Genomic DNA, 144,179 nt, shown 5'->3' with positions numbered 1-144,179 from the left:
TATCTGTCTCATATTTCTACCGGTGCACACGCGGTCCTGATGCAACCCATCAGGTGGCATGTTCTACTATCGTTCCATCCCGAGTCAACACGCAATCAATAAAATCATAATGCAGAAAATGAAACATATATAAATAGGAAATAAATAAATAATTAAAATATTCAATCATGTAATCAGAACTATTTCGTAAAATCTTGGCATGACACAGTAAACAGACATATGACTTTAACTCACAGTTTTGAAGATCTCCTAGCTCTGCTCCGATGCCTTGGGTGGAGCGAGCCAAACTGACGAATTATCTAATCTGGAAAATAATTCAATCAATAACATTAAAACATCTGACAATTAACCCTAGGCCTAGACTCCTAGGATTGATTGTCTAAAAAATTTCGACTCGGGTAAATTCTACCAAAAAACCAGCAGAACCTCCCGTAAACACGGACGTCTACCCCCCGTATTACGGGTCTAGGACCTGCCAAAAAACACTTCAAATATTCCAACAATTTATTTAATGGGAGTTGGGCCACCACACTATATTATTTTTTCTGACTCCGCCACACAACACAAATCACGATAACTGGCAGACGGTTCGACCATTATTTTAACTAATAACCCTCACATAATTTTTTTCTAATATTCAACACAACAATTAAACACATAATTTTCATTAATGAACTCTAAAATCTACGGGCCAGAGAATTATTGAGACGCTTGATCACTCGGTCGACTCGCCTCCAGCCGTCGGAGTCTGATCGATGATCCAAACGCGCCTATGGACTCGAGGCAACGCACTGATGACGATCCCAGCTTCCGATCTTTCAATCCGACCCTCGATCATCTAGAGAGATTTACAAACGATCTTGGCCTTCGATTTTCAAATGGAGTCCGATCGCCGCGAAATCAATGCTATTGGAAAGCTTGAGCTGATGAAAGTCTGGATATGCCCTCTGTAACACCCAGAATTTTTATATATTTAATAATGAGTTTTTATTTAAGTTAATTTTAGCTTCATTATTATTGGGTTTAATTTGAAATGATTTAATAAAAAATTTAATATTAATCAAATAAATGAGTTATTTTCTATACCCAATTAGTTTGAAATTTTAAGAAATTATTCAAGTAAATTATTTGAGAAATGATTATATTTTGGTTATTCAAAATTTTCCCAAATGCATATTTATATAAGTAAAATTATATATTGAAAAATTTTGGAAGAAATTATAAAGGATGTTTTTATAAAAGAATTTTGAGAAAATTGGTATTATAATTGATTAGTAGTATTAAATTTTGAGTTGGAAATTGATTATTTAATTTAATTGTGTATTTTCAATAATTTGGTTTTGGCCCAAATTAAATAGTTAGGGGCTTAATTGAAAGGATAAAGGAATATTTAGGGGTTAAATTGGAATTCTGCAGGATGAGATTGTAAGTAATTAAGGAAGTTGAGGGACTAAATTGTAATAAGGAAAAGTTCGGGGGCCTAATGTCGATATTGAAAGGAAAGAAAATCGGGGAGAGAGAAAAGAAAGAAGGAAGAAGAAGGAAGGGAAGAAAGGGAGGAAAGAGAGGGGCGTCGGCGTCCATAGTGGACGGACGCTGGAGGCCAGGCCGAGGGCGGCGTTGACGTCGGAAGGAGCGCACATCAACGGCGAGCACGATGGTGGCGGTGGAGGCAGCTGGCAACGTCGGCGAAGAAGGCGGCCGGCCGATCTTGGTGGCGATCGGCTCCTCTCGGCGAGAGCTTTCTTTTGGCACCAGCGGCGACGCCTGTGGTGGCCGGAGACGGAAGATTCGGTGGAGAGAGAAAATGGTGGCAGCCGGCGTTTTTGGGTTTTTCCGGCGAGATCCGACGGAGGATGGACGATCGGAGGACGTATCCCGACTCTCCTCAGCTCAAGCTTCGCATTGGCACCGGTTTGGTGGCGATCGGGTTCCGTTTGCAAATCGACGGCCGTGATCGTCCACAAATTTTTCCGGATGATCGGGTGTCAGATTGAAAAATCGGAAGCGGGGATTGTCATCAGCGCGTCGTTGTGAGTCTGATGGTGTGTCCAGATCGTCGATCGGACTCCGACGGCCGGAGGCGAGTCGACCGAGCGATCGAGCGTCTCGGTAATTATCTTTGGCTCGTTAATTTTTGGAATCCTTTGATTTTAAATTTGTGTCTATTGGGTTATATTGAGTATTTGATGATATTTGTGAGTCAAAAATAATTGTCTGTCAGTTTGCCTGCCTTGTGTTTTGTCTTTGTGTGGCGAGTCGGAAATAGTGAAGTTTGGGGACCCGACTCCCGTTGTTTAAATTGTTGGATATTTGGAGTGTTTTTCGGCAGTCTGGACCCGTTTTACTGGGGTAATGTTTGTGTTGTAGGGAGGTTCACGGGATTTTCGGTAGAATTTTCCCGAGTCGAGATTCTTAGACAGTCAGTCCTAGGAGTCTAGACCTAGGATTAATGATCAATTGTTTCAGCGTTTTGATAAATTATTTTCCGTGATTAGATGATCTGTCTGTTCAGCTCGCTCTAACTGAGGCATCGGAGCAGAGCTAGGAGGTCGCCCAATCCGGAGCAGAGCTATTGCTAAGTTTGATTTTAATATGCTATTTTGAAAGTTCATGCTTAATATGGTTATTAGTATCGCAACGTAAATAATTTCACTAAATTATTAATTATTAAAGGTAATATAAGTGTTATTATAGTAATGTTATGATAATACCAAATTTAATCAGTTTTCCTTATGAGTTGCTTGATGTCTTACTCTTAATTGTTAATTGTTATTTTGATATGGTTGAATGATTTCATTATACAATGATATTTATTATATGTGATGATTGCGAATTGGGAAATGTGGCTTGTAGAACATGCCGCCTGATGGGTTACATCAGGACCACGTGCGCACCGGTAATGATCATGGACATGTAATAAGATATTTATGGGTTTGCCACGGTCGAGCATGGCTCTCTGGGCTGATTTGTGTAAATTAGGAGGTAAGGTCCCTGGTCGAGCATTGCTCTCGGGGCGGCTTATTTGGATACTTAAGTGACCGGTGGAGGTAAGGTCCCCGGTCGAGCATTGCTCTCGGCCAGTCTTATTGGATTAAGAGAGCCGAATGGCTATTAGATTTCTTATTTGAATACTTAAGTGACCCGGTGGAGGTAAGGTCCCCGGTCGAGCATTGCTCTCGGGGCTTGATCTTATTGGATTAAGAGAGCCAAAATGGCTGTTAGAATTTGGGGTTAGGGTTCTACTGAGCCACTCGTCCCGTAAAAGTAAAAATATATTTTTATTTATTCATTTATTTATTTATTATGGTATGATTATAATATGGATTGTATTTACGTGCATGGTTGATATATTGATTCGAATGATTAATATTTTCTGTGAAGAAAGTAATAGGGTATGATTATAGTATGATTGGTATTTATGTGCATGGTTTGATATACTGATTTGAATAATCTATGTTTTCTGAGAAGAATGCAATAGTCCCCAGATTATTTGATTTTAACTCACTCTCGAAATTGTGATCTCATTTCTTATTTTTGATTCGTATTTAGTCCTCTCGCGACTCTTATTCAGTAACCCGACTCCTTCATCATCGGGTGATGTATTTGATTTGGTATGTAAATTGGTAAATCTTAGATTCTCCGCAGTAGTAATAGTAGATGTATCAGTTGTAAATTTTCTGAGTTTCAGGTCTCGCCTAGTTTTTCTGGCAGACCGAAGTATTTATGTAGAATGTAGCTGTTAAGATAAATTGTGGCTTTAATAATATTAATTTGAGATGAGATTTGTTTAAATCAGTGAGTGTCAGGCTTACTACGGGTTTCGGTGGCCTTAAGCCTACCCATTCCCTAGTGCCGGTCACGGGCCCACGGGTGGGGTCGTTACACCCTCCGATCGACCATAGCTCACCGGAACTCGCCATAAAAGCTCGAGAACTTCGGTTGCCCCCAATTTCTCTCTCTATCACAAACTTCCAACTCCGGCCCCCAAAAGCGTCACCAACACCGTGGAAATGAATCTCAGGCCAAGGTGAGTTGATCGCCACTGAAATCTCCTGCCGCCGTCACCGGAAACGCCTTGAATGGCGTCGACAGCCGCTACAACTATTCTTCTCGCTCACTGCCGCCGCCGCCGCCGTTCGTTCCCGTCGTTGCTTCTAGTGTGCTCTGCCTTCGGTCGAGCCTCGGCCTCCACCATTGAAGCCGACGTCTTCCTCTTCTTCTTCTTTTTCTTCTCTTTATCGGCATTTAGTCCTTGAACTTTTCTTCTTTACCATTTAGTTCCTCAACTTGTTAATTACTAACAGTTTTGCCCTGCAAAAATTTATGATTAACCCTTAAACTTTTTTTTAGCTTTTCAATTAAGCCCCTAACTATTTAATTTGGGCCTAATTAGAATTATTGAAAATAGAGAATTACTTATTTACCCTTACCGACACACTTAATTACAAAATACCAACCATACAAATTTTTATTAAAATTCCATATTAAAAAAATTATATTTTTAGTCCTTATTTCAAAATTAATTATCAATTTAATCATAACCCTTAATTAACTTAATTAATAAATTTTACTAACTATTTTTCAATTAAAATTAGCATCATTTGCTAATTAAAATTCTCCATTTTCCAAATAATTATTTTATAAAAATATTGTTTACTTATTCTTCCATAATTTTTAATTATAATATTTAATTCATATTTTCATATTGAGAAAAAATTAAGTAACCAAAAATAATTTATTTTTTAAAGAGTTTACTTAATTAATTTCTTTAAAAAAAATTAACTAATTAGATATAGAAAATAACTCCCTTATTTTTATCTAGCTTTGAAATTCTATTTTAAATCATTCCAATTAAATCAAATAAAAATAAAATAAAATTAATCTAAATAAAAACTCGTTTATTAATTATTACTAATATTATTATTACTAAAAGAAAAATTCCGAGTATGTATAGTCCATAACCCAAATACTTAAGTTCTATATTGCTAGAAAATAATTTAGAGAGAATTTGTTTTCTCCTCAATTGATGTATATGGAAGTTATTCACATTAAGTTATATGGAAGTTATTCACATTAAGTTAACTTCCTATTATTTATTTTTATATTGGTAACTTCCCTAGCAGTTACTAACACAAAACAATTATCCAAAAATCAAATATAATTAATAATATTAAGTATTATTAATTATGGGCAAGTTAAATGAGTTGGATCAACCCGTCATGGACTACTCGACCCAAATTCCAACATCTGCTACTCATATATGACACGTAGACCTCCATTACGAGACTCTCTGAATTTTAAACAATATATAAACTTTAATACTAGTACAAACTAGCGAGCAGACGTGCAGTTGGGAGCTTATCACTATGCATCTATTAGGAATAACATAGTAGCTTCAATCCTATATAAAAATAATTAAACAATTAATTAGTTATTCTCATGATGCCATAGACTTTGTCCTGTTTAGATATTATATATATCATCTCTTAATTTCATAAAGAGCATATTCAATATATACCGATTTCGGATATTCATAAATGAGTCATTCTTTTATTAAGTAATAAGATTGGCTAGTCAATAAATATACTCGACAAATTTCTTTTTCACTCAAGATTTGCAATTCATACTGAACTGCTATTTTAAACACGATCTATAGGCTGAATCATCCATAACCATAGGTAACATACTAAGACAATAAAATACTAAGTATAAAATACAAATACCAGTAAAAAGTATAAGGGTACGCATGTGAGGATATTTGTTATCCTCAAGGTCTCACACAATGGAGATACAGGGAATTATTCTCCCACTACCTTCTTGGTCGAATAAGCACACATGATATGAATCAAGTGCACTGTATTTTTTTTTTCATGATGTTTAATAAAATATTTTACAAATCTAATTTCAGTCACTACTTAGCGTCTAGCTTGAATTCTCTAAGTTTTCACTTTCAGCAGGTTAAAACTGAGAATTCAAATCTAGCTTTCATAGGTTATATGGATGTGGGCAATCCAAATTGACTGTATTCATAGATACTATCACATCTCATTACCTTTTAAGGCAATAATCCTAACACAATGTCTCATCTCTTCTCGCAATTTAGTGCTAGAGGTGATTACTAGTGTGAGCAAGTCAATCTAAAACATGTGTTACATTCTTTTGTTGAGCTTTTCAGTAAAGCAATATGTGATGTGTATATGCTATTAAAATAATTATAAAATATTCATGAACATAATAATAATTTTTATTTAATTAGAATAGTACAATATAAGCTCAATAATTTTTGACAATCAATTATCTAAATTCTATACAATCCAAGAGAATTCACATGTGCAAGAAAACATCTCTTGGTATTAGTTTAGTAAAGAGATCAACCACCATTTGGTGTATAGAAATATATTGTACTGCTAATTCTTGTTTAGCACCAATGTCTCTAAAGTAGTTGTACTTGGCATCAATATGTTTGGTTCTACTATGGTATTTGGGATCTTTTGTGAAAGCAATTGCCGCTTGATTGTCACAAATCTGTCATAGAGTTATATTGGAAATACCATGTAAAGAAACTCATTTTGATATAAAAATAAAAAGAAATTCATTTATTTCAATTTTCTTATTGTTCATTCTTAAGTGTGTGTGAGTTTAGTGAGTGTCTACTTGCTTCCTAACAGATAGTTCTATTAGAGTGGATGAATACATCATGCTCGGATATCATGGGTAGTCTGTTAAACTCGTATGCTAGCTTACCAATATTAACATAAGGTTCTTTTATTTATATTCACTGGTTATTTGACAATAGACCTTCAACTATTATTTCTATGAGGATAATTTATGGTTGCCTTGGTCTTTCTTCATTTTGATCCTGAATATTTCCTTATGTAGTAACCAACAACAACACGAAACTGCCCTTAGTCTTATTATTACACCAATATGAGCTTTTGGTCATGCTGTATATCAGCTGCTAACAGATTCAACAGTCATTCCATGTTTTCTTTATATTTGATGTCTCAAAAATGCAGTGCCCATGAAAATGAGGAGGAATCTTAGAGCATGTTTTATGCATTTTAAATAGGCCACACCATCTTATTGATAATATAATGTGAATAAAGGCATCTGAATTTTGGTTAGTGGTCACTTTTTCCCAAGTTAAGAAATATCTAGTAGCAAAAAGCAGATTCAAAATTGATGGTGTAGTAAGCTCTTGAAATAATGTTTTCAGCATTAGGTTCTCCTACACTTTTTATCACTGCTTGAATAACTCCAACTATTCTTATGCATATTGATCCATATTGGGCTAAGGCATATATTTGAAGTAGACTTTGGTTAATAATTTCATTGCACTTTTAATCAGATTATGGCCCTTATTGCGGAGGATGATCTGAGACAACATAACCTAAAATCCAAAAAGTGAGCAGTGCTACCACACTATTTGTAAATGTGGATGCTTCTCAGTAACCTTGATAAGTATGTAGTTCAATGTTCAACTAAGATCTACGAGTTGGCACATATTAGGTTAAAGTGGAAATGGTAGAAAAAGTGATATAGAGAAAGAAAATCAAAACTGCAATTGCAAGTTTAGATTTGTAAAAATGGAGTCTCCAAGATTAGCATTGTTGTGATAAACATTTAGGGATGCGATTAGTAGAGAGATGTCTTGCACTTTGAGGATGCTGATAAGCTATTGCCACCACTTATAGAGAATATGTTAAAACATGTTTTACATCTTTATCTATTAGTATAAGTTAGATTTTACACAAATCTTTATTTCAACTTCTTGAGACATGCATAATGCTAAGAGATATGAGGCAAATTATGCCTTGCACCTCGGTCCACCTTGCAGTGTGGGCCGGAGGCAGGATACATACGGGACTGTTGTTCTGCTTTTTCAGTTTTTTTTTTTTTTTTTATAATAAAATAGATTATAAAAAATTAATATTATATACTTTAGAAATATATATTACATAAATATTTTTATATTTATAAGAATTAATTTTTATTTATATATTGTATGATTGTCATAATTATTTTGATTTTAAATAATTACATAAATTGAAATTTTATGTATTAAAAATAAGTATTTTATACATTTATATAAATTTAAATTTCATGTATTAAAAATAAGTACACATGTCAAAATATATCAAAATATAATAACACATGTTAAAAAATTTTAAATCTCAAACTTTTATATATATATATATATATATTATAAGTAAATAAAATTTAAAAATTTAATATAATTAGTACACAATTAGTTTTTATTTTTTCATGTAGTCCTACCCCGGAGAATTAAAAATAGATAAATTTTTAGTAAATAGTAAAATAAATCATCCATTAAAACTAATATAATATAATTTTTAGAAAATCTTCATATACAAAAATTTTATATTATTAGTGAATAAAACTAATTTTTTTGTATATTTAAGAATTTCAAAAATTTTATCCATATTTTAATTTATAATTCTATAACCAAAAGTGTTACATTTTTATAATGGGTATCAATATTCATCATTTATAAAATAATATTCATTGTTTACTATAAAGATGTCCATTTTATATTCCGTCAATTTTCAAATACTCATTATTTTAATAAAAAATGTTCATCATTAATTTGTTATTGTCAATTCAGCAGTTATAACTTAATATATATTTTTCAAATAAAATATTTATTTTCAGATGAAAATTATATTGATTGTATGCGAAAGTCAGATTTATTATTTTTGTGATGCATATTAAAATATTCATATAATTGATATAAGTTTTCATCATCTATATGCATAATATTTATTAGTTTGTTAATAAATATTCATTTTTAATGAATACCATATTCATTAATTTATTGAAACAAACATATATAACATAGATATAATATAAATTGTCTTTATAGTTAGTAAATAAAAAAAAACGTCAAGCTAAAGTTATCTTACAAATATTTATATTGTGTATAAATATCTTCTTAATAAAAGAAAGTTAATAAACAATCAATATTCAATATTTAAATAATGATCATTCAGTATATATTTAATGAACATAAATTAATAAATATTCAATACTAAATTAATGAACATAAATTATAAAAAAACATGCATCAGAACTCTGACGGGCGTGTCATATTTAACCAAACCACATTATAATGTGGTGCAGGATGCATGATATAAGGCCCCAAGAGATGATACTCTTTCATAGTATTGTAAGAAAACTATCTAGTTTTGACTTCTTATAGAACCTGTAGAAAATCCTTCAAGCCTTCGTTATGCCTTAGGAAGGCAGCCTACCATTTGATGCTAACTTGATGTCCATGGCTAAAGTGTATTATATGCTTTGCAATTTGTAATTTATTTATTATGAGATTATTTTGCAACTAAAGTATATAAAATGAGTAGAAAGGAAAATAAGGGGAAAATATTACTATTTACTCAATATTTTTTTGCTTTTTTTACACAAGTATGTAGACCAAAATATTAAAAAAAGTATTAATTTGTTGAATAATTAAATAAAATTATGACTTGGTATGATTAGACCTATTCAAATCACGAATAAGATTGGTATTGAATTTAATTGGGCTTGAGTTTTTAAGAATTTGAATTTAAGATTTTGATAAAGAAAAATTCCTAATAAAAAAATATAAGTTTTTATGCATGATTTTTAGGTGAACTAAATTTAGACAAATATTTAATGAAACTAGTATAATACATGTACTTTGCATGGAATTTAATTAAATATTTTATTTATGAATTAGTTTTATATTCATATTTTATAGCTAAATTTATTATATTTTATATAATAATTATATTAATCAATTTCAATTAAATTATTATAATTTCTAATATAAACTATATAATTAATAGAGTGTTAAATATTTAATATTGATATAAGTTTGTATGTCTAATATGTCTAAGTTAGTACTCGCAAGTGTACAAACCGTTCTTATAGTAAAAATGATAAAACATTCTGAGATCGATCTCTCAAGAAATTATAAGGCAACTTATTATAAAGACTAATTATCAACACAAAACAATAAAAGTAAATCTAAACACTCTAAATAAATATCTTAGAAGAATAATACTTATAAAGTAAATTAACCAATTAAACAATAGATAAATATGCAATGCAAATGCTTATGATTTAAAACTATAGTATGTAGCCTAGCCATTTACTCAAAAATCCATTTGTTATGTTTTAAGCCTAGATCTAATGAATGAGATGGTGATGTGCCTTTTGCTTTAGCCACTCAAACTAAAGTTTTTTCTACCAACATAGATTGAAGCAAAAAAAGGTGTCTGTAATACATTCAACCTTAATATTTTCATAACAATTACTATTATTAAATTAATATGATGGGTTAACTAATAATAATAACTGAAACTAATAAAGACATGAAGGTAAAGAAATCACTCATTAAATAAATAAATAACAAAGTTCATATATAAGTAAAAAAGCTAAACTAAACATTTATGAAACTAGCTTAACAAATTTAACCCAATAATTATAGTATTGAATAAAAAGATATAAAAACAATAAAATAAAAACTTCCTATTCAGAATCCTTCTAGTAGGAAAATGATTGGTCTTCATTATCCATTTCTTGAAAAGCTCCTTAGATCTTAAAATAATAATGAAAACTAAAACTAAAGTGTGTATAGAGAAAATTCCAGTGACAAGAATGCTAGACTGATGCAGATGAGAGATTTAGCAGGGAACAGATATGAGAAACCTCTAATCTTCCTTTTAGAACTAGGTTTGCAGAAATATATATATAGAGAGAAGAATCCTCCACCAAAATAAGTCTCCCTAGAAATAAGCATATCAATATAAGTCTATCTAATATATAAGATTATATGTATCCTTATCTCCTCTAAATATTATCTCATAAATAACTCTTAATATAAATCCTAATAATAATATAAAATGATTAAAATGTCTATTAGGTAAATAATAATTTTTAGCTAGCCCAGCAAATAGCAGTTCACACGACTTGATATTGGGTCTTGATACGAACATGTCCAATTAAGCTTCTTTTTTAGTATTTTTTTCCATATTTTCCTCTCTTTGCTAATATTACCTGAAATTAGACAATAAAGCTTAAGTGAGGTAAAATTATATATTTTCACCATATTGTATATAAAAATATATCATTAAACTCTAAAATACCCTATATAACTATATATATTATCAATGTCAAATACAATATAATAACTATCCTAACATATATAAAAATAAATATTGTGGCAGTGAGCTAGTCAGTTTTGGTTCTAGCTCGTTCCAATTAATTTTTTAAAAATAAAAAATTAATGGAAATAAATTATTTCATTTTACAATTTGGAATTAGAACCGATAATTTCGATCCAGCTGAGAGAAAACCGTTCTTGAACCAGTCTCATCGTTTTGAATGGATTCTAATATGTTTTAATCAATCTGGTTCTATTTACTCAATTTATAAATTATTGACTTGAATATTGAAAACTAAAATAAATCATGTGAGAATCTATCAAATATAAAAAAATAAAAAATATATCATACTTAAGCTCTAATTTTGTTGACAATATAAAATATGCATATACAAATACAATTAATTATTCGTTACTAATTAAATTTTTATATTTTAAAATAAAATAAAAATAAAAAATGAAATTGAAGTATAGAAGTATAGAGAGAAAAAGAAAGAGTTGATGTGAGTTAAGAAAAAACTTAAATGACTTCAATATCTTTTTATTAAAATAAAATTTTTATTTTTTCTTTAAGATATTTGTAGGTAGAAATTATAAAATATTATAAAATTCTATAATATTTAGAATTTTTTATAATTAATAATAATAAAATAATAAAAAATAAAAAATAAAAGCTATAGATGAATGTAAATTTTAAATTTAAATGAATAACTTATAACTAAATTTATTATACTTATATAATAATTAATAATTATATTACTCAATTCTCATTTAAATTATTATGATTTCTAACATAAACTAAGTAATTAATAAAGTATATATGTTATATATTCCCAATTGATATTAACTTGTGTTTCTAAATATAATAACTATCATAGCATATATATATATATATATATATATATATATATATAAGAAGACGTCGTAACAATAGAGTTGGCCGGACTCCAGTCTAGTTTGATCCACCAATTTTTAAAAATTAAAAATTAATTAAAATAATTTTTTTATGAATTAGAATTGAAATTAATAGTTTTGATTTTAGCCGAGAGGAAACCGATCTTAACTAGCTTCTAATTTTGAGTCGGTTCCAGTATATTTTAACTACCTTGGATCCCAATTTATAAATATTTGATATGAATACTAAAAATTGATATAGATAATATGAGAATCTGTAAAATATAATGAAAATTAAAATTTATACTTAAACTCTAATTTTATGACAATAAAAAATATGTAGAACAAATATAATTTATTATTTATTATTATTTTAATAATATAAAATAAAATAAAAATAGAAAATAAAACTGAAGTATTGAAACATAGAGAAAAAGAAAAATTTCATTTCATTTAAAAAATTTAAATGATTTTAATACCACTTTATTAAAATAAATTTTTTAAGGCCATTTCTAAACAGAAATAGTAAAATATTATAAAATTATATAATATTTAAACTTTATAATAATAATTAATAAAAATAAAAGATATTAATAAATGTAAATCTTAAACTAATATAAGTAAGGGTAATAAAAAATAATTAAATTATAAAAATGTAAAACTTATTAATGAGATTAAAAAAGTAAATAAAGAGAAATAAAAATAAAAATATATTAAATAGATAATTAAGTTTAAATTAAAATTTTATAATATAATAAAAATTATCATATAAAAATAAAATAAATTAATAAATGAATTAAAATAATAATAAAAATATATTCAAAAATTAAAATTTTAAAAATTATTACTATTATAATTATATGTTATTTTTTTATTAATTAATATTTATAAAAAAGTAATAGATATTATCTTTTAATAGTCTTATGTAGCAAATTCAGGTAAAACTATTTTGTTTGTTTAAAAGAAACTTCAAAAGTTAAGGGCTAAAGATTTTTTTTTTATATAAATCAAATTTAAATAACTTAATAATAATAATTACTATTACTACTATTATTATTTTTATGATTATGCTAATTTATTAGTTTCACAGACTCGTAAAATTTATGTTCTGAGTTTTTCGGAAGAAAAAGGAAAGCAGCAAGCGAAAGCAAAGGAGCCATGGATTTCACTCCTCTAACTGATGCATTGGCCTCCAAATCCTACGATACAATTTCTGATATCTGCGACCAACTCATGCTCAAGGCAATCCTAATTCTCTTGTAAGTTACAAAATACCTTTGAATTATTAATAAAAGTTCTTTTCTTTTTCTTATTTCAGTTCGCAGCAGAGGGACTTCCGTTTCAGGACGAGTGGCCTTATTCCATTCATCTTCTAGGCCACATTTATGTTAATGATATGTAAGTTCTTTTTTTAATTTATGTTTATTTATTTGTTTTTGCTTGCTTATTTATTTATTTTTACTTTGTTTATAATCGAAAGTTAGGTTTTCGAAATTTGGGGATGATTTTCGCTTCTTGGTTCTATTAGGGTCTTGTGAAGATTTAGGGTTTTGGGCACTATCTTTTTGGAATTTATATTGAACACCAAACCAGATTGGTTGCTGCAATTTTGGGTTTTTTAATAATTTTGGGTGATTGGTCATATGATGCAGTAACAGTGCTCGGTTCCTGTGGAAATCAATTCCTTCAGCTGTTAAAGAAAATCAACCTGAAGTGGTTGCAACCTGGAGAATTGGTCAGAGATTATGGACACGTGATTATGCTGGTGTCCATGAGGCTCTTCGTGGTTTTGATTGGAGTCAAGAAACTCGGGTTCTTGTTGCTGCATTCTCAGGTAATTTTCAGTATTTCTTGTTGTAACCTTCTATCTTCATTTATTTATAGGTACTCGGGTAATTAGTCAATGTTGCTTACTTTTGAATACATGTCAATAAACAAATTGATTTTCACAGACACAAATTTGTTCAAATTTTAGTGTTCAGCCTTTCTATTATTCTTCTCGTTCTCCTTGGTTCTCTGCCTTTTTTGTTTTGGTAGAGTGTAACCCTTTTGGGGTAAGGTTGATGTCCCAATGCTAATAATGTGCTACCTATTATGCTGTCTAAATTGAAAATCAACTGATCCATATCCTATTTTCAAACAATAAGCGTTGGCAACTTGCAATCATGATTTTAGAGGGTGAACCTTAATGCAATGGTAAGATGCTCTACTAGCTTAGTGGTTCACAAGCCAAACCACAAAAATAACCTTTTGCAATTTCATGCATTAGGATGCCCTTTTTTTAGATAACATTGTTTTCACTCTCTAGCAATTTTCTTGGATCGCCAAGAGAAAATAAAAACTTCTAGCTTGAATTCACCAACCACTGCTTGCTCCTTTTCATTGCAAATATCTCTTATTCCTTCACCTAAAATGTAATTAAACCTAAACAAGTTTGTTTGCATCCTTCACATGGAGATTCTTTTGGTATCAATCAGACAACTGAAAAGTTTATGGATCTTCAATTCTCACCAATGCAAATCTTTGAGAGAGAGTTTTATGTACCTATACAGTATGATAATGCTGAATTGCTAATCAGATACAACACAATAACAAGACCTGCCTCCCTGAAAGTATTTTAATTAAGAAGAAATTGTGGAACTGCAAGAATAGAAATTGTTTAAAATTTTTCTTAATATCAATAAGCTCTTGTATTTCTTTCTAATATCAATTTTGACTGCAATCAACTTAAGTTTTCCTCTTCTTTTCCAAATTGTTGAATATGAATTCACAAATGTTTTGCTTGTACATGCAAAACACTTCTGATCATATTTTTTTGTGCAGAACTCTACACCAAGAGGATGTTCCAGTTATTGTTATCAGCTTATTCAACGATAAGCATCCAAGATGCTGCTCTTTATTTGGGAATGACTGAGGATGATGCTGCAAACTGTAAGATTGTGTTACTCCTTTGGGCTATATTTGTTTCAATAACCATCCAAGAAAGCACTTTCAGAAATTTAGAGATGTCTCTCTTTCCTCTAATATGTTTTCAGTTGAACATGTCATGTTGACAGCTCTCTGCTTTAGTTTAGATGGTTGTTAGGTTCAAATCTCAGCGGAGACATGTTAATATGTGTGCATGATGCATACTCCAAAGGCTGAGAGAGGGAGAGATTTGTGCTGGACTAGACATTAGGAATAAGAGAAGTAGCAAGACAGCATTGGTTGAAGAACAAGCTATCTAAATTTTAGCATTGACATATCTGCCAATGGGAGTCTTATAGAATTCTGTCCATGTAAGGGGACTAATAAAGATGCTCAAGCTGATTTTGAAGGCTGTAACCACTTAGGAATCTCCAGCTTCACCTGGACATGAACTGCTGGAGGCTGAAAGAATGTTTGGAAAGAGGCCTTCCCTGATTTTGGATCCTGGCAGATGTCGTATATGTGATTTTGTTCCTAGCTCTATGAAAGCCAGAGCAATACTTTTTGACAGCAGTTTGGGCCTTCTGTAAGGTACCACATGCTGCAAAAATTCTGTCCCTTTCTTTATGATAGTGTCAAATTATACATGTGGTTCATGATGCATTTTTTCCGGTACCTTAACACTGATGATTGATTCAAGGCTCTTGCTGTCGGCCTAAGAAATTTTAGATATAGAAATCATGATCTTGGCTTATGAATAATGATGGATTATTTAATTAGAGCTTCTGTAGCAAATAATTTAGGATTCAATTAGTTCAATGCGGCTCTATCTGCTGGTAATTGGCATGTTGCACACATCATATGCTTTATTGCTGATAAGCCCCTGGTTATCATATGCAGATGTGCTGCAGCAAGGTTGGATTGTTGATCCTGCTTCTCAAATGATAACTGTGAAGAAGCAGCCGATTGTGACAGAGCAGAAACTGGATTCCAGTAAACTGCAGTGGTTGACAGAATACGTATTCCACCTTGAGCATTAATTATACATTAAAATGGAACATACGGGTGTTAATTTAGGTTGCTAGATAAAATGAGTAATTGCTCGGAAGACGTTCAGAACATGGATGTGCAGCAAGGAATCATAGTTGTTTTGTTTCTTTCTTTTCTTTTTTCCCTTTCTTGGATGCTTGCTGGAGCTGTCTGCCTTGGTAGATGGATTTCACCGGTCTTGAAACAAATATTAATCTTTTTCAGTGGATAATTTGTTTTCTTTTTTTACTTTTCTAAAAAAGAAACTTTCTGATCAATAAAATCATCAAACAAAGGGGTATAAATATAGAGTAACATAAAAGTATAAACCCCTGCTAGGAACCAAAATAAGTTCAAGGCGCCTTAGAAAGAATAAATGCCATGAAATTGGCAATAAATAGGCAATGCGGATTCTAGATTTTCAGCTCTGACTTATCATTAATTGTCCTTTGAATCCGATTGACAGATCAGGACAAAGGCTTTTATATTTTTCAGAACTGGGTGGTTGGTTGTGGTAATATCCACTTGTAAATTGCTCAATTTGAAGCATCAGTTATATCCAATAGAATAATAACTTGGAAGAAGAGTATTTGTAGATTTTTGGACCTCCCAGATGCTAAAACACAGAGACCCATAATTTACAAGTCTATGAAATACTGGTGAAGACCTAACAATAATTGCAAACCAGAAGACTATGACAAGAAATAACAACAGTGGCAAAAAAAAAACTAGAAATCCAAAGCTAACAGAAAATTATAGTCGGCAGCAACCACCAAAACGATAACTAGCTGATAGAGGACCATGCTTGTAGCAGCAATCGGAAAAGCCACCGACGTTGACTGTAGTAGTAGCGGAGCTAACGACAGAGTCCACCTCCAGTGGCTACATTCATATCATAAATATTCACGACATTCAACATCTTATCACTCGCTTTACAGGGCATGAGCGGCTTTTTCTGCGGATATTGGTAATATTTTATGGACTAGTTATTGGCTAAAAATATATTTTAACGTCAAAAATAGTAACTACTTTTGGGATGACCATTGGAATTTGATAAGTTATATCGGTAAAACTAGGAGACGGGCTATTTTATTTCAATTCAATAGACTTTTTATATTTTATTTTATTTTCATAAATATTAATAGTTTTAATTTTTTTTTAATTCTTACCAATAGAAAAATAAGAATTGCAAATATCAATTAAGTCAAATATATAGAAACTTACAGTGAATTTATTAAATATAGAGTAGAGAGTGAATTTTGACTCTCTAATTTATATTTAAGTAATAAATAGTGCATTATAGTGCTATTTTGACGATAAGACTCCTTAAAATAAATTTTTTAATATATATAAAGAATGCACTGGAGATGCTTTTATTAAGTCCATGAACTTTTTTATTTTATTTTATTGACCACTTAAATTTTTTATTTATTTTATTGAGCCCTAATATTCTTATACATTTTTACAAGACTTTTATTTATTATATTGAGCTCCTATATTTTTATTTTTACTTGTTTTAAGAATTTTAATGGTTCTTAATCAAAATAAAAATAAAAATACCAGGATTAATGAAATAAAATAAAATTAAAGAACTCAATAAAATAACACTTAAAAATTTAAAAACTTAAAAAATACATTTTGCCATTGTGCATTTCTTTTTTATCAGGCGACACCCGAATTTAAACTGGAAAAAAAGTCAATGCGATGAGCTTTTAAGAGTAGAATGAGATTTCCATCAAGTTGATCGTTACGAGCGACGAATTTGATTAGAAAGTCCAGTGGCAAAAAGGAAGAGATTCATAAGCTGCTCTCAAAATGAAAGCCACCCAGTCGGAATGGGGGATAAACATATAGCTAAAATCGAAACAACAAACCTGAGGCAAATATGCTAACTTGAGGAATAGGGGACTGCACTGATTTCAACAAATTCATCTTTTTCTTTTCTGCTTGGGTCAAAATTTCCTTATCTCTACTTTAGATTACTAAGATATGCAACAATGGTTATCTTATTATGTGATTAAGAAGAATTTATGGTGCAAAAAACATAAGTGATGATATTCTTCTTCTTTTTCTTAATGAAATAGCCATATCATTGACACAAGATGAATAAAAACATGGGGCAATCTTAAAACCTTATATAAAAGAAAAGATTGTATCCAATTTAAAAAGTGTTCTCTAAAAATTAGGTAATGTAGCTATGAAGGGTCAGCATCTCAAGCCTTTTAAAAACTTGGACACCATAAGCATATAGAGTTGGCAAGTTGATGATAAATTATTTTTATTTATGTACAAAAATTAATTTGGGACTTAAGGGTAGTTTTGCAAAATAAAGTTATAATTAATCATGGACCAAATCATTTTTCCACTACAATTTCATGAAAGGAATGTATTATTGACAGAATTAAATTTTAATAGCTAATATTTGTTTTCAAGTTTTAGTAATTCATATCTAATTTATTGATGGAATATAGTGGCAGACAAGTTTTAATTCATCTCTCAAGAAGGAAAATATATCAGGAGGATTTTTGCTATTTGCTTTTCTTTTTTTAAGATTACCCCATTTCTTATGGATACATATTAGAGGCTACTGTCGTCCTCTGGCCTTTCTTTTTTATTTTTTATTTTTATTTTTGGATGAACCAAGGAAAGACTTTCATTAAGTGGCAACTTGCCCCAGTCTTGGAAGTGAGGCAGATAGGACACTGGTGGCATATTTTCTGTCCGGCCGACTCAGCTACCCAGTCAGCCACCAGGTTAAATTTCTTTATGACAAACCCACGGTGGTTTGTTTGTACAAAATCTCATCCACAATTGCTTGAATCTTTCTGAATATATTAGCTGAACCCATTGGGATATGCAAATGTAATGCAAAAAAGGAACTGAAAAAACAATTCTAAAGTTTCCATTAATTTTAACAATTTTCAATCTCAAGATAACTTCAAGTCTTTCCATGTCAAGTTATGATGATCAATCCTCCTTTCATATCTATATATATAGATATATATCAAAAGCAAGCAGGACGTCCACATTACAAAAACTTGGTACCTAATCACATTAATCAGACACCCATACCACTGACAATCATATATCTACAAACAAAACCAGTCTGATACAAAAATGTTCTGGTCTTTTAAAACTGTATAAATCTATAAGTAAAAAAAGAAAAGATGTAGGCTATCCATCAACACCACATTCTTCATAACATGTAATGGGTTGAGTAGACTTGTAGACGTGATCAATCATTCTAAACCTCTTTATCCTTCTTTTCGGATACCCATCATCATCTTCTTCTTCATCTCCATCTTCTCCATAAATCTCATCCATGACAGTAGAAGAACATGATGGTGATGTAACATCATTTTGTTTCTCTTCTTCTTCTTTATATTCTTTGCCACCATCATCATATCTGTAGACTTTGCTTAGTTGCAGTAGAAGCTGAGCAACGTCCAATTCCCAATCGGAGAAGGAGATACTATTCTTTTGCTTCTTCTGGGTTGTCCTGTTTTCGGTTGTTAAGGGAATTCTTGCCATTTTTAAGAGTTGACGGAGAGAATTGGATTGCGTTTGGATTTGGATTGAGTTTATTTGGGTTGATATTTATATATGGGAAAGATGATAGCGTGTCCTTGGAGGATTAGGGAATCCAAATCCAGCAAGGTGTTATCAAGTCGGTTAGAAAACGATGTAACCGCATTAAGTTATTTGGGTATTTTTGGTATTTTACTATGTAAGCATTTCTACTATAACGACGCCGTTGTGATTCTTAATTTTAGAGGGTATCATATGAATATTTAAATGTAAAGAATAAAAAATTTATTTAGATTAAACAATTTTTTTTCGTATTTTAATTTATATTTATTTTTTATAGATATTAGTGATTTTATTTTTTTTATAATTCTCATTAATGTAACAATAAATTTAAAACAACTATTTATAGTTAAAAATCTAACACATATAAAAAGCTTTAAAAATACTTTAATTATATATATAGATCTATTTCTTAATTTTTATGAATAACTTTATTATATATATATATATATATATATATATATGTGTGTGTGTGTGTTATAAGAAAAATGTTACATATTTTATCTTAATTTGTCTTATCTGTTATCCACATAACATAATATGGTATGATATTTTTATAAATTTATTTTACTAATGAAAAGAACAATTTTGTGAGATAAGAAATGGAGCAAATTGAGATCATACTCATATTGTAAATTTGTAATGAATGAGGAACGACATGTATATGTTTTATTAATTATTGATAAATACAAGTATGTTGTGCAAGCAACTTGTTTCTAATAATTAATATTTTAAAATAAATCAGTATTAAGAGTTTAATAAATATTTAATATTTTTTGTATATACTAATATATTGGTTTTAATTATAAAATTATGTTTACTTTTAAAACAACATTATTTCATTTCTCATCAATATATTTACTTTTAAACAAATCTATTTCTGTTCTGTACAGTTAATTTCTCTGTTAAACATTACCATAGAAAAATGTTACCTTGCAAGTAAAGTTACATCTGATTGTTTAAAACATTAAGGAAAAAAGAAAATTAAAAAAAGTGGGAGGTTTTTAAATCCTGAAAATTTCAACAATAATATGAAAAAAAAAATAAAAAAAAATAAAATTCTATGTGGTTCAATAATTTGATACTAAGTCTGGCCTTAAAATTACATTTAATGGGCAGAAATCCATTGCTATTCCAGTTTTTGCTGAGCTGGAATTTCTGTTTTCTTTTATAAAATAAAATAGGTTTATGTAGAATTAGAACACACGAATACAAACAAATAAATAACTTTCGTAGGAAACCCACTTATATTAGTCAAGGGTAGAATCATTCAAAATTAGAATTTTTAGTATCAAAGTCTTGCATGAGAATATATTATGGATCGATTAGGGTTAGATAAAAAATCAAATAGGCCATATTAAAACTTTGATACTATAGTAGTCAACTACGGATAATAATTTAAATTAGGAAAATGTATAAAAACATATTTTGTGTTTAATTATTTTTGTATTTAAAGGACTGTGATTCCTTTTCGTAACAAAAAAAAATACTCTGTTCGATAATAAAATTGTATTATAGATGATTTACCATCAAACTGACTATCAAGATATTTCTAGAATATTATAATTTTATTTTAAAATTTATATCATTTTATCCCTAATACAATTATTATTTTTATTTAATATGAATTCAATATAGTTAGCTATATGCTAAATCACATAATATGTGATTTTATTATTGAAAATAAATGTCGTAACAATATTAAATTATAGAAATCTAAATATATTAATTTGTAAGTAGTAAAAATGTAAGAAAATTAAATTATATGATAGTTTTTTGTCACGAAAAAAATCACAGTACTTTAACTGCAAAAGTGTAAAACTACATGGTACTTTTTTGTATTTTTTCTATAAATTATCACTGAATTCTATACTTAGTTTTATTTTGCTCATAAAATTTTAATTCATTCCATTTCAATAATTTAATTTTAGTTTTTGTTACAATTTAGTCACGTATACTATAAATAAATAATTGACATATATATTTTTATTTCTTAATTACTCTTTGTATAGGATATTTTTATATGTTAATTTTTTATTTGCAAAATAACTAAATTGAAATACAAAAAAGTTAAATAATTGAAATGAAACAAATTAAGATTTATCGACTAAAAAGAAATTAAATGTAAAATTCATTAAGCATATGGATCATTATCCCATTGAATTAGCATATCTAAACTTCATAAAAAAATTTCCAATCTATTTAGAAAATTATTTGAATTAATTATATTTTTAATTTAAGTTGATTTTTATTATATGTAGAAAATATTTTTAATTTATCATATACTTAAATAAAAGTGTTTTTCTTAGTTAAAATATGATTGAAAAGGATATTTATTTAAAACATATATCCATTGCACCAGAATTTACCACAATCGCTTTCTTTATATTTATTTATGATTTTTAGTATTTATCTTCCAGATTTTAGACTTATCTCTTTGTTTTTTCTCAATTTTCATTTCTAAGCCTTTTTTTTTCTTTTAATTGATAATCCAATTTGAATTATTTTTTTTCACTTGTATGCTCAATTATAGAAAATCTTCAAATAGTAAAATTAGAAGAAACTTTTCAAGATTTACTCTTCCAAGATAATCTAAGATAATAGACAAGACAATGAATTATAGGTTTTCTTCTAAAGGATTGATAAAAAATCTAAGGTAAAGTTTAAAAAATTATCTTTTGATTTGATAGTTTTACATTTGAGGTACAAATATACTTTTTATATCAAAGGAGTAATATATATTTTATTTTGTTAACAATTTTTTAGATATATTCAATGCTTTTCTCATTTCTTAGATTGTAAATACTAATAAAAATATAAATTTTTTTATAAAATAAGTATTTTAAAGTAATTTAGCATCCGACTAGAAATTCTGTAGTCATAATAAATTGTTAAAATATAATTTTGATCATATTTAAGAAATAATTTTTAAATAAAATTTTAATATATTTAAGAATTCTATGATACATTGTTAGATGTCATATTGTTTATAAAATCATAATTTAGTAACAATTCAAGTTAAGTATATGAAAAACTATGTAAAAAATAATAAAAACATAAATGTGTACCTAAAAGAATGCTAATAAAATAAAACACATGGTACATCTTTGATACAAAAAATATCTTTATCCCTAAAGTGAAAAAGCGCCAAACCACAAGATAGTTTTTTGAACTTTATCCAAAAATTTAATGTTTTTACAAGCTTCAATTGGTCATCATTGAAAATGTTTTGGATGTTAAAATGTAAAAAAAATATTATGTCATTTTCCTCCTCTCTAGATTGCTAAGGCAATTATTTTCTACATTTACTTCAGAGCCTTTATAATTTATTGAAGGATAACTCCATGAGCTTTGTCAAAAGTAATTTAGTTAGTTAGGTTTCATATTATCATTATCACATTTTCACCTATTTTACCTTCTCCCCTCTCTTTACCTTCACCATCTTTTACTATTCACCTTTTTCACCTTTTAGTAATTCTCCTGCACCACCATTTAGTTCTTATTCCCCTTCTAGGAGAAGTAATATATAGTTGCTTGCATAGTTAAAAGTTGTCTTTCAAATTTAATTGCATCAACTTATCTTCCTATTCAAAATCTCTTACCCTATCACAATTTATCTTATTCTTAACAAATCTTTTCACTTTCTATTTTTTCCACACTTGAACCTGAAATCTTTGATCAAGCTGCTAAGTTTGATTATTGGCGAAACGCTATGACTAAAAAGTTTAATGCTTTAGTTGAAAAAAGACATGAAAATTGGTTTTTATACTTGCTAATTAATGTCTTATTTGGTAACAGATTAACAACAACTTAAGTAAATATAGAGATGATAACAACTGTTACCCGGGAAGACCAAGACTGACAACGAGGAAGAGACTAGCGAACACCTAAATTCTAGCACCACCTAACAACAAAATAAAATATTATAATAAGATAAAAGAAAGCTTAAGAAATCAATAAATGAAAATAACTACTACCAACAAAAAAAGAAGAATGGCAATAGAGAAGAGGCAACAGGAAATTGGGAAGGGACGAAGGGCGACAATGAAGGGAGCTATAAAAATAGGAAAAAAAAGGAGGGTATGGTAGGGAAGAGAAGGAGAGAAGGAGAGGAAGTGTATAATGAGAGAGAAAGAGGGACATAAATAATGCTGGTTATAGGCTATAAATTTATGGTGGATAGTGTTGAGGCTAGTGGGGGATTAACATTAGTAAATATTTTTTATTGTATATATTAAAGCATTTTTACTAGCCATATTGACTGTATGGTTATGTCTAGAGATGCTTCTTAGAGATTCACTGATTTTTATGGTAATCCTTCTCTTATTTGGTGACATTATTCTTGGGAGCTCTTAGATCATCTTAGCTATATGTTTGAATATAAGAATATTCCATGGCTTGTTGGTAGGAAATTTTATCAGATTAGGCACTCTAATGAGGAGAGAGGCGGTCAGCTTCGATCTTTGACCCAAATATCCAAATTTGATGAGGCTTTAGGAGTTGGTGGACTGAATGGTATTGATAATATTTGACCTAAATTTACTTAGATCAATGGACATAAGGATGATGATCTCATAGTGTCGCTCGTACAGATTTTGCTCTAATATTGATTAAAGTATATGCTTTCCTTCTATTATTGCCTTTAATCTTGATTATTTCCATTCAAATCACATACCCATAATGATAGTATTACGACTAAATGCATATTTATGCTCCTAAATTTTGGTCATTTAGTCAATTTAACCCGTTAGCTTTCGATTTAACCTAGCAGACACCTGAACTTACTTTTATATAATATTTAACACTTTTTGACACGTGTCTTCATTCAATACATCCAAATGTATTGTACAAAGGTGTTTAATTATTACCAAAAAGAAAGTTTGGGTATATGTTAGGTTAAATTAAAAGTTAGAGATAATTAGATATTGAAAAGGTAAAATTCATATGTTTGTTAGGTTAAATTGAAAATTAAAGTGTTAAACTGACTAATTAATACAAGTTCTGGAGTGTAAATATGTATTTAGCCTAGTATTATCTAGAGAAACTAGAGGCAAGCTCAAGAGAAGCAGGAGACGGTTCCATTTTGAGGAATTCTAGGCCCTTGATAATGAGTCTGGTGAGGTGGTTGATAGAGCTCCGTAGCAGGGTGCCTTTCATACAAATAGGTCTATTTCAAAAATATAATAGTAATTGTGCAACTTCCTTAAAGTCTTAGGGTTTGGAGAAGTAAAAAAGACCCCCTTATGATATAAAAGTTTTAAAAATCCAGATTGAGGAAATTAAGGATAATTGTTATGGAAAGTATTGATGGAGAAGAGAAGGAGATAAAAATACTTTTCTATTTCTTCTTCTTAATTATCAAAAATACAAAACTTCATATTTATACTAACATCAAGACTTAACACATAAGATAAAAACTCTTTATGAACCTAATTCTTGGCTTTCTAAATATATAACTATTAAGTAATTATTTTATAAATCTAGACATAAAACCTTTCATATAACAAATGACTCTTAACATTCTAATAGTAAATACTCCAAGTATTAATTATTTTGAGTTTAATTTCCAACATCAAGACTTAACACATAAGATAAAAACTCTTCATGAACCTAACTCTTGGCTTTCTAAATACATAACTATTAAGTAATTATTTTATAAACCTAGAAATAAAACCTTTCATATAACAAATGATTCTTAACATTCTAATAGTAAATACTCTAAATATTAATTATTTTGAGTTTAATTTCCAACATTCTTCCTTAAACCTTACTTCTGATCTTCCATAATCTTCAAACTTTAAAGTCTTAGTGAATATATCAGCAACTTGATTTTGGGACTTCATACACTTCAGTTCTACTTCTTTCTTGTTAATGCTCTCTCTAATAAAATGGTACCTTGTATCTATATGCTTGCACCTATCATAAAAAACAGGATTCTTCTCCAATGCTATGGTTGACTTATTATTAAAAAGATTTCAGTTGCTTCTTCTTGTGGAATAATCATATCTAACAACTTTCTTAACCATGTAGCATGACAAATATACATAGCATCTGCAACAAACTTTGCTTCACAAGTTGAAAGAGTTACAATAGATTTATTTTTGAATTCCATGTAAATGCAACATCTTAAACATAAGAATATAAAATATGTAGTACTCTTTCGATCATTAACATCTCCTCCCTAATCTCTATAGCGATAGCCAACTAAACTAAAATTTCCAAAAGAAGTGTAAAGCAATCCATAATCTAAAGTTTCTTTAAGATATCTTAAAATTTTTTTGGCAGCCTTCATGTATGAACTAGTCGGTGCCTCCATATAACGACTGATAAGTCTAACTCTATAAAGAATATCATACCTAGAACAAGTTAAGTGCCTTAAATTACCAACAACCTTTCGATACAAAGTAGGACTCACCTTCTCACCATTATCAAATCTTAATAACTTAACTTCACACTTCATAGGTGTAATGATAGGTTGATAGTTCTTCATTTTAAATTCTTTTAAGGCTTTCTTTGCATAGCCTTTTTGAGAAACAAAAATGCCATCATCTGATTGCTTCACTCCAATTCCAAAATAATAGGACATGATATCAATATTTATCATCTCAAACTCTTCAGCCATCTTCTTCTTGAATTCTTCAAACATTGCTGAATTATTTTCCGTAAAGATTAAATCATCGACATACAAGCAAACAACTAGCACATTACCATTCTCTTTGTTCTTGACAAAGAGGCCATATTCATGAGGATATTTTATGAATTCTTTCTTTCTAAAGTAATCATCAATTCGGATGTAACATGCCCTTGGTGCTTGCTTCAAGCCTGTACAAAGCCTTCTTCAACTTCAAGACTTTATTTTCTTGCCCTTTAACAACATAACTCATTAGTTGTTTTACATATACATCCTCTTCCAAATACCATTTAAAAAGGCTGATTTTACATCCATTTGAAATATTCTCTAATTTTTTTAGCAACTAATGAAATGATTAATCGAATTATCTCCAAACGAGCAACTAGTGCAAAAACTTCAACATAGTCAATTCCATATTTGTTGGTTGAATTTTTTGCAATAAGTTGAGCTTTGAATTTCTCTACCTCTTTATCTGCATTTTTTTTAATTTTATAAATCCATTTGACTCCAACAGCTTCCTTTCTTCGTAGAAGATTTGAAAATTTCCGTATATCATTCTTTTGAATTGCTTTTATTTCTTTATTCATAGCAAATCTTCATTTCTCGTCTTGCATTACTTCTTCAAAATCTATAGGCTATGATATTGCTAAAAGACAATAAATAGCAGTATCGTTGATCTTATCAATGTTTGCATAAATTTCATCAAGACTCCTCATCTTAAGAGGTCTCTCAAAAGAACTTGGTATATCATGATCATCACGAACAAATGTTAGATTTCTGGAAGGAAAAGGAGGATGCTTATTAAGTCCTATTTGGCTAGACTCATCATCAAGCAAAGGAAAGAAATTGTAGTCTTCATCTTGATTTTCCCAATTCCAAGAATTATCTTCATCAAACTTGACATCTCGACTAATAACAGTCTTCTTGCTCTTAGGATTATATAGTCTGTATCCTTTGGACTTTATATTATACCTAACAAACACAAGCTTCTCACTTTCATCAACCAATTTAATTCTTATTTCATCTAGAACATGCACATAAACTATACAACTAAAATTCTTAGAATGAGAAAGAGTTGGCTTCTTTTCACTCCATTTTTCCTATGGTGTAGACTTCTGCAAATATCTTGTTGGACACATGTTGGATAGATAAACTGAACAAGCTATAACTTCAACCCAAAATCCTTTAAGCATGTGCTTACTCTTCAACATACTTCTTGTCATGTCAAGAATGGTTATATTATTTTGCTCTACTACACCATTCTGCTGAGGTGATTTTGGAACAATCAAGAATTTTCAAAAACCATGAAACTCATAAAAATCATCAAATTGCTTTAAAGTGAATTCGCTGTGATGATTAGCTCTCAAAGCCTTAATTGAATATCAACTTTCTTTCACTACCATCCTCTTGAATTTCTTGAACATATCAAGAGCTTATGACTTCTGTTTCAGAAAATACACCCAAGTCTTTTAACTATAGTCATTAATGAATAATAAGAAATATTTGTATTTACCAAAAGAAGGTGAATTTGTAGGGCCATAAATATCAGCATATACCAATTCGAGAGTTTTTGAGGCTCTTGAAAATGGCTCCCTTATAAAGCTATTTCTAAATTGTTTGCCATATAGACATCCTTCACATAATTACTGAGGATGATTAATGAAAGGCAGATTGGACACCATTTTGTCTTTCGCTAATAACTTTAAACTATGAAAACTCAAACTATGTAAACATTCTGGACATCTTCACCATACCAATCAGATTACCTTTAGAATTTTTCATCATCAACATCATTCTTGAGTACGATCTCATATCTTTTCCCCAAAAGCTGACCCAAACTCAATATGTTTGATTTGAGTTCAGACATATAATATACTTGAGTAATGAACTAATGTGATCCATCCTTAGCTTGAATGAGAATATCTCATCTCCTTCAATCATAACTTTTCTGCCATTTCCAAACGAAATACTTCCTTTAAAAGATTCATCAAGAGACACAAAGAGGTTCTTCTTACCTGTCATATGATTGCTTGCACCTGTATCTTTATACCATGCCATTTGATCTTTTCCTTCACCTCCATCACATGATATTAACAACAATATCTCTTTCATTTTCTTAACATTTAGCACAATAAGCCTTTCTTTCTTTGACACTTGAATTTCTACATTCAAATGCATAATGACCACATTTTTTATAATTATAACACTGCACATTAGCCTTACATTTTGAGGAGCAATGTCTATATATTTCACAATTGTAACATTACACATCAACTTTTGAATCTCCTTTTTTGACGCTCCTCTTTTGGCACAATGATATCGTTGTTAGAGTTTCTTTTAGGCCTTCATCTTCCTCTTTCTCTATAATTACCATGTCCACAATCGTGGCCCTAACTTCCGCCTCTGCCTCTTCCTCTCCAAAAATCTTCTTTCCCATCATCTTTCTCTTTTAATGACAACTTTGAGAAAAGCACTTGAGCTTGTGGTTGCTTCCAGTCATCCTTCCTTCACGAGCTTGCAATGATCCCATCAACTCATCAATAGTCATGAAGTCTAGGTCTTTTTACTCTTTGATGGGAATAATAATATAATCAAATTTTGAGTCTAAAGACCTTAAGATCTTTCAACTACTCGAACATCATCTAGCTTTTCACCATATCTTCTCATTTGGTTGACAACAACCAATACTTTGGTGAAGTATTTCGAAACAGATTCAGAATTTTTCATCTTGAGAGATTCCAACTCTACTCTTAAGGTTTGAAGGCGAACTTTTACCATCTTATCAACTTCTTTAAAGGAATTCTACAACATCTCCCATGCTTGCTTAGCAGTTGCTACACCCAAATTTTTTTCGAACATGCTTTCATCTAAGCACGAACGAATCAACGTCAATGCCAGCATATCATTCTTTCGAGTTCTATATAAAGCCTCCTTTTAAGCTTGATTCAAGCCTTCATCATTCTCAGGCTGCTCAATTCCTTTTTCAATAATAGCCTATGCATCTTGTGATCCTAGCACAACTTTCATACGAATACACTAGTTATCATAATCTTCTTTAGTGAGTTTTGGACACTAAAAGGAGTCATTCCTCCATCATCATTTTTCTTTTTATCACTCATTTTCTTTACTTTGTTCTTTCTTTTTATCATTCACTCTTTTTTTTGGTGGCTCTGATACCACTTTGTTAGAGAGGAGAAGAAGATGAAAATACTTTCCTATTTCTTCTTCTTGATTATTCAAGAACAAAGCTTATATCATATTTATACTAACATCACGACTTAACACATAAGACAAAGAGTCTTCATGAACCCAACTCTTGGCTTTCTAAATACATTAACCATTAAGTAATTATTTCATGGACCTAGATATAAAATATTTCATATAACAAATGACTCTTAATATTCTAATAGTAAATACTTCAAAGATTAATTAATTTGAGTTTAATTTCCAACAAGGATATGTATAAGCTTGCTTCCCTTAAGTGTTCATTGGAGAGCATGCTTTCACGACTTGAGAATATCAGCATCAATGCTCTAGGGAGGATTAGCTTACTTTTGGTGGTAGGAACTTCATGTCCTTCCACCAGAGGGCTTCCTTCAGGAAAAAGATTAATATTATTATGTGATTATGTGATGAAGAGGTTGTATAGTGTAAGTCTTAGGAAGGTATGACGACTATTGTTCATAATTATTTCTCTAATCTTTTTTAGGGATAAATACAAAAAAAATCTTGTGGTTTCACCAATTGACAACTTGAGTATATTATCTTTTCCAGAAAAATAGAGGCACATGGTTAGAAATTATGATAAAAAGAAGTATTTCATCATTAAAAAGTATTAATTGATAAGGATTTAGCCATCTTCACTCTAATTAGCCATCATTATCATATTTCTCATATTTGATAAAATGTATTTAGAGCTTAATAACTCAAAACATCATTTGATCGTTAAATCAATTTCATCAGATTAATGATTTCTCAAACCATGATTTAACAGTCAAATAATAGAATTAGAATTGGTTAAGCTATAAATTCATGTTATCAATCACGAACAACTTGATAATGATGGGCGATCGAAATGAAGGTGGTTGAATCCTTATAAATCGAGACTGTATAACGGTAAGATACTTTTTTTATCACGATCTATAACCACATATCTCTTTTTATCTGAAAAAAACCACATACTCTAAGTTGTCAAATGGTGAAGCCACAAGGTACTTTTGTGTACTTATACCTCTTTTTTATTCATTCGAATCAAGTAATGCAGATATTTAAGAGGTGCTTAGATGTATCTCGGTTCATGTTTCAAGTGATATGAATCATATGTTGACTGCTCCTTTTGTTAGAAATGATATTATAAAAGCTTTGTTTGATACGCACCCATCTAAAGCCTCTAGGCTTGATAGTATGCCAGCTATGTCTTTTCAAAATCTATGGGATATTTTAGGCATTGATGTTACTCAAGAGTGTTTGAAGGTTCTTAATTAGGGCGAGAATGTGGGTCTTTAGAATTCTAGTCTTGCTACTTTGATTCCTTAGATCTCTAATCCTCAAATGGTTAAGGATTTAGGCCTATCAGTCTGTGCTATATTACCAACAAACTTATTTGCTTGACTATTACGAGTTGTTTTTAGTTAGTCTTCATCAAATGGTCGATGATGTTCACTGTGCTTTTGTTCCTAGGAGACAAATTACTAATAATCTCCTTTTGGGTTTTAAGTGCATTTATTGGTTGAGAAATCACAAGGGTGGTCATAGGGGCTATATTTCTATGAAACTTGACATGAGAAAAGCTTATGACAGAGTACAGTGGATCTTTCTTGAGAGAATTATGTTGGCTATGGGCTTTGATAGAAGCTGGTTATCTTTTATTATGAGACATATTTCTTCTATCTCATACTCTTTTACGGTCAATGTCGCATCTCTTGGTGTGTGAAACCTGCTCGCAACTTAGGAGAAGATGACCCCTTTTCTCAATATCTTTTTTCTTTTATGTGCCCAAGTCTTCTCCTCTATACTCTTAGTTTGGATCATATTCATAGGATTAAAATTGCCAAACAAGTCCTATGGTCTCTTACCCATCTTTTTTATAAATGATAGCCTGATCTTTTACTAGGCTTTTATTCCCGAGTGTAAGTAGCTGAATAGGTATTTAGGATAATATAAGGCAACTTGGGGTAGCTTATCAACTATGATAAATCTATTTTATCACTGAGTCCTAACACTTCTCAAGAATCAATTGAGGCTATCATACATATATTTAGGGTTTATGTAGTTGCTGAATACAATATTTATCTTGGCATGCCCACATCTTCAATAAGGAATAAACATGTTCAATTTGGTTATCTTAGGAATAGAGTAGCGAAAAAGCTTAATGGGTGGAATGACAAGCTGTTCTCATAAGGAGGAAAAGGAACACTCATTAAGCTTGTAATTCAGTCCCTGCGCACCTATGTTATGCGGGTTTTTCATTTTCGTACTTTGATTGTAGAAGACATTAAGCAGATGTGTGCTAGATTTTAGTGGGGAACCAATAAGGGGAGCTCTAGAATGCATTAGAAGTCTTCAAGAGGTGTTGTGCATGCCAAAGTCGATGCATGGTATGGGTCTTAGAGACATGAAGGTCTTTAACCAAGCTTTGATTGATAAGTAGAATTGGAAGATACTTACTAGACCTGCTTGTTTTATGGCTTGGGTTTGAAGGGTAGATACGGTTCTAATGGAAATTTATTGGAGGCTGAGTTGGGGTCTAATCCATCTTTTATGGAGTATTTCATAGGATCGTGCCTTGTTCTCTAAGGAATATTATTGGAGAATAGGGAATGGTATGGATGTTAGTATGTATAAGGATAGATGGATACTTCTTCCCTACAGTTTTCAAGTTTCATCTCTAAAGGCTTTACCTGAAAATGCATTAGTCTCAATTTTCTAATGAAGATGGTTCTTGGAATGTTGCTTTGATTAAAGCAAACTTTCTTCCTTATGAAATTGAGCTTCTACTACATATTCCTAAGCCTAGATTTATGAGAGAAGATGATTTATGTCGATATTATGAGATGAAGAGTTTTAATACCGCAAAAAGTGCTTATCATTTGGGTATTTTTTTAGATTTATCTTTTCTGAGTCCCATTCTAAGACTATTGAGAAATGATGAAAATTTAGCTGGAGTTTATTTATGCCTCCAAGGTGAAGATTTTTCTGCGACATATATGTCATGATATTCTTTCCACCTCTTATAATTTAGTAGCTCACCATGTATATGTAAAGGGTTATTGTCTTCAATGTGGCTATTAATTGGAGACAATGCTGCATGCTTTAATTGATTGTCCCTATTGGATGTCGATTTGAGAGGAAAACATGTTTCATTATTTAACTATGTAGTTTCATCATTTACGCATTGTTGATGCTTTTATGGTTATAAATGCAAATTTGAACAAATTCATTTTTAAATTATTTTTACTTTATATGTTGGTCTTTATGGTATCAACAATAATAATATAATGCATGGTAGGGAGGTGATATTTATTTTTTATTTAGTTGAACGGGCAAAAACTTTCCTGGTTGAATATAATAATGCCCAAGGTATGTGCATGACAAAGAATATGGCCATTTCTTGTCCATTAGATGCTTATGGACATAGCCAAATTTGGGCCAAAGAAAATTAAATGTGGATGCAAACTTTCACATAGAATTGGGTAGGTGTGCTACAAGTGCAATAATTTAGAAATTTTTTGGCTTAAATCTTGTATTTTCGGCTAGTTCTTTAGACATAGTACTTTTATCATTTTGAATGAGTTGTATGCAAAGTGACAGCGCTCAAGTGTTCCTCGGATTCAGTAGCGTTTGATGGAGTTTCCAATTGCTCTTCAGCTAGTAACTTGAAGATTAAGCCTACTTGATGCTCTATGTTCTTAATCGAGGCTTGTTGATCTTCAAGTATCCTCTCTGGTTGTTGGAATCTATCCTCAAGGCTTGTAAAGAACCTCATCATCAGCTCCATCCAAAGAGTGAATGAGTGCTCCATTCTTGGTCAACACTAAGAGCATCGAAACAAAGTGAAAAGTTTCAAAATTTTACAAAAACTTGCACAAAGAATAAACAAATTACTGAGATGGGATAAATATCACCCACCCCACACTTGAAGGACACACTGTCCCCAGTGTACAAAAATAAGAAATCAAAAAGGAAAAAGAGCTAATACTGCCCTGACTATGGCTCCAGAGTGAAAAAAGGTGCATCATCAGGGATATCAGGGCGTTGGCTAGTATGTGGTAGAGGAGTGGCTGCAAATAATAAAATAAAGAATTAAAACTGAAACTGAAACAAGAATTAAATATAATATGAAAACTAAAACTAATACAATGTTTCAAAACAAAAAGGTTAAAATATTAGAGATTAAAGATAAAAATTGGGGTGCCTCCTAAAAGCGCTTCTTTTTTATGTGATGAGTCTTCTTAGCTGGACTCATGGTGAAAAGTAAACGGGTGTGATCGATGACCATCCATCCTTCTTCCAAGCAAATGTCTTCAAGTATCCGCTTAGAGGGATAATTGTCAATTTCCTCTTCCCGACTATCAAGCAAGCTGCCAGTATGATGGGCAAAACTCGCTCCTCGTATAATTGCACGTAGTCATGATGCTGTAGGGGCTCTTCCAATTTGAAAGCTGAAGTTTCACCAATTGGAAGGATCGACAGTTGGGCAATTTCTTCAGGAACGTCGATGGTTTTCTCTAGTCCTTGGCTTGGTTCACTTGCTAGAAGAAACTCGAGCTCCTCCAAGACTTCTTCATTGGATAACTCGTGCTCATCTTTCATCATCGAAGGGTCTTATGGAAAATCCACCAAAAATTCCTCTAACTGCAACTCAGCATCATTAACTGTACGTTCCTATTGGTAGTCTTTCAGAGGGATCATGTTTGCCTCTTCCTTTTCTGGTTCTATCTCCATGTTCAAAGAGTCGTCCTACACAAAAGCATCATCGTCGAACATAATAGATAACCCATAAATATTCTCACCTGAACACAAAGCGACGGCACTTAAGTGTTTGATGGAGTTCCCAATTCTCTTCAACTAGTAACTTGAAGATTAAGCCTATTTGATGCTCTATGTTCTTAATCGAAGCTTGTTGATCTTCAAGTATCCTCTCTGTTTGTTGGAATCTATCCTCAAGACTTATAAAGAACCTCATCATCAGCTCCTCTGACACTAACTCTTCATCTTGAGTTGAAGGTGCAAGATTAGGCTACTGATGTGGTTGCTGAGATCTTGGTGGTTCTTGGCCATCTAAGCTCCATCCAAAGGGTGAATGAGTGCTCCATTCTTGATTGTGATGCTTCCATACGAGTCATTTGGCCAATTTCCTGTATAATTCACATGTTCATAGTTATAAGAACAATGAGCAACATCACTATATAACGGACAATCATTACTCAAATGTAAACCATAACAAAATTCACAAAAAAAACTTGAGATGAAAGGATAGGAGTGGAGAGTTGATTGGTAACCCTGCAAAACGATTCCACTCGAGCTTCTAAAGGTGCACGGGTATCCCAATTTTTAGCACTCTCTTGGTTCCTAATCCCATTTTTCAACGTGTCATACAAAGAGTTTAGCAATGAACCTCCTTATCATCCACTATTTGAATCATAAACTTAACTAAATAAATATGTACAAACAAAATAGAAAAATATAAATAAAAAATGGCTAAATTAACAAATAGCAAATTTCACTCTAGTTTTCAAACATTCCCCGGCAATGGTGCCAAAAACTTAATGGTTGCTACTTGTGCTAGCTACAATCTAAGGCAGTGTACCTATAGATGCAGTCTAGCACTAATGGCGAGTATCAAGGTCGTATTCCTTGAGAAAGTGAAAGCCCAGATTTACTTCTTTGTTCTTTGTTATATTAACCTAAAATGAGTGATGAATAATTTCTAAACTAACTAATAGCTACAAGCTAAGTTCTAAGGGAGATGCAGGAGTAATTGATAAATAAAATAACCAAGACAAGAAAGCAAACCCAAAGGGAACATAAACTAGTTGGCAATCAAACAAATGATAAAGGATTGGTGAGTCTAATTATGCTACCCGTGGATGAATTCTTAACCGAATTTGGTTTCTCTCTCGAGATAACCAAATTCCTAAATCTAATAACCTAAAGTTGGAATCTCTTCCTAACGATTGATTCTTAAATTAGTATTAAGCTTTAATCCGCCTCTATTAAGCTTTGTTAATTCTTAATCCGGCTAGTTAATTATCCTTATCTCTAAGGGATTATTAACCAGTTCTTGCTATTCAAAATTTCAATTGCCAAATGGACTTCTCAATCACACAAAGCAATCTAAACACATAATTCACAACATCTCATGAATAATGCAGTATCTTATTAATACTAAAAGCAATAAGAATACAAAACTAACCCAAACAATCCAACAATATAATATCAAGCCAACAAAGTAAAGAAATCCCAATGGATTTAATCAATCTAGCTAATCATGTTCATTATCAAAATCCACAAGAATTCAATTACAACAATGAGTAAAGCTAGAGAAACCCGATTACACCCTTGGATGAGAGTAAACAACCCCAATTCCTCTTGCTCGAATTGAATTGATTCTTGTTCCACTTGCTGGATTTGAAAACCAATCAACGAAACTCGCCCAATCTTCAATCTTTGAAGGGAATCCGATTGAAACCTTGATCCAAGTCTCCTTTTCTCTTGGTTCCATCTCAGAAAACCCTTAGAGAGAGAAATATTAGGGTTTGGGACGTTCTCCCCCACTCCGTTTTCTTCTTTTCTCTCTTCTTTCTTTTAATTAATTCCCCCCTTTCGCCACCAACACTGCCGTGTTGATGCCCATGTTCCCAACACGGCTGGTGTTTATGCCTGTGTTACTCTCTGTGGTCGTGCTCTCTAAAAACTTCTTTTTTCTTTGATGTTTGATGCACACAATACGGCCGTGTTGGTGCTGGTGTTGGGAACACGACCATGTTCAACTTCCTCGTGCGCATACTTAGCTTGTTTCGGCAGCTTCGACATCCAATTATGCTCCAATTCTTTCCTTTATTATTCTTTGACTTCTTTTGGACCTAATGCACACAAATAAACGCATAGGGTGAGTGTTGGGACCAATTCATATCCAAATGTCCATAAAATCAATCTTAAAAACCTCATTTAGATGTGTGTATTTTACGCACATCAGTGTGCTACAAGTGCAATAAATTAGAAGATTTTGGCTTAAATCTTGTATTTTCGGCTATTTCTTTGGCACACAGTACTTTTATCATTTTGAATGAGTTGTATGCTATATAAGATGGATTTATTTTAGCTAGAGATTGTGGAATTTTCAGAATTTGGTTATGGAAAATGACAGCATCGAGGCTATTAATTTGGTTCAGAGTCAAAATTCAATCTATGAAGCTGGTTTGATTACTAATGATTTTTTTTTGTCTTGATAGGAAGATTGGTGCGATTGATTTTTAGATAGTCAAGAAGACGATTAATGTATGGCTCATGAGTTATGGAATTATTAAGGATGATTATTTGGTGTCGCTTCATGACCTAACTTTACACTAAGTTTCATTTTGGTCATATATCATTTTTTTTTTTTGTGTTTCATTACAGTTATTTAACTTAAGGTTGGATAGCAAATTAGTGATTTATCTAAAATCTATTGGTTTAATTCACCGGAATAATGATATTATTCAAAGCATCCAATGTTAGATTAATATGTGTTTTAAAAAAATTTTAAGTCACTATTCTAGTCATCAAATCATTTAACCAAACTATTAATTTAATTCAAAACCCAACTCAACTTTAAGCTTCATAAATCCACAAGGCTTTGATATTAAATCTTGATTGTTATTTATTTTCCTTTTATTCTCATCTTCTATTTTTTTTAATTATTATTGTAACAATTTTTTCATTTTTCAGCTTAATAAATCCATATTAATTACCTTTTTGTATTTAATTTTATGAAGAAATTTTCAAAATAAAAAATATAATAATAATAATAATAAACAAAAAAGAAAATAACATACAAAAAAGAGAAGAATGTCAAACCACCAAATTAGTAATATATTTTCACTTGTTTGTACTTAAGCTATTATTTTCTTTTAGTTTCTTACATGTCGACATGTCTATTTTAAAGATGTGTCATCAGTTCCTATTTGGTGTAAGAACTTTAATATTAAACGAGTGCCTAATCACTAAATTAATTAAATCTGAATGCTAATTATAAAATAACGAGTATACAGAACTTACAGTATATGAATTCATTTTCTTCTAGTTGTCTACGACTCTAGTTCATTAAAATCAAGCTTCAAGATTAGGAATTTGATTTTATACAATTAGAAATTTTATGTTGTAGATTTAGAAAATTTAAAAATTTCTTCTTTTTCTTTTCTAATGAATAAACTACTAGATTTTAGACAAGTGATAAATCTGTTATCCAATTTAAAGTTAAATAACTATAATGAAATTAAAAAAAATTACATGACAAAATAAAATTTAATGTAAATTAAATGATCATTAGTATAATTATCCCGAATTTATATTTATTGAAATTTATTGCACTTTTATTGGACTCTTTTTTCTTTTTAGAGATTTTATTCCATTAAATTTTCTTTCCAAATTTTTTTTAACGAAGTAATATGATGAAATTAGTAATGTTTTTTTTTTAATTATATAACTTATTTTTCTTATCTGATTTACATTTTGTAGTTTAATTTATAGAGAAGACAAGAACTTAAATTTTGAAAGAGTATAATATAATATTATCGAAATTATTTATATGCTAAAAAGAACAACAAATCAGTAAAATTTTGTAAACCAAAATGAAAACAGAATCAGTAAGGAACAAAATGCAAGTATAAATTTACAAATTGCATAAAGATCGTATCACTCCGAAACAAAAAGTAACTCGTCTCATGAGTAAACAGAGAAGGAAAGTACCAAGTTGTGATGCTGATTGGCATGACGACTAAATGCTTTAAAATATGGTAATGAAGGTGAAAGAGAGTCATGAAACTTTGAAAATTCATGGCATTTTCTTTGTTATTTACACTTGATACCACCTTTTGCTTCCTGTCTCTATCTCTTGCTGGAAGTTGAAAACCTGTTTTTAATCTTTATGATTCCATATCGCCAAAAAGAAATATTGTATTATCACTCATTATCACTTCAGATAATATTCTGTTAATATGATTTTGATAGTCCATTCATTGTTTAGGGTTCTAAAAATAATTGTTGAAATAAAATACCCAATACATCAAAAATTGTTAGTCGAATAAATATTTCTTTCTCGTAAAAAAATAAAGTTATAAATTCAAATCTTTACTTCTTTCTTCTATATATATATATATATATATATATATATATATATATATATGATTTAAGAGTGCATTTCAGCAATGAAAATCTCAACTTTAATTTTGTTCTGAAAAAACGTAATTTGTAAATTCAGGAAAGAAGTAGACCGTTGTGTATAAAAGAAAAAGAATAAAAGGGGAATGGCATGGAAAATGGGCAGGCAACGAAGGCACATGATACAGATTATGTAAGTAAACACATAGTGAAAGTGTTATGCGAAAGGAAATATTGTGAGAAGTATAAGAAGGCACGTAAGTAATTTGCTGGAAAGTGGGAAGTGCTGTCGAGGAACTCTAAAATCCATGCATGAAAGCCACATGTGCATGCATGCATGACGAGTGTAAAAAACTTACGAAAAAGCAATGCCCCATTTTCAATTGCTAGCTTTCAAAATAAATAAAGCACTTGCAAAGGAGAATTGGGGTCTGTCAAAGTTTTCTGAAGAAGTATTTATTTTACTTCAGTTATTTATATATGGTGAAGAGTTTTTAAGAGATGCTGAAATTAATGGAAGTTGTTCCGTAATTTTTTCTCAGCAAGAACAACTTGGTCTTGCTTTTGAGGACTTTCAGAGCCAATTTTTTCTTCAAACCTTTCAGGCCTAGAAACAAACTGCCAAACATTAACTGAACCTGTCTTTTGTAACGAGAGTTTCAATGAGCCCTGAATTATACATTATAATAGCATTTTTAATAGCGTGTTTTATTTTAAGGAGTATAATTTTTATGATAAATAGTATTTAAAAAAATATTTACATATATATTAAAAGTAATATATTTTATTTAAATTTAATAGATTCTTTGTATTTTACTATATATCTTGCTTTAATTTTTATTAATATTAATAGTTTTGATTTTTTTAATTTTTACTAATAAAAAAAATAAGAATTACAAATATCAATTAAGTCAAATGCATAGAAACTTGTAATGCATGTCAAATTTTTTATTTTAAAAAGTCATTGTAAAATGACACTCTAATGCACTTTCTATTCTTTAAAATATAAAGTAGATAGTCAATTTGACCCTCTACATTTGGAGAGCCAAACTACACTTTCTACTATATATTTAATAAATGCACCGCAGTTTCTATATATTTTACTTAATTGATATTTGTAATCCTTATTTTTCTACTATCAATAAAAATTAAAAAAAGAAAAGAAAAATTAAAACTATTAATATTTATAAAAATAAAGTAAAATATAAAATACAATATAAAGAATTTATTAAATTTAAATAAAATATTTTACTCTTTATATATAAATATTCTTTAAAATACTTTTTATTACAAAAATTATATTCTTTGAAATAAAGAATACTATTAGAAATTATAAATGCCAAAATTCACAAAGCGTTTGATAAGAAAATTGGGATCTAAAATCTTTTACTTCCGATCATAAATGCTTTTATTGATTGAGCTAGACCTAAAATATACTGATCCGGTCTTTTAGAAGGCATAAATGAGTTGAAAACTTATGTCATTGTGATGAAGCCAAAGGGAAAAAGTATCTGCATATTGAGAACCTGAGTGTGAGGAAATTCTCTCTTGAGTGGTCGCACATAAAAGGTCTACGATGTAATTAAAATATATTAATGTCTGTATGTTTCAATTATTCAAACTTTTTGAAATTTTCAAAAAAATATTTCATTAATTTTTTATTTTTTATATATTAAAAAATATTTATATTTCATTATTTGTTAAGCAATCTTAATTCCGCCTTCTTTTCATTCAGCAGAAAGAATATATATATACAAAAGGAAAAGCCATAAAGCAAGTCCAACTCAAATTCCTAAAATATTAAACTTCCTAAAAATAAGATATTTTTCTAAATATTAAACAACAATAATATTAATATCCCAATACCCCCTCTCGAGTTGGAGCATGAAGATCTCGAATGCCCAACTTGTGAAGAAGAAAATCAAACTAAGCATTTCCTAAGACTCTCGTAAAAATATCAGCTAGTTGAAACTTTGTAGGAACATAAAAAGGGGAAATGATACCATTTGTTATCGCATCATGAACAAAATGACGATCGGCTTCTATATGTTTCGTTCTCTCATGATATACCGGATTTTGTGCAATATGTAATGCAAACTGCCTATCACAAAAAAGTTGCATCCCTTGATCATGATGAGCGCCTAGATCCTCAAGTAATTGTTTCAACCATTTCAACTCACATGTAACATATATTTTGCCTCTGTGGAAGAACGCGATACTGTAGGCTGTTTCTTAGTTTTCCAAGATACAGGAGAAAAGCCAAGTAGGATAAACCAACCTGTTAACGATCGTCTTGACAATGGACAACTGGCCCAATCTGAATCACACCACCCTTCCAACTTGAGCACACTATCAGAATGAAGGAGTATTCCTTGTCCTGGACTTTTCTTCAAATAACGAACCACACGAAGCACTGCCTCCCAATGCTCTTCCCTGGGTTGCTACATAAATTGAGACAATATATACACTGAATGTGCAAGTTCTGGTCTTGTCATAGACAAATATATTAGACGACCGACTAACCGTCTATATTTCTCAACATCTTCAAGCACCTTCCCTTCAGCCAAAGCCAACCGGTGATTCTGCTCCATGGGAAAATCTGCAGGTTTGGCCCCTAATAAACCTGTTTCCATAATAATATCAAGGGCATATTTTCTTTGACACATATAGAACCCATGTTTGCTACGAGCTACCTCAAGACCTAAAAAATATTTCAAATTCCCGAGGTCTTTCATTTTAAAGCATTTACCTAAGTAAGCTTTAAAAGTATAAAGTGCTACCAAATCATTTCCTGCAACAATTAAATCATCTACATATATTAACACATTAAGTTGCATTTTTCCCTTTGTCATGGTAAAAAGGGAATAATCAGAATATGACTGTTTAAAGCCATAATTCTTCAATGCTGTCGATAATTTTGCAAACCAATATCGTGGTGCTTGTTTCAACCCATATAAAGATTTCTTCATCCTGCAGACTTTATCTGAATTGCCTTTAGCAAATCCTGGTGGTATCCTTATATACTCTTCCTCCCTTTAAATCCCCATGAAGAAAAGCATTATGGATATCCATTTGATGCACCACCCAATTCTGGATTGCTGCAACTGCGAGAAAGGTTCGAACTGTTGCCATCTTTGCTACCGGAGCAAATATCTCATTATAGTCCAAACCCTCAACCTGATGATTGCCAAAGATTACCAACCTAGCTTTCAATTGATTCAAATTTCCTTTCTCATCACGCTTCTCTGTATAAATCCACTTGCTTCCTAATGCCTTTTTTCTAGGCGGTAACTTCCCTAATACCCAAGTACCTTGTTCCTTAAGTGCTCGAATCTCTTTGGACATTGCGTTACGCCAACCCTCATGTTTCATTACTTCTTTGAAGCTCTTTGGTTTAGTTCCTGCATTTATTGCTGCAATATATTTTCTATATTGTGCAGTGAAACGTTCACAATCAACAAAATATGTTAAAGGATAGGGAGTTACAAAGTCCTTAAGTCTGGTGGAAGGAATTTTAGGACGTTTGCCTTTGCCCATATCAACCGCATTCTCACATTATAACATATTTCCTCCTGTCTGTACCTCCTCTTGCACATCCAAATCCTTACTATCCTCCTGCACAATTGCCTCACTACCCGCCGTTGGTTGCTGATCAGGCCCACTGCCCAACTGTTGCTATTGTTGCTGATCACCATTATTCACCAGTGGTTGTTGTTGTAAAACCCTACTATTGTTTAACATCTCCAACTCTTCATCATCACTCCAACATTCTAAATTGCTCATAGTCACAACATTAGGAGGCTTATTGATATTTGGATTAATATAAAGAAATTGTTGTTCATGGAAATCCACATCTCTTGACACTAAGAATTGTTTTGCATCTAAATCATAAACTTGTCATGCCTTTTTACCAAATGGATATTCGAGAAAAATACACCTTCTCCCACGACTAGCAAACTTATCCCCTTTACTACTTTGTTCATGAGCAAAACATAAGCAACCAAATACACGAAGCATATCATAAGAAGGAACTTTTCCATTCAACATCTCATATGAAGTTTTATTCCCAAGCAAAGGAGTTGGTGTTCTATTAATCAGATAACAAGCTGTTAAAGCACATTCCCCCTAAAATTTTATTGGTAAATTAGCTTGAAATTTCAGTGCTCTTGCAATATTCAAAAGATGTTGATGTTTTCGTTCAACTCTCCCATTTTGTTGAGGTGTCCCAACACAAGATGTTTCAACGCAACATAAAAAATTCCGTGCCATTATCACTTCTAATAATTTTGATTTCCTTGTTAAATTGACGTTTAATAAAAGCAACAAAGTTAAAAAAATATCAATTCAACTTCCATTTTATTTCTAATTAAATAAAGCCATACACCTCTTGAAAAATCATCAACTATTGTCAAAAAATAATGAACTCCACAAGAAGACGGAGTCTTGTAAGGCCCCCATAAATCCAAGTGAACTAATTCAAACAAAGAACTAGCTTTATTCATACTCGTAGGAAAACCACTTCTATGTTGCTTCGCACGAGGACATATCTCACATGTTTTATTAGTAATTTTCTGACAAGAGTTACTCACATTCGGAATCATCTTAAGCACTTTCTTCGAAGGATGCCCCATTCGTTGATGCCACAACTCATACGAATCCCTACTTACTGCTAACACTTTTACCTGAGGCACACCACGGAAAAAATAAAGTCCATCTTGTCTTTCACCCACTCCAATCACCATCCTCGTCGACTGGTCCTGTATAACACATATTTTGTTAGTGAATTACACAACAGAAAAAGATTTGTCACTCAATTGAGTAATAGAAATTAAATTGCATGATAGATCTGGAACATAAAGGACATTATCAAGTTGTAAACCCCCTGGAAGAACTACAGTTCTAAGTAGATTCACATTTGTGCATTTTCCATCTGGCAATCCCATCGGGCAATTCTGAATTTTCTTCACATTAGTTATAATAGACAAATCACAGGCAACATGATTCGATGCTTCTGTATCAATAATCCAACAATTACTATTATTTTTACCTTGTAATTTTATTTGGCTTTAGAATTTAGGAAGTTCAAGACCTGTTGCAGTTGGGCTGCTGTGACTCCAGCCAGCCCTGCTCCATCAGTCGAGCCCGTTGAGGTACTGACTTTGTTTGCATGCACTGAGTAGTCACTACTGCCACCCCTGCTTCCTCTACCGCCAGTTTGCACACTACGGCCTCCCCCTCGTCCACCTCTACCAAGTCCTCGTCCACCTCTTCCTCAATCTGCCCATCACTCTGGATAACCAATTAATTGGAAGCAACCTGATTTATCATAGCCCTCCTGATTACAATGGTTACAAAAATTTTCTCTATTATCAATGAATCGAGACTTACTTTTTCCATCTGACTTAACCTTAAAAGCCATCACATTATTACGGTCATCTTTGGTTGTGGTGGTTTCTCTAATTCGCAGTCGTTCCATGTTAATAACACATTGATAAGCTTTGTCAATACCAAGCAGCGGGTCTAAAGCTAACAACTGTGCTCGAATTGAAGCATAAGAAGTATTTAGTCCTATCAAAAAATAATGAAGATAATCCTCATCTCGTAAGTTTTCAACTTGCTGTACAATATTGCATGTACAGAGGCCACGCTTGCACTTAGAAACACGTACATACGTGATCAGTTCATCCCATATTTTGGACAATCTCCCAAAATATGCTGCAACAGTTTCAGATATCCCTTGCTTGCATTCCCCTAAGGCCATTTTCAATTGGCAAATTCGGGTACCGCTTACAATACAAAATATGTTTTTCAGATTGGTCCACAAAACACTCGCATCATCATAATCTCCAAGAGTCGAATGCACAGAAGCATCTAGTGTATTGTTTATCCAAGATACCAACATCAAATGCACTGCGATCCAATCCTCAATTTTTTTTGGGTCAGTCGGCTTTGTAATCGATCCATCAACAAAGCCGAATTTTCTTTTCGCCATCAAAGAATGTTTTACTGCTCTTGCCCACTCGTCGTAATTGTCACCCCTCAATTGAATAGCGGTAATCACATTACGAGGACCATCACTTTAACCAAGATAATACACCGGATCAAACTTTGGTGGAGGTGGCTGTTTTGGAGGGTCTTGCTCGCCTGACACTGGGTTTCTCTCTATATTATCTCTCCACCCTAATTTTGAGGCCTATTGTATTCGCTTCACACGTTTTGGCTCTGATACCATGTTAAGCAATCTTAATTCTGCTTCCTTTTCATTCAACAGAAAGAATATATATACAAAAAGAAAAACCCTAAAGTAAGTCCAACTCAAATTCCTAAAATATTAAACTTCCTAAAAATAAGATATTTTCCTAAATATTAAACAACAATAATATTAATATCCCAATACTATTTAAAAGAGATTCTTATATAATTGTATCATATTGATTATAGATTCTTTTATCATATTTATATTCTTATTATATTAGTTTTTACTTGTTTATGTATTCTAGATCTCAGAAATTTGTTTATAGACATCAAAGAATTAAGTATAGCTGGATTTCTTTTTCTACAGTGTGTTTACTTGAATCGCCCTCCATATCTTTTTCCAATGGTACTAATAATACTAATCATACAGTGTACACCCTCATCTATTCATTTTATAAATTTCATATTACTAATAATAATAATAAATAATTTTCTTTAACATTTCGTATCTTATATTTTTAAAAAGATAAATCATATTTTTATTTTTTTCAAGTATTTTTTCATCTGTTTCTATACAGCCCAGTTTAAAATTAAAGTGGTATTGTTCTAAAAATAAATATATTAACTTTTATCTATATAAACACCAATAAATATAAAAATAATATGTCTATATGAATATAAAAATATTTTTAATATTAAATGATTGCTAGATGCTACATTATTTATATATCAGTTGATGTATAAATGGAGGCACCAAAAACAACACTCCCACCCAACCATTTTACAAAATTCCAACATACCGAAAGCGTACCATGAGAACAATTTAAAAAAGAAAAGAGGATTTCTTTGTTGAGATGGTTGTATTAATTTCTCTTTCCCCAGATTTTTTTACTTTCCAAATTAATCTATCCTGCCAGCTTACCAAAGTGAAGACTGTGAACCATCTGCCCATAAGAAAGTTCAAATTCTCCTCTTTAATCTTTGTAATAAGAAGTGTGTTATCTAAACCAAATCATAGATGATTGATATATATTTATTAATTTTAAAGGATGCAGTACATATGTCATTAATTCAATATTAAAACTTAAGATACTTATATATACGTATCAATCTCCTATTAGTTATGATATATACGTCAGATATAGATAAAAGTTTCTAGTATATTATAATGTATAGGGCACCTTGAAGGCTACGCTTGCTCTTGGACCTATTAGTCAATAGATAGGCACCTTCGCCATCTTATTACATGTGTTAAGACTGAAATTTCGAGAGTGAATCAATACTAGAGTGTAGGAATGTAGCTTCATTCAGAACCGATTATGATGGAATGTTTTTTATTTTTTAATTGAAAATTTTAAGAGAAAATTTATTAAAATATAATATTTGAACAATTAGACTCATCTAAGAAAATAAAAAAATGAACGGAGCATAATCGTTTTTCATGCCAATTGCCAAAATCATTATATTTCAATAAGTTTTGTTCAAATTTTTTTTGAACATAATCCTAGTTGTAAGTTTTACATTTTTTTCAAGATCTACAAATAATATTTTCAAAGATTTTTATTAAAAAAAGTAGAAACACAATAAATAGAATATATATATATTAGAGCATCTCCAATATACTCTGATGGTATATAACTCTTGATTTTAGAAAAATCTATAATAAAATAATACTCTAATACATTTTTTTAGAGAGAACGAGAATTTTTGACTAGACAAATGTATATTAGACAATATTTTCTTTTTGGTGTACAAATAGAATTGAAAAAACAAGTAAGCTTGTTCAGTATTTTTTTTTTTTTAATTATTATTATAGCAATACCTGTAATTTCTTGAATTTCTTTCTTAAAATTTGAGTAATTTTAAATGTCCTTGAAAGCATAATTTCTTTCCCAAGAATGTTATAAGAAATTTACAGTTGGTGACAACTACTTCATTCTCGAAAATTACACGGTTTTACTAATACCTCCAAACAGATCCTAATTAATGCACTCACTTCGTATTTATTACATATTTTTGTGGTTTGTGCAAGGCAGTAGTTGTACTTGTATCTCACTTTATTTCCATCCCCATAGAATGAAATTGTACTTCGCCATCTAACAATATACTTATTCACAAAGTCAAATTCATTACGTTTTAGCTTTCATTATATGTGCATATAGATATGGATTGAGATACTATCTTCTTCGCCATTAAATTTCAATTAAGAGGTTGAGATTTTACTAAAAAAATTGAAATTAAAATTTTATATAATAAGTAGTTATTTACTAAATAATAATTTTTTTTAATTATACCAATATGATCTGTCATGTTATATTAAGCATGACAAAAGATCTTTATCCTAAAGATATAGATGATAGAAGTAAGTAAAGTTCTAATTTGCTTGTATTTCCCATAAATGTCATGTTGCTATTTCATGGAATTGTATTTGTTTGCATTCATGTTCAGATCACTATACAAAGGTAAGAAATTAAAGACACAAGTCATCTAATAAAAAGCATTCCTTGTCTAATTAATTGCAATCTCTAACTTCCACACGTTTATATTCTTAAATCATAGAGCTAGACATTACTGTAATACATAATGCCATAATAAGATGGGTTCTGATCACAAAACAAGCATGCGGGAAAAGCAGGGAGATCAAACTTTGAAGATTTTCAGATTATATTCACATGGAGATCATTTAAAACCCTAGAAAATTGACCCATTACTACTATAACTTATATCTTGACAGACAAGTTTTCCCATAAAAGAAATGACATTCAGAACTTGAATTTCTTACCCTTTTTCCTAAAATTTCACATGCACCTGTAGAATTGAATGCTTAAAAGAAAACTAATAAAGGGTACGTTGATGCTGTTCTTCCACTAACAAGCCACGATAGTTACTCTTACCATAACCTATCACCTTACAAGTGTAACAGAAAGCCCTAAGATCCTTTACACGTGCTGTATATAAACATTACCACTAGTACAACCCTTATACAAGGGCCTTTGATGAAGTTCTATACAGCTTTAATGCAATTTCAAAAGCATTGCTTACTTTTCCATTATATTCAACAGGCTATTTATATATATATTTATAGGTGTCTTAGTTATTATATGTACATTAGCACAAGTACCCTTTCTTTCTTTTTCTTTTCCCTCCTGATTCTTGCAAATTCTTCGAAATTTGAGTGTAGAGCTGTTAGAATACTAGAGAACAGGGATATGAGGAATATATGTGAAGTTTTGCATGGGTTGAAACCAGTGATGTTAATGGTTTTGGCTCAGTTTATTTATGCAGGGATGAATATATTTTACAAAGTGGCTGCAAATGATGGGATGAGTATGAGAGTTCTTGTTGCTTATCGCTGGATTTTTTCTACTGCTTTTACTGTTCCTCTTGCTCTCATCATTGAAAGGTTTGGTAACTAGCTGCTTGTTTCATCTCTTTCTTTCATTAATTTTTTAATAGGCAGGTTATAAGTATATATATATATATATATGATTATTTTATACTTTACATCAGATAATTATTTAAAGTTACTAAATATTTATTATTTTATTAATCGATTCGTCATATAAACAGTAATTATATAAGAATTTTAAAAGAAAATATTTATCTCAGAATTAAGAAAGATCTTTATTTCATCAATTGATTATAGGAATTAATTTATTAATGTTTATGCATATATTAGGAAGAAGAGGCCAAAACTTACATGGAAGATACTCGGTCAAGCTTTTCTTAATGGATTATTTGGGTATGATTTGCTTAATTATATGTACTACTTTATGCAGAAATGGAGTTTGATTACTTTATCATGTCACATATGTCTATAATTTTTGCAATTGAAGATCTCTATCTCATAAAAAAGTCTACATTTCTATCTCTCCTTGGTTGGTTATTAATTAGGGCAACTTTGTCCCAAAACTTGTACGTGGAAAGTTTGATCATGACATCTGCAACATTTGCTGCTGCCATATCCAACCTTGGTCCTGCAATAACATTAATCTTGGCAGCCTCTTTTGGGTACATTTGCCTTTTGATGAAGGTTTGGTCTTTCTGTTACACAAGTACTGCTGTAACGGTTTCCAATAACTTTTTTACGTTTGCAGGTTAGAGAAATTGAGATTAAGGACATCAGTAGGAAAGGCAAAACTACTTGGAATATTACTTGGGATAGGTGGGGCTATGGTTTTCACTTTCTACAGAGGTGCAGAGATCAAAATTTGGTCAACAAACTTTCACCTTCTGAATCACACTAGTCATCAGCCTCAGCATAGTCACATTACTAGCGATCGTATTTTGGGTTCTTGCATGGCACTGGGCAGTTGTGTCTCTTTTGCACTGTGGTTGATATTTCAGGTGAGCTCAAAAGATAATTAGGTACTTACAATTAAATTTCTTATTCTGGTAATATGGGAAGTCAGATTGTTGGTTCGAGCCCATGTTGTGTTTAAAATTTTTACTCAATTAAAGTTCATGCATATTCATGTTGTGTTTTGAGGGCAGACCAAGATGAGCAAGATATACCCATGCCATTACTCAAACGCAGCGTTGATGTCCATAATGGGATCAACGCAGTGTGTTATTGTGGCCCTGTGCATGGAGAGAAATTGGACGCAGTGGAAATTGGGATGGAACGTTAGGCTACTTACGGTTTTCTATTCGGTATGAGAAAATGCTATTTGCTTAATTACTTACTTGAGCTATATTGCAAATGTTATATCTTGTCTATATAGACAGTACACTTACCTGCGGAATATATAATTATATTTTTGGTATCAAAAATTGAGAATCCATTTATTAACTATTAAATTTGATATTTAAGTTATTAAATTTTTAAATTTTGCATTTAAGTTATTATAATTTTTAATTGACATTTAAGTATAACAACTTATAACAAAAAATAACAAAATAATATTTTAAGCAAATTATCCATTGTAGTTATTGACGTGATATCTATTATATTAAATAAGATGAAAAATATAAAACACGTGTCAATAATGTATTACAAAAAATAATAAAATAATAAATTTGCCCATTATAATAAATATTTTTTACCAAATTATTAAACTTTTAAACTGAAAAGAAAATCAGGTTCATGAATTGGGATTAGGAATTGGGATTGAGATTATTAAAAAAGCTGACTCATATGATTTTCTCCTTCAACCACCTTCTCCATTTTAATAACACCATATTGCCTCCTCTTCAAATTTTTAGTTTGACCGAGAATCAACTTCAACCTGCTCCCCACAGAAAACCTAATTCTTTTCTTGAATTTGAAGTTGACAAAGAAGACGAAAATATTTCTGATAATGGATTTCTCGATTACTTGTTAAGAAATGGTAAGTTGATTATTGATTCAATTATTGGACAACCTTTGCATTGATTCTTCCAAAAATGAGTTGCTTCAAACTGATTTCATTAGTCACTTGAAAGCATTAGATTATTTTGGCAATTTTGAATTTAGAAAATTGACCAACATGAAAATGGGTGGGTCTTAGGATAAGATTTTAAAGCTATTTAATGAGATGAGAAGTAAAGGACTTGAGTTTGATGAGTTTATATACAGAATTGTTTTAATTGTTTGTGAAAGAGAGCAAGATGAGAAATGAGAGAAATAGAGCTTAAAGAAAGAGAGTTGGGGGTTAGAGAAAGAGTTGAGGGTAAGAGGTAAAAAACAGAGATGAATATGTTTGATAATTCTTATTATTTTATTCACGTCTGCAAATATTTCAAAGAAATCTATGAATGACTTATTTAAAATACTATTTTATTATTTTTTTTATAATATTTAAATGTTAATTTTAAAAATTTAACCACTCGATTACTATTTTTTGACAAATTCAGACACTAAAAATGTAATTTTCCTTTTAGCATTATACTTATATATTTGCATTTTATTAGATCTTCAAACTATTATCTTGTTCGTTAACATCAACGACTGCATTTTGTCTAATTAAAGTATAAAGCACAAAATATAATGCAAAGTGCATTTGTCCATTCTCAACAAGATATTCAAACATATCTTCAACAATCTCATCACCGATTAGACTTTAGCAATTAGATTAATTCAGTATTTTTTTGTATAACTGCAAAGTATATGTATGTGCCTTAGTTATATATCATGTCTTCTTCATTAAACTAAAAAGTTGTTCAAACATTAATGCAAATAATACATTTGAAATTGCAGGGGATTGTGACTTCTGGATTAGTTGTGACCTTGATTGCATGGTGTGTATGCATGAGAGGGCCAGTGTTTGTGGCTAGTTTTAATCCTCTCTCCCTTGTGCTCGTAGCCATTGCAGGGTCTTTGATGCTAGATGAAAAACTTCACCAGGGAAGGTATTATATATCATGCATTTCCTCCCCCTTTTCTTTTTTCTTTTTTCTTTCTTTTTTAAGTTCTTCCAATATGTTCGATGCTTTACCTATTAATTTCTCCCATTTCTGTCGAAAGCTTCGTGAAAGTCTTGCTTATTTATTGGGATTTTTCTATTAATAAGATCACCTATTTCCTTCAGGAAGTGTACTTTATATTTATGAAGAGATTAAGTTAAATTAATTTTAAAGATTAAGATAAATTTAGCTTAGCTATGATAAATTTCATAGAACTAATGAGTTATAATTTTAAATGAAATTATATTTCAAGGAAACATATAAATTTTAAATCTAAGAATATATTTTAAAAAATTATTTATTTAAAAAATATAATATAAGAAAAAATATTATTTAGACAATAGACATTTTTTTCTAAATATTTTTTTAATAATTACTTCGTCTATTCCATACTAACCGATGTTTTTTAGTATTTTATTTAGATTTTAGAAAATAGTTAATAGGTTTAATTATAGAAAAAAATAGTAAAATGAGATTGAATTACCTTTCTATGGATATTTTCAGAATTTATTACATTTCTTTCATAGACTTGTAAAATCTTACAAAATCAATATAAATAAAGTTAAATAAGCATAAAATAGGATAAATTAATGTTGTATTGGATATATGAAAATGAAAAGTAATTAAAATAAATATTTGAAAAAAGATCAATTAGTGTGGAATGGATGAAATAGTAATTATAAAAATTATAAAATTTCTTTTTTTAGTTATTAAATGATAAAATTATTAATTAGCCAATAAAATAAAATTAATTTAATTTGTCAATTAATGAAATTATTAATTTATTAAATATAAAATATAAAATATATTGAATGTACTTACATTTATGTGAGTTCTTAATATGCATTGACTTTTTTATACAAGTTCTTTTTTTGATATTTAAATATATTTAACAATAAAATAAAATAATACTTAAATATGTAATGGCATTATTATAAATTAATAAAAAATAACTAGGTACCTGAGTATTCATAAAAAGAGAATTTTAATTAATAAAATAAATTCTCATCTTTTTTTCTCTAACCATCCACAGTTTTCTTTGTAGTATAATAACTCTTTCCTCGATCCTCTTTAGTCCTCTTAGAACATTCTCAATATTATTTTCTTATTTTAAAAGGTATAATTTCTATTATAAATAGCATTTTAAAGAATATTTAAATATAAAATAATTTTTATTTAAATTTAATGAACTCTTTATATTTTATATTTTATTTTACTTTTATTTTCATAAGTATTAATTATTTTAGTTTTTTACTTTTACTAATAAAAAAAGAATTGTAAATATCAATTAATTAAAATGTATAGAAGTTTATAGTGCATTTATTAAATATAAAGTAGAGAGTCAAATCCACTTTTTAATTTATATTTAAAAAAAAAAAGTGCATTGAAGCTTTATTCTATGAGATGATTCTTTAAAATAAAGAATATATAAAAAAATGCATTAAAAATATTCTTACAATCTTATTCTTAAAAAACAAAGTATAATTTTCTTTCCTTTTTTATTTCTCATTTCTATTAATGAGTTCTTCTTTTCTTATTTTTGCTTTATTCAAATTATTTCACCACTATTCACTTATTAATATCTCTAATAGATAATTTATTACTTTTTATCTGCTAACAATGTAAGTTTCAAAAAAAATAATTAAGAGATTTTTACTTTTATGCTTTTATTCTTTTCATCTAAAATATAAAGTCAGGATAGTTTGGTATCGTTTTCTGTTTTCCTTTTATTTATAAGAAACTAAGAAATTAAATAAGATATGGTGTGAGAAAAGTAGAGAAAAGAATAGGAATAAAAAGAATTCGTAAACATAAAATAATTTGAAGAAAAAAGAAAAGATATAATTTATCTTAAATACTTCTTAAAAATTAGTAAACATATATGCCACTAATTATTTAATATGTTAAATGATATTATGATCATGATGCATTCTATATGTTGAAATTCTTCTTTCAATTTTTGAAATGTATCTCTTGCAACTCGAGTTTTCGGTGCTATAAGAATAATTTTAATATATATAAATCTTGAATAAATATTCCTTTTAATACTTCTATAGATTTTGAACTTTCTAATTTTCTTTAAATGGTACATAATTCCTTAAACATATATATTAAGGAAAATCAATGAGAGGTTGTTAAAAAAAATATCAGTGAACACAAAAATTAGGCATAATCAAAACTCAACTCGCATTTTCAACTAAATAAAAAATTAAAATTTTATCATTATAAGTCTATTTTTTTAAGTTATAGACAATCAATTGGTATAACTTCAAATAATTTATTTGTTGTATATATCTTTCTACTAATATAGATCGTCAATAAATTCATACATAATTTTTGATTATTTATAGAAGTCAAAATTATATAAGTAAAATTTATAATTTTCAAGTATCATTAATCAAATTTTAAAAATAGATATAAGTTCTTAATAAATAAAAATAATGTTTTTGATTGGTTAATAACCAAATACTATATATAATTGACTAATTAGTTTTTAATTAAGTCAATAAATTATTAAAAATTAAAATAATATCAACTTCTATAGATTTATATGGTACCATAAACCCATGATACATTAGAATGACTCAATTAGTTAACATATGATTTAATAAAGTTTGAAAAATTTTAATAAAAAAAATCTTAGTTTTCTAACATTTATGTATAATTTTTAATAAAATTTTCAAGTAAAAAATGACGTTGATCATAACTGCTTTATTAACATAAAAATTATTTTGAGATTAGATTTGTACTTTCTAATTTTAAATTTCCACTTTAAGTTATTTTAGTATTTAATTTATTTTTGAAAGAATTGTACCTGAAATTTCTCATGAATAAATTCAAGAAGAATTCTCACGGTGCATCATTTTTTAGAAATCTTTTTACAGTAAAAAGAAGAATTTTTACAGTTTTTTTTTCCAAACAATTTTGTTTGAACGATTTTTTTTTTTATAGAATGTCGTTCGGGAAAAGATAGCAAAAATATATTTACAAGATATCTAAAGAATATTTAAAAAAAATTGTATTATTATTACTTCAGTTTTTATTTTATATTTTTTATATATTTTTTTAAAAATTTTATAAAAAAATATTTTAAAAGTTACTGAAAGAAAAAGATACTAAGAATATATCTGTAACGTACCCATAAAATATTATTTTTAATTTATATTATTGTAAATTCAGTTTTTATTTTAAATATTTTTATTTTTCATAATCTCGTTAGAATAAATACTAAAACTAAGCCTAAAAGACATTCAAACTTTATTTATATTAACTTGTATTATTATAAATTTACCTTTTAGAATTTCGTCTGAAAAATAATAGTAAAAATATACTTATAAGATACCAATAGGATATGATTTTAACTTATATTACTCAGCTAAATGAGTTATATTTATCGTTTTTATTTATATTTTTATGTTCAGTATTCGTGAATTGAATGGTATTAATTTTTTTTTGTAGCAATTATGTTTTTTTTATAGTAACTAATATGTTTTCATAATATGAAAATATGTATTTCAAATATTATATAATAATAAAAAATACATCAAATACAGCTTAAAATATATGAAGATATAATTAAAATCTATTTAACGGTAATAAAAATAAATTAAAAAGGTACCAATAATTTATTAAAAAAATACTGTAATGCAGTTTTAAAAAAAAAAAATCGTATAAATAATTTTTTTTTAAATCTTAAAAAATAAGACCGTAAAAACAAAAATTTCAGCGTGTTTTTCCGTAATCACGTAAAAGTCCCTAAAGTCGAAACCTAAAACGATCCCCAAGCCCTTCTAATCACGAAGCAACCTTAACTCCTTGGGCCATCAATTGGCCAGAGAAACACAACTTGCAGCTTTGTCAATTAAACATCAATCACAAAGCCTTCACATAATTCATTTCTTATTTTTAATCCATCATGTTTTGCTGTTACAATAATGTGTAAATATTTTTACACGAAATTTATTAATTATACTCCCATCATTTAATGCAATGAGCCAAGGTTTATATATGAATTAAGCATGGTTTCTTTATTGAGAAGGCAAGTTAAAATTATTATTTTTTATTTTTTATCATAAGGACAAATATTTCTCTAAGAACACTTTTATTTAGCTTGTTTATAGATTGAAAACCAAAAAGAATACATTAAGCTTTCGCTTAATTCTCAAGCATGTCGACATGATCGAATTTTAGGTTTAAATTTACCTAATACGCATATAAATATTTATTTTATACAATTTGGGTATTTGTAGAAAATCCCATATCAAATTCGAGCTGTGTAGTGTATATTTGTATAACGAACAGAATTGTATATATTTAAATAGGAGCATGGCTTAAATGTAATGTTTATAAAGTAACATTTATGGCGAAAACTCATAGATTTGAATTTTATGTGTTTGCAAGGGACAGCATAGTAGGGGCAGGATTGATAGTGTGTGGATTATACATGGTACTCTGGGGTCAAAGCAAGGAGATGAAAGAAAAAGCAAAACTAGGGCTAACAGAAAGCTCCCCAGGAATTGGACTGGTAGAGGTCGCTACTGATGGTGATCAAACTTCAAACATTTCTCCTCCAGATGAAGAAGGTTCACTGCCAAAGGAACAGCATCCCCAAAATTATTGAGTTAGAAAAATATTATAAGAGAGTAAAATTCAGGAAAAAGAAAAAGAAAAGAGAAGGCAGATTATTAAGAAAAAACAAAATCTGGAGCAATTACTTGTTCTTTTTTCCTTGAATTTGGGCTCCAATCTCAGCTATGTTCCCCTTACTTGAGAAACGAAGACTTCTCCTTTTTTCTTGTAAAATTATTCATTGAAAAGAAAAGAGATTATTGTGTTGAGAGGAAGATCAAGAGGGATAACTTTTACTATATTTGTTGGATCTTGATGTCTGTAAAATTAAAGACTCAGAAACTTGATTTTTCTTAAAGAAAAAATTGGAATGAGACATCATTTAAGAGGTGTTGGTTTAAGAACTCAATTAGTTTCTTTCTTGTTATCAATGAAATCGATGGTCCTTGGTCTTTACATACATGCTTTAGACCTTTCATATTGAAAACAAACACTGTTTGGTATTTACATCCAATTTGATCTTTTCATTTTAAAGTTAATAACCAATTAAGATATATATATTATATATATATATATATATATATATATATTATATATATATATTTAGAGTTAATTTAGAACGTGTCGGATAGAATTTTTACGAGTAGCAAAATACTCTCTTAAGGGTGTAACGGTTCGACTTTCAAGTAAAATGAATGAAACTATAATTAAATGAAATCTTATTGAAAAAATAATTTGCTAAAAACTATTACTTTTGTTTTAAGATTAAACAATTTTAGCTATTTCTTTCTAATTGCCTTTGTGGTTATAGGTGTAACAGACAATCATCAACTCTAGCCATTGTCGTTGCATCATTTTTGTTTTCTTTGCAGCTCTCTGTCTAAAAGACATTACGTTGATCAAATTGGTGATATTTCTTTTAATAAATATGGTGGATAACATGTCTGATCTTCTCTTCTCTATTAATGTTTGCTCAATTTACGATTCAGACATCGAAGATGGACAAGGACCTTTGGTGTTCGCGGTGGTCCATGGAGGTGTAATTATTCATTAGGTTGATGATTTTATTTGCAGAGTTCAATAGCTAATTTTGAAAGTTATGGTGTTCAAAGTTCGGCTAATAGGAATTTGGAGGTCTGTTAAGGAAATGAAAAGTAAGAGATTTGTAGAAAGAAAAAAAAAAAAAAAGCCAAATACACTTGAATTTTATTCATTTTGTCATTTTTACATTTTAACTTTCGATATAACTAACAAACATCTCAATTTATTTTTTTTTTGATATTTAATACTTTTTGTCATATGACTTTATTCAATGTGTCTAATTTTATTGCTCATAAGTGTTTAAATATTATTAAAAGATAAAGTTTAGATGTCTGTTAAGATAAATTAAAAATTAAAGGTGTTTGAACTTATAAAAATAGAGTTGAAATATTTCTTAGATAAAATTAAAAACTAAAGTATTATAGTAATTAAATGATCAAAGTTCAAATGTTTAAATATATTTAAATATGGATGCTACCTAAAAAACATATAGACATTATGATAATCTGTAAACTTTATATCAAATATTTTTGAATTATTTTTTTAATTAAATAATAATTCTAATATTACCAAATACCACTTTCTTAAAATCATAAGTGTTCTTTTTTTATTATTTTTCTTTTTCTTATTGAGTCTTTTAATTTTTAAATGATCTATTTTTCATTTAATTAGAGGTATATATAAAATTATTATGATTAGTGCAATACGTGATCAAAAATGGACTTTTCTTTTATAAAGTTGATTATAAGTAGGCTTGTAGAGCCGAGTCGAATTTTGATTAGCTCGAGCTCTATTCAATTTAATTTGGTAAAAGCTTGAGTTCAGTTCGTTCGAGTTTTTATATTAAATTCGAGCTTGGCTCGTTTTAAAATTATTAAGCTCGCAAGTAGTTCAATCTCGGTTTGTAAATAGCTCATTTATTATGCTAAATGAGCTAAGCTAGAGTTCCGCTCCTTAAATCATCATATAATGAAAAGAGCTCGAGCTCAAACTTATTAAGTATTTTTTGATATTAATTATTATCATTATACAATAATTATTACATTTATTATTGTATATAAATATATATATGTATATTATATAGATAATATAAATAATATATATTAATATTATATTATAAATTTAAGAATAAAATTAATTCAAGCTCGAGCTCGAGTCATTGAACGAATCTATAGACGAGCTCATAAACAAGTATGCTCTTGAGCCAGATCGCGAGCTTTCTAAACGAACTGAGCTTGAGCTCGAGCTCCCGAGCAGACTCGCAAACTAACAAACCAAACTCTGTCAAATTCATGTTCGACCTAATTAAATTATCGAATTTGAAATTGAATTCGAGCTTGATTCAATCAACTTAATGAATAATTTCAAATAATTTTTGTTTTAATCGAGCTCCAAATAATTCAGAAGATGATTGCTTGGTTTGCTTCCCTAATTATAAGATCGTTGCTATAAGATTCTTATTCCAAGAACCAGTTTTCGTTCTAGAACTTAAGAATTCATGTGGCTTTTACAACTCATTAGGCAGACTTTGGTATAATTAAGAAAAGCTACAAGAAGATCCAATCTCATTAACATTGTTTATTTGTCCTGTTAAGTATACATTGCAAGAAGCTCCAATCTCATCACCAATTTCGTTCTTTTTATAAATTTCCTAGTAAACTTAATATTCAATAAAATTCTTTCACTATATGAAATATATACATTTATCTATTGATTTGATATATAAATAGAAATATATACGTAAAATACACTACTATCTAAGGAGTAAGTGCATGCTATGCTTTTCATTATGGGAAGACTACTGAGTTAATATTTGCTGTCTAGGGAATAAAGTAACATGTGCAATTTCAGTCTCAGATTCCTGTCCTTATCTGTAATAAGAATTTCACTCCATTTTTCTTAATTTTTATTTAGGACTAAATTATGTGCCCATATATATTTATTCATCATTTACCTACATAAAAGAGAAATTTGTAACCACATATATGAAGACGAAATTAATTATATAATAACAATATAATAATATTTATATTGATCGAATTATTGATTTTATTATTAACCATCTATAATTAAAAATCAATTAATATAAATACTACACTATCATTATATAATAGATATGGTCTGCATATGAGATGATAAACTAATTAAATTTACTCACAAATTCTCCATGACTATGCCTAATTCATAAAAAGGAAGAGTCTGATGTTTTTTTAGACATTAAGAAATACAAAATCTTGAATTTTTTAATGCTCATATACTTTTTATTTTTCTATGATTAACAATTGGAGTTACTTATGCTCCTTTAAAATATGAAAATTCTAGATTATAACTAAAATAATAATTTTGCATCTTATGCACATTATCATATTAATTTATTTTAAATAGAAAATAAAATTTCATTATCAAAAAATTCAATGAAATAAAGCTATAAACCTATGATATAAACATAGTTTAAATCTTTTATTGTATGATTCGGATTCCTGACTCCACCACTGAACACAGGTTTAAGCTCATAATCTCAAAGTATCAGAAAAGACACTAATATTACTAAGCTAAATTTCATTGAGTAAATACTTTTTATTTCTCCTTCTTTTGTTTATGTTCCTCTACTAATAGTATGATGGTAATATCATCTGGTTCTCAACATCCATAAATTAACTTCGGCTATCAATTATTGCCATCTCTTCAGCTAAAGATTCTCTGTGGCGGCTCACGGACAATCTGATGGGCCTTTTCTGACTTTCTGTACACGAAGCACGTGTCAAAATGATCATAGATCACCCTCAAACTTATATATATATGTTGTAGGTAGGATCTATTGATAGATCTATAACAGGAAAGATGAGGCAGAACGTTGAAGTTTTGCATGGATTGAAGCCAGTGATGCTAATGCTGGTGGTTCAGATTGTATATGCTGGCATGAATATCTTGTACAAATTGGCTGCAAATGATGGGATGAATTTAAGGGTTCTTGTTGTCTACCGCTATATCTTTTCCACAGCTTTCATTGTCCCTCTTGCTCTAATTGTAGAAAGGTTTTCCTCTTCTTCTTTAATTTATCAGAATTAATCCTTTGAATATTTAATAATTTGTACTCTGAACAAAGTTCTCACCATTTCTTTTACTTATATTTTAGCGTTAGTTTTTATTAGCTAATTAAGTTTGCATGGAAATGCGCATATATATATAGGAAGAGCAGGCCAAAACTGACATGGGCAGTACTCTCTCAAGCATTTCTTTGTGGGTTCTTCGGGTAATTAAGTTTTATGCTTAAACATATCTGTTATAGTTTTCAAGAGATTTAACAGTGTTATTTATCTCCTGAAACTCAGTTTAATTTTCTGTTTATGCTTTGAAATGATATAGGGTACTGTTACCTCAGAACTTGTATTTGGAAGGCTTGGCACTAACTTCTGCAACATTTGTTGTCGCCATGTCTAACCTCATACCTGCTTTCACGTTGATACTGGCCGTCCTTTTTAGGTATGTATATATATTTTCCTTTGGCAAAACCTAAAATGCTCCTTGTCTGAAACAATCATGCGGAAGAATTGCTTGCAAAATCGTGTTATTTTTTTTGCATGATTTCAATTGCTTCTGTTGTTTCGAATTTTCACTTCAGGTTAGACAAATTGGAGCTAATCACACAGATAGGGAGGGCAAAGGTGCTTGGAATATTAACAGGAATAGCTGGGGCGATGATTCTGACATTCTACAAAGGTGCTGAAATTAACATTTGGTCAACAAATATTCACCTTCTGAAACATAATCATCAGCATCAGAATAGCCACACAGGCAATCGTCCCATTCTGGGCTCCTCCTTGACACTGGCCAGCTGCATCTCGTTTGCCTTGTGGTTGAATATTCAGGTTGCTATAACATCTGTTTAAGCTCTGCAATGCATGCTTCCACATGCACGAACATGATGCAGAAATTTCGTTAATTAAAATATTCTTTTTTATACATATTCCATATAAAACCTTATTTAATTATTATTCCTTTTTTTTTTTTTTTTATTGCAGGCGAAGCTGAGTAAGAGATATCCATGCCCTTATTCAAGCACAGCACTGGTATCTGTAATGGGATTAATTCAATGTCTCACTTTGTCTGCATGCATGGAGAGAAATTGGAAGCAATGGATATTGGGTTGGAATATTAGGCTCCTTACTGCAACTTATGGGGTAATTCTAATCCTTCATTTTCTTCAAGATTGTTCAAAAAAATTGCCGCATGCAAATTAATAATTATTAGTCTTAAGCAGTATACATAAACATTTTTCTTATACTTAAACTTTAATTAATAAGATCACTATAAAAGATTCTATATTTACCGATGGATTTTAGCTACGGATGCTATCCGCACTAACTGACAACAAAATTGCAAGCCGTAGCAACGAAAGTGCAAAAAAGAAAATTGAAACTTAGAGAGATTGGCAATGAAATAGAGACGGATTTTGATTTAGTGACCGATATTTTATCTCTAAATATAGAATTTTTCTGTAGTGGATGAGACAATTAAAAATTCAAGTTGAAATGTTTTTAAACAAAGATTAATTGATTATTATATTCATTCCACATATAATTTAAATGATTAATTAAAGTATCAGGAATATTCTTTTGTGTACATATATCTAGATTTAATTTAGAACGTACCGGATAGAACTCTTACAAGTGGCCAAACACTTCCTCATGAGTTTTAACGCAGTTGTATATTCAAGTTTCGAACTCGAGACTTTAGTTAAACTAGAAATATCTTTACCATCTCATTTAGACGCTCTTAAATCCCCACCAATAGTTTCAATCTCATCAATGCTTGCATCCTTTTGTAAACTATAGACCAATAAAACATATATTCAGAGTTAAACCAATAAATATTGAGTTTAAAGAATTAAATTTCTGCTCTTTAATTTAGTCCCACAAAATCTTAGGGTTTTATACAGAATCTACTTTGAACTGCCACAAAATTATCTAGAAGATTTAGTATAATTTTTAAAAATAATAAATTTTATTTTCATGAGTATTTTCTATATAAATTCATTGAATGAGACAGTAAGAAATTCTGATATGTATCACTATTTTGACATACAGAATTTTTTTGACATATATATTTCTTTTGACACATAGAATTTAAGTTTAGGTGTAATTGTATGATTTTTTTTGTTAATTTATTAATTAATAAGTTATTTTCTTAATTAAATAATAAACTTAATATATTTTAAATATTATATTAAATAATAAATTAATTTCCTAACTTTGCAATGATTTCTAATCCTAAAGAGTAGTATATTAATTTCTAATCCTAAAGAGTAGCATATTAATTACATACATAATGAATAAATTAAGACATAAATTTTTTTTGACATGTATATTTATTTTTTATATATAGAATTAAGTTAGACATATTTAACTTTAACACAAAAGATGCTAATATATAATTTTTATGTTTATCATATAATTAATATATTAACTAATATATTATTTTTAATTACTTAATAATTCTAATCCTAAAACATAAATACTTTAATTATATTTATAATTTTGTATTAATTAGTAAGTTATTTCCTAATTATACAATAATTTCTAGTCCTAAAATATAGTATATTAATAATATTTATAGTATTAATTTTATGTATAATTAATACTCCAATTAATAAATACTTTAAATAATTTCTATATTTATTGCCTTCATAAAACCTTAAGATATTAAAAATGCTTAGAAATACTTTAAATTATTATTGTTTTCAAAAATATCACAAGTAAGTATAAAATATTTAGAATTTTATTTATTTTTTTATTAATTTATTTTATATTCTTATTTAACGCATCAGTATTATTTTAAATTTCTAGATTAACAAGTAAGGTGCAAGATCGATAAGTATGTGGGCTCTATTTTTATTTTTATTTTTTATAATTTCTAATCACATTAGGGGATCGCGAGTTCTGGACTGACTGGAATCTTGATAGTTTGGTGCCTCCACATCAGAGGTCCAGTATTTGCGACCAGTTTTAGCCCCGTAGCTCTTGTGCTCGTAGCCATCATGGGTTCTTTCATTCTGGGAGAAAAGCTTCACCTTGGAAGGTATACATATTTCATTAATTTCCCATCAATATTATCATTAAATTCCTTCCACATGAAATCACTATTTCTTTCATTTCAAGGTTCTCCCTAGACATCGGCAAAACCAAATCGAAACTGAAAAATCACATTGAACTGAATGGTTCAATTGTGTTCGATTAGATTTAATAAGGAATAAATTGAATAATATTTCAGTTTGGTTGATTTTTACTTAAGAAATTTTGGTTATAACCAAATCGACATCTAAAATAGTATTTATTTATTTATTTATTTATATGAAAATATATTTAACTTTAAATATATTTATTTATATATTTAAATATTTTTTATTATTATTGAAGTTGATCAAAGATCATATATATATATATATAAACATCTGTAGTTCAAATTATTAAAAGAAATTCAAAAGTGCAAACAGCCTAAATTCATTAACCGAACATGATTCTTTTGGTTTGGTTACACGTACTATTTCCATTCTGTTCGATTAATAAAATAAAAAAAAAGAATTTAATTATTTCACTTTTAGTCAAAACCGGACCGACCATTGCTCACCTCTAATTTTTTCCTTTCGAGTTTTACTTGGAAATTTTTTTTAATGGGGGAAAAAAATGTCAATAGCTTAAAACAAAGAGAATAAGAAAAATGTAGCTTTATTGTTGTAAGTTTGATCTCTACATATATTTGTGATGCAATTTACTATATTTTACAGCATTCTAGGAGCAGTGGTAATTCTATGCGGATTGTACATGTTGCTTTGGGGTCAAACGGAGGAAATAAAGGAAAAGGCAAAACTGGTGTCAATACTGGAGGAGGTTGTTACTAGTGTTGATCAACCAGCCATAGCTACTTCTACACACGAGAAGGCATTGCCAAAATAAATCAGACAATAAGGAGAATAATGAAATATGAGATAGGATATATTTAACAGGATGATTGTGGATATTGAGTATGATTTAATTTTGATTTTTCTATGAGAGGATAGATAGGTATTTGAAAATTTTGACTGTGCAGGTAACTAATAGAATGCAAATGTGTTGCATATCTTTTATATTCTAAATTTAAATGCACACAGAGTTAGACGCTTGAGGCCTAATTCAAGTGACAAGATTGTTTACTCTTGGGAGTAAGAGGTACCGAGTTCAAGTCTTCTCCTATACTCTAGGTGAATTTTCGCCTTTATAGCAAGTGTAAAGGAAAAATGTACATAGAGTTATATTTTTTTTTATCTGTATATCATATTTTATATTTAGACTAAATATATTTTTATGCCGCTTATCACGTTTTTGGAATTGGATCCTTAAACTTAATATTGGTTTATCCCAATATAGATTTTTTCTTCTCCATTCTATTTTTCTAATGTGTTTGCAACTTCCTCATCCTCCTTTTCAAGAAAACCACCTAATTCAAGAAATGTTAGAGTAGTTGTTAAACCTAATTCAAGAAATGTTAAGAGTAGTTGTTAAGAACAGTTTCTATTCAAATCACTCATGGTCATTTACAAGATCCACACAAGAACCTACAATAAAAATATGCATATCTCCAATACCCAGATTGATAGAATGTTGATCTTCAAAATTCTCATTAAATACATCATTAGAAAGTAATTAAATCCTCTAATAAAATTTAGAGATAAGTTATGATTTTACTGATTTACAACTTTTTATATATATATATATATATATATATATATATATATATATATATATATAATGGGTGTTTAATATAATAATAGAAATGATATTAATTAGTTTAAAGTTTTAATTAAATATAGAAACATACACTTGAGGCCTAGCTGGCAAGAGCGATCACTCTTAGGAGATTGAGCTATTGAGTTCGAGCTCCCATCGACCTGAGTCCATAATTTTTTTATGTGTTAAGCGTATAACACACACATAAAATTTCTTTTTTTTTTTTTTTACTTTAAACATTAAAGGCTATCTCTATTTAAACACTATTTTTCTTTTATTATGTCCCATCTCTTTATTCTTTTACTATATTATTGTTAGTAATTTCTTATCTTATTTCTTATTTTAGTTTTATATTTTTAGTGTAGTTTTATATTTCTTCTTTTTTCTTACAACACTAAATTTATCTTTTAATAATATGCTAATATTTTTATAATAAAATATTATATATTAAAATGAAATTTTGTACATATATGAAACTTTGTTAATAATTTAATTTTTCTATTAAAATATTAGATTTAATCATTTTTAGTTTATATTTATATATTAAGTTATATTACTTTTTACTTCAAAGAATTTTAATGTTAATTATTTCTTATCATTACATAATAATATTTTGATTTTAAAATTTAATAATAATAATAAAATATCAAAATTAATAATTTTATATTCATAATTACAAATTATAAAATATAATCATATTTTATAAGCATTAGTGAAAACTGTAAACATTAATCATAAAACTACAGGTTCGTAAGTTAACAACATGTTCATAATTACAAACTATAAGTTCATTACAAGTATACTAGAAGTTCATAAAAAATATACAGATTCACAAGTTAAAAATAAAAAGTTCACAATTTATAAACTATAAGTTCATCACTTATACACCTAAGATTCATATAATATAGTTTAGAAATTCATATTTTGAAAACACATATTCATATCTTAATTGATGAATTTACAGTTTAGAATTGATAAATCTACACTTTATATTTGATGAACCTATAAGTAATACTTAATGATCTTGTTGTTAATAACTATATTTAGCAGTAATTTTTAATGAATCTACACTTATTACTAATGAACTTACAATTTATATTTAATAAAAGTACAATTTATGTCTAATGAATTTAATAAATATGTGTGATAGTGAAAATTCAATGTCATATAAAAATAAATATGATATTTTATAAAAAATATATAACTATTCTTGAAGTCATTAAGAAAATACTAAAAATGTTAGAAATTGTAAATAAAAATTACATTAAAAATCTTAAATCGTAAAACTACAGGTTTGTAAGTTAACAACAGGTTCATAAATTATAAACTATAAGTTCATTACAAGTATACTTGAAGTTCATATATAATATCCTAGAAGTTCATAAAAATATACAGATTCATAGGTTAAAAACAAAAAAAGATTCATAATTTATAAACTATGAGTTCATCATACATACACATGAGATTCATAGATTATAGTTTAAAAATTCATAATTTGAAAAACAAATTCATATTTTAACTTATGAATCTACACCTTATATTTGATGAACCTATAAGCAATACTTAATGATCTTGTTATTTATAACTATATTTAATAATAAATCTTCAATAAACCTACATTGTACTACCAACAAACCTACAATTCATGTCTAATGAACCTAATAAATATGCGTAATAGTAAAAATTCAATGTTATATAAAAAATAAATATAATATTTTATAAAAGAAATAGAGCTATCCTTGAAGTCATTAAAAAAACTACTAAAAAAATATTAGAATTTGTAAATAAGAATTACATTAAAAGTCTTACACAAATAAAATTTTAATTCTTTAATATTTTTATTAATATTTATTATACTAAAATTATTATTATCAAAATCAACTACTAATAAAATTACTAATTTTTAAATAATAAAATAATCAATATTTAATGAAAATAAAATTAATTTTGAAATTTAATACTTAATAAAATTATTAAATATCAAATATAAAATTATATTTCATTAGGACTCCTTGCTAAACTAAAATTCTTAGTGGAATTAGGATTCATTGTTGAAGTAGGATTCCTTGAGCAAGTAAAATTTGCATCATTAGGATTCCTTGTGCTATATGGGTTCTCATCATTGTGAAATTTATAAAATTAATTAGTTTGGGACATGATTTTTTTTTTTTTTGTGCAAAAGACTAAGAAAGTAAACAAAAGAAAAAACACATTTAATACATATGCTCCTCTTAAAACAAAAAGTACTATAAATTTAACCATCAACCACACATGTTAAATAACTGAGGTGCACATTGCTCCATGTATATGGTTCTATGATATAATTTACTCATGACGAGTATAAAATGATGACTACCTCATGTTGTTGTGTAATTCATAGCCTATTAGGCCTCCTATAAATTAAAAAAAAAAGTTAAATGAAAAGCGCGGAATCAAAAAAAAAAAAAAAAGGACTTTGTGTTATAGGGTTAAGATATATATATAAGATTTGGGCATAAAGGCAATGCCACTATTACAATACTCATTTAGGCATAAGGTTTTTAATTTTTCTCTTTCCACACTAGTACCTGGTTAGTTATAACTTATTATATACTAATTAAGATTTTAATAATAATTAATTTTTTATTAATTTGATATAATTAGAGGAGTAGCGCATTAAGAATTTTTTACCTCATAAAAATTTAATTAAATTTTATAATATAAAATTATTTATAAGTAGAATAAATTTATAATAATGAGTCAAGTTTATTTTATCTAACTTTAAAATACTTATTTTGTTAAATTGTTATAGAATATATTTGTTTATTATTTATTATTTTTGTTGTAATTCTTACTAATAGTACTACAACTTTGTTTAAATATTGTAGTAGTTATTATTATTATTATTGTTATTATTATTATTATTATTATTATTATTATTATTATTATTATTATATTAAATATATATTTATGATATTAAATTTAAGAATAAAATTAATTTAAAAAGTCGAGCTCAAGTCAATAAACGCGCTCATAAATGAGCCTGCTCACGAGCTTATAAACGAATCAGTTCATGAGCTTTTCAGACTGGCTAGATTGCAAACCAATAAACTACTAGACTTGCAAGTTAATGACTCAAACTCTTTCAAGCTCGAGCTCGAGCTTGGCTCGATTAAATTAACAAACGGTCTCGAACGAGCTTCTATCAATCTGAGCTCTAAGTAGCTCACGAGACGTTTGATTCGCTTATAGCATAAACAAAACCAAATATGAAGGGTTTCATAATATAGTTTATGAATTAGAAGGATTGACTCATGTATTTGAGTATACCTCAAGAGGGCCATAGTAATTTATCAAAAAAAAAGATTTATTTCACAAAAGAACTCAATCGCCAAAAAAGAACTTGGGAGGAAAAACATAAACTTATTGTACATTTCAAGCACACCTGTTTTCCACCATGCAACAACGAATTCATTTGCTTTGTTGTACATCTTCTAATTCAAGCTTATATAAGGATGTAGAAATAATTATAGTTGGACTCACAAAATATTGTTTGACTACATTGTGTGAAATAAAAAGGACCAAGAATAAGTACCAAAAAGAGCATCAATAATGTAAGCTCAATTATTGTGAATGAGATCTCTATATTATATTGGTGAATTGTGATTTACTTTGTTATGTTGTGGAAATAAAACAGCATTCTTGGCGCAGTGTTGATTGTGTGTGGATTATACATGGTGCTTTAGAGTCAAAGCAAGGACATAAAGGAAAAGACTAAACTAATGCCAATAAATGGTTCTCCTGAATCAAGATTAGCAGGGTTTGTTACTAGTGGGGATAAGCCAAAATATATATGGTGCTTCTGCAAATGAAGACTCATTGCCAAAGAAGAAGCATAGCCAAAAGAAGTCAGAAGAAGACATAGCTTATTCAGAATAGCACTTTCATTATTCATTTACATTAGGCTGCCTTATATAGAAGCAGATTAAATAGAGAAATTGGACTTCTGCTCAACACATTTCATTTCTGTTAGACAAATCTCCCCAAGTTAAGGAGATACACATAGGCAACTAGCAGATCAAAACACCAGGATTTCATATTTCCAACAAAGCAAAAAAAACATCTAGCAGTCTCCAAAGAAGACTCGACTAGCTTCTAGTAGAGAGCCAACATTAGACAATGTTTCCACTCGTAAAGAGATTAGTAAAGGAGCATTAGCATGGCCAAAATAGATCAGACGAAGAGGAGAAATTTACTCAGTCTCTTTCATTTGACCATATGGTCAAGATCGATCAGAAGACTTGAAATAAATGAAAATTACAGTTGGAGAAACAGAACCCATAAGAAAAGAAACTGGTACTTTATGTTCTGCAGGCCAATCTGTTTGCAGTCCTCATAACAGCTGCTGCAGAAAAACAAATGAACAGATGTAGTTAGATTCGATTAATTAATATTCACAAATGTTTAGTTTTTGGTATTTGAAGTTTACCTGGTTAGTAATTTTCTTTACTGGTTCTATGTTTCTTAAGGAAAGAAAACTCCAAATTTAAATGTACTGTACTTCTGGGAGAGCTCTTGGTGACCAATTACAAAGTGTACGAGAAGGCTGAAAGGCTGTCATCATCTAAGTTTCATTGTTGAATGATAGGAGTGAAGGAGATGTATATACAAGCCTTCATGTTGGAACTGGCAAACCATAGGCATTAGGCAAGAAGCAGAAAATCAGTTCCATTGTGTAAAAATAAGTTCTATTAAAGCAACCGCATACTAAGGTGCAAAGTCATTTCTCTGTCTTGATCAGCATGGATAAAGATTTTACCTCGGGCAAGCTCATTATATCAAATAGTCATTATTGCCATTGTCTTGCAAGAACTAAACTGACATTCAGTAGACAGCTTATGGGCAGATATTCCATTGATTTATTTAGGTTCTGCAATTATTCACCAAAAAGAAAATATCTCTTTAGTTGCAGAAGAGAGTGCGTAGCATTACAACAGTGATAAGATAATAGCTATACTTACAATTCTAGTAGCTTACGAGCAAGAACAAATGAAGGTCAATAGCTACATATATAAGTTCTTCAAGTGGTATCCTGCCACACTGAGAATAGACAATGAAATTAAATTTAGTAGTACCCAATCAAAATATTAATAAACAACTATTTTAAGGATGTTCTACCTGTGAAATCTTTGACATGAGAAAATTCAGGTATATGAGTTTATCAGCTCTCCTTTTGTTTCTAATGAAATTCTACATCATCAACAAATATGGTAGGAATATCAGCAATTATGGACCAATCTTTTCCATGCTTCTTTTGGATTTTAGCTTTCAGAGGAGGACACTCCTTGATACTTAGAAAAGACAAGGAGGAAGGCAGTTCCTCTGGCAAGTGACGGACCCTTCTGCAGCAATTAATTTCCAGCTTCTCGAGAGAGGTGAGTTGTTGAAGGCCCTTTTTGTCCAGAGACTTGAGATCCGGCAGCCTGCTGATGCGAAGTTGAATAAGACTCTTCGGAAGCAGCCCCTCCTTAGGAAATGAATCAATATCTTTACATCCACCCTCAATTTCGAAATGAACTAGAGCATGGAGCCCATTTAACTTCCATTCTATCTTGGGAGTGATATTGTCACAAGATGTGATGCAAAGTAAATTTAAGCTCTCAGGCAAGCCGTCTGTTGGAAGTGATTTAAGTTCTTGACATTTGCTTATAAATAACGACTGAAGAGATTTTAGGCCGTGCATATAGCTGGGCAGAGACTGGAGTTTACTGCAATTAGAAATGATAACTGATGTCAGGTGCGGGGCAGAAAATCCCTCCTCTGGGAAAGATCTCAGATTAGGACAATCCCTGATTTCCAAGGATTCAAGCGCCTCCAAATTCTTATGAGCCAGTCCCTTATCAATTGAGAGGGAGTTGAGATTCATGCAGTCCCAAAGACAGAGAATCGCAAGCTTTGGGAATAAGTTTAAGGGGAAGGACTCAAGAGATTCACAACTGCTTCCTATGCGCAAATGCTCCAAGTCTGCACATTGACGCATCATTTCTGCAGTTGAAGGAAACTTCAATTTCGTGCAGTTTTGTATATGCAGTGTCTTCAAGGAAGTAGAGCGAGCGCCTTTACAAAAAGAGATGAAAGAAAAACCACAATCAATGGCATACAAATGAAGAATAGAAGGGTTTATGCTAAGAATTGTAAGAGGCAAGGACTCCAAATTATCGCATCCTTCAATTCTGAGGCTGTGAAAGTCAGTTGACAATTTCCCCACTTGTGCTATGTCTGAAACTGTCAAGATCCCAGAGGAAGAGTACTGGTACTGCATTTCATCCTGGCAGAAGACTGGTTCAGCCTCGTCATCACTTTCATGAGTAATGCCTGTGGTTCTGGTCTTCTGCGGAGAAGACTCTGCATCAACATCATGTGAAGTGCTGGGCAAGGTGGTCTGAGAGGCAACTGCCTGCGGGAGGATTGAAATTTTAATATCATGTGAAGTGCCCGTCAAGGTGGTCTTAGAAGCTTCAGGATCATTTGAAGTGCTGGCTAACGTGAGCTTAGAAGCATCTTCTTGCGGGAGCGCCAAAGTTTCAATAGCAAATGGTGAGCCCTCCAACTCCAAGTAATGAGAATTTTTTGAACTTCGAGGGAAAGAGTCAATTGCCTTGGCTTGATTCTCAACTTCATGTGCAGTTATTGTGGTTCTACTCATGTCCAGAGCAGATTGTGAGGCAACATTATGTATGGCACTATCCAAATCTGTCTGAGAAGCAACTTCTTGTGAGAGGCTTGGTATCTCAGTCATATGTGGCAAATTCCCCATTGCTGCAACATCAGAAGATTTTGAACTCCAGGAGCAAGAGTTGCATTCACCAGCTTGTTCTGTAATCTCTATGATTCTTGTCTTTTTCGGTGAGGATCCTGGAGTAATATCTTTCATACTGCTACCCAAGGCAGTCTGATGAGAAGATTCATGTTTGAGGCTTGAAATCTCATATGCATCTGAGGTGACTGGCAAGGCATCTTCATCTTCACATTTTGGCTTTACCTTCTTGCAATCTATCAAGATAATGCATCGAGCTGAAGTCACCGGAAGATGCAGTGACTGAACAAGTTTCCAACATCCAGACATCACCAGTTTTTTTAGAGAAGGAAGGCGCTTGGGTAGATCACCCTTCAGATGAGGACAGTTGTTTATATGAAGCTCTTGAAGAGAAGAGAATCCTCCATCTTCAGTTTCTAGAGTTTTCCATTCCTCCCACTTCAACATCCTGTCAAACTTCAGAATCTTCAAAGACTGAAATGGCTTTCTTAGAGAAGAATTCATCTCATAGATCTCTGGGCCCATTCTTGTGATTCTATCAAGCCCTTCGATTTCAAAGACTTCAAGAGATGGCAGCCGTCCTATTGGTGGCAAAAGCAAGCAATTTCTGCAGTTTCTTAGACACAGAAACTCTTTTTTTGAAAACGAAGAGAACCCCAACCAATATGGAAATCTTTTCCCACTATAAGATTCAATGACAAGTCTTTTCACCTCTGTTGAAGGCACCAAGCTTTCAAGTACATTTTCATCCCGTTCTGGATCTTCGCTCTCACCGCTCCATTTCAACACTAGCTCATCAATGTACCTCAATCCTTTCAATTTGAAATCAAGCACATTTTCATCAGAACGCAAGTTCTCCAACTTGGAAATGGATAGCGCTCCACGAAGATCAGAGAGCCCTGATAACTCCTCAATTTTAGAGCCCCCTTTGCTCAAAACAAAGTTAGATAGGGTTCGCAGATTCGTTAAACTACTCATTCTTAAGGGCATCTTTTGCACACCACTTTCACTGATGAGAAGATGAAGCAAATTAACAAGCTTCCACATGTCTTCTGGCAATTTACTGAGAAACTGACAGTGGGATAAATCCAAGGTTTGCAAATTGAACAGGGAAGTTACTGATTGAGGCAAACTCTTTAGTGCGGTGTCAGACAGGTCTAGGTAACGTAGGTGTTTTAACTTGCCTATTGACTCGGGCATTTCAGTAATACCATAGAATGGTAAGGACAACACTCGCAAGCGAGGGCACTTCACCAGCAAATCATGCAACACACCATTGCTTAGGTGATGCAATTTGCGATCTGAAGACGAATTAATTGAAAGTAAAGTCCTCAAGCGCTCGGATTTCAGAAGAACACCCTTGAAATCTTCATTGGATGAGTCATGCTTGCCTGTACTGTATGACACATGGCGAACCCTTTCGGGCAGACACAAGTTGTACGTGCTATCATCTTTAAATACGAAATAAACAGCATTGGATACAGACAGTGCTAAATCACTAACAAGATCATGCATCACAAAACATGATTTATTGGTGAATGAGCGTTGGAAAAATGACATCCGAAGTAGATCAAGGAAATAGTTGTCACCTGCATCTTCTTCTGTTTTACCCTTAGCCTGTTGCAGGAAACCCTCTGCCACCCACATGCGGATAAGTTTTTCCTTTTCAAACTCATAATCCATCGGAAATAGTGAACAGTAGGAAAAGCATCGCTTCAGATTTTCAGGGAGGTGAGAATAGCTCAGACAGAGAGACTGAAGAAGGCCTGAAGCTTCAATTCCCATATTCCACACACTATCATTCAAGACGGCCTCCCATTCTTCAACAGCTGTCAACCTCAAGAGACCGCCAAGTGCTTTTGCGGCCAAAGGCAGGCCACTGCACTTTCTGGCAATTTCTTTACCAACAGCGACTAGATCTGGACGTGAACTTGGACTTTCATCTCCAAATGCATGCTTTGCGAACAAGGACCAGCAATCTTCGCTGCTTAACATGTGTAGATAATAAGAGGGCGCGGTGGACACAATTTCCGAGACTCTCTTCGAGCGTGTAGTTAAAATAATCCTACTTCCCTTTGCTCCAGCTTTTAAAGATTCTCGAAACCTGCTCCATTTCAGATCATCTTCGGACCAAACGTCATCCAAGACAATTAGAAATCTCTTCCCCACCAAGCAGTCTTCCAGTCTACCCTGAAGTAGACTTAAATCGTCGATCTCGGACATCTGCCCATCTACAGCAACAAGAATTGAATTCGTGATCCTGCAAATATCGAAGCCTTCACCAACATAAACCCAGGCTCTGGCGTCGAATTGAGAATCCACTCTTTCATCGTTGAATGCAAGCAGAGCAAGGGTAGTCTTACCCGATCCGCCCAGACCGACGATGGACACCACAGCTATCCCATCACTACTGTCCATATCATCTGATAGCAATATTTTAACAATTTTTTCTTTATCTTTGTCTCTTCCTACAATGAAATCATCTACATATGATTTTGTAGGATGGAATCTTTCAAATGTTTCACTTCTTCCAGCACCTCTAGTCCTCTCGCTATATTTCTCAAGATGAAGGGCATTTGCTTTACGTTCAAGTTCTTTTAATCTTTCAACAACCGATTTGATTTTTAGTTTCATCTGTCTACCCGATTTGATTTTTTTCATCTGTCTACCAATCCGGGCGGGAGTAGATTCTGTCAGAATCAATTTGTGCATCTGCTTCCAAGTTATAGGCTGCTGAGATTTAGCTGCAAACTCGCGTCGCACAGCATCAGTAGCAATCTCATCCACGATGTCGTCGACATCATAGACCGTATCTTCAACGTCCCAGAGCCACAGCTGAATTAATTTAGATATATTTTGTTTATCCTCTGCATCAACAAGTATTCGACTGATTGCAGATAAAGCTTTGGTTAACTCCTTAACAAGTTTAACATTAATACCAGCGTATTCCCACGAGTACTTGTGAACGCAGTCCAACAAGAGTTGAAGGAAAGCAGAGATTTGTGTTCCTCTTACAACAGCCGATTCCATGTTGATAGGTGAAGCAAATGAAGAAAAGGGTGAGGGTGAAACAGAAATGAGAAGGAGAAGAAGAAGTTGACGGTCAAAGAAAGATTCCTTGCACAATTTGCAACACACCTATTTAAAATGTAAAATCACGAATGCCTGTAACACTACCATTTAAAATGGGCCATTTTCTCTTTCAGGTATCAGTTTAATAGTTAAATGCCTAAAGTTCATCTATTAGATATTAACTTTACTATATAATTTTTTTTAGAATTTTAATATTGATTTCTTTTTATTCGAATTTTAAAATTTATAAATTAGTTGGTAAGTATACTAATATTTAGATTATTATATAATCTATTAAGAGTATTTTAGTAAAAAAAATTAAGAATAATGATATTAATTAAAAAACTGATTTTCTTAATTTTTATGTAAATTGAGAATAGTCTACCAAAGCTGGAGGGATAAGTATTTTATTCACAGCAAGTAGTTTTTCTTTAGCTAAAATACCATCTTAGCCCTGGATTTAGAGTTAATATATAGTTAGCATAGATTTTTTATTTTTCTAATTAATTTACTTAAAAACTTATCAAATTTGATTCCTGAATTTCAGACTAAATATTCTATTATATAAAATTGAAATTCTTAATTAATTAGAGTAAAATTATATAATTTTAACATTATTTAATTCTATCATCTAACAATAATAATCAAATTATATTTTTAATTAAAATATTTTAAATTAATTCTAAACTCTTAAAGATTATATTTTTATTAAATTAAAGTAGAATTTAAAATTCTTATAATATTTAATATTAGTTTCTTATAATAAAATAATAATAACTTAATAATTCTTTCAGTCTCGGACTCGGTCCAGACTCTTCGAGATTATTAGTTCAATTGGTGGATCAATTGCTCAACCATTAGGTTATATATATGTATGATTTAATATTTATAAAATTATTTATTTTCATGTATCAAAACTTTTTCAAAATATTTTTATTATAATTTTTGAATTTATTGTTTATTAATATACATAATGCCAATTAAATTCTATAAATATAATCAATTTTTAAAATCAGTCGTTATTAATTCTGGAAATTATTAGTTAAATAAATTATTAAAATATATTATAAAATAAAATTTGAGTAGCATATCACATGAAATTGTGGCAATAAGATGAGTCATGATAATAATTTGCAGATCAGTAAGCAAAAGCTACAAATAACTCCTTAAACTTTTGGCCAAATTTTAATTAGGTTCTTAAATTTTAAGTTAGAATAATTAAGTCCTTAAACTAAATAACATAGAACAATAATGTTAAATAATATACAGAACCGATTGCTTAGGGGATAAAATGTCTTGAAAATTTTTACAACTTAGTCACTGAACTTGTAAAAACTGTCGTTTTACTTCTTAAACTTAATTTTTTTCTGCAAATTGGATCCAAATTAGTTTTAGAAAAGCAATTTTGGTTCAATTACTTTCAACCTTAACTAGGATTCGTCGTCCTCAACTCCCGAGACTCGAGAAAGGCAGTAACTTTTATCATTGAATTTTTCATAATTTCTTCGATATTTAAATCTGAAAAATGGATGCTAACACAAAGGAGAGATCTTTAGATGAGAAATATTTATGCAAATTGTGGATTCCTAAGAAATACTTAGTTAAAGAAGATAAATTTTTAGAGATTCACAATGAAAAAGTTTTTCATAAGATATGGATTTATAAGTAGTACTTGGTAAAAAGACAAGTAAAAATAGAAAAATAATGCTCATGTCTGCAGGAATCCAACTCCTCAGTTATTTATGGGATTGTATAAGAAACACCTGAAGCGTCATGGAGAATTTAGTCAACAGTGGCACCGACCACTCATAAGAACACAAGATGAAAGACTTCAAATGCAACGTGGTGATCCAAAGAGGGTGGTATTTGACAAACTAGAAAAAAATCTCACCTCCGAGAGGAGCATATGTCAACATATATCAAAGAGGTAACTAAAATTTATGGATTTCATCTATTGAAATCACAATTGGCATTAAATTGTTTCTACTTATTTTTTTAATTTTATTGTCAATTGTTGTGTCTTATTAGAAAGTTTGTACCTTTATGCAGACTTGGTACATTACTTAACTTGTTTAATTTTTCTTTTTATGTGGAAAAAAAAATTCTTATTTGCTAGTAAGATTACATAAAGAACTACACAAAAGATACAACAGATCTAGAAAGAAAAAAGCATAAGACCGACCTACGACTAAGAAAAAATTCTTGGAATAATATTTTCTATTACCCTTAGGATTTATGTAAGGCCAAAATAAGTGGTGAATTTTTCTTTTAGTTATTTTTTATCTTTTGTTATTCTATTATAAATCGGTTCTAAAGCCACTATTCAGAAATTAAATAAAATAGGCCTCATGGCCACTTCTATTTTTGGGTGTCTTATTTATGATGTGTAATGAGTGAATAAGAAATAACAAAAATAATACAAGATGAGACAAAGCACATGACATAAGACACATATAAAAGGAGGTACGCAATAGAAACATGTCTTATACTAAAGATAATATGAGGAAACAGTAGGTACATATCAAAATTAAGTAAAAGAAGAAGCAAACTACCTATGCAAATAAAAAAAAACTCTATTTTCATAACCAAGAGAGCGCTGGTGGTCTCAGAAGAATCATAATGGTGAATTGGGCGATGATTCACAACTGCAAAACTAAACAGGTTTATACGTTTTAATTATTTGAATTGTTAAAAATTTTAAGGATAAAAGCATGATTATAAAGATATGTGGGAACTAAGCATATTATGATTTAAATGATTTATTGGTCCTAGAAATATATGGTTCTTTAGAGAACAAATCTGTAGAAGACTAAAAAAAATATTTAAAGTGCAGCCCCAATTAGTTCTCAAAGTTAGAAATATTCTTAGAGATCTAGTAATATTTTAAAATATTTTAAGTCAGGAGCCCTAAGTAGTTCCCCAAGTTAAGAATGTCCTTAGGGAACTGATAGTATTTTAATATAAAATCCTCAAGTAAAACTAGTTCTTGGCATTCTAATTTTGTTTATCAGATTTTATAAATTAACTAATAATATTTTAATGTGAGATCCCCAAGTAAAACTAGTTTTTAGCGCTCTAATTTTATTTATTAGGTTCCCTAAGTTAACTTATAATATTTTAATTCGCAAGTCCCAAGTTGGAAATATTATTAGGAATCTAAATAATATTTTAAAATATTTCAATTCGAGAGCCCCAAGTTGGAAATATTCTTTGGAGATCCAGGTAATATTTTCAAAAAGAAAAAAATCAGTTTGAAAGCCCCAAGTAAATTGGGTACTTAGGAATCTAGAGTCCTAAGTTGAAAATGTTTTTGGGGATCCAACCTACAAAAAAAAAGTCAGATCCTAAAATTAATTTCTACATACATATCAGGCTACATTCTAAAATATTTTCTAGTAATCTAAATATAATTATGCATAATTACACAGCAAATAAACACACAAAATCAAATATTTTTGGTAAAAGAATATCTTTTTTAGCATTTTTTTCTGGTAAAATCGAAAAGGTTTTTTCTTTTGCAGGTGGGTATAGTTTCCAGTAATAACTCAAGTATAAGGTACAAGAGTTGAGGGTACGGTTTGAACCCACCAAGCTTATATCACACCAAAGCCGAGAGAGAGCAATCTTAGACGGGTTAAGATACTTGAGCAGATAACATCACAAAAGAAAGCACAGTGATACTACATCGATGTTGAGCGGTGAAAAGGCTGTTGGTGGCAATGCAAAGCAGAAAAGAGAGATGGTAAAGGGAGAGAAACATAATAATAAAAAGTGGCATATTTATAGTTGCCGTGTTAAATGAAAGAGAAACAATAAAACTAAATTACATGTGTAACTGGCCAATATAAACACAAAGACAATTGTTTGGCTTATAATTATTTTTCGAGCTCAAATGAGTAAAATAAAAGCTCAAGCTGAAAGCTCATAATCATTGATTTAATTAATTAATTTAGTCCAAATGAGTGAAATAAAAGTCCAAGTTGAAAACTCATAATCATTAATTTAATTAATTAATTATTTAGCTTAGTTAGTAAATTGAAGGTAATGATTACACATGTGAAGTAATGGAAGGAGTTATGTAAGCACTTTTTCCCAATTCCCAAATAGAATGAGATAACGGGATTCTATGCCATAAAAGATGGTAGCACTTCTAATAAAATTAGGAGTTGGGACTATTTATAAAAGCAGAAGCAGGAAATGGAGAAAGAAGGAAGCATCAACAATCAACAACAACAACAACAACAACTACACTAGCCAAAATCAAGATTATTCAATACAAATTCTCAACAAACACTTTTCAAAGCTTTAGCTTCTAGCAAACTATTTCTTTTAATTATTATCTTGTATTTATATTTATTTCAAACATTCAGATGTCTATTCAAATTTCTAACAATTTAAATACAAGTCATTCAGCTTAAAGGAATAAACAATTACTACTATTCATTTAAATCTTGTAGTGTCGCATTAAAGATCTAAATAAATTGTAAAGGGAGCTTAGGAATTCTAATTTAGAAGTCAATTCAAGGCGCATATGTTTTGTGTACCTACATTAGTGGTACGCTCAGCAAAATTTCCACTAAATACAATGCATAAAAAGTCATTAAAAATATATAAAACTTCATATCTATAAAAGTCAATAAATTTATGAATATTTACTTACTTTTAAAGATCTCATTAAAGTTGTAATTAAATACCTCCTAATTTTAATAAAATTTTTTAAAATTTTTAAATATTGGTATTGAATACCTCCATCATTTATACATGATTTTTTAAAATTATTATTGAATACTGACTCTTAAATTTCATCAAAGACTTCAATTCTCTTGAATATACCCACCTTAGTGTATTTATCTTGACTTAGTAGGAGTGTGATTTAGAAATTTTTACAACTGGTATTTGTTTCTTATTCAATAGCTAGATTAAACATATTTGACAATATTTAAGAATAAGCAACTAATAGCTTATTTGAGTTTTTATTTAGAAAACGTCATTCTTATTAAAAATTATATATAATAATTAATTTAAGTTGATTTTATATAATTAGTTTTTTTATAGTTCATGATAAATAATTATTATCTTAAAATTATATTTAATACTAAGATAATTATCACATTTAGAATTATGGCATTTGAGATCAAATTCTTTTCATTAGTGGGATTTAAATGTTAATAAATGCAATTAAATTAAATAGAATTAATTATAGTATTTTTAATTATTATATGCTATTTTTATTATTCTGTATTATAGAAAATAATATTACAATAATAAAATACAGTTAAAAATAAATTATACTTTCAATGATTATTCGATGTAATGTAACAGTTAATAAAACTTTGGTCAGCAGTTTAATTTATCAGCTACTAGCTATAACTATATTAATCAACTAAGCCAAACATACCCTTAATGGATGTTGGGCTTAGAAGTTTTTAACAATTGATAACCGTTTTTTATTCAACATCTATATTAAGCCCGTTCACTAAAATTTAAGGATTAGTAGTTGATAGTTTATTAAATTTCAATCAGCTGTTAATTATATTAACTCTATTTTAAAGTTTTCTTTTTATCAGTTAATAGTTGATTTGATTTTTTTATTTTAATATTATTTTTATTAATAATTATTAATAATAATTAATTTTAACTTATCTAATATAATTAGTTTTTTTATATTTTATAATAAATTATTATTATTTTGAAATTATATCTAATAGTTAAATAATTATAATAATTTTTTTATTAGTAGAATTTAAATTTTAATCTCTATCTTTTGAATAGCTTTTATTTCACTACTAGATTAAAGCACCATTTATGAGTCTATATTTATTATATTTTTAAACTTATTATTTTCATGATGAAAATTGTCAAAAGAAGAAAAAGAAACAGACAGTTACCTAATATTGATTTTATTTTTTAGTGATAAAATTGACCTGACGTTATCAGCATTTCTTAATTTTCTTTCTTTAACATTCTTTAATATTCTGGCGTTCTTTTTATATATCAACTGGCTAAGTTGTTAACCCACAATTCTTGTAAGCATTTTGGATATTTAATTGATAAATGTATGATAGTAATGTTAGGTATATTTTGATAGAGTAATCATTTTAGTTGTTGAAAAATAAAAGGATAAAGGGTCACTTTTAAAAAATTTTAAAAAAAAAGTTTTAAGATTCTTAATAAAGTAAATGAAAATAATCAGAGAGGATTATGCACTACTCATTTTTGCAATAGAATGATTAATTGCACTGTGAAATGAATTAAATCAAATTTGAGGCCATAAAAATATTATAAAAAATATAATTTAAAAGAGTATACTGCTAGCAATAATTATTAAATCAAGTGCCTATCAATAGCTCAAGGAAATCTACTCCTAAGAAGACAATTATTGATCCATAAGCAGTGACCTAACGCCAACTCTCCCATTAGAATAAAGTTAAACCCTATTTAGACATTAATAATCTAATATCAGTGAATAACAAGGTACCTTTCTAAAGAAAATAATTATTTTGAAGAAAAATAAGTGACTCAATTTCATGTTTTTTTGGTATTATTTATGAGAAATAAAAGTGACTAATTCACATTACAGGATGTGTACATGGTGCCCAGCAGCACGACGCAGCAGCAGCAGAAGTCGAGACCCAGCAGCACGACGCAGCAGCAGGTGACCCAGCAGCAGCAGTAACCATGACGCGTCTGTGGCAGCAGCAGAGGTCGATACCCACCAGCACGACGCAGCAGCAGGTGGCCCAGCAGCAGCAGTAACCACGACGTGTCTGTCGCAGCAGCAGGTGTCGTTGGCCATGGACGCGTCTGTGTACAGGAGAGTAGTCATTTTTTCTTTGTGGAGCTTATGAAAATCTTCATTGGTAACTTGGTCTTCCTCTGAGCTTGTTTTGATTACTTTTCTTATTCGTGGGATCATGGTATATTGATTGGTGTATTCCTCTGTGCTTTGGATAATTGATCATAGTTGATTATGGTTAGAATTTTGTTTCTTTTCTGTTATGCTAAAGTTACGGAAGATTCGCTTCAAACAGTTAGTGTTCAATTAGACGGTAAAAACTATGCATATTGGAGTTATGTAATAAATTTTTTTCTGAAAGGTAAACAAAAGTAGGGATGTATTTCGGGTGCTTCTGTTAAGCCTAAAAAAAGCACGGTAAGACACTATATGACATTATTAGATAAATGGGAGGTCGATAATTTAAAAATCATTATTTGGATCAATAATTTTGTTAAGCATTCGATAGGTACCCAGTTAGCAAAATATGAGACAACTAAGAAGGTTTGGGATCATCTAGCTAGACTGTACACACACTCTAATTTTACAAAACAATACCAGTTGGAATCTGATATTCGTGCTCTTCAGCAAAAAAATATGAGTATTCAAGAATTTTATGATGCTATGACAAATTTGTGGGATCAATTGGCTCTCACAGAATCTGCTAAATTACGAGCCTTTGGGGCTTACATTGCACGAAGAGAGGAGCGGAGATTGGTACAATTTTTAATGGCTCTTCATGATGAGTTTGAGGGACTTCACAGGTCTATTTTGCATCGTCATCCACTGCCTTCTGTTGACTCTGTTGTTAGTAAGCTTTTGGTTGAAGAAATTCGTCTGAAGCCTTTGGTTGTAGAAGAGGTTTTTTCAGCTTCTACTCCATCTGTTTTTGCCATGCCTCCTCGATCAAATTTTAAATCTCACTTCAGACCATATGGATCTGTTGCTCATGATAAATGCGGGTTCTGTAAGCAAAAAGGTCATTAAAAATCTCAGTGTCCGAAATTGTGCAAAGGAAAGCAGCAGCAGTAGTCTCATCAGTGGCCTTATCGGCCACCGCCTCTCCACAATGGACCTCCTCTTCTACCTCGTCCTCACAATGCACTATCAACCTCCTCCTTGAACCTATCAAGGATTGAGCAGTTTCAGTAGTTCCTTGCATCTCAGCCTCATGTCATGTCTGCTTCCTCTCAAATAGGTTTGCCATCTAGTCCTTCAGGTATATCCCCTTCCTCCTGGATTTTAGATTCTGGTGCCTCAAACCATATGTCACCTAATTTGTCATCATTTACCTCCCTAACCCCTAAAGTTTCAGTTCCTATTACGAGTGCTAGTGGTACACCTATGCCATTGCAAGGTGTTGGTTCGGTTATTACGCTTTCTTTGTCTTTATCTAATGTCTATCACATTCCTAGTCTTGCTTTGAATCTTGCTTCTGTTGGTCAGATATGTGATACTGGATGTTCAGGATCCAAATTCTCAGGAGGTGATTGGGATCGGCCATAGAAAATGAGGACTTTATGTATTGGATCAGCTCAAAACTCTTCATACTGCAGCAACTGTTCATGGTGTGAATTTGTCATCCTTTCCTTGAGTCCTTCTTCATCTGTATTTTATTTGTGGCATTCTCGCCTTAGCTATATCTCTGTGTCTCGTTTATAATTTTTAGTTTCTACAGGAGCTTTAGGAAATTTGAAAACTCATGATATTTCTGATTGCAGTGGTTATAAACTAGCAAAGTTTACTGCATTGCCTTTTCCTAAAAGCATTATTATATATGTTGCTCCTTTTTATCTTATTCATTCTGATGTATGGGGACCCTCTCCTGTTTCTACAAAAAGGGGTTCTCGTTATTATGTATCTTTTATTGATGATTGCACCCGTTATTGTTGGGTTTATCTTATGAAATGTCGTTCAGACTTTTTTGGCATTTATAATAAATTTCGATCTCTTGTGAAAACCCATTATTCAGCTGTTATTAAATGTTTTAGATATGATTTTGGGGGAGAGTATACTTCTCATGCTTTTAAGGATCTTCTTGCTTTAGATGGTACACTTTACTAAACTTCTTGCACTGATACTCCTGAACAAAATGGAGTTACTAAAAGAAAACATAGGCACATTCTTGAGATTGCACGGTCACTTTTGTTGTCTGCTAGTGTTCCTATTGAATTTTGGGGGGAGGGAGTTCTTAATTCTGTTAATTTAATTAACAGAATTCCTACTTCTCATAATTCCGGCTTGTCTCCCTATGAAAGATTGTATAATCGTCCTCCAGATTATTCTTCTCTTCGTCTCCTTAGTTCTATATGTTTTGTTCTTCTTCCTCATGTTGAACGCAGTAAGTTAACATCTCGATCTACTATATGTGTCTTTCTTGGTTATGGTGCAGGATAAAAAGGGTATCGTTGTTTTGGTACAGTCAGTCATAAGTTATATGTTTCTCATCATATTGTTTTTCTTGAACATATTCCTTATTTTGCAATTACTAACCGTCCTCACAGTATATCTATGTCTGATCTTATCCACATTGACCCTTTTGCTACTGATATTGATGAGCTACCCTCTACTGGCATTCCTGATACTTCTGTTGGCCCTTCTACTATATACTTTGCCCAATCATCTCCTAAGACTACGGATACTACCGAACCTCACTATCCTGTACGAAATTGTAAGTCCACTAAACGACCTGACTTTGATTATTCTTGTTATTCGAGTTCATTTGTTTCTTTTCTAGCTCTATTCATCGTCTTTCTGAGTCTTTATTTTTCAAAGAAGCAATTCTCGATCCTCTTTGGCAGCATGCTATGGCTGAGGAGCTAACCGCTCTTTAGTGTCCCTGCCTGTAGGTAAATGTGCTATTAGTTCTCGTTGGGTTTATAAGATTAAAACTAACTCTGATAGGTCTATTGAAAGATATAAAGCTCGTTTAGTGGCTAAGGGTTATTCTCAAGAATATGGTCTGAATTATGAGAAGACTTTCGCTCCCGTTGCTAAAATGACTACAGTTTGAACTCTTATTGTTATTGCTTCTATTTGCCATTGGGATATAACCCAAATGGATATTAAAAATGCCTTTTTGAATGGCAACCTTTACGAAGAAGTTTATATGGTCCTCCTCCTAACCTTGATCATTATCCTGGTGAAGTTTGCAAACTTAGAAAGGCCATTTATGGTCTCAAACAGGCTCCTCGCGCCTGGTTTGAGAAGTTGTGATTACTTCACTTGGCTTTCATCCTAGCAACAATGATTCTGCACTGTTTGTCTAAAGTACTTCAGCTAGTTGAATTTTGCTATCTCTATATGTTGATGATAAGATTATTGCAGATGATGATGTTGTTGGGATTAGTATGTTGAAGTCTGAACTGACTTGTTGTTTTGCTATGAAGGACTTGGGTCCCTTTCGTTACTTCTTGGGTATTGAAGTTGGTTCCTCTCCAAAAGGGTATCTTCTTTCTCAATCTAAATATGTCTCTGATATTTTTGAACGTGCTTGCCTTTTTGATAATAAGACTGTTGATACTCCGATTGAGCTCAACGCTCGTTATTCTATTTCTGATGGTTCTCTACTGTCAGATTCGAGTCTATATCGGACTGTTGTTAGAAGTCTGGTTTATCTTACTATCACTCTTTCTGATATCACATATGTTATTCATATAGTCAGTCAATTTGTTACTTCTCCTACTACAGTTCATCGGGCTGCTGTTCTTTGTATTTTAAAATACCTCCGCGGCATTGAGTTTCAGGCTCTCTTACTTTTATCTACTTCATCTTTAGAGTTATGTGCTTACTCTGATGTTGATTGGGCCAGTGATCCCACTGACTGCAAATCAACTACTGGATTTTGTATCTCTCTAGGTGATTCTCTTATCTCTTAGAAAAGTAAGAAGCATGACGTCATTTCTCGATCCTCAATGGAGGTTGAATATCACGCTATGGCTTCTACTATCTGTGAAATAGTTTGGTTGCGATGGTTGCTTGCTGATATGGGTGTTTTTCTGCGGCAACCGACTCCTTTACATTGTGATAATAAGAGTGCTATTCAGATTGCTCATAACTCGGTGTTTCACGAATGAACCAAGTATATCGAAATCGACTGCATATTACTCGTCATCACCTTCAGAACGGCACATTGACATTTTCGCTTTATGTCTGACAAACTCTCGATACTTGTTGCTATCGCATCATGAGTTTGAGAAAGGATGTTAAACATTGTAATTCTCTAATTATCATAAGGGTAGTATAGACTTTTTCCTTTTCTTTGTATGTTAGATTATAACAACCTTTTCTCTTTGTTTTAGGGTTAAGATTATAACAACCTTTTCTCTTTGTTTTAGGATTAGCTTTTCTTTTGTAATTTATACAAATCTTTCTTTCAAATGCTAATATACAAATCTAAAAATATAATCCAATAAGTTCATTTTAATAACTTAAATCCAATCTAAAATATATATCTAATAGCCCATTATAATTATTTAAATTGAGCTCAAAAAATATAATATGATAAACCCATTTAAATCACTTAAGTTGAATCTAAAATATTTAAGTAATTTATCACATGTTTTAATTGAAAGGACCCATTAAAATTTGAGAAACTTGTACAGCAGGTCAATTTTAACCTTTTTTTTTTTTTAATCTACTATAGCAATCAAAATTTCAGGTCTAATAAACAGTGGGTGCATGCTAGAAGGACTAAAAAGAAAAAGGGAGAAAACTAGATGGACTTTTTATGTGTCTACTTAAAAAAATAAGACAAATTTAAAATTATATTTATAGGGTTTTATTGAAAAGAAAAGGAAAAAAAAAATGGAGAGGGAAAAGAAATAAAGTAAACATTAATGAATCAGTTTTCCAACTCACATCCTTTACAAAGAACTTGGATTTATTTGGCTAAAACGACAAGTCTTTGTTAATAACATATCTAATGAGTGCAGCACTCCCACATCACCAAAAGAAAATAATAAAAAGAAGACCTGCCAGTTGCCAAATTCAATGAGCACTTTCACTTCTAGTCTAATAGTAGAATGCAGGAGAAATGTTTGGAGCACTAATTAGACAAGGGAATGAAAAGAAATTAAAAGGAAAAAAATGTAAATTTTATTAGGATTCAAGTGCATATTGGAAAGTAGGATTTTATTAGTTTTATATTTTTTATTCTTAATTTTATTGAAAGATTTTATACACATTCCATGAAGTTTTAATTTTTATATTTACTTGTAATTTAAAAATAATAATTAATATGTGATGTTCATTTATCGTACTCGCTCCTAAGGAAGGGAATATGCTTTTGCATGTTACTCTATTTTCTTCATTCCTTTCTTATTATTCTATTTTTTTCAAAACTCGACTCGACTCGTTTACATCCATATAGCTGCCATCACTATTTTATCATATTGTCCCTGATTTGATGTCAAAATTAAAATCGCAACCTTTGAAAGCTCCTATATAGAGCTTATTAGCTGCTTACAAAGTCATTTGAGCTGAATAGAAGAGAGACCTATTTCTCGGCGTTGAGTCAAAATTCTTAATACGTTAATTTATACTGACATTCAGATAGCGAGATATATGTTTTCAGACTTCTCATCTCATCATCTACGTATTGGTACCTTCAAATTATATTTTTGGCACCGTTGAAATTTCTTTAGCAATTGAATTTCGATGACCCTAAATGATCTTTTAAAGTAGATGATTCGACTTGTTAAACTAAGTCAACATGCGTAAATTATGTTTCTCAATTGTATTTGAATCATAAAACATAGATTAATACATAAAATTTAATTAATTAATTGATTAATAAATAAATCATTTTGTTATAACTACTATTAATTATGATAAAAATCAATATATATGTATAGATGTGATTGATATTAATATAGATAAATATTTTAATGGATTAATGGATAAATTATTATTAATAGATTAAATTATACTGAAAAAATTTAAAGTTAATCTTCAAAGTCATAATTAAAATTATTGATTTTTAAACTTATACTAAGAAATCATAGTTAAAATTATTGATTTGGTTTTTTTATTGCAAATTAAGATTAAATTATTCTAGAGACAAAATAACGTTTACGAAATAAGAATAAAATTTACTTTTAGATGAATTTGATATGTAATAATAAATGTAAAACTAAATTAAAATTTTTAATTAATTAAATCCTTTAACCCGATTGATTAACAGAAAAGTTAGCCAGAGGGATAAAGTTAATGAAAATAATCCTAAAGGGATGCTAATTCACTTTTGGAAATGCATAGATAGACTTGTAATGATAGTAATTTTCCCTTTCTTTTCTTTTCTTTTCTTTTCCCACAGTTTCCTCCTACAAAATAAAGCGTTACAGAAAGTATCTTTCTTTTTGGTCAACAATTCCATTGCATCCATAGCAAACAAATGACGACGGGGATCGTAGAATTACTAGTAATTCCACTTATAGGGGCTGCTCTTCAGGTGCTGTTCGCCAAGTTAGCGTCTCGAGGGTTCTGGCACTTGTTCAAGAAACGAGGACTCGAACTTAAGCAGTTGGCGGATCTGAAGTTTTTAGTACTGACTATAATTGCAGTGCTGACTGATGCAGAGGAGAAGGAAATTTCAAACCCGTCAGTGAAAGTGTGGGTGGACGAGCTTAAAGATGCTGTTTATGAGGCAGAGGATGTGCTGGATGAGATTTTCATCAGCAGAGATCAGAATCAGGCTCGTAACTCTGATCTCAAGAAGAAAGTGGAAGATGTAATTTCTCGACTGAGATCTGTAGCTGAACAGAAAGACGTCCTTGGTTTCAAAGGACTGGGAGGGAAAACACCATCAAGGTTGCCAACGACTTCATTAATGAGTGAACCTCAAGTGTTTGGTAGAGAAGATGAAGCAAGAGCAATTCTTGAATTTTTATTACCAGATGGTGGGAATGACAATCAAATTCCCGGGGCGATCGAGAACGGTCATGTTTTTGCAGCAAATGAGAATGGAGACCCTGTAATGAACGAGAATGAACGCGAAGCGCATGAGAATGGATCTCCAGCTGGTGGTGAAAATGGAGGACCAGGGAACAGAGGTCTAGACGTCGATGAGAATGGAGGACCAGAAGATGAGGATGGTGTTTGGGCGAATAACCATGAGAACGAAGCCCCAGTGGAAGACAATGTAGTCCTATTAAATGAGAACCAAGTTGCTATGAACCAGGAGGAAATCCCTGTCCTTTCAATTGTTGGGATGCCAGGGGTCGGCAAGACAACTCTTGCTCAACTTTTGTTCAATTGCAAGACTGTAAAAGACAATTTTAATCTGAGAGTATGGATTCATGTATCAGAGGAATTCGATGTTCTCAAAGTAACTAAACTTATTTATCACAATGTCATTTCTGGTGATTGCCCTACTTTGGAATTGAATAAACTGCAGGTCAGTCTACAGGCGGCCCAAACTGCTGACTTAAATATGCTTCAAGTCAGAATACAGGAGGCTTTGAGGGGAAAGAAACTTCTATTTGTTCTGGATGACATTTGGAATGAAAGTTTTAATCACTGGGATGTTCTGAAGAGGCCATTTAAAGATGTGGCCTCTGGGAGTAGAATTATTTTGACAAGTCGCAGTATCAGTGTTGCATCAACAATGCGTGCTGCTCGTATTCATCATCTACCTTGTTTATCTGAGAATGATTGCTGGTCCTTATTTATTAGCCATGCTTGCAGGCCTGGAATAGACTTAGACACTGAGCATCCAGAACTGAAGGAAAGAATTCTGAAGAAGTGCAGTGGCTTGCCTTTAGCTGCAACAGCACTTGGGGCACTCTTGTACTCTATAGAGGAGATCGATGAATGGAATGGTGTATTGAATAGCGAAATATGGGAGCTTCCAAGTGATAAGTGCAGCATACTTCCAGTTTTAAGATTGAGTTACTATCATCTTCCTTCTCATCTTAAACAATGCTTTGCTTATTGCTCCATATTTCCCAAGGGCTTTCAATTTCGAAAGGAACACTTGATTCGTCTATGGATGGCTCAGGGGTTGGTGAGGCAGCACAAGAATAAAAGGAGAGAAGAGGTGGGTGATGAGTGCTTCCGTGAACTATTATCAAGGTCATTCTTTCAACAATTCGGCAGTCATGACAAACCATATTTTACAATGCACGATCTTTTCAACGATTTGGCTAGAGATGTAGCAGGAGAATTCTGTTTTAACTTTGAAGATGGCACCCCAAATGATATTGGGGAAAAGATTCGCCATTTTTCATTCTTAGCTGAGAAATATGATGTTCCTGAAAAGTTCGATTCCTTCAAGGGTGCTAATCATTTGCGGACATTTTTGCCGCTCAAATTGGTATCTTCGCAACAGGTTTGTGCTTTGAGTAATTCCGCTTTAAAAAGCTTGTTGATGGCATCCAGTCATTTGCGTGTTCTATCGCTGTCACCATATCCAATCCCCAAATTAGATGACTCCATTAGTAATTTAAAATACCTTCGCTACTTGGATCTTTCTCACAGTTTGATTCAAGCTCTACCTGACCCTATTTGTTCATTGGACAACTTGGAGACCTTGCTGTTGCTAGAATGTCGTAACCTCACTAAGCTGCCTAGAGACATGAAGAAACTTATCAATCTCCAGCATCTTAATATTAACAAAACTAAGTTAAATAAGATGCCGCCACAATTTGGTAGACTGAAGAAGCTCCATGTATTGACTGATTTTGTCGTGGGGGATAGTGGCTCTAGCATTAGCGAGTTGAAACAGCTTTCTGATCTTGGGGGAGCACTTTCCGTACTGAATCTGGAGAAGGTTAAAGTTGCAGATGCTGCTGGTGCCAATTTGAAGGAGAAAAAGTATCTTAGTGAATTAGTTTTCCAATGGACGAAGGGAATTCATCATAATGCCCTAAATGAAGAAACAGTGCTTGATGGGTTACAGCCTCATGAGAATTTGAAGAAGCTCGCTATACTAAACTACGGCGGTGGGAATTTTCAGACGTGGTTGGGAGATGCTTCATTCTCAAAAATGATGTATTTGCGTCTTGTTGGTTGTGAAAATTGTTCATCCTTGCCTTCACTTGGGCAGCTATCTTGTCTCAAGGAATTCCATGTTGCCAACATGAAAAATCTAAGAACTGTGGGTGCTGAATTCTGCCGGACTGCTGCTTCTTCAATTCAGCCATTCAAATCCCTTGAAATTCTGAGGTTCGAGGACATGCCAATCTGGTCGTCATTCACCGTTGAAGTACAGCTCCCCCGCCTCCAAAAGCTTCATTTGCATAAATGTCCAAATCTGACCAACAAACTACCAAAGCATCTTCCTTCCTTGTTAACACTTCATATCTCTGAATGTCCCAATTTGGAATTGGGATTTCTGCACGAGGACACAGAGCACTGGTACGAGGCACTAAAGAGTCTCGAAATAAGCAGTAGCTGCAATTCTATAGTTTTCTTTCCATTAGACTACTTCACCAAACTTGAAAATCTTCAAATTCAGGGTTGTGTTCATCTTAAATTTTTTAAGCATTCACCTTCTCCTCCAATATGTCTCCAAAACTTGCATATTCAAGATTGTTGTCTCCTAGGATCTTTCCCTGGAGGTAGACTTCTGTCCAACCTACAGTCACTGTCAATCAAGAATTGCAATAATCAGCTCACACCCAAAGTTGACTGGGGTTTACATGAAATGGCTAAACTCAATTCTTTAGAGATTGAAGGTCCGTACAAAGGCATTGTATCGTTCCCTGAAGAGGGTCTGTTGCCTGTCAATCTTGATTCTCTTCATATCAATGGGTTTGAGGATCTCAGGTCTCTCAACAATATGGGACTTCAGCACCTCAGCCGTCTTAAAACGTTGGAGATTGAAAGCTGCAAGGACCTCAATTGCATGTCGGTGGGGAAGCTGCCTCCGTCCCTCGCTTGTTTGAATATTAGCGATTGCCCTGACATGGAGCGAAGATGCAAACAAGGAGGGGCAGAATGGGACAAGATTTGTCACATCTCCAAAATAACCATTGATGGCGATGAAGTCAATTGAAAAGGACATCTGCGAAGCAGAAAAATAAACACCCCCAACTTAAACACAGGTATTTTTTCTAATCTTGTACTCTACATATGTGTTCTATCGATTGAATGAATTGCAAGTTATGGCCCTGAAATGATTTATTTTACTATCTTTTTTATTAAAATTATGAAGATATTGCATTACGCGTTGTCAACAGAGAATGGGAACACTCGCAGGAAGGGATTCAAGTGCATATTGGAAAGTAGGATTTTACAGGTTTACTTCAACTTCAAAAGCTACTGTTACTGGTACTATAATAGATTTTCTATGTGCTATGTTCAATTTGGATAATGATAACTCTTTTTACATTAGCTTTAGCATGATTGTTGTAAGATGGACATTTGTCTTGCCCTTTCTCTTTCTCTTTTCTCTTTCCTCTTTTGTTTAGTTTATTTAAGAAACCCTGAAGTGTAAACTCATCAGTATTCTATTTTTTCTTTTGGAGAATGATTTTTGGTACAAATCGAGACATCTCTCGAGCTATATTATATTCTTTATATTTTAAAAATCAAAAAGTGGAGTCCATTGCATATACAATGTAAATACTGATTTTATTTTGATATATTTAAAAATATTTTGTATAAAAAATATTTAAGTAAAATTTAAAATATTTATTTGTTTTACTCATTTGCAAACTTCTCTGCCACATTTGTTGCGACCTCCTCTCCATAGAAAAATAAAATAAAATTCCTCCGCCAGCTCCTCTAAAGCCATAGTATAGGAGTGGCAATGGTGAAGTATGGTTGATTTGAGTTCTTACTCTATCCAAGCCACGGTGAAGTGTGTGCTGTATGAGTCGACCTACTGAAAAAGAAGGTATATATTATATTAACTTTTCTATTCTTAGCTACATATTTAGGTATGGTTTTGTTGTCGATTCTTATCTGATATAATTATAATTTTAGAAGAAGTTTATACATAAAATTCATCTTCCAGAAATGTATTGAGCCAATGATCATTAAGTATACGAGTAGAGTTATTATTTTGGCAAACAAAATATAATTAAGCATCATGTATTATATGTGTTTGATAAAATGACTAAAAAGGAAATTTTTAAAAAAATTTTGATTTTCAACTATGGATGTGATTTTTGTTACTATATCATATACTCTTAAGTGTCTAGTTATGTTAAAGATTAAATTTTTTTTAGTTAAGCCTTTCAGATTTTAGCTGGTTGAATCCTTTAATCTTCTTCTTTTAATGATTTAGACTATTTGATATCTACTTCTTTATGAGAAAATAAAAAATGTTGAAATATGTTCTTTCTGTAATAATCTTAGATTTTGTTTTTGTTTTATAATTAGTTGTATTCTGATAATTAATTTTCATAGTTAACATCTCATTTTTATAGCAATGCAACATTCCAATAAAAAAATATGATTAGTTGTCATACATAAACTTGAAATTCTTAATTGGGTATATATATATACAATATTTAAAATTTTGGTTTGGTTGATATGCCTACTTCAATGTAAAAGCACATTTGAGATTGAAAATGATTTCAGCGACATTTAGTAAACTCTCTAATATACTTACTCAAGAGTTTACGATATAATAGAAAGGCTTACTCTGTTGATTTTGAAATATATGTTGCAGTGTTGTACTTCTACCTACAACAAAACCATAGCAAGTAGGTGGTTGATTAACTGCAGTGTCCAGTCTTTGTAATAGTTTAATCTATTCATGTAGAGACAATATTATATGGCTCAAATAAGATGGGAAAGCATTCTCATTGAAGAATTTTAGATGGAAAATCTTTTAGAATATTCAATCCTTGAACTTGATATTGTTTTAAGTTGAATAAACCATGAATTAGATCAACAAAAAAGCTACTTTCTGTAAATAATAGTGGCATAAATTATTAATTTATATGCTTAATTTATAATTATTTCATATTTTGAACCAGTTCACGGCTAATCAGATGCTGTGAAGGATATAATGATTAAGTTCACAGACAACGTTCAAAGGCAGACATCTATAACAGTCTTCCATCTCTTGTTTTGCTTTTTTCTTTTTTCCACAGATCTAATTGTCACAAATATTTTAATATACCTTTTTAATGTGTAAGTTCTTGAACCGAAGGAAACAATGGAATGCTATATATTATATATAGTATTTGTAATTTTAAGAATGTAATATAAATATTTTGAGTATGATACTTACATTGGCAGTTTAATTTAAAGAAAATATTATATTTTATATATATCCTATTAAAGTAAATATATTTTTTTCATCAAACTTTGATGTGGTATTTTCTTTAGTCCGTTAAAAAATATAAGCTATTTTATTTAGTTGTTAGTTTAATAATTAAATGTTTAAAATATTTTTCATAAATATCAACACCTATAACTAATTTTTGTTTATTTCATTTTAAAATTACAAAGTATCATATAAATTTTTTTAATTTCAATATAAATTTCTTTTTATTTAAATTTTAAAAGTTATCGGGTCTATCAATATTTGAATTACCATGTATTAATATTAAAAAAATTATTAAAAATATTTTAATAAAAAGTGATAAAAAATAGTGGTATTAGTTTAAAAAACTGAATTTCATAATTTTTGTGTAAAAATTCCTCTATATGTTTTTGTATTTATTTTTCAATAACATTTTAGTCTTAATTTTAGATTAAGAAGAAGAAATTGATGAAGAAACAAAAGGCCAGCTTAAAAACATGGGGACAAAATAGCCGTTATTTTCTCCTTTTTTTCTTTTGTATTCTTTTACGCGTTTTCTTAAATTTTATTTATTTACTTTCTTTGAAACAAACCAAAAGAAAATGCTGCTCTCCAAGACATTCCGGTCCAAAAAGCCTCTGATCTTTAACAAATCGACACAATCACCACCTGAACCATCATCATCTTCTTCTTCTTCATCGTTATCAATATCAAGAACATCACAAGAGAAATCAAGCTCAAGGTCGAGATCATGGTGTGTGTATCTTATCCTTTCTACAAACGCTCCATTAAAACCTATGTTGGTGCTACCAGTAATTTCTCTCGCCGGTGCGTTCTATCTTTCATCTTTTTTTGCTTTTTTTGTCATTTTATTAAACTCGATGCAATTGCTGAACTGGGTAGTTATTTAAATGATCTGATTGCTCTTAGAAATGGGTGAATAATAATCATGTCTTGAATGTTGGAATTGGAAATATGAGTACTTCACTTTTTAACTTTATCTTTTATTGATGGATGCTTGAAACCGCTAATTGAAATTGTATGTTACTTCTGTTGTATAAGTTTAGATATAATTGTTTGCTAATCTCCTGCTAATTTACTGATGTAGAGGTAATTTAATTTGTGTACAAAAAATGGGGGATCAGTAATTTTGTGGCATCAAAAACTTACTACTTGAGGAGTTAATGAAGAAGTGTCTAAAATTAATGGTAAGATTTAAAGTATTATCACAGCAATTTTTGCACATTACGATGCTAATTAGAGTCCTTTTGGGGTCTGCAAGCTTAACAGACATGGGTATTATTGATAAATATATTGGTATTCTTAGGCCTAAGACTTGAAAGTACTTTATTTTGTGAAATTACCGAAGAGTAGGACTGTCACAATTCACATTTCCCTGAATCATGAAATTGTAACTGGTGATGACTAAGGTAACCAGAATTTAGTGGGACTGCTGGAGTTGTAGTTTGGGATCTCGAGGCTGCAAGTCCAAGACCTAAGAATGCAATCTGAAAGTAATTATTTTTTAACTGAATTGGCACTTCTGCAGCTTGAAACAACATAATGGTGAACTTAAAGGTGGCGCAAAAGCATCATGTGCAGGAAGGCCATGGATTTGTGCATGCATTGTCCATGGTTTTAATGATCAAAGTGAAGGTGAATGTCTAAAAGAATTAGGCATGCTTTTTTCGATGAACCAAATTTATTATCTTCATTCAGTTGAACTTTGCCAATTACTTATAGCTAGGGGTGTTGAACCGAGCCGTACTGAGCTTTTGAATGTTCAAGCTTGGCTCATTTAAATTGATTTATCGAGCTCGAGCTTGACTCATTTTAATTATCTTAAGCTCGAGCTTCGATCAAGATCGGCTTATAATTAGCTCAGTTGTAAGCTCGAACTCAATATACAAGCTTCAACTTAAGTTCGAACTCAAGCTTGAATTTAATCTTGAACTTATCAGATATGCAGTTGTAAATTTCTTTTAATTGAAAATAAATTGCATACAAAAGTAAAATATACATTTAAATATAATAGTAAAAGACAATAATAGTTCAAATAAATCTTGAAGTAAACATCAACTAAAAATACATAAAATGAACAATTAGAAACAATAGCAACAATCGCAAATTAGAATACAACAACTTCCATAGTTTGTAGTATTTTCATCTTTGATATGAGCAGTATATTAAGATTCAAATGTTTTAATTATTATATATTCAGTTACATCAATCTAAACAATCCATATTAATAATCATTATACATGTATATGTTCTAGAAAATATTTATTTTATTATATTTTACTTGTGAAATTACATATATTTATAACAAGACAATTTTTCTTAAATGAATACAAAATGAAAATCTTAAAACAGGCATTAAAAACAAACATCAAATAAAAGATACTGTCAAGCTACAAACGAGCTTATTGTCGAGCTCTTAACGAGCTGACTCACGAGTTAAATTCTCGAGCTTATAAATGAGCATGTTCATAAGCCAGTTCTCGAGCTTCTAAATGAGCTGATTCATGAGCCTGACTGCGAGCTTAGACAAGCTGCTGATGAGCCGAGCACTATTAAACTCAAGCTTGGCTTGTTTACTAATCGAGCTTGTAAATTAAGCTCAAGCTTGGCTCGTTTAGCTTAATAAATTAACTCAATGAGCTTTTATTTGAGCCGAGCTCCAAGTAGTCGTGGCCAACTCAACTCATTTGCAACCCTACTCATAGCATTAGGAAGCTTTTTGTTACTTTTTAGAAAATACGAACATCAAATTAAGAATAAAAATGCAGCAGAAATTGCAGCAAAATGAGAAGCAGAAATACAACTGAAATAAGAGGAAAAATTGCAGCAGAAAAATCCCCTAAAGAATTCACACTCTCTTTCATCTCATTGATGTTTAAAGGAGGAATACAAAACAAAATAACAATCATATGGAAATCACTATCCTGCAATGAATACAAAGTTTCTAAGTAAAATACTGCCTGAACAAAAAATTTATATGCTAAAAAGTAAGTATAGCCTCTAACACACCCGAGTGTAAATACATTTACTAAGATACGTATATAGAAACATCAAATTACTTTCATAGCTTTAGTAATCTCAATTCTAATACTTCCATATCCCTTCATTTTGATCTAAAGAGTTGTGATTGGGTTTCTTTCATTGCATTTGATTTGTGATGTAACTTCATTTATTAATTAAACTATTGATTTGTTGTTCTGTCTTAATTATAGCTTGCAAGTTTGAGTCAAAATGGAAAAGTGTGTCAAGAAAATTACCTCGAAAAGGGAAGACCGTCGATGGAACGAAGGAGAGTGTTGACGATTCGCATGCTTTGCTGCAACACAGGCAAAAAGCTCTAAGTGGGGTCAAAGGTTTGTTTGATTTCAATCACTTAGAGATCGACTGGAAACTGGATCCATTCTAATTTGAAATAATATGGTATCTGCCATATGCCTACTTGATTTTATAGTTTAGCATTTACGGTAGTGAAATTATTATGTAATTGTGAATAATATTATGTCTTACTCCTAACCAACAAGTTGATAGTCATTGTATACTTGCCAATCATAGCAACATAGGAGGGTTGGAAAATGAAGAGCCTGTACTATATGTGCAAGCACTGAATTGTATTCTTTTTTCCGTCTTAATGAATGAGAAGCATGTGTTCTCAGAATGCAGAAATAACTCAACTGTGATGTGCTGCTACTCTTATTTTACCACCTTGTATGTTCTTGATGGTATAATAAAACTTTTCCTTAATGAGACAAGTTGAAAATTCCCCATCAATTGCATTATAAGTTAAAGCAATTTAATCTTGAATAGTGGTGAAAGTTGGTATGAGGTACCGTCCACATTGAATTATAAACCTGCAGAAGTTACTACACTTGTGCCTCAGAAACACTATACTAGTCCTCAATGTGCCTTTGACAAGAATAATTTCTCAAGGATATGATTGATAGATTGTGATGGAGTTGACAGAACCGAATGGAAAATTTTCTCATTTCATCTTTCTATTAAATTTCTTCTACGTTGCATTCTACATATGATGTGATTCCTCTGGGATTTTGACCCTAAGAAGTAACCTTCGATGAACCGATTTTCAATCTGCAAATCATATGTTTAGCAAATAAATGCATGGACACACAAATCTGAGTTTGAAAAAGAAGAAAATGGTGAAGAGCTTGTCCAAAACTAAAAATGATACAGAGCTTTTCTCATGGTACTTGAACAGTAAGACTAAGCACACTGGTACATTCTGTCGATCTATAACTTCTCTTGTTATGGCTACTTGTACAATTTATTACTCTGATAAACCAGCAATGGTGAAGCATCAGGATCATGTGCACAAAGTCATTACTCTAACATGGCTGCTGCAAATCTTAATTTGTAAACTCAATCTCAAGGCTGGAGATTTCATCTCTGGTAAATCTGCAGCACTGTCTCCCAGCCAAAGAAAATCTTTCAGCAATCTCCTTATCAATTTCTTCCAAATCCAAGCAATTGTCAAAAACTTCTTGCCCTTGAATTGATAATAGTTCTGCTTCCAGCGCCAGTGCTCACAGTTCCGAGAACCAAATATCATACAAAATAACTAGAAACTTCTGCTTCAATTTCATTTTGAAGTCATCAACATCACTATCTCAAGAAAAAGTCCCACTTCTTTAGTTGATCCAAGACTTTATCATCAAGACTCCAAAACCCGCCAACCAGTTTTGATTGTTTCCATTGCACAGACTCAATTGTCTGAGAAGAAACGAGGTAATTATCAGCCTCATCAGTAGAGTGCTTAGAAGAGGAAATTCCTCTATGGCTAATGCCGACTGAGACTGAATGATTCAAACCAAATAATATAATTCCTTTTTTTTAAGAAATTAATTATCGATAACATATAATTATCCCGAGAAGAAACCATTAATATAAAGGGCTCACTTTTGAAAGAAAGAGATTGAAAACACCAAGCTACATCCATACAATACAAGTTTTGGTCCTAACTAATGAAAGTTAACATAACATAATCCTTGAAAAGATTGTAAAAACTTCTCCCTTCAATTTTGATAGGTTACCTTTTTTTATTGGTTCAAAAATGTATTTCTTTTTTAATTTTTAGTTTCATAATTAAATATTTAAAAATATTTTTTATTAATTAACATAAATATCAACATATTATGTTAAGAAAAATAGCAGTACCTATAACTTAATTCCATTTTCTTTATTTTAAAATTACAGATTATTTAAAAAAATTTAATGCAACATCTAGCAATATTTGAACTACTGTAAGTTTAATGAAAGAAAATTATTAAAAAATAGTTAAAAATAATTATATTAATTAAAATACTACAAGTTTTAATCATTATCCCTATCAGAATTGACCGGAGAGATGTACAAAATTTTATTAAAATTTTACAATATTTTTATTATAGAAAAAATATAATTATCGGAAGCTTGTGACAACGGGTCTAAAAATAACTCGGTAAGAATTCTTAAGAAACGGGCCAAGTGCCGCGTACTCTTCAAACGCCCTAACGTCTGCCCTACACTGTTGTAGGAATTGCGGAAAGAAAAGCCAAAAACCAGTCACCACCACAAAACCAACAGCTAAAACCCCTGAAATCAGCTCAGGCAACCGCCACCTACCTTTCAATGCCTTCTTTATAGCTATCTCCACCACCACACAGAACCCATGTAAAATAAAAAACCAGGTTACTTCCCACGTGGGTCTCACGCGCCCAAGGTAATAGAACATAAGCTCGTGCATAACAGCTGATACCAAAAATGAAGCCAGAACGCCTGGAATTGGAGCCCACTTTCTGCCAATGATGCGTGCGCTGATGGTGAGGGTGGGTTCATATATGGTTGAGCGTAGGATACTGCTAACCATTAGGTTCCATCTTTTACCCCAAAAGTCTTGTAGCGAAGTCGAAAGGTATGGGTCATTGAAGGGTGGTTCGAGCTCTACTCTTAAAATGGTCCGAACCACGGCTGTAACCATGGCTAGAACAATCTCTAGAAAGAAGTAGATATGTACACAATAAAAACACAATACGATTTTTGGATGGATGTAGTCATTATAATTATAGACATGTACTAAAGTAGCCAAAAGTATACCTTTTATTGCATAATTCAGAGATGATTTCTTGGCTTGTTTAGAGATTTTAGGATATGGGTTTTGCTCAAGTTGTGATTTTGGAGACGGGTTATCTTGGATCTTGATAGGTAAACAAGAAAGAGCAAGAAAACTTGGAAGAGAGATTGATGGATTGGAAGATAAAGGGCCTTTACCAAAAGCAAACAGCAAGAGCTTGAAATTCGCAAGCCAAGCTATAAAAAATGCAGTCATGCCACCAAGATGGATAGTGGAAAGATTAAGAGGAAGGTAAAGAAAGAGGCAGATGATTGGTAATAATAAAATGAATCTTGATTTGCCTTCGGGAACATTCTTGCCAAGAGCATAGCAATAGATTAAAGATGCAAAGACTAAAAGCCATACCTTCAAGAACTTGCTAATCTCACCCTCCATTGTTGTTTCTTGATAAGCTATACGACTAACTTGTCTGATTTCTTTATAAATTATAATCTCTGCAAGTAGGTGTTAAAAGTGTTCTGTAAATGATTCTATCTTTGATAACAGCAGAGAAGACATCGAAACGCCTTTTGTCAGTATGCTCCATTTTTCAGTCCAAATAGGCGGAGAATAACCGGTAATATATACATACGGTATTATGCAAGTGGCCTACAGCTTTGCGCAAAAGACATGCATTATAACAAGACCATCCATACTTGGAAAATTTTAAGTATCATAATTAACAACAACCGGTCGTTTTTACTACTATTAATTTAATTATAAATAATTTCAATTAAAAGTTAGAATTATATTTTCTAAAAAGTTTATATATTATAAAAAATAATAATTTAATCATAAAACTTCTTTCTTTCTATTATTTTAATTGAAATGAGTGTAGCAGTTGCTTCTTAGTTGTTATATCTTTGACTGACGTATATCTAGAATCTAGAACTATTAACACGTGTGGCCCATATGTTTTTAAAATTATTTGAGTTTAATAGGTGATTTTTACCCACAATTAAAATTAAAAAAATTGTCAGTTCAATATATAATTTTTTGCTCAATTAAAATATATATTTATCTTTTTTAATATTAAAAAATTAACTTACACATATTCTTCTATTTTTTCTATATTCTCTCCTATTTTTAAATTTATAATTTTTAAAATTTTGTTAGCTTTTGATTTTAATATTTCAAAGTTTAAAATTTATGCAAATCTCATTATTTTGTAAACATATTCATATTCATTTGAAATGATATTTCAATACAATCACATAAATTGTTTGCAAAAATAGTAGTAAAAATATTAAAAGATTTACAGTTTAAGTTTTATGAAACTAAAATCTATAACTGAAAAATCAATGTTTTATATAAATTTTATTATTAATAAATATATTCTTTATTTGATGAGAAAAGAATTCATTTAAAACATCTTATGCATTTATGGTGAGCTTTTTTATTATAACTTATTATTAATGAATTTCTATTATATATTTGATGAACTTTAAGTGATATGTTAATGAACCTTTTGCTAGTAGATAATGAACATGTTGGTTATAGATTATGAATAATAAATCTATACTATAAAACTGTGTTATATATTTGATGAACCTCAAGTGATAATAAATCCGTTATTTGTAGATAATGAATCCGTTCATTAATAACCCATGAATACTGATTTATTTTATACATATATAATATGTTCATTACATAAATTTTTTATATTCATCTATTAATGATATAAGGTTGATTATACTAAAAAAATGAACCTATTCTATTTCAAAAATAGATTTATTTTAAAATTATGAACAACATGACTAACTTGTAGTTCATATATAATGAACCTTAAGTGATACTTTAATGAACATATTGTTTATAGAAAATGAACTTGTTCATTATAATCCATGAATATTAATTTATTTTTATACACACATGGCATGTTCATTACGTAAAACTTTTATATTCATCTATTAATGATATAAGGTTTATTATACTACAAAATGAATGTATTCCATTTCAAAAATAAACTTACTTTTAAAATTATGAACAACATGATAAACTTGTGGTTCATATATAATGAACCTCCATTTGCTACAATGAATTTATTCCATTTCAAAAATAAAACTTGTCACGACCCCATCTGTGGGCCCATGACCGGCACTAGGGAATGGGTAGGTGTAAGGCCACCGAATCCCGTAGTAAGCTTAACACTCACTGACTTAAATAAATCTCAATTTCATTTTACTGATACCACAATTATCTTAACAGTTGAATTTTACATAACCAATTCGGTCTGCAAGAAGAATTTCACGAGACCCGAAACTCAAAAAATTTACAACTGATACAACTACTATTACTACTATGGAGAATCTAAGATTTTACAAATTAACATACCAAATCAAATACATCACCCGATGATGAAGGAGTCGGGTTACTAGATAAGAGTCACAGGAAGACTAACAGTCGCGGATCTGAAAAACAGTAAAAATGAGACTGTCAGTCTCGAGAGTGAGTTAAAATCATATATCTAAAAAGACAGTTACAAACACTTCAATAATACATTTATTTAATTTGAAATAAACATAAGTCATGTAAAAACATACGTGTCATGCCATGCTTAAATTAAATAACACACGCTACGGGACGGAGTACTCCAGTAGAACCCTAATCCCAACACAAACATCTCGATCAATCTCCATACTGACATCTCGGCTAATCTCAACTCTAACATCCCGACTAATCTCACTCAAATAGGACTGGCGCTCAAAGAGCAAAGCTCGACCAGGGTCCTTAACTCCAGTCTGGTCACTTAATATTCACTATCTGCCTAAGCCTTTCGGCTCTCTTATTCCAATAAGACTGGCGCCCAGAGAGCAATGCTCGACCAGGGACCTTTACTCCGGCAACCACATTCTACTAAGCTGAGAGAGCGATGCTCGACCAGGGCAAATCCTAAACCTTCCTTTTTAAATTTACCTATTTATCATTTTCCATCACTCTCGGATTTATACCGGAACACTGATCAAACTCTTATGTTCTACTGTCGTCCTATCCCGAGTCAACACAAAATCAATAAAAATTGTAATGCGGAAAATGAAGCATGCATAAGCAGTACATAACCAATTAGTCAAAATATTAATTATTAAATCAGAGATATCATATAAAATATTTGCATGACACACGTAAGCGGATATATGACTTTAACTCACAGCTTTGACGACCTCCTAGCTCCGCTCCGGTGCCTCGGTTGGAGCGAGCCGAACAGACGGATTATCTAATCATGAAAAATAATTTATCAATAACGCCGAACAATTACAATTGACCCTAGGTCTAGGTTTCTAGGACTGACTGTCTAAGAATCTCGACTCGGGTAAATTCTACTGAAAATTCGGCAGAACCTCCCCTACAACATGGACGTTTACCCCCCGTAAAACGGGTCCAGGACCTGCCAGAAAAACACTTTAAATATCCAACAATTCAAAACAACGGGAGTCGGGTCCCCAGACTTCACATTTTTCTCGACTCCGCCACACATCACAAAACACAACCAAGGCAGGCAGTCCGACAACACAATATTTTCTAACATTCAACACAATTTAATAAACATATAACTTAATCAAGAAATTCTAAAATCAACGGATCAGAGAATTACCGAGACGCTTGATCGCTCGATCGCTCGATCGACTCGCTTCCAGCCGCCGGAGTTTGATCGACGATCCGAACACACCATCGGACTCGAAACGATGCGCTGATGACGATTTCCGCTTTCAATTTTTTGATCTGACCCCCGATCACCCGGAGAGATTTGCAGACGATCTCGGTCGTCGATTTGCAAACGAAGTGCGATCGCCACAAACCGGTGCCATTGCGAAGCTTGAGCTGAGGAGAGTCGGGATACGTCCTCCGATCGTCCATCCTCCGCTTCGAGCTCGCCAAAAGTCAAAAATATGGTCGCCACCTACTACGGAACTCCTCCTCCCGGCCACCAAAACCGACGCAGCTGCCGCCAAAAGGAAGCTCTCTTCGAGGGGAGCCGATCGCCTCCGAGATCGGCCGAAATGGCCGGACGACCTCTGAAAGCCACTGCCTTCCTTGCCACCTCACACTGCTTTCACTCCACCGATGCCAGGCCTCGACGCCGATTCTCTTCTTCCCCGCGCATCTCTCTCTCCCCGACATCTCTCTTCTCTTCCTTTCTCTTCCTCCCCGATTCCTTTCTTTTCAATATCGACATTTGACCCCTAAACTTTTCTTTATTATAATTTGATCCCTCAACTCTTTTAATTACTTACAATTTCGTCCAGCAAAATTTTAATTTAACCCCTAAACTTTTCTTTAGCTTTTCAATTAAGCCCCTAGCTAATTAATTTGGGCCAAATTAGAATTATTGAAAAATACACAATTACATAAATACCCTTGCCGACACATTTATTTATAAAAATACCATACATAAAAATTTCCATTAAAACCCCATAATAATAAAATTATACTTTTAATCCTTATCCTAAAATAAATTTTCAATTTAGTCTTAACACACAATTAAATTAAATAACCAATTTGCTAAATATTTTCCACTTAAAATTTAATACCACTAGCTAAATAAAATACCATTTCTCCAAAAATTCTTTTATAAAAACATCATTTACAATTTCTTTCATAACTCTCAAACATAGAATTTAACTAAATATATTCATTTGGGGAAAATTGAATAACCAAAATATAATTTATTCCTCGAATAATTTACTTAATTAACTCCTTAAAAAAATCAAACTAATTGGGTATAGAAATAACTCCTTTATTTGTCTAATATTAAATTTTTAAAATTACGTTTAAATCATTCCAATTAAACCGAATAAAAACAAAGCTAAAATTAATTTAAATAAAAACTCATTTATTAATTATTATTAATATTAACATTATTAAATAAAAATTTTGAGTATTACAAAACTGTTACCAATATTATAAATAAAATAACGAATTTATTGTTCATATATAATGAACCTTAATTTACTTCAAAATGAACCTATTTAATTTGACAAATAAAATTGTTATCAAAATTATGAACATATAATTCATACATAATGAACCTCAATACCTTACATAGTAAATCTATTATTTTTCAGCAACGAAACTGTTATCATATTTTAAAGAATGGATTAAAACTTGTGGAATCTGATTTGAAAGACTGAAGAATGGAAAAAAATGAAGAATTTTGGCTCGCCTGAATATAAATTTTCAAAATATGCAAATATACATTAATCTATGTATGAGAACAAAAAAAAGAAAAAAATAAGAACATATACAGCGAAGAACAAAAAAGAAAGAAAAGAAGAATAACAGCTTGTAAAATCTAAATTGGAGCTTTAAATGATAGAGAATCGATAATGGAGAAGAAAAATCAAACCAAACTGCTGAAAGAAAGCTCGCGATTTGATTTTAAATCGGCAATAATATGTAGGGCATTATATTTGAATTGAAATTCTCTCACATGTGTGTTTTAAAATTTAACTCCCTCGTTTAAATAAAACAGTCGTCTTTTAGATACCAAGTACATAATATATAGTATACCCGAGTCCTATGATATAATTTACCGTTGCTTCTTCTCTTTCTCTTTTTTTTATCAAGATTTTATCTTTTGGCTCATCACTAATCATTTTTAAATCGACGCTGGTCTCTTTTTCTTATTTTTTATTATTAATTAGTTTTAATAAATAAATATTAGTACTTTTGGAGAGATTTTATGTTCCTCCAGTTTGAGTGTTGAGTTCTTCTTCTATAGAAATTTTACAAGCCTCTATTACGGGAGTGTTAAGTCCTTCTTCTATGAAAGTGATGAAGAGAAAGAATAAATTTAATCCAGCATTCGAGCAATTTGGCTCATCAAAGGATACCTATAAGTCAATATGTGACTTAATACTATTGAGTGGAGCGTTCTTGATAGGTTCATATTATACATATATATTTAGGATATTTTAGTATTTTAATAATGTATTTTATATACATAATATATGAAAACATATACTTATTACCTCACTCTAGCTTTATTGTCCAATTTCAAGTAACGATAGCCAAAAAGAAAAAATATGAAGCTAAAAAACTCATAAATGGACTTTAATAGGACTACAACTATCAAGACCTAGAATTAAGACGCATAGATTGTTACTTATACAGGCCCGGCCGAGAATTACAAAGCTCACAAGGGGATTAATTAGTTTTTTTAATTATGGACCATTATTAATTAATTATTTTATTTAAGATAATTAAGAGTTGTTAGAAGATAACTCTTAGAGGTTTTGTATTTAGAGGAGGACTTTGCAAAAGAAGTCTCTATAAGTATTGGAAATCCAATACACAACTAATATAGCTTGCATCTGTTTATTATTCATCTCTCTGAAATTTTCTTTACAGTTCATCGTCTTCCAAACACTTTAGTCTTAATTTTTTTATTTTTTCAAGATTTAAAGAAATTTTTCAACAAAAAAAGAATGAGAATTAATCATCTTTCTACCTTGAAGAATTCTAAATCTAGAAGGAGCTTTAATTTTCTGTCTTATTTTTATGTCTTTTCTATTTAATTACTATGATCATTGGGTTAAATATGTTAGGCTAGTTTTCTTTAAGTGTTTTAGCATATATATTTATGTATGAACCTTGTTATCTTTTTATTTAATGAATGATTTATTACCTTCATATCTTTATTAGTTTCAGTTATTATTGTTAGTTAACTATCATATTAATATAATAATAATAATTGTTATGAAAATATTTAGATTGAGTGTATTCGAAACATTATATTTACTTCAATCTATGTTGATATAAAAAATCTTAGTTGCATCATTAGCTTGAGTAATTAAAAGAAAAGTAATTAAAATATTATATTTAGATTGAATGTATTACGAAAACACTTAAGATAATCATTTTGTGTTGATAATTAATCCATATAATAGTGGCCTTACAGTTCCTTAAGAGATCGACATTGAGGTGAATTTTTACTGTTTACTATAAGAACGGTTTGTGCACTTGTGAATACTAACTTACAAACATCAATTCTTTTCACAGAATTGCAATCTACTATTGTGACAACACGATTGGTGATTTTCCCAAGTAAATTTCTTTACATGTATTTTTTGAAGTCGATATTTTTTTTATCTTTTATATTAAGATTTACTCGTTAATTCTTTTTAATTCAATATTAAAATTCTTTTCTTTAAGAAACTCAAATATTAGATTCTTTTTAATTTCTTTTAACATTATTTATTATATTAATAAATTGATGATAAAAAATGAATATGCTATCTTTTGAAAATAAAATTATTATATAATTATAAAAATAATTTATTAATTAAAAATAATAAATAATCTAATATAAAAATATAACAAATATGTTACTTTTTTAGAAATTATTATCAATGGACACTTAGCACATCATTAAAATTACTATACATTGATATATGAGATAACACATTTGAAAAAGACTTTTAGAGTTTAGTTTTTATATGTAATCAAACAAAAACATACTTTGTATATGAACTTTTCAAAGTTGAAGCAACCCATCAAGGAGAAAATCTAATTGAAACTCTAAGGTAAATTTAATAAAGTATGGTTAAATATAGAATAAGGTCTTCCATGGCACTTTATTGTTGTGCAAATTCTTATAGTTTTGCGTATTATGAAATTGTATATGAGAAAAACAATTTACAACGACAAAAATTTAGTAAGAGTATGAAAGAATTGTCACTAATTGTCCCACTAAAACATAAAAGGCTATTTTTCTTGAAAAAAGAAACATAAAAGGCTTTTACAAGTCACATATGAGTGTATTATTGTCCCACTTTATTTTATTAAGGTCAAATTAAATTTTTCTTTTTCTTAATTTGAAGCACTCTTTTGTCTATTAATAAAAGTCAAGTCATCAACTCAAATAAAATCAATAAATTGCCATCTCAAAATATTTTCATACTAGTTTCAAAGGGAGCCGAGAGCTGTTCATGGTATAGTCCTCATGCTGTAAACTCAAGGCATGTGAATATCCTCAGGCTAAGACCACAAAGAGGCACCTTGCCATGGGGGGTCTTTCTGCTCTTTTGGATTTCGATAGCCGAATTAGCCCTTTTGGATCATACCAGAAACAGATCGTAGCAACTATTAGTTCATTACCATTGGATCGAGGAGAAGAGAGGGGAAGAGTTTAGAAGGCCATGAGAGAGTAAGAAATTGTAGAGAGTAGGAAATTGCTTAATGGAAAACTTCCTTGGTCCTTTATTCAAAAATGACTTCCCCTTATATAGGGAAGAGAGTCATAACAAGAGTACAAAAGGAGGCTTAGTGGGAACTCCACTCATCCTCCACTTACAAGACAATCAGGACGACTCATCATCCACTCACATGCCTAATAGGACTACGTACAATAATTCACTCCACTCACATATATGACAGAATACAATAATTCACTCCACTCACATGCCTAATAGGACAATAATACCTAATATTTTACTTCAAAGTAATAGGAGTGGGCGACAGCTTCACATGCTTAGAAAATGTCGTCATTTTGATCATCATCCATTGGCTGGGAATCTTGCATGAGAGCTTCTTGCTGTGCCCTGGTTAAGGTAGGATCATCTAGTGGGGTCGGAAGGTTACAGAAACGTTTAATGGATTGTCCAATTGATTGATGTCTATTGAATGTGCATACTAATGGTGTTGAGACATTAGTCATCCTTGATTCATTTCTGTATTGCATGGCCTGTTTTAGGTCTTCTGTGATTGCTGGCGAAGCAAGATGTAGAGGACTATTAAGTTTTCTCCAATGGTAACAGATATTCTGGGTTGCATATGTGTTTTCTGTCAGTTGGAGATAGGGCCTGTGTAATATGAAAATAGCATGATATTCCGAGGCTTTGGAAATGTTGTCTGAGAATAACCGATGCTCATGGATAAGTTTAAGGAGATCTCCTGTCCATTGATATGGAGTTTTAAACCAGGTAAGGAATTTCCATGGATATGACCCCGAGTTTGTTTCATTGTTGAAGAAGTGTAAAAGATTCATAATGGGCACTTCTATAGCATGATGACAGACTGTAGATAGGCACCATAGGAACCATAACTCACTTTTATGCTTTGGATGTTCAGGAGATAAGTGATAAATCAGACACCAAGGGTAGTCTGGAAAGAAGAAGTTGGGTTGTATTGGGAGTGAGAAGGTTTGTTGAAAAGTTGCCAAATAATGGAACATCATATTCCGGGCAAAGTCAGTGACTTGTTTGGTTGTGAGATTGTTGGGAAGATCTGGTGGTGAAGGAGGTTGCAGGTTGGTTCTGGAGGATGAAGAAGCCATAAAAATTATGGAAAGATTTATGGTAGATGTGAGAAGGACTATAGGCTGATTCTGAGGTTTGGAAAGCCTGGATAAGAAATCCGGGATTAGGTTTCTTATCCCTTTTATATGCTCAACCTTAAAATCATACATGCTGAACCATGACTTTAATCGCAATAGTTGGGGCTCAGGCAAGGTCTTCTGGTTGGATTCAAGAATCTTTGGGAAGGAAGAGTTGTCCATCCGAACCAGGAAGTGCTGTCCAATCAGGAAGAATTCAAACTTTTTTATCCCGTACTTGACCGCCAAGATTTCCTTATAGGTCGTGTGATAATGTTTTTCTGAAGAGGAAAACTGACCCGATGCATATCCACATAATTGTTCCTTGTCGTGGTGCTTTTCTAGGAGGATGGCCCCCCATGCATAGTCAGATGCATCTGTCTGGAGAATAAGTTCTCCTACTGACGGGATTGTAAGAGGTGGCGGATTGTGAGCCAGCTCTTTTAGTTTTTTGACAGCTGTTGTTTGTTCCGCTCCCCATGGAGGAGGGTTCTTCTTGAGCATCTTTGAGAGGTGGCACGTGTAACTAGACAGGTGTGGGATGGCCTCTCGAACATAGTTTAGGATTCCAAGGAACTGCTGAATTTGTTTTACTGATAAATTCTCTTCTGGAAAATCATCAAGTTCCTTTGTCAGGTGGGGACCATATGTGTACTGGCCATTCTTGAAATGCATTCCGAGAAATTCAATTTCTCATTGGCCAATAGTACTCTTCTTTTCTGACAGATAATGCCATATTTCTGGATAATGGCAAGAAACTGTTGTAACAGTTGGTGGTGGTCCTCTGCTGTTTCTGAGAATAGTAGGATGTCGTCGATGTAGATCAAAAAAGAGTAAAGGATAGGCCCAAAAATCTCAATCATGGTCTTCTGGAATTGAGATGGGGCCGTCTTGAGCCCAAAGGGCATAATAGTCCACTGGTATTGGGCATTAGGGATACAAAATGCAGTCTTGTATCTCTCTGTGGGCTGGATACTGAGTTGCCAAAAGCCCTCCTTTAGGTCAAATTTGGAATAGTATTGGGCCTTTTGGATATGGACTTTGAGATTTGAGATCCGAGAAAGAGGAAATTTATTGTCTTGAAGGAAATGGTTTAAGGGCTTGTAGTCTATGACAAGCCTCTTTTTTCCTCGAATCCTTTCAGACCTTTTTTCCACATAAAAGGCTTGGCATGCCCATTGTGAAGAAGTGGGTTCAATTAGGCCTTGCTGTAACAGTGTTAGGCATTCTGATCGGGCAAGGGCTAGGTCTGTGGGAGACATTCCCATGTGTGTGGCTTTAGTAGGGTTAATGTCTTCATTAAGTTTGAAGGGGAGGCTGATATAGAATTGTGGATTTTTCCACAGAGGAAGAGGATGTTGAAAATGTGAATGAGATTCTGGACAGAACTGAAGGAATTTTTCTGTGTATGGTAAGAATGGTGGAATAGTATCTGTCAGAGAAAACAGATTTGAAGTTTCATTGTATGGCCGAAACTGTCTCTTGAACTTTATGCCAGTTGAAAGAATTTGGAGCTTTTGAGCTTGATGATAAACATCAAAACCTATCAGGATATCCTTATTTGGAAGATCTGAACCAATGATGTGCGTCCATACAACGCAATCAGGAAAGAACTGTATTCCGATCTTCTGTCTTGTGATCAGAGTGGTTTTGAAGGTTTGACCATTGGCTGCCCTAAAGAACTGATCATGGGGCTTCCAATACTCTGATGGGAGAACCATTGGGTTCATCATGCTTCTTTGTGCTCCAAAGGTCAAAGAAAGCTATTACTGGTACAGGCTTGGAGTATTTTGAAGATAGGATCTGTATGGGAATATATGGAACTGGAGGGGGTTTTGTAGTAATTTGAAAAGTTTCAGGAGGTGGAGAAGAAACAAAGAAAGAAGACAGTAGGGTTGGAGAGAGAGGATATTGTATTACATCTTCCAGAATATTCTCCCGACTTTCTTCATGTAGACCAATCATCAAGATTGGTATTTCACTATCGTCTGAGTCTGAAGAAGATTCTTGTGAGGACTCTGTGGAGTCTGAGAACTCCATTTCTAACCCAAATAAGCTTTCTGGGGTAAGATCCTCTTGCTCCGAAAGTAGAGATTCTATCTCCGCTTCAAAAGAGTCTGGAAGAGATAAAGACATGTTGACTTGTTGAATCGTCTTTACTGACTTTTCTGGATTCCTAGGATAATTTTTTGCATAGTGTCCCTTTCTTTTGCAGATGAAACATCTGTCAGACTTGTACCCTTGATTCCGTTTCTTACGGAAGTATTTGAATCTCTTTGGGTTCTTTTCCCAGAACTTCTTGTTGCTGCGCGTGTATTTCTGGAAATGATGTCCAGACTTCTTCTATGATTTGAACAGACGCAGTTGGCGGCTTTGCACTTAATCTTGAGGTGGTTCTTGTTGCAAGCCTTTTGAACTATCAAGTCCCTTTGAGATAACCTTTTGAATAACTCTTGTTGATCACACAGTCTCTTAATGGAAGAGAGTGTGAATTGCCAGATTTCGCCAAGTGTAATAGAGGTGATTGGTCTCTTTGTTGCCGCAATCATATTGTTGACCTCAGGTTGTATTTCATCCGGTAGAGAGGTGATGAAGGTATACTTTAGTGTATCGTCACCATCATGTCCTCCAATGACATAGTAGAGTTTGGACATAGCCGAATAGTGCTTTTCCGGATCCTTCATTTTTAATGAAGCGACATTTCGATCAAAGAACTCTTGTTTCTGCTGTCTTATGACAAGGTCATAACTCCCAAGGAACTGGTTATGGAGGATTGTTACTGCTGCTGATAGAGTTGGCAGAGTGACAAATTGAAGCCTAGTGTACTCAGGCTGGGACTGAAACCAATCTCTTAAGCTTCCGGTAAATCTTGTGACAAATTCGGCAATGACCTTTTTGAGTGTGGCCCCTTCAAGGGTCATCTGAAGATCAATCCATGCCAAGAATTTGGAAAGCTTGTCCTTCCATTTCGATGGGGGTAGGTCATCAAAAGTGAACCAAGGTCCCGTGCTAGCTGGTTTTGACCTTGGGTTTGGAGCTCCAGTGGGAGCAAAAAATGACTGAGCATCCTCATCCTCAGGTTCCACTATTTCTGGACTGGGATCAGTAGCAGAAGTGTTCATGAGAATCTCAGTGATGTCCGCCATCTCTGAAGTATTTGAAGAGGATTCTGAATCATACGGACTGATGAGAGATTGCTCTGGAAGTTTGTCTTTAGAGGCTAGAGGAGGAGAGGTTTTCTTTTGCTGGATTTCTGAGTTTTTTGGGTAAAGGTGAGAGAAGGTGCCAAAGGGCTGATAAAGGGTTTCTTGTGGTTGTTCTGGTTGTGAAAGAAAAGGGAATGAAGAATAGTACGAAGGAGCAATAGCCGATGATGTGGAGGCTGCTGAAGTAAAGGATGGAATCATAGTAGACTGGTCTCTTTGAAGATCATGCTCAATTTGATCTATTTATTTCTTCAGCCGTGTGATCTCCTTTTCCTTTTGTATGAAGGCGGTTGTAATGGGTTGAGGTATCCGAAGCTCTCTATCCAGAGCCTGATATTTTGCAGTAAGCGATGAATGAAGCTGGAGTACTTCTTGTGAGAAAGTATCCAACTTATGATCTAGCTTTTGAGTCAGGTGTAAAGCTTGGTCCAGTTTCCCATCTATCTTTTTTAGATAGGTATTCTGGACGATTGAGTTGGAGGTTTGCCAGTTTAGCACCTCTTCTGGTGGTGTCAGCGGCTCTAGTGATCCAGAGGGGGAAATCCTTGAAGGAAGGATTTCTGATCTCTTGTTCTCCGATTTCCCTAAAGGAGGGAAATCCTCTTGCTGGAACATGTAGCACTCTTGAATTGTTGGTTGTACTGCTGATATGGAAGACAGAGATGAAGAGCATCTAGAAGTTCGTGGCATTGTAACCGAAACCGTGGTTTCAAACCCTGTGGGAGCTGAGCTCTTGCAGGTTTCGTTTTCCAGCCTATAAACTCTTAGATCTTTCTGGATCTCTTTTCTGCAGGTTGCAGAAGGGGGTTTTCCATATTTGACCTTAAGTTGAGCCAAAAGTACCTTGAATTCATCGTAAGAGATATCAATGATTGTTTTTCCTTCTTTTGCAAGGAACTTGATAGCCTCATCAAACATTGGGAGTGGTGTTTTACTTGTCTGTTGCTTTTGGGAACCATCTGGATCCCGGTCATCCGGCTTTGATCTCCTTTCTGAACATGGAGTGTCCGGTGACATGTTTCGAGGATTCTTTTCTGGATGCCGAAAGCAAGGTTCAGCAAAGTCTAAGTCATCATCACAAGTGCATCCTGGGCGGCACATCTCTGGGGCAACATCCCAGACGAAGTGTCCTTTGACATGGGCGGCATAGATCTGGTTTCCAGAGGACTGGAATGAATGAATATGGATCTTTTCTCTTGGCCTTGATACTGGTTGTATCATGGATGCTTGAAAGATGGATGGAGCTGAAGAAGATTCCCCAGTCTTCGTGAAGATCGTTTTGACAGTTCCATCTCTTTGATTGATAAAGAGAGGATTTGTAGCTTGAACAGGCTTAAATTGAGATGCCTAAAGCTTTTCGTAGTTGGTGACCCACTCAATCGGTATTAGCTTTTGAAGATCTTCCTTTTCCAGCTGCCTGGGAGCCTGGACAATAGTGGGGATCTGGCCAGAATCGGCCATGATGAACAACGCATCAGAAGAGGCTTGAAAGTCTGGGATCTGCAGGTTAAATGCATGATCCTGCAGTCTGTAGACTATCTGATGGTGTAGAGTTGCAGAAAGAGCGTTATCAACCTGATTCGCTCCTGTTATCTGGACTTGAACTTTTAAGGCAGTGGAGAAATAAGGATCATTGAGGGATAAATTAAAGTTGGGGAAGAAGGTCAGGACAACACTTCCTGTGTTGAGTGTTGTGACGATCGTTCTGATCACTGCATGCTCATACTTGAGATATCTTGTGTCCAGTAACGACATACAGGCTGTGACCGGTAAACCCATCCTTCCATGATAGGATAGGACTAGTCTAACTGCTCCAAGATGGGGGTGTGTGTAGCCCTGTTTTCTCCACTGTTCTATGAAGGAGGTTGGGATTTCGAGAGTAACGTACTGCTCCTGTGTGGTAGCAGTAAGAGAACACTGAGAAAGAGAAGAAGATTGGACATATTCTTTTACTGTAAGGGGTTGTTTATGGATAAGCTGGTTAAAGGTTTTTCTGACAAAGTTTTGTTTCTTGAAAATATTGTAAGGGTTCATAATAGGTACTAAGGTGTTTTCTATTTGAACATTTTCTAGTATATGGGAGATCTCTACAAGATGATCTATCTTGTTAGATATGGTTTTCTTACATGAAGGAGAAAATTGTAGAAAGTTATAGATATCTTTAAAGTTCAACCATTATTAGAAAGTAAAAATAAGTTTATAAAATTATTTTAGTTAAAATAATTTAGAAATAATTACTTTATACTAATCAAAACACATTAACTTTAATATTGAAAAATATTGAAAGAAATATAATAAATAATAGAAAATGAATTTTTCGAGAGTACCATTTTGATTCTTTATCGTTATAAAGTTTTTTTTTTCCAATATAGATAATTAATCGATATTATTTTAGTTAATTTATTAATTTTATATATCCTACTAATTTAAGTTATTTGTGAATCTATATATAACTTTTTATTATTTATATAATTCATAATTATATAGGTAAATCTCTTATAATTATTAAATACCATTAATTAAATTTTAAAATTAAATAAAAACACATAAAAATAAAAGGAAATTATACTTTATACCTCTTTTTTTGAAACTGTTACATTTTTAATTGCTGTTACAATTTTACATTTAGTGTTTTCATTTATACGCTTAAAGGCCACCTGCATTTCTTTTCATTTTCATTGTCACCACATTTCATTTTATTCACTCCCATTTCTTTCTTTTATTGTCCCATATCACTGCATATTTTATTGATACTCTTAACATGTAATTTTATATTATTCATGTAAGTTTTATTTTATTTTTAGTTTTCTATTTTTAATATTTTTATAGAATTTTATCTTACTTTTTAAAATTTATATAGGTATAATATATAATTTTAATTTTAGATATGAAATTTATTTTTTAATTATTGTCTTTAAATTTCTGTTTTAATATATTTATGTAGTTTTTTTTATATTTTTATATTATGGGTTTAATTTTTTAATAGTTTTTCTTAAAGATGGCAGTCAGATGGATATTTTCGGGTACCAGACCTGACCGTACCCTAATGGAATGGACTCGAGTAATAATAAACAGGTTTGGAATGTGTTTAAAATTTAATTTTATTATCCGTATCGGGTTTGATTCAAGTTCGGATTTAAATCTGCTAGTACCCATTATCCAAACCCGATTATATTAAAATTATCATATATTATTTTATTTTTATAATTTATAATATTATTTTAAATTTTTATAAATTGAGAAAACTATTTATTAAAATAATTTAAATTTAGTATATTTGACTCTTAAATATAAATTATGACATTTTATAAAGAAAAATAAGCTGGGAGAAGGGCTGCTTCGGTACTATCCTAGTTTGAATTTAATTGGCAGACTCTTGTTTTTGTGGTGGGTAGGCGTAGGTGGATGAGAGAATGGTTTTAATTGATCGAGTTCAATGCTTCTTGTTGGATCATTATTTTAATTTGGTAGGTTGTTCAAAAATTACTTTCTACACAGAATTTAAGTTAGTGGGTCACAAATTAAATTTATTATTATTAATTTTTAGTCCTTTTCATCCATTCTTTCTTTTCCTCTCTTCTTTTTTTAATTATTATTCTTTATCAATTTTTTTTTTTTAATTTTATCCACCATCAGTTATTTTTTAGTTTGATGATAATTTAACTTTTAATTTCAGAATTATTCTAGTATATTACGAGTGTACGATATTATATAAATTTATAAAAATTGATAATGATAGAGTGCAATAATCATATTTTAGTAAAAAATTTTATTTTATAATATTTCGACTCATTTAAAAGAATATATATTATTTAGATTTTTTGTTTTTATCTTAAATTTTATATTCTGATTTTTTTAAATCTTTTTTAGAGTTTTACGATAATGTTTTTTTTGTAGTCATTCTAATCTATTATAGGTGCACGGTAACTATATAAACTTATAAAAAAGAATATTATTTTAAGTTTAATAATTTATTAATAAAATAAATACTATATTAGTTAATTATATATAACACTTAGTTATTAATCAATTCAATATATTATTTATTTTTAAAATTTAATCAGTAGTACTTGACCATTATAAAATTTATTTAAATAACATTAATTTGTATAAATAATTAAAAATTATATAAAAATTTATTGACAATTTAAATTAGTAAAAAAATATATAAAACTAATAAAATATTTAAAATAATACCGGTTAATTGTTTATAATTAAAAATAGACTTATAATGGTAAAGTCCCATAATAATATCCTAGCAAAATTCTCTTTTTTAGGATTTGAATCTTTTTTAATGGACGTATACATTGAATTTAGAGTTTTTACTAGAGTACTATTATGACACTTTACTATTATAAGTTTATTTTTAATTATAGACTATTAATTAATATTATTTTAAATAATTTATTTATTTTATATATTTTTCTACTAATATAAATTATTAATGAATTTATATTTAATTTTTAATTATTTAAATAAATCAAAATTTTACAGTTGAATCTTATATTATCAAGTGCCACTAATTAAATTTGAATCTTATAATATATTTGATTGGCCAATAAATAAGCACTACATATAATTGACTAATCAAATATTTAGTTATATTAATAAATTATTAAAATTAAAATACTATCAATATTTATAGATTTATATAGTACCATATATTTATAATTTATTATAATGACTATTTAGTAAATATAAATCGTCAATGATAAAAATTTTATCAAATAATGGATTTATGTTTAAAATAGTCATCAAGTAGAGCCCATTAAAATATTAATGGATTTATGTTTAAAATATTCATAAAGTAGAACACATTAAAATATTAATGAATTTGTGTTTAAAATATTCATATTAAAATATTAATGGATTTGTGCTCAAAATGTTCGTCAAGTAGATGTTGATTCTAGAATTGCTTTTTGTTAATGCAATTGGAAAATGTCAGCAAAAACCTTTACTATTTAAATAAGAATTTCTCTCTATATATATTTTTATCTTAATTCTTATTTGGCTTAATTACTAATTAATTTTAAACTTTATACTTTTAACAATTTTATTAATTATTTTAAAATCTGAAAGTAAATTCTATTAATTAAAAAAGATTTTAAGTGAGTGAAGAGCTTTATTATAATAATATAGTCATTAAAAATCTCATATACATATATTATTTTTTTATATCTTGTATATAATTATTCGTATTAATAATTATTCATTCAATTTTTTATTTCATATTTTTTTATATCTTTTATTTTTATGAACTTTTTTTATTATAAATTACTTCAATATAATATTAATTATTTAAAATAAATTCTATAATTATTATTTAACATACAAAATTTATAAATTTATTTGTAAATAAATGAATTTCAATAAATAATGTTATTATTAATAGTAAATTCAGATTTTAGAACTCACCAAATATAGACAACTTCTTAGAGATTATTGAATACCAAAACAGTCTTTTTTGACGTAAGTGATATCTAAAGAAAGAAGTGGAATGAAAACTAATTGATTAACTTGCATTTTATATGGCGATTTATTAATTTTAATTTTATATGTATAATTTAATTTAACGTATTAATCTTATATTATTTTGTAAACTTAATAAATTAATATTTAATTTTTTTAACCTACCAAAGATATAAACAATAAGAGAGTTGACTATATTTGGGTAATCCATAAAACAAATTTTACATTAAAAAGAGAAGCAGAATCCATAATTGAGAATAAAATTATAGGGTTATATTGTGAAGGTTTACTCCTTTCTTTTTTCTCTTCACTTTATCAATTCAAATAGAAACAGAAATAATAGTGACATTAAAAATTTAAAAATTTATTTTTTTATAAATTTGATCCATTTCTTAAAATTTTATTTAAATTGTCTGATTTGATTAATTGATTAAAATTATAATCAAATTAAAATTTCAATCAAGATTAGATACTATCTTTTTAACTCCGGATATTAATATCTCTTTACTTTATTAATATTATTTGTCTCTTTAAGAAATATATAAAATTATGATAAAAGTGAAAAATGAGAAATAATTTTACTCTTCATTCTACTTCTTGATTTATAATATTTACCTGTCATTTATTTTCATGTTAATCTATAATCTGACTTTAGTAACCCGTGTATGATATGTAAATATATATAATAGTGATATGTAAATTGTAGATAATTATATATTATCATATTTTGATCGAGATTTTAATTAGTAGTATTTGTAATTAATTATATCAAATCAGATAATTTAAATAAAAATTAAAATATTGAATCAAAATTATAATTAAACTTAAATGTGTAGATTTTTGATATTATTAGATCAAAAGATTACAAGATATTAAAATTTACAGGCAATTATGTTTATCAAATATTATTTCTACGTCAAAGTCTACCCATGTCCGGTCTTTGCTAGAGCAAAAGGACAAAAAGATATATAAAAATCGCCCTCTTTGCATCATACACAGAAGTTCTTGAATTCTGGAACCATCACAAAACCTATGCTGCCTGCATTATTTTATCTTTGTTTAGATTGGAAATTGTCCATTTCTCGAAGGTCTTCTGGATGATAAGTCAAAAAGGGGAAACTTCATAAAAAAATCAGAAAGCCCACTATGTCCACAAATTGTCCCATCACTCTATGTTGTCTTGCTAACTTTTGAATGTTGCACACACGAATCACCTTTTTAATCATTATTCTTCTGTTTTATGCTATATTTTCTTATATTCCTTTCGATCTAGATCCTGAATTCTTGCACCACCCCTTTCCACTTCATATTTATCACAGTTGCTAGCAGAGTCCAGGATCAAGAAAAGATCAAAGAACAAACAAGAAAGAAAGGAAATGGAGGGTGAAATACAGAACTTCATATGGGTATGGATTACAGTCTTCATATCTTTATGCTATTGTTATGCAATTGGGAAATTTATATCTAAAGGCACCAAAAGACTACTTTTTATCCTTCCGGTCGTTTGCTTTTTTCTTTATCTTCCCCTCAATCTCTTCTCTCCCCATCTTGGCGGGACAACTGCATTTTTCATTGCTTGGCTTGCTAACTTCAAGCTCCTTCTCTTTGCTTTTGGTAAAGGTCCTTTATCTTCAGATCCATCAATTTCTCTTCCACTTTTTACTGCTGTTTCTTGCTTACCAATCAAGATCCAAAAGGAAAACCCATCTCCAAAATCATATCAAAATGGCCATAACCCTCAAAACTCATCAAATCCATCTCAGAATAGCCAAATCAGAGAAGACCCATCTCCTAGAAAGTTAAGAGATAGCTTTCTGAACTATGCAATAAAGGGTATACTTGTAGCAGTTATGGTACGAGTATATGATTACAGCGACCATATTCACCCTAGAATCATATTATTCCTCTATGCTTTCCATATCTATTTTCTTCTTGAGCTCAATCTAGCCATAACTGCAGCCCTGGCTCGAACCCTACTAGGCATAGAGCTCGAGCCACAGTTCAATGAGCCTTACCTCTCTACATCGCTTCAAGATTTTTGGGGCAAGAGATGGAACCTCATGGTCACTAGTATCCTACGCCCTACCGTATATGAACCCACCCGCAACATTTTCTCACGCGCCATTGGTCGGAAGTGGGCTACACTCCCAGCTGTTTTCGGGACATTTGTTGTGTCAGCGCTAATGCACGAGCTGATGTTTTATTACTTGGGGCGCACGACACCGACAGGAGATATCTCGGTGTTCTTCCTTTTACATGGATTCTGTTTAACGGCTGAGATTGCATTTAAGAAATGGTTAAATGGCAGGTGGCAGTTGCCAGGACTTGTATCTGGAATCCTGACCGTTGGATTTGTAATGAGTACTGGATTTTGGCTGTTTTTCCCAAATTTTATGCATAGTCAGATTGATGTTAGGGCGTTTGAAGATTACGCGACAGTAGTCGCGTTCTTGAAGAATACGAGTGAAAATGTAATGCGTTTTTAGAGGGGCCATTAACGATTGTGACGTGTTTGTAATGTTGACTATACAATCAAACTTTTTAGCTCAAAAATTTTAAAGATAAGAGCAAATTATTTTCAAATTTTATTTGTGTTTGAACATAAATTTATTTTTGAAAAAATTTCAGAAATAACCAATAAATTAAATTAAAATCGACTATCACATAAAAAAAATCAGATATTTTTTATTTCTTTATAAAAAATCTGATTATGAATAAAAATTAGTTTTGTTTCAATAATTTTTTTTTATATTGTCAATATAAAATGAGAAGTTTTATATCAGCCTAAGATTTTTTTTTTGTTGATTTTCAAAGGTTATATCTGAAAATCAGAAGTAAAATAAAACCTAGAAAATCAGTAAAGCATCTTCTTTCTAACAGCAATGAATATAATACCAAACAACGTGCCTGTAATTAAAAAGAACTTAGCATCTCATAGTTTACCTCTTCTAATATTGTGACATTTGAGTTTGATTCTCTTGGTTGTGTTGTTAAGGACAAGGTGACAGGAATAGTGCTACTTGAGGGGAGAACTAAAGATGGCTTGTACCAGCTTTAACCACTCGCAAACTTCTCAACCTCAACCTTATCAAACCTGAAATACCACAATATCAACTCTTTTGTTCAACTTAGTTATAACATGGTAAGAGTTAAGAAAGGAAAATAGTAGTCAATTTTTCCATTCCCTAAGAGGAGTGTGGCATAGGAGATTAGGTCACCCTTTCAGTAGAATTCTTGATCAGACTATGAGAAGCTGTAATCAAAAAGTGAAAGTTAACAAAAAGTTTCAATTTTATGATGCTTGTCAATATGAAAAATTCCATTTACTGCCTTTTAAACCTTTTTGTTCTCATGCCTCAAAGCCATTTGAATTAATCCATACCGACCTATGGGGTCCTTTGCTAGTTGTCTCAAATCAGGATATAGATACTATATTAATTTTATCGATGATTATAGTAGGTATACCTGGGTGTTTCCCTTAAGAAACTAATATGATGCTTTTGTAGCATTCATTCAGTTTAAAATTGATGGAAAACAACTTAAAAGATCCATTAAGTGTCTTCAGTCAGATATGGGGGGTGAGTATTTTTTAAGACATAAGCTTGGAAAGCAATCACTGGGACCAAAGGACAATATCCATTGGTCCAGGTCTCATATCTGTACAGCCTAAAGCTGTACAGACTGTTCATCACAGACCTAGATTTAGGGCAAAGGAGCAACCTTTCTTCCCTAAGGAAGAAATGTCACTTCTGCCTCACTCTAATCAAGAATGGAATGTTGACATAGGAATATAGGAAAGGACATCAGGCATCAAGTTACCGTTATTCATCTTCATGTATATATTAGCAACACATTGTATTGAAAATCTCAAAATACAAATTGTATATTCCATCATAAATTAATAACAACAACACAATCATTTTCACATGGTATCAGAGCAGGATTGATCCTGTCATCATCTACCCAACCAAACAAATCAAGATTTTCTTCTGTTTTCATCATGTCTCACAGTGACCTTACCAAATTTACAAACACTGTGTTAAAGGGCAACCGAAACTACTTCAAATGGTCGAGGGCCGTTTACATCAGCCTAAGTGGCAGGAATAAATTAGGGTTCATCACAGGAACCCGAAGCAAGTCAATAATAAAAAACCCTAACCAGCCATCGAAGAATGGCAGATGACTGACCATATGGTCATGTCTCTTCTTACCAACACAATGGAGCCTCAGATTGTCAGATTGTGTATACTTTTGGCATCATCACAGGCTGTGTGGGAAAAAAATAAAAAATCTATACGGACAAGAGAAAAATTACGCCCACATTTTCAATTTGAAACAAGAGTTAGCATAAATTAAACAAGGAACCCGGTCTAGCGCAAGTTACACGACCGAGGTGCTGACTCGGTAGGAGGAACTTCAGAGTTACCTCCAACCCACAATTGATCCAGAAGAAGCAAGGAAGAGAGCGGAGCAAGATTTAGTCTACACATACCTGGGTGGGCTCGATTCGAGCTACGGAGCACTTCGGTCTCAAATCCTTCTATCTAGCTACTTACCCTAGCTCAACGTTGTCATAGTCGTCATTCAACAAGAGGGTACCAGACGCGTCACCATGGGAACATCAAACAACCAAGAAACAGAAGGCAGAGCCTTCGCTTCACACTCGCGAGAGACAACCCGAGGAAAGGGGATGCCTGTCAGCGTCGAGCGGTGTGACCACTGCAAGAAGCAGGGTCACACCCACGAGCGCTGCTGGCATCTCCACCCTCACTTTCGGCCGACTCACAACAGAGGTGAGCGAGGGTGAACGGGTTGTCGAAGCCCTTCAAAATAAATTACTGATTTTTCTAAACTAACTTGTAGAAATAGTGAAACCAAGTCGAATCCCAAGAGAACCAATGTGAATAGCTTCTTAAAGTAAAATAAAAGAGGGGGTTTTGAATGTTTGAATCAAAATTATAAATAGGCAGAAAATAATGAAGGCTGAATATTAAAGTAAATAAAAATCAATCTTAACAAATTTCCAATTCAAGAGTGCTAATTCCATCCAATTGTAATCATGATCATAGGCTAAAATATTAATTCTTCTATTCAAGTACTTAGTCTACTTATTCGAAAAAGCCGTAACAAGTGTAATTCTCCTAATATAATTGACTCAAACCCAACATCCAAATCAAAACTTACCATTAGTCAACTGGGCACGATAGCGTTCCATATCAACTTAATGATAGCATTAAGAATAATGAGAATGACTAAACCAACATTAATTTAATTGAGATAACTGCAATTGAAATAACCTTGTTCTTTTATTTCCCTAGAGCCTATCATGCAAGCTATGTAATTCGAATAAGCCGTAATCACACACACATGAGCCAGCTCCTTGCTACTTGTGTCAATTGTTCATGACAATTACGGATCACAAACTCAAAGTTTAGCAATAGAAAAATCAATATCAAAGTTGAGTCGTCAGTTCAATCAATATCAATAATTCATAAATAATAAGAACAAGAAATAAAGAATACTTGAATTAAAGAAGAATTCTGTTAAGCTCAAAGCCTCACAAAATCACAATTGGAATTTATTCACTCTTGAATTAGAAACTAAAAACTTAGCCACTCATGGTGGAGTAAGAATTCACAAGAATTGTAGAGAGTAGAAGAAGAATAAGAATATGAATATGAATTTGAATCTGAATCTGAATTTTGCTCAAAGTATCTAGCCGTCCTTATATAGGAAGTAAAACCCTAAACCCTAATAGTAGAATCCTTATCAAAAAGAAATATGCTTCCTATTTAATCTTATCCCTATAAGGAAGGATAAGATTAAGAGTGATTTAAATAAATTAAAACCTTAAATACATGTAAGAAAGTTCTATAAATCTAACACTTCCAAAAATAAAGGAAATTAACTAGGGATAGGTCCACCACAAATTAATCTCTGAAAATTTCGAAGCTCTCTTTCACATCTTTTAGCAGCTCATGGGATGCAAGGCGTGGTCACGCCTTGTTGACAGTAGTCTTCTGCACAGATTTCTGCACTTCCTCCAAAAGACTTTGTTTTTGACAAAATGATGACTTAAAACATGTCTTTAGGCTAGATTTTGCTCCATCCTTGATATTTCATCACCTAAGTCAGAATAAACATAATTTCCATAATTAAGTACATTATTCAACCAAATCGCAAAGGAATTAAACACAATAAATATAACTATTTTTGACCTATCAGAGGGAGAAATGGAGGTAGGAGTGAAAGGGACGAGAGAAGAGGAGAAATGAGAGGAGACACAAATTTTGGCAGCATGGGAATGAACGCGTCTAATCCTAAGGGTTATGACGCGTCCAGCGGGTCGGGTCTTTTTAATTCAACCCGACCCGACATCGCTACCTGCATCCGGCCCGGCTCCAGCAACCCGGCCCGACCCAACAACAACCAATGTGCCGACCTGGATCCGAATCAGTTCAACCCGCCAACTCGACCCGAATTCGGTCCAACTGAAAATTCTCAAATTTCTTAACTCCTGTCTCAACTCCAGTCCATTTCGCAGCTTCAGCAGTCCCGTGGGTCAGGTTTTAGTATCTCAAAATTACACACATTCTTTAAATAAATGCCCAAATTGGATTATCGATTTCAGTGCAACCGATCACATGACTTGAGATTCAACAAAATTACACAATTTTGTACCTACAGATTTCCAACATGTGATCGTTGCAAATGCGATCGAGCCAAAATTTCTGGTTTTGGCTCTTCCACTTTGTTTAATAATACAATACAAATATCCTTCTATTACCTAACTTTAAATCTAATTTATTATCTGTTGGTAAAATAACTATGACTTTAAATTGTAATGTTATTTTCTCACCATCTACAGTGATTTTTCAGGATCGAATCACCGGGAAGATGATTGGTGACGGATATCTTGAAAATGGATTGTATTATCTCACAACCACTAATCAATGTCTAGCCTCGACCAGTCTAGTCAATCAAGGCATGTTGATGCATAGGCGGTTTGGGCATCCCGTCACCTCATATAATCACTTCTGATATTTTGTGACTTTCATCGATGATTACTCCTGAATTACTTGGGTTTATTTGCTAAAAGGAAAAAATGACGTTTTTACATGCTTTCTCAATTTCTTTAACTTCATCCAAAATCAGTATAATGCCAAAATCAAAACCTTTCACTCAGATAATGGTATTGAATATGTCAATAAAATTTTTTTCGTATTTTTTTCAAAAGAAGGTATTTTATATCAAACTAGCTGCATTTATACCTCTGAACAAAATGGGGTCTCAGAAAGAAAAATAGACACCTTCTTGAGGTCACTCGGACTCTCCTTTTTTAAAATAATGTCCCTCATATTTTTTGGTCGAATGCCCTCCTAACTGCAGCATATCTCATCAACCGGCTACCAAGTCCCATTCTCAACAATCTCAGCCCTCTAAAAATTCTCAAATAAAGGAAAATAGAATTAGGCCACATTAGAGTTTTTGGTTGCACAACCTTTGTCCACGTCAGACGACACCACAAACTTGACAAGAGTTCTATCAAAACCATATTCCTAGGGTAGTCCTCTGAAAAAAAAGGGGTACAAATGTTATGACCCTACCACTTATAAATCCTATATTTCCCGAGATGTGACCTTTAATGAAACTACCTCCTACTTTCCCAATGATCCCACTCTTCAACAGGAGCCTTCTGCAGTATTATTTCCTTCTAATTCTTCCTTTTTTGACAACATAATTTAGGATATTCCTTCTGATAGGGAAGGGCTCTCAGTGACTACTTCTGAACCCACCCCCTCATGGGGAGAGCCATCCACTCCTGCAGCAACTTCTTCAGGGGGAGAACATGAATCACAAGCAGAAGAAATTGCCCTGCGAAGATCATCTCGACCAACTAGACCCCCCGCCAAGCTAAGGGACTATGTGTCCCATACGGTATCATACCCTATTCATCACTACATTATTTATAATTATGTAACAAATTCTTATAAGGCATATTTATGCAATCTCACAGTATACACTGAGCCTACCTCCTTCTATGAAGCTAACACCAGCTCCAATTGGTGCAAAGCCATGAAGGAAGAACTCCAAGCCTTAGAAAGAAATGACACCTGGGACCTTGTTCCCTTACCCCCAAATAAGAAACCTGTTGGCTGTAAATGTGTATATAAAATCATATACAAGCATGATGGAACAATCGAGAGATACAAGGCTAAATTAGTAGCAAAAGGCTTCACTCAAACCTATGGAGTAGATTACCAAGAAACTTTTGCCCCTGTAGCAAAAATGAGCACTGTTCGCATTTTATTATCTGTTGCTACTAACTCAGGGTGGAGCTTATTTCAGATGGATGTTAAGAATGCATTTCTTCAAGGGTCTCTAGAAGAAGAAGTGTACATGACTCTTCCTCCAGGTCACAAATCTACATCTTCTCCTTCCCTAGTATGTAAGCTTAAAAAGGCAATCTATGGATTGAAACAATCACCAAGAGCATGGTATGCCAAGCTAAGCCATTTTCTCCTAAACATTAATTTCAGCAAATGTGCTTCTGATTCTTCTATGTTTGTTAAACACACACACACACATATACGATCATTATCCTAGTATATGTAGATGATATTATCATAACTGGCAATAACAATAAGGAGATTGATGAAGTAAAACGAAAACTAAAAGAGGAATTTAACATTAAGGATCTTGGTCAATTATCTTACTTTCTCGGAATAAAAATAGCCAAATCTCATAAAAGGCTATTTCTGTCTCAAAGAAAGTACACCCTTGATCTCTTGAAAGAAATAGGAAAAATAGGAGCCAAACCCATAAATACCCCAATGGGGAGTAAGACAAAACTCAACTTAGAGGATGGTGATCTGCTAGATGATATAGGCTACTACCAGCGTCTAGTAGGGAAATTAATTTACTTAACAATCACTAGACCTAACATTAGTTATGCTGTGAGTATGGTTAGTCAATTTATGCATGCTCCTCGTACTTCTCACTTAGATGCAATTGATAGAATCCTAAGATACCTCAAGGGTTCTCCAAGTCAAGGTATTTGGATGAAAAATAACAATAATGCTAACACTATTACTGGTTTCTCTGATGCAGACTGGGCAGGAAGTTGTGACAGAAAGTCGACCTCAGGATTCTGCACGTTTGTAAGAGGAAATCTAGTAACTTGGAAAAGCGAAAAGCAATCTGTAACCGCAAGGTCTAGTGCCGAAGCCGAGTGTCGAGCCATGGCATCAACAGCTAGTGAGCTTGTTTGGATTAAGCGAGTGCTTATTGACATGGGAATAAGATGCAAAGGTCCGATGGAAATGTACTATGATAACCAAGCAGCCAGACACATCGCATCGAATCCTATCTTTCACAAAAGGACCAAGCATATTGAAGTTGACTGTCACTTCATAAGGGAAAAAGTCCAATAAGGAGAAATTGCAACTCCATTTGTCAGAAGTCACGAACAACTAGCAGATATATTTACAAAAGCCCTGGATAAAGCAAGTCACCAAAGGCTTCTTAGCAAGATGGGTTCTATTAACTTGTTCGAACCCACCTTGAGGGGGAGTGTTGAAGACATAAGCTTGGAAAGCAATCACAAGGACCAAAGGACAATTTCCATTGGTCCAGGTCTCAGATCTGTACAACCTAAAGCTGTACAGACTGTTCATCACAGACATAGATTTAGGGCAAAAGGAGCAACCTTTCTTCCATAAGGAAGAAAGGTCACTTCTACCTCACCTTAATTAAGAATGGAAAGTTGACATAGGAATATAGGAAAGGACATCAGACATCAAGTTACCGTTATTCATCTTCATGTATATATTAGCAACACATTGTATTGAAAATCTTAGAATACAAATTGTATATTCCATCATAGATTAATAACAACAACTCAATCATTTTTACAAGTATCAAACTTTTTAATGAATATGTTAAACAATAAGGAATAGAGTTTAGACATAGTTGTCCCCTCACTTCTGCTCAAAATGAGAGAGTAGAGAGGAAGCATAAGCATGTGGTAGAGACTGGTTCAACCCTTCTTGCTCAAGCCCATATGCCGTTGAGGTATTGTCATGAAGCCTTTCAAACAACTACCTATCTCATAAATCATTTACCCACACCTGTGTTGAAAGGAAAAACTTCTATAGCTATGTTGTTTCATAACAATCCTAAGTGCATCTCCCTAAAAGCCTTTGGATGTGCTTGTTTTCCTTGTTTAAGACCGTACTATAATAAAAAAATTTCTAGTTTCATACCACGAAGTGTGTTTTTCTTGGGTACAGTGACTCATTCAAGGGTTACAAATGTGTAAGGTCTACTAGGAGGATATATATATCTAGGCATGTTGTCTTTAATGAATTGGAGTTCCCATTTCAACATGGCTTTCTGAATAGCAAAACCACATAAGCCTCAACTGTTATAAATACATTGAATTAGTTCACAGACCAAAGGCCTTTCCTCTCCATCGAACAGCTCACCAAAATGACACAATGCCATCAATGTTTTCTCCTAAAGTAGACCACTCTCCTGTTAGTTCCTCTAGTACCTCAACTGCATTTTTGATAGGAGTGTCTGGTGAAAGGGAGACAACTCATGGCTCTCCTCACTCGTCTCTTCTTCACCAGACACTCACTCTTCTCATACCGCTCCTCAAATGCCTATAACAGAACTAATTGTTCTTGATCCTACAAATACACAAACTCAATCTCAATCTCAAGACTCTAGATCGCATCATCAGGGTCATCAAATGATAATCAGGTCCAAGCATGGCATTTAGAAGCCAAAGATATATCCCTTTGAGTATCAGACATTTTCTGTGTTCAGCACCATCCCAGCAGAACCAACTACTTTTCAAGAAGCCTTGAGTTTCAAGCTGTGGTCTGCAGCAATAAAGGAAAAGATAAATGCTTTAACAAAAAATAAAACCTGGACTTTAGTACCTTACTCACTTCCATACAGTCTTATTGGTAATAAATGGGTTTACAAAGTAAAGTATAATGATGATGGGAGCTTCCAAAGGTGTAAGGCTAGACTAGTGACAAGAGATTTCACTCAGACTCTAGGATTTGATTTTATTGAAACTTTCAGCCATGTGATAAAATCTTGTACAATAAGAATTATTCTCACTATTGTTATTGCTAGAGAATAGACAGTTAGGCAATGGAACATTGAGAATGCCTTCCTGAATGGAACTCTACATGAGACAACCAATTAGCTTTGAACACAAGAGTAAGCCCAGGTTTGTTTGTAAGCTATATAAAGCCTTATATGGGCTAAAGCAGGCCCCTACGACATGGCATGATAAGCTCAAGATCACTCTAGCAGATTGGGGATTTAAGAATTCAAAATGTGATACATCCCTATTCCTTTACAAAGACAAGGCTTAATTATTCTAGTTCTCATCTTTGTAGATGATATCATCATCACAAGAAGCAATTCGAACTCAGTGTAGAAGTTTATAAAGAAACTACACAAGTTGTTCTACTTGAAAGACACGGGAGAGCTTCATCATTTTATGGGCATTGAAGTAAGAAGGGACAACACTGGCATGTACCTAACTCAAACTAGATATATAAAAGAATTACTTAAAAGGTTGGGAATGGTTAACATAAAGCCTTGTCCTACTCCAACAGTAATAGAAAAGCAACTGTCAGTTATAGATGGTGATCCTATGGCAAATCTAGCTCTTTACAGAAGTGTTATTGGAAGTCTCCAATACCTTACCAATACAAGACCAGCCAACGCCTTCATTATCAACAGGCTAAGTCCATGCGTTAACCATTAATTGTCCATTGGCAAAGAGCTAAAAGAGTGCTGAGATACTTGAAGGGAACAAAGGACTTGGGGATCCAAATTAAACCTTGTGAAGGGGCTAATATTACAAGCTTTTTTTAATGCTGACTGGGAATGCTGTAAGAACGATTGAAAATCAACTGTAGGATACTATGTTTACTTGGGTGACAGCTTAAACTCATGGTCATCAAAGAAGCAATAGGTAGTTTCCTTGTCAAGTGCTGATCAGAGTATGAAGCCTTGGCTAGAATGGCCTGGAATTGGCTTGGATTGAATCACTACTATTGGAGTTATCTTTGAAGGGTAAAACAAATTTCATAGCCTGGTATGATAACATGAGTGCTAGATCGTTAGCTTCAAATCATGTCTATCATGCCAGGACTAAACACATTGAAAAAGATCTTCACTGCATATGGGATAGAGTGCTAGCAAAGCAACTTGAAGTTAAATACGTTCCCTCGCAGGACCAAATTATAGATTGTTCTTAACGAAGACTCTGTCTCATAGTCATTTTCAGTATCTCAAGAACAAATTTAGCATGGTGCAGAGACCTTTACCCTTCACAAATTTGAAGAGGAGTGTTGAAGAAAAGAATGCCTTGGACACTTGCAACAAGAGTAAAGAGCCTTATCATTTCATTAATGTCACAATAGAATATACATTTATTGTCCTTAGTTTATGACTGGGTCCATGATCCACCATGATATTCTTTTATCTTTTTGCATACATGTCATGTTGTAATAAGTTGCTTGTTAGGGCAACTTCCCTTATTGAAGTATAAATACAAATGTTTCCTCCTCAGTTTATTTTATATTGAGAATTGCCCAGCACATTACTGCTACTACATTCTTTACTCCTTGTAGGAACTTTTTCATTTGATATTTATTGTTAAATAGCAGTTCTTGCATTTAAACAGGAGAGTCATGAAATCACTATTTTTAACGATGGAATGCACCATTTTTTTCCAATTGAAAACTAAAAGTAGCTTCTGTTTCCTTAACCTGTGTTCTTAGACATAAATTCCAACTTAATTCACTAACAAGTTTTAGTAAAGGCTTAAGAAAGAGGCTCTAACTATCAGAGTTTAACTTAAAAACCCATTTCGAAGTATGCTATTGCAAGCAGAATAAGGAACTTTGGAAAAGAAAATAGTAATATATATTGATAAATCAAGACTTAAGGTCTCCTTCAGCTCAGTCCTGTGAGATAACAACAATGAGTAAAGAGCACCAAAAAGCAGGCTAAACTGCCCCCTTTAAAGCTTAAATAAAGTTTAAGGTTTCAACAATTGACTAAGGATCTTTACCTTATTGTTACTCTCATTTAAATAAGTATTAGCATTTTAAGGAATCTTATCTCTCACTGCTTGATACTTCATTTTCCTTTTTGGTTTATGGTTTGGCTATTCTTCTTCTATTATGTTGCGCTTGCCACCTATCTCGCAGTTGCTTGCCTACCCTCCAAGTTGGATTATGAAGAAGAAATTTAGATAATTCAAATAGTGCATAGCTCCAACAGCTCTATCCGAAATTCCTAGCAAAAGCTAGGAATTTTGGGCAGATTACTATTGGCTTATTATTATTATTAAGTCCTCCTGTAATGAATTGATAAATTATGTTCAATTAGGTTGTAAACTGGGGAATAACTTTTCTATTTATATTTTTTTTACCTCATAAAAAATTACTTTGGCACTTCTTCTTCCTCCTTTTCTCTGTTTTTTCTTTTGCAAAAGTTCGAATTTCAAATGTATCTGTTGCTTTAATGGTACACATGGATAATTGCCCTTGATTATATACCACATGTCCTACGTTATTAGTGGGTTAGTATTCTTTTCATTTTTATATCTTTTTGGGGTTAATTGCACCGCTGGTACCAAACCTTCGCACTTTTTTTCAAATGGTACCAAACCTTCAATTTGTTTCTTTTTAGTATCACTCCTATTATTTCTGTATCTTCCGCCAGTACCAAAGAGGAATCCGACACTTATTTGCTGATGTGGCTGCCGGATTTTGAATTGATAACACACCACTTGCCACATCTATTACTGACTCAACAAATAGTTATCCAACTCAGCAATTAAAAACATCTAGTTTTTATTCCCAATTTATAACCCTAAACCCCAAATAAAAAAACCCTAAATGAGAAAAATTCCTAAATTATGAAACCTAGTTTTTATTATATCAATCGATTTACTATCTGTAATAATCGATTTTGTAGCTTCCTTGTTCTTTATCGTGTCGTATTGGATTACAGTGTGTTTAGTGTTGGATCTATATGTGCATGGTGACTTTGTCTGTTTAACTGAAAGTGAAGCTTCGTCTCTTGAACATAAAGGAAATTCGGGCGCAAGTTTGGTTATGCTCTGTTATAGTAAGTTTTGGGGATGCTGTCTTAGCTTACATTGATATGTTTTGAGTTGTTATTCTTCATTTGTCATTTTATTAACTTAAAAATGGACAGTGGTGAATATGACTTTACAACTGAGCTGCTGAATGAGTACAAGAATGGATTAATTTGCTAAATTCAAAGCTGCAGAAAATGAAAGAAGAAAGAAGGAGCATGAAGTGCAGAATGGACCTGTCTAAGCTTGGCTGTTATGGATTGTTATTTTTAAGATATAGCTTTACTTAAAGATATATTATGGATTCAGTAGTAGTATTTACAACTATTGTTAGTTATGTAATTTACTGATGAATGAATGAAATGATAAATGAGTATTTGGTTTTTACAGTAGTTGATTAATATTGCTTCATATGAATGTTACTGTTATGATAAATATCCACAGACATGTCCTATATAGAGCAATCCTCGCAACAGACAAATTGAGTGAAAATAATTGTACTCTGTTGATTACTTTAAATAATGAAATGTTTAAACAAAAAGTGAATGGATGTGGAAATTCTGTCTACATGAACCCTACACCCAAGGCTGTCAAAAGTCATTACAAAAATTGAAATTCTGTCAAAGGACCACATGTTAGGTCCACACATATATTAACATATTAACAACACAACAACCAAAATAAATGTTATTTTTCAGGGTTTCCAATTGTAATTCCTTTGTTCTTTGCATTTCCTGAAGGCACCCAAGCTCTCTTCTTTGTTGAAACACTTCCATCAATCTTTTGTTTTCCTTTGTCTTGTTTTGTTCTTGTGGTAACTCCTTCAGCCCCAAGATCTTTGCTCAACAACCCTGGGGGTTTGAAAGTCTTTTTTCTCTGAGCTTCAGTTCCTCCTTTCTGTGTTTTTGAAAGTCTTCCAATGGCCAGATCTGGTGGCAGCTCACTCAACAACCTGGTTTCTGCTTTTGATTGATGAGCTATTCACAGCATCCTTGAATTGTTTGAAGGAACTGAAGAGCATTCCAATCTTGAACCAGGGATTTTCCATGTCAGTCTCCTCATTAAACACAGGCCATCTCTGCTTCCTTGATTCTGCATCGCTGTGTTCAGATGAGGAGCATGACACCAGCTCATCTGATGGACCATAAACTGTTGCATTTGTTTCTTCAGACAACTCCTCAGCAGGTTGCCTAGCACTTGTAGAACCAAATGGTCTGTCCCTCTCAAGCTCCTTATCAACAAACTCATCAAACATGGCATCATCATCAGCATTTTCATCCCTCAGGTCATAATTAGAGTCCACAAACTCACAGGCCTCTGAATCTGCATCACTATCCTTATAATTGCCATCATCCTTATTTTTCACAGCCTCCTCCCCAGCTTCTGCCCCAACTTCTGCCCCAACTTCTACCCCAGCTTCTTCCCTAGCTTTTTCTTTTATTTCCCACTTATCTCTACTAAATATATGCATTAATTGAGAACCCTCCACAGCCATTGCCATTTCTAAAGCATCCTTATCAGTTTCAAGACTTCTTAGCCCATCACTTATACTCTTTGTAGGATACTTCCACATAATCAGCTTTGTTTCAGGATTCAGACCTAGCTCTCTAGCCATTGAATCAATTTCTATCCTGGATATCTTATCTAAACTATAAAAATCCATAGCTCCTATATCCCATAGCTTAGGTTCACCTCTAACATCAATTCCATAATCATGCCAATACAAAGTTAAGTATTCAGAATTAGGCACTGCAAAATAAATTAATTAAACAAATGTGAAACAACCACACACAAGCAGTGTTTATAAACAAACATCATCAACATTCTTTGCATTTTTAAAAAGGAATTAGGGAAAACCTAGCCCCTGCATTGTTAACTTCAAAATAAATGCAGCATGTATTACTCAATGAAAGATGCAAAATAGCTTTCAATAACTACAGAATAACTATCGGTCCGCTTCTACTTACAGTATAATGGTGGATCTTCGGCTTTCTCCCTTACTCGCCAGTCGAGTGTCATTGTTCTACAATGTCGCAAAGTCCAAGTACGAAGAAGAAGGTCAGAGACGAGAAACGAAAGATTAAGAGATTCTTGACAATGGAGGTGGAAGTCGAGCAGTTTGCATTGATTTTGGAGGTTTGGTACCAACGGTTACTTTTGGGTTAGCTTAGAGGAAGAAATCAATTTCATTACAATTTCTCTCAATTTTTTAGCTCAAATTTAAAGTAAGTAGTTAATTGCTGACTAGGAATTAAGTTGTTGAGTCAGCAACAGATGTGGCAAGTGGTGTGTTATCAATTCAAAATCCGGCAGCCACATCAGCAAATAAGTGTCGGATTCCTCTTTGGTACTGGCGGAAGATACAGAAATAATAGGAGTGGTACCAAAAAGAAACAAATTGAAGGTTTGGTACCATTTGGAAAAAAGTGCGAAGGTTTGGTACCAGCGGTACAATTAACCCTATCTTTTTGTATCCATCTTTTACCTTCACTCTAGATGTTTCCTCTTTATCTCTGGATTTATTTTACCTTTATTTTCTAGTCTATATTAGCGCCTTTTTAGACTGTAAGTTTTTCATTACTTTGCTCTTTCTCAGGTTATTCTTGTCGTTTTGTCTCTATGAATGATTATGTTTCTTTGTGTTAACTGAAAGAGCTAGTTCAGTTTAGTGGTTTATGGTTATGGTTTTATTAGTATTAGTAATGAATGACTCTAATTTGTTTGAGGGTAGTTTATCTAGAGACAGTAATAGTGGGAGTGGTAGCATTAATGGTACTGGTGGTCTTAATGGTTGTGTTTCTAGGGGCTCTATCTTGAGCAGGCACTGAGTCGCGAGGTAATATATGTTAGTAGAGGGAAGGTTGTCTCTGTGCGTTCTAGTGTTTCCATACTTGTGGCTGCTCTACAGTAGCTACAGTCGACTTGAAGAGTATTTCTGTTGAGCTTTCAAATCTAACCCTAATGTTCATACTGATAAAAGTATTTTGGCTTCTAATGGTGTGGAAAAGATATTAAACTTCAATTCTAATGCTAGTTTAACAACATTTGGCTTGACATTATAGGAAGGGCACATCTTTTCTCTATAGATGCAGCTTGACATTATATCTTGAGAGAGATATATTTATGCATGTAGAGAGTTTATGTGCCGGTCCTTGTGATAACCTTGTGCATCGACACCTTTCCCTTCAACTTGCAGCTTTAAGTATTAAAATTGAAGGTTGCCCTGATACAGAATTTGTCTATCACTGAAAACCGTTGTTACTATTTTTATTTCTTATAGTAAAATTTAATTTTATTGATAAATTTGAGAAATTAATCTTTTCATAAGAGATTCTCCAATATTATAGCAATAGCAAAAAATAATCTAGGATTTGACATTACCGTTGGAAAGTAAAAAAGAAAGGTTGATTTTGGTGAAAAGATAGTTTTGAAAAGTATTTAATTTTAAATCAAAGTTGAGTTTTGATGATTTCAAACTATGGGTTGGAAAAAGCACTTAAAAACCAATTTTTTTTTTCAATAATTGGGTTTAATTTTGATATTAAATAAATATAGACAAAAATAATCTTAGTGGTTCAAAGATGTTACATTGCTGTCAATATATAAACCAAAAATTGTAATATTTTTGTTACATATCTCCTCCACATACACCATCAATTTTCGTATTCTCACAAGGCTACCAACCATCACGAGACTCACCGACCATCTCCACCACAAGTCACTAGCTGCCGCCACTACCATCACTTCTGGCACTTGTAAATATTTAGAGATTTTTATAAATAACTATATAAAAGTATTATTTTAATTTAAAAAATTAAAATAATAAAAAATAAAGATAATAAAATAAAACATTATGGTAAAAAAAATCAATTTTTTAAAAAATCCTTCAACAATTGAATAATAAAATGCTAAGAAAAGTCTAATTACATAAATCAATAAAATATCAACAAAAATCTATTATCATAAACTGCCAAAATAATTAACTTTTTCAAAACTCAGCATCAATTGAATTACTAAAATATCAAAAAAAATGAAAAAAAAAAACTCAGTTACACGGATTAATCAAATATTGATATAGGTATCAATTACCAGATGTCTAACTCATTACAAAATATTAAACCATTACAACAAATCTAACCTAATGAGTTGCAACTTAAGTTGAGTTAGAAACTTGTTATTTTCTCTTATATTCTAAACTACCCATTTTTGGGTGGTTATTAATTGTAAAGTAGCAATATTCTTACATGTATCCATTATTTACTTTGCTCAATGACATTAATCGTGTATTTTTATTTAATTAATTAATTTCTTTTTGCATTAAAAGATTTTAATTTTAAAGAGATATGTTTACCCATGAATTCCACTATAATAAAAGACTTTTAAAAGAGTGAATAACCACATTAATACCAAAACTTTACCATATATTTAATTGGTGTTAGTATACATACCTTTTATAATGTGGCAATTGAGTGACTAGCTGATGTGGAATTTTGGCTACCACGTCAACAAATTTGATTTGATTCTTAATGAGTATCATAATTTAAAAAAATGATTCTAAAAAAAAAATTATAGCTATTTACCCATCAATTTATGCTCACATGATAGAGACTTTACACACCACCTAGAGTGGTAGCATGGTAGGAATGGCTTTCGCCAAATGGCATAAGGTCATGAGTTCAAATTCAGGAAGGAAATGACTAGGACCGCACTTTGATTAGGCCTCTGTCCCTAGCTCCGAGTTGTTGCTACGGTAATGAACTTATGCTCGGTCCAAGCTAATTATGGCTCTATAAATATTCTACAGCGGAAAAAAGTACATATAGTCACGCCCAGCAAAATTTAACTTGTCGCCCCCTCTTCCCTTTTCTTTGACAAGAAAAGAAAAGGGATAAAGAGTTTACACATACCAGAAATGCATCAAGCTCTACAAAAGAGTAGACGTTCACCAGCACCTTTCTTCTGCTGTTTTCATTTATTGTTGCAAAATTCCAATTGGAAGAAGGTCAAGAGACCGATATTAGTAAACGAGCTACATTGAGAAGCACTGTTGCCCACAACTCAAGGGCAAGTCAAGCACTCAATTTCACAATTGTTGAATGATGCCACGCATAACATTGCCTAACATGCAAGCAAGCAATACAACTTTTGGAATCAAAGAGTGAGAAATGTATGAGCTATTTTCAACTTGCTTACACAAAACTTGCGTATCAGTAATCATCTTTTCTACCTCTGTTCTTTTTTAGCTATTTTGCATTCACACTTTTCCTCAGAATGGGGCAAAAATTCTGAAATCTTGTCCTCAAATTTCCTCCACTTTATTCCCAAATGTTAAGATTTTTCTAGTTTAAGATATCTAGTAACTTCAATTACTCATTTACCATGAATAAGTCAACTAAAGGAAGAGTGAATGTAATGGTTATCAAATAAATATTTAATAAATAAATTAATATATTAGACAAATTTTATTATTTATGTTATATTATGCTTTTATCTTTGTGATTATACATAGGGATGACAACTTATTTTAATATTTTTAGGTAACTGATCCTAACATGACAAATTTAGAGAATATAATCAGATTCGGATAGATATGCATTTAATTTTTAATGCATGTGATATAATATAGAAAAGAGTTTGAATTTGTATCGCTCAATGTACATCTCAATTTTGTGTGAAAGAAGGTATTTAACATCACATAGGATATTTTTATCAAAACATTTTGAATAGAAAACATCACACTATGTAGACAAGATTAATGACTGATTTGGAGTTTTATTAACTAGGTCAACAATAACATATGGAATCAGTAGGAGCATGAAGATTGATGCATACCTTTCATTGTTGTTGTGAGATGATGAAACTATTGATGTAAACATTTTACATTCAAGTAGAGGCATTCAATTGCATTGCATTTCAAGAGATTCATTTCATTGAAAGGGAGAGAGAAAGCAAAAGAAAAATAGACTGCTCAGATCAAATATTATTTCCATATCATATTCTTCCCATGTCCAGTCTTAAAAATAAAAATAAAAATTCAAACCCATATCCTCTCTGTTGCGTCTTGCCAACTTCTGCATGTCACATACAAGAGGAACTGTTTATATCTACTGTTCTTCTCTTTTCTATATATTTTCTTATTGGTTGTCTGTACATACATCCTCAATTCCTGCTTCTCTCATTACTCCAGTTGGTAGCAGAATCTAAGATCAAGAAAAAAAATAGAAAGAAAGAAAGAAATGGAGGGTGAAATATATAACTTAATTTGTGTATGGATTACAGTCTTGGTTACTTTATGTTATTGTTATGCAATTGGAAAACTTGTCTCTCAAGGCACCAAAAGACTGCTTTTCATCCTTCCAGTTGTTTGCCTATTTCTGTTTCTTCCTCTCAATCTTTTTTCTCCTCAACTTTGTGGACTAACTGCATTTTTCATTGCCTGGCTTGCTAATTTCAAGCTCCTTCTCTTTGCTTTTGGTAAAGGCCCTTTATCTTCAGATCCATCAATTTCTCTTCCAGTTTTTGTTGCTGTTTCTTGCTTACCAATCAAGATCCAAAAAAACCCGTCTCCAAAATCACATCCAAAGAACTCACCAAACCCATCTCCAAACGGCCAAATCAAAGAAGACCCATCTCCTAAAATATTAAAAGATGGCTTTCTAGACTATGCAGTTAAGGCCACCCTTGTGGCACTTATGGTACGAGTATATGATTACAGCGACCATATTCACCCTCGTATCGTTCTAGTCATCTATGTTCTCCATGTCTACTTGTTTCTTGAGCTCAATCTAGCCATAACTGCAGCCCTGGCTCGAATCATACTAGGCATAGAGCTCGAGCCACAGTTCAATGACCCTTACCTCTCTACGTCACTTCAAGATTTTTGGGGCAAAAGATGGAACCTCATGGTTACTAATATCCTACGCCTTACAGTGTACGAACCCATCTGCAACCTTTCCTCACGAGCCCTTGGCCTGAAGCGAAGTAGACTCCTAGCCGTTTGGTTGACGTTTCTTGTGTCGGCGTTAATGCACGAGGTGCTGTTCTATTACTTGGCGCGCGCGAGACCCACAGGAGATATCTCGGCGTTCTTTCTCTTAAATGGATTGTGTTTAACGGCTGAGATTAATTTAAAGATGTGGTTAAACGGCAGGTGGCAGCTGCCAAGACTTGTATCTAGATTCCTGACCATTGGATTCGTTACAACAACCGGATTGTGGCTGTTTTTTCCAATGTTTGTACGCCATCAGATTGATGTTAGAGCGTTTGAAGATCTCGCGGTGTTAGCTGTATTTCTGAAGAATGTGGGTGAAACTGTAACGGGCTTCTGGAGGGGTCATTAATGGTTGTGATTTGCTTGTACTATATTAGTGTTTATACTAAATTAACGTCTGTGATTTCCTGGAGTATAGACTAGTATTTATACTAAATTTTGATTCAAAAGCTTGGACAAAAAGTGGAGCAAATTTAACCTGAAATTTTATTTGTTTGTTAGCACATAATTAAAATTAAATTTTCTATTCTTACTGTATTGCATTCAACTTAAAATAGATATATAGAAATCATATTGTATACAAAAATAATTGTTGATTGCTAATTGATGAGTAATACTGATGTGTAAAAACATTGTTTTTATTCGATGAAGAAAGGGGTTTTTTTAGATAACCAATCCCAAGAGTTTTCCAATCTTATTACAACCAAGAAAATTAATTTTCTAACAGATACCCATTAGAGAAGAAGCACCCATGTAAAACAAGTGCATTCATGTAGCACAGGTATTTTCATGATATATCCAACTATTCACTGGCTTCATGATACACAAGTACAAACATGCAGCCGTCATACAAACATTCATGTAGCAGAATTAAAATCAGTGAATTAACAGGAAAAGATGGACATGGATTGTGAGTTGTAGAGGCTGAATTGGTTGAAGGACGGAGACTCAGAGATTAATAGAGACCATTAATAAGATGACCCTTGTGCAGAATTTTCCTCGAAGTATTTTCCTTAATCAAGAGAAGGTAGGATGGAATTCAACAAAGGCATTGTTATCAGAACAGAGTATGGTGACAATAACAAGTTTCTTTGAATTTTCAGGTGTGTGAAGGACATGTTATAACACAAATGGCTTAGTGTGTGCACAACATACTATTTTCAATGTGAGATACAAATATGCTTAACATTGCCAACCATGACCTACTCTTTTCCTTGGCATGTGGTTAGGTCGGTGAGAGTTGATGCATCAAGTGTCATGTGGCTAGAAGCGCCAGAGTTAAGTACCAGGCATTATCTTGAGTTGCGGAAGGAATGGCTAGCATTGCAGTTGCACAATTAGCTATAGGAGTTTTGGGTGATGGAAAATTGGTGTTTGATTGAAAAGAGGGATAGATGAGATCATTCGATGATAACCGTCATAAGTTATGTGGTCGAATTTTCCACATATTTGACATTAGGGCCTCTGTGAGGTTGAGACTTGTCCTGGTCTTGGTGATCATTTATTTGAGAGAGAGGTGGTCCTTGAGGCGAGCCATGAATGCTGGGCGAATTAGTTTATGGGAAGCAAGGTTGAGAAAAGTTTTGAGGGTTTTATGGGAATCTGTTGTTTTGAAAATAATTTTTTTGTCCGAAAGAATTAGTGTAAGAGTAGTTAGGTCATTGGAATGGGTATTTTCATGGGTTGGAAGATTGAAATTTGGCTAGGTTAGCTTGAGTAATTGGATTAGCCTGCATATTTAGGTTGAGTATGATTTTATCAACAGTTGTTTGTCTTAAGAGACAAAGGTTATGATTGAGTAAGAGGCTATGAATTTCTTCAATGCTCAGTTGATCGGTTCTAATGCTAATCGAATCAACCAGAGAGTTGTATTTAGGATCCAATTTTTGAAATATGTAGATTAGTTAGTCATCATGTGATATTGGTTCCCTATATAGAGAAGCTTCTCCGCAAAGGACTTTTTCTTAAACATGTAATCATCAGTTGACATACTTTCCTTCCTTAAGGTTTTAAGTTTGGTTCTTAGCTCTATTATGCAAGATCTATTGTTAGCATCATTGGTGCATTCCAAAGTATTCAAGATATCAAAAGTTGTATTATAATCCATAATCTGAGAAGCCATAGTAGAAGTAAAAGAAGCATATAACCAGCCCATGACGAGTCTATTGTGACGTTGCCATTGAGTATATTATGGGTTTGGGATTAGGCGTTGAGTATCACGAAATCTAGGAGGATAAGGTCTAGATTCGTCAATAAAACATGTTTGCCCTTGATGAACCAAGAAGGAGAGGTTGAATTGGTGAAGTAAAAAGAATGGTAAATTAAAATTTTAAAGAAAAGATTATAGATAGGGAAGAAAGAAATTAAACAAGGATTTATAGTAGTTTGGGTGTTAACAAATCCTACATCCTTTTTCCAATTTCCAATTGGGTTTCCACTACTTGCTTTCATAAATACAATAGAGTTTTCTCAAGCTCACTCCTAACTTAGTGTTTTGGCTCACATCAGACCTTACAACTTATGTTTTTTGGATAACACACAACTTTTATAAGTTTATTCTAGACTAACTCTCAAATCCAGCCCAAGTGTTTTCACTAAAACTAACACTCAAAATAATAGTTAAAGCTCTTACAATAACCAAAAACATTAAATTTACAAGAAATTAATTGCAAGAAAATGGAAAATTGAAACTTAATAAATATATGTTCAAAAAGGTTGTTAATCAACCATTTAAGGCCATTTGAGGTGGTATATATAGCCTAGATACCTCAAAGAGCCTTTACTCACATAGTGGTTAAATATCTCTTCTTTTTGTTTTAATACAGTACATTAAATGCATTGTTAGAGTGCAAATCGTAGTCGTGATTCTTGCAGTTTTTCCAACGGCTAGCTGACGTGTCAAATGATGATAAGGTGCTTCAAAAATATCCATTGGTGGTTTGCAACGGTCCTGAGATAGTATGAAAATCGCGGAGCATTTTTGTGCATAACAATTGCAATTTTTATCAATAAAACTATATAACCCAATGCCTTAAAATTGTTGCTTTTGGTGGTTGCACTTCCTATGGGTGCAGTCATGATTATAGCTTAGTCTGTCTCCATTGATAAGCCTTCATCTTGCAGTTGCTAAGACTGACTTTAATGAAATGTTATATAATTTTCTACAGAGAGACATCACTTGATAAATCATTAGTACTACATTCAATTTGAAAGTCAAGATAAAAAATTAGAGATTTTACCCTAATATGATAACATCTAGGCTAATAATTTCCTTCTTTTTTATTTTGATAAATAAATTGAGTTAAGAAAAAAGGAAATAAGTAAGGTAACTACATATCATAAAGTGTAAGAGACACTTCTCCTTAATTCAATACAACTCTCATTTGTTCTTTTAATTTTTAAAAACTTAATATGTGACAATCATCCTCTTTCAGACTTGACTTAAAGCACACCTACAAAAATAAAAGTATCTATCTTTTTAGGTACCCAAACTATTTTGGGTCCTTGAGGGTTAATGATTGAAGAATTTTCTAATTGAAGATGTGCCTTCCTAACATAGCAAAATACGTTAATATGCTCAAGTTTCATGCAATAGTGGCATTGAATATTAGACTTGAAGTTCCTTTTGTTCATAGGCGTTCTTACTTGGGTTTAAACACACCATTATAGACTTTAGCCTAATATAAAAAATATCTAGACTAACAAAATTAAAATTATAAAAAACATCATAATTAGAGATGGTCCCCATAAGGCAGTGTGTATGAGCTCAAGTGGTTTTGAAGCATGTGAGTAACACCATTCATGTTGCCTTTTTTCCTTCAAAACATAAACAAAATCATCAATTTCAACAAAAAATATTATTGTGTGGTGAGTTGAGATATACTAAGTAAGTTTTTCTTAATTGTAGGAACATGAAGCATATCTTTTAGCAGCAAAATTTTACTATTTAATGTATGCAATAAAGAATCACCAATATGAGCAATAGAGAGCTTTTCACCATTACCCACTATAAGAAGTTGATTACCATAATACTCTGATTTCTCAACAATGTTGTTTGCATTGGCAGTAACATGTGTGCTAGCACTACTGTCTATATAATAAGCTGGATCACTCACAACTTCAGGAGCAGCAACATAAGCAGAGTTTGGAGAGTTGTTCTGATTGGAGGGATCTCCCTGCTAGCTTTTATCAAACCTATAGTAACACTTCACAACAGCGTGCCCAACTTTTCCACACACTTGACACATTGGTCTAGAGTTATTACTTCTGCCTCCTCCTCCTTTTAGTGGCCTACCACCTCTTCCTCCATAAGAGTTGTTATACTGACCAGTGTTCTATTGTTCAAAATTCCCTTGATTTCTATTTTGTGTTCCTTAGTGACCTCCTCTGCTTTACTAGAGTTATTCTGGTTATTAAAGTTCTTTGTACCAGCATAGTTTATTGTGACTTGTCCAAGGTTGATTGATGCAACTCTAGCATTAATATATTCCAGCCTCTTCTTATAGTTTAATGATCTAGCTTATATATCAACCCAACTTATGTATTCTTTTTCATAAATCTGAAAAACCATAAGATTGTAGTCAAAAGAATCAAGTCCTATCAAGACTTGTGTAACCAAATCCTCTAATAATACTAGTTTTCCTGCTAATGCAAGATTTTCAGCAAGTCTCTTTGCAACCTTCAAATAATCTGACATCTTCATGCTCCCCTTAGACAGTTTATGAAATTGCCTCTTATAAAACATAACGTTTGATTTTGATCTTACTCCAAACGGATTTCTCACAATCTTTTGAAGTCTCATACCCCACAAACTCTGAGGCAACATCTGGTTCAATATAATTATACAACCAGCCTAGTAAAGTCTGATCACGGATTGTCCAGTCCTCATACTCAAGCTTATCAATAACTAGTTCTTCATCATTGTTGAGTGAAGTAATAAATTCTGGTGGACATTTCCTAGCTCCTATTATATGACCTTCCATTTTATTGCTTCTTATGACAGGGAGGACAAGGTTTTTCTAGAGTAGATAATTCACATGATTAAGTTTAACTGAGTTATACAATCCTAAGAGGTTCCTTGAATTTTTAGGTTCTTTGAATAGACAAGGATGAGGTGGACATTTCCTTTCTAGTTGAGACCTTTGAAGAGCTACTAGCATCCTTCTCTTTTTCACCTACAATAGCTTAAGATGATGCATCAATGGACTTGGGTGTCGTCACAGATTTGCTATAGTTGTAAGCTCTGATACTAAGTGTGGATATCAGCTTAGGACATAAATTTTGATGAGACAAATCTCAGCATTATAATGGTTAAGACATAACTATTTATATGAGTACAAGAAATATTTTCCACAAGGGTTGAGAATCAACATGGGATCTCATGCCCATTAACTAACATTAAATACAATTGTGTCATGAAGATAAAACAATAAAAGAAATCTGCCATATATTCTTTAATGTGAACGACATGTAGCTTCCTCATTTTGCTTGTCATTAATGCTCTAACAGGTTCATTACAGGAGACCTGTTTAATTTCTTCTGTGGTTACTTCAATCTCCCA

General features: G+C 31.7%; 12 protein-coding genes across 16 annotated transcripts; 9 read left to right on the top strand and 3 right to left on the bottom strand.

The window, feature by feature from the left end:
• Positions 1-13,126: 13,126 nt before the first annotated feature.
• On the top strand, positions 13,127-16,229 carry LOC8266954 (COP9 signalosome complex subunit 8). The gene is made up of 5 exons (XM_015724629.3): positions 13,127-13,303; positions 13,380-13,459; positions 13,714-13,895; positions 14,885-14,992; positions 15,869-16,229. The coding sequence occupies exons 1-5, from the start codon at positions 13,220-13,222 to the stop codon at positions 16,006-16,008; spliced, it is 594 nt and encodes a 197-aa protein (XP_015580115.1). The 5' UTR covers positions 13,127-13,219; the 3' UTR covers positions 16,009-16,229.
• Positions 16,230-25,766: 9,537 nt separating this feature from the next.
• Positions 25,767-26,231, bottom strand: LOC125370283 (uncharacterized mitochondrial protein AtMg00810-like). Its single transcript, XM_048375294.1, has one exon. It carries the CDS (start codon positions 26,229-26,231, stop codon positions 25,767-25,769), a length of 465 nt encoding a protein of 154 aa, XP_048231251.1.
• A 21,527-nt stretch (positions 26,232-47,758) lies between these two features.
• LOC8282041 (WAT1-related protein At1g25270) lies at positions 47,759-56,128 on the top strand. Of its 3 annotated transcripts, none has more exons than XM_048375421.1 (7): positions 47,761-48,174; positions 48,451-48,513; positions 48,666-48,782; positions 48,869-49,118; positions 49,266-49,424; positions 50,950-51,101; positions 55,557-56,128. In XM_048375421.1, the coding sequence occupies exons 1-7, from the start codon at positions 47,768-47,770 to the stop codon at positions 55,774-55,776; spliced, it is 1,368 nt and encodes a 455-aa protein (XP_048231378.1). In that variant the 5' UTR covers positions 47,761-47,767; the 3' UTR covers positions 55,777-56,128. The 3 variants fall into 3 exon arrangements, with proteins under 3 accessions (XP_048231381.1, XP_048231378.1, XP_048231380.1); XM_048375423.1 differs by having other exon boundaries at positions 47,764-48,174; positions 55,563-56,128; XM_048375424.1 differs by lacking the exon at positions 48,666-48,782 and having other exon boundaries at positions 47,759-48,174.
• A 3,478-nt stretch (positions 56,129-59,606) lies between these two features.
• LOC8282043 (WAT1-related protein At1g25270) lies at positions 59,607-63,718 on the top strand. Its single transcript, XM_048375293.1, has 7 exons — positions 59,607-59,800; positions 59,956-60,018; positions 60,132-60,248; positions 60,388-60,634; positions 60,788-60,946; positions 62,692-62,843; positions 63,550-63,718. The coding sequence occupies exons 1-7, from the start codon at positions 59,607-59,609 to the stop codon at positions 63,716-63,718; spliced, it is 1,101 nt and encodes a 366-aa protein (XP_048231250.1).
• Positions 63,719-68,433: 4,715 nt separating this feature from the next.
• On the bottom strand, positions 68,434-74,501 carry LOC8282044 (putative disease resistance protein At3g14460). 2 transcript variants are annotated; one of them, XM_002527898.4, is made up of 5 exons: positions 69,686-74,501; positions 69,529-69,607; positions 69,327-69,437; positions 68,997-69,193; positions 68,434-68,912 (listed from the first exon to the last, which is right to left on the bottom strand). In XM_002527898.4, the coding sequence occupies exon 1, from the start codon at positions 74,352-74,354 to the stop codon at positions 69,747-69,749; it is 4,608 nt and encodes a 1,535-aa protein (XP_002527944.2). In that variant the 5' UTR covers positions 74,355-74,501; the 3' UTR covers positions 68,434-68,912; positions 68,997-69,193; positions 69,327-69,437; positions 69,529-69,607; positions 69,686-69,746. The 2 variants fall into 2 exon arrangements, with proteins under 2 accessions (XP_002527944.2, XP_015580122.2); XM_015724636.3 differs by having other exon boundaries at positions 68,434-68,909.
• Positions 74,502-80,503: 6,002 nt separating this feature from the next.
• LOC8282045 (putative disease resistance RPP13-like protein 1) lies at positions 80,504-91,678 on the top strand. 2 transcript variants are annotated; one of them, XM_048375535.1, is made up of 4 exons: positions 80,504-80,870; positions 80,977-81,256; positions 87,488-91,217; positions 91,353-91,678. In XM_048375535.1, exon 3 carries the CDS (start codon positions 87,566-87,568, stop codon positions 91,166-91,168), a length of 3,603 nt encoding a protein of 1,200 aa, XP_048231492.1. In that variant the 5' UTR covers positions 80,504-80,870; positions 80,977-81,256; positions 87,488-87,565; the 3' UTR covers positions 91,169-91,217; positions 91,353-91,678. The 2 variants fall into 2 exon arrangements, with proteins under 2 accessions (XP_048231492.1, XP_048231493.1); XM_048375536.1 differs by lacking the exon at positions 80,504-80,870 and having other exon boundaries at positions 80,880-81,256; positions 91,328-91,678.
• LOC125370282 lies at positions 81,796-83,235 on the top strand. Its single transcript, XM_048375292.1, has 3 exons — positions 81,796-82,138; positions 82,370-82,657; positions 82,850-83,235. The coding sequence occupies exons 1-3, from the start codon at positions 81,796-81,798 to the stop codon at positions 83,233-83,235; spliced, it is 1,017 nt and encodes a 338-aa protein (XP_048231249.1).
• Positions 83,683-85,247, top strand: LOC107261964 (uncharacterized mitochondrial protein AtMg00810-like). The gene is made up of 4 exons (XM_015724627.1): positions 83,683-83,842; positions 84,021-84,131; positions 84,499-85,029; positions 85,132-85,247. Exons 1-4 carry the CDS (start codon positions 83,683-83,685, stop codon positions 85,245-85,247), a joined length of 918 nt encoding a protein of 305 aa, XP_015580113.1.
• Positions 91,679-93,752: 2,074 nt separating the features above from the next.
• LOC8282046 (structure-specific endonuclease subunit slx1) lies at positions 93,753-97,065 on the top strand. The gene is given in 4 exon segments (XM_015724633.3): positions 93,753-94,159; positions 94,162-94,201; positions 94,923-95,029; positions 96,607-97,065. Coding segments are annotated over 4 exon segments (525 nt in total). The 5' UTR covers positions 93,753-93,975; the 3' UTR covers positions 96,801-97,065.
• Positions 97,066-97,525: 460 nt separating this feature from the next.
• LOC8282047 (acyl-CoA--sterol O-acyltransferase 1) lies at positions 97,526-100,104 on the bottom strand. The gene has a single exon (XM_015724623.3). The coding sequence runs from the start codon at positions 99,891-99,893 to the stop codon at positions 98,808-98,810; it is 1,086 nt and encodes a 361-aa protein (XP_015580109.1). The 5' UTR covers positions 99,894-100,104; the 3' UTR covers positions 97,526-98,807.
• Positions 100,105-118,405: 18,301 nt separating this feature from the next.
• On the top strand, positions 118,406-120,068 carry LOC8282048 (acyl-CoA--sterol O-acyltransferase 1). Its single transcript, XM_048376164.1, has one exon. It carries the CDS (start codon positions 118,862-118,864, stop codon positions 119,969-119,971), a length of 1,110 nt encoding a protein of 369 aa, XP_048232121.1. The 5' UTR covers positions 118,406-118,861; the 3' UTR covers positions 119,972-120,068.
• A 17,314-nt stretch (positions 120,069-137,382) lies between these two features.
• On the top strand, positions 137,383-139,046 carry LOC8282049 (acyl-CoA--sterol O-acyltransferase 1). The gene has a single exon (XM_002527903.4). The coding sequence runs from the start codon at positions 137,865-137,867 to the stop codon at positions 138,966-138,968; it is 1,104 nt and encodes a 367-aa protein (XP_002527949.1). The 5' UTR covers positions 137,383-137,864; the 3' UTR covers positions 138,969-139,046.
• Positions 139,047-144,179: the final 5,133 nt, after the last annotated feature.

Source organism: Ricinus communis, chromosome 6 (genome assembly GCF_019578655.1).
Source record: "Ricinus communis isolate WT05 ecotype wild-type chromosome 6, ASM1957865v1, whole genome shotgun sequence".
NCBI classification, from domain to species: Eukaryota; Viridiplantae; Streptophyta; class Magnoliopsida; order Malpighiales; family Euphorbiaceae; genus Ricinus; species Ricinus communis.
Note: the sequence above shows the minus strand (reverse complement) of the source record. Positions and strands in the feature narration are given on the sequence as shown.

Bases quoted from the DNA above. Each gene is read 5' to 3' on its own strand.
- LOC125370283 (XM_048375294.1), bottom strand. From the start codon at position 26,231: ATGTTTGAAGAATTCAAGAAGAAGATGGCTGAAGAGTTTGAGATGATA.
- LOC8282044 (XM_002527898.4), bottom strand. From the start codon at position 74,354: ATGGAATCGGCTGTTGTAAGAGGAACACAAATCTCTGCTTTCCTTCAA.
- LOC8282045 (XM_048375535.1), top strand. From the start codon at position 87,566: ATGACGACGGGGATCGTAGAATTACTAGTAATTCCACTTATAGGGGCT.
- LOC8266954 (XM_015724629.3), top strand. From the start codon at position 13,220: ATGGATTTCACTCCTCTAACTGATGCATTGGCCTCCAAATCCTACGAT. The intron at 13,460-13,713 runs GTAAGTTCTTTT...CATATGATGCAG, and splicing joins CACATTTATGTTAATGATAT to TAACAGTGCTCGGTTCCTGT. The intron at 14,993-15,868 runs GTAAGATTGTGT...TATCATATGCAG, and splicing joins TGAGGATGATGCTGCAAACT to ATGTGCTGCAGCAAGGTTGG.
- LOC8282048 (XM_048376164.1), top strand. From the start codon at position 118,862: ATGGAGGGTGAAATACAGAACTTCATATGGGTATGGATTACAGTCTTC.
- LOC8282049 (XM_002527903.4), top strand. From the start codon at position 137,865: ATGGAGGGTGAAATATATAACTTAATTTGTGTATGGATTACAGTCTTG.
- LOC125370282 (XM_048375292.1), top strand. From the start codon at position 81,796: ATGACAAATTTGTGGGATCAATTGGCTCTCACAGAATCTGCTAAATTA. The intron at 82,139-82,369 runs GTAAGCAAAAAG...CCTCTCAAATAG, and splicing joins TCATGATAAATGCGGGTTCT to GTTTGCCATCTAGTCCTTCA. The intron at 82,658-82,849 runs GTGATTGGGATC...TAGTTTCTACAG, and splicing joins AGGATCCAAATTCTCAGGAG to GAGCTTTAGGAAATTTGAAA.
- LOC8282043 (XM_048375293.1), top strand. From the start codon at position 59,607: ATGAGGCAGAACGTTGAAGTTTTGCATGGATTGAAGCCAGTGATGCTA. The intron at 60,947-62,691 runs GTAATTCTAATC...TAATCACATTAG, and splicing joins TCCTTACTGCAACTTATGGG to GGGATCGCGAGTTCTGGACT. The intron at 62,844-63,549 runs GTATACATATTT...TATATTTTACAG, and splicing joins GAAAAGCTTCACCTTGGAAG to CATTCTAGGAGCAGTGGTAA.
- LOC8282041 (XM_048375421.1), top strand. From the start codon at position 47,768: ATGAAGTTCTATACAGCTTTAATGCAATTTCAAAAGCATTGCTTACTT. The intron at 49,425-50,949 runs GTATGAGAAAAT...TTGAAATTGCAG, and splicing joins TACTTACGGTTTTCTATTCG to GGGATTGTGACTTCTGGATT. The intron at 51,102-55,556 runs GTATTATATATC...TGTGTTTGCAAG, and splicing joins GAAAAACTTCACCAGGGAAG to GGACAGCATAGTAGGGGCAG.
- LOC107261964 (XM_015724627.1), top strand. From the start codon at position 83,683: ATGTCTGATCTTATCCACATTGACCCTTTTGCTACTGATATTGATGAG. The intron at 83,843-84,020 runs GTAAGTCCACTA...CCCTGCCTGTAG, and splicing joins TCACTATCCTGTACGAAATT to GTAAATGTGCTATTAGTTCT. The intron at 85,030-85,131 runs GTGATTCTCTTA...TCTGTGAAATAG, and splicing joins TGGATTTTGTATCTCTCTAG to TTTGGTTGCGATGGTTGCTT.
- LOC8282047 (XM_015724623.3), bottom strand. From the start codon at position 99,893: ATGGAGGGTGAGATTAGCAAGTTCTTGAAGGTATGGCTTTTAGTCTTT.